The sequence below is a fragment of the Meles meles genome, chromosome 2, assembly GCF_922984935.1.
Source record: "Meles meles chromosome 2, mMelMel3.1 paternal haplotype, whole genome shotgun sequence".
In the NCBI taxonomy this organism is placed as follows: Eukaryota; Metazoa; Chordata; class Mammalia; order Carnivora; family Mustelidae; genus Meles; species Meles meles.
In genome coordinates this window covers 167,345,974-167,490,152 of record NC_060067.1, presented here as the reverse complement: position 1 = coordinate 167,490,152, position 144,179 = coordinate 167,345,974, and positions in this window count along the sequence as shown.

Sequence of the window (144,179 nt, the reverse complement as noted above, 5' to 3'; positions counted from 1 at the left end):
GTCCAACCTACCAGATAATAAAAGTTTGCTAGAGATACATAGATTCAAGCCAAATCAGGGACAGCTAAGATAAATAACAAGCACTCCTCGGAAGATTCTGCCAATATACCGAGGTTTTGAGCATCTCGTCTGCGATGGCCGTGAAGCCCATGCGGGCCTGCAGTGTACGCTGACTGCGGGGACACTGAGGAAAAGCCTGTGGTTCCCACTGCTTTTCAGACCACCATTTCCCGTCTCCCAATTCTGGCGTGTTTTGCCTACGCCAGTATGATTCTGTGTACTCTAAATAGATATGGACAGTTGAGGTCCTAGTGGCCACACAACAAAGACAGATTTAGTTTATCCCACCTATTGCTTTGTTTCGTTTAAAGAGCTAGTATTTCAATTAAAAAAAATAACAGATACTCTGTTTCTCAGGAAAAAAAAAATCAGAAGATAGCTCATTGCCCCTTTGGAATACTCCTGCTGCGTGCTTAGTTGAGCATGCTTTCTTCAGGGCACCAGAGTCCCCACAGTTTCCTACTACCCCCCAACCAGTAAAGCCCAGCCCTTTCCACACCTTAGCCCCTGTCCGGCCACTTAGACATGTAAGTGTGCGGTCCCTGACTATTTCGATAACTTCCATGCTGTGGCTAGAGTGGGGCCACCCTGTCTGAGGAGAGCACCAGCTCCAAAGGCCTATGTCCTTAGGTCCACTTTTGTCAGAGCAGAGCTCCTGTTCCCAGGAGTTATTGACTCTCTAGTCGTTGATGAGGCTCAGGGACACTGCTTCAGCTCTCATTCTTCTGTGACCAGGACTCGTCAAGAAAGACCTGGGACCTCAGTTGTTAGTGGCCATAGTTGAGGCCTCCTTGACTTTCACAATTCCTCTGTATCAGGCAACAAGAACTAACTGCATAATACCCAAACCCAGGAGCCAGGGCAAGAGGATGGAGGATAAAATATCTACTCTGGGGCCCTCCCCCAGAGAGATCCAGAAAGTGTTGGTTCACCCTGACAGAGGAGGTTCTACATGGGCTCACTGGGCATCCGGATACAAGAATGCCTCTGTGGGAGATAGAGATACCTCTGAGTATGTTGGAATGTGGGGAATGCTAAGGACTTCTGATGCCAGCGTGGGGCGCTGGTGAAGAACCTGGCTGGTACATTAGTTTGCTATGGATGGCTGCTGGCTCTTTTTCAAAACACTGACTGTGGTCTTTGGGGTCTTTTGTGACCCTATAACTGATACCACACTTTGTTGTATTCTCCTAACACACAAGATACAATTGCAGCCTTTTCTCAATTCTTGAACTTCCGAGACTTGGTTACCTTAGATGTAAATGTTCTTTATCCCCTTCTCTATGTGGTTATGACACTATTCTGTAAAACATCCCCATGGACGTGCCAGGTTTAACCCACACACTGGTGCCTATTCACTCCTGCCCCTGCCCATTTGCAGATGAGGCTTTGTATCTCTGTGCATTGTCAAGCTGCCCCATAATGGACAAAAGCCCTGCGTGTATAAACTGGTTTTGGAGAGCATTAGTCAAGGCTCCTCGGGTTCTTATCTACCACTGACACTAAGGGGGTAATGGGCGGTGGAGTTTAAGAATATGATTCTAATAAGATATACTTGGCATGAAGCCTCCTCCTACTGATGGCACAGGCTAACAGTCCTCCCCCAAACACACCTTTCAGAGGGGGAGTGGTACTTTCCTTCATTGCCACCTCCTCATGCTTTCTGCCACCACCTGTATCTTGAAAGTTTGTCAGTACTTGAAGGATTTGGGCGTGTTCAGGAAGTCCACTGGAATACCAGCTCGTAGCTCAAGGACAGGAGGAGGTGCACCTTAACTGGTTATGACAGTCCTGCAAGATATCCAGGGAGGAGTTACTGAGGACTGTCAGGCCGACTCTTGTCTCCTGCAGGGGACAGGACTCCTTGAGATGATGGTGCCCTGTGCACTTTGGGCTCTAGCCCATCCCTTTGGCTCTTCTCCTCTTATAAAGCCCAGTTCACAGGGACTCTGTGCTCTGGATAAGACTTTGGAGAATTTGAGTGTGTGGTGGAAGGTATGATGGATTCTGAGCAGAAGCTAACCATATCTATCAACTGGCATTCTCAGAAATCAAATAAGCCAAGTTTTGAGGTACACTTTGCACCCAAGTGAGAGTGTGTTGGAGTTCTCCATTAAGTAGCCTTGAGAAAATCTCATCCTGCTCCATGCAGAGGAATGGTGTCAGTTACCACTCGCTTCTCATCACTGTGTTCACACCACTCAGGTCACTTCTCCAGAGTCACTTCTCCAACCTGTACTTTAAGACACCTGACTTTTATCTTCTCTGTTATTTCCATAGTAGATTTCAACACAGACTACCCGGACGGGGCCAGCACTCCTAGGCTCCCATTCACTTGAGATGAGGGGTTAAGGTGAAAAGAATGTTTGTTTTCCAGTTCAGCCTTGGTTATTCTGTTGGAAGAATCTGTCCTTGTTGCCTAAGCCCTGTCTTAACAGGTGCTCTTCCCTTCCTCCTTGATATTCTTTTCTTACTCAAAGCCACTACAAGCCTCTTTGTTAGTGTCTTCTGAGCCCCTGCCCACTGTCTGGCTGAGGTGCTAACAGAGTGAAGAAAGGCCCTGGTAGCAGGCCGCAGACAGAAGCAGCCACTACATCAGGGGGGTAGATAACCCACAAGTTGGGTAGCAAGCCAGTGAATAAATACACATTGATTATGTTCATTTAGCTACCAGTATAACTGCCTATGGGGAGGATGGACTAGTGGAAAAAAAAATTGATGAGCTGGTTAATGTGGCTTATTGGCGAGACAATTTTAATGTCATGCGGCTTTAAGAGTCTTGTTTAAAAAAATTAATGTGGAGATTGCATTTTAATGGGTCTGAGTCCATAAGCAGCGGGTTGCAAATATGTGTCTCCAGGGGCAGTTCCTGCATTAGGCTCTTTGCTCTGAGATCCTCTGGGGTGGAAGAGGGTAACATATCATGTTGGTTATTTGTTAAATGTCAAGGGTGTTGGGCAGGGTGCAGAAAATGCAGTCAGGTATGGTGTATGGGCTGTTGTGTGGTGGCTCCCAGCTGCTGAGCAGGTGACAGTAATGGGATGGCCTAGGGCTGGTTGCTGGACTGGATGGAGATAAGGGTTGATGAATGAGATGGTCACCAAGTGGGACTTAATACTGAATTTGATGAAAAGGGGAAAGAAAACCATAATGGACTTGGAAGACACTTGGAAGAGCTTAGATGGCATCCAGAGAAAAAGAGAGGGGACAGGGGGAAGAAAAGGAAGAGAGGAAGAAGAAGGAAGAAGAAGGAAGAGCAAGGAAGAGGAAATCAGCTAGTCCTGCTACTAAAATACACTCTGTCCTGTATGTCATTTTTCACCACGTCTTACCAATATATTTAACTCTAAGCTTTATAAAAGTCCTTCAAGAAATCTTTATTGGACCCTCTGCAACTCACAAGCATTTCTCATACTAACTGCCTCATTGGATGATATTTTATGTATCACTGTAACAGTAATTTACTCTCGTGTTATCTATTTTTTTTTCAAATATTTTACAAGCTCCTTGAGGGCAGGTTTTGTCATCCACCTGTCTCTGCATGCCCCATAGTTCCTAGCACAATGTTGGAACACAGAAGGTGCGAAGTCAATGATTATGACCAGCACCTGATTTGAAATTGAAGTCTCATGCACGTTGGTTCCTCCCTTCCTATTGTCTACTCTCTAAAATTCTCCCTCTCCTTGATTTCCAGATTCCAGTCCTAAAAAGAGTCAGTGGGAAGGGCCCTCTCCTGCCATCTCTTTTATAATCTCAAACAAGCACGCTTATAGTCATAGGCTTGTCCTCACAAGCCTGGGAACTCTCTTCCCACACAACTGGAGTTCCTGACAGTCCCTAAAATGCCACTGCACAAGTTCTCCATTATGAAGGAAGAGAAGCCCTACGAGGCTCTCTTTTCTGGCTTCCTTGTTTCTGAGCTTGTCCTTAAATATGTAGCTCTCTTCCTACATGACTCCTTCAAATGATCAATTAGATAGGCTCTGGGTGCTCAAGGTACAACTGCTCATTTGGGCAAACCCCTTTGGCTCCTTGTGTGGTAGCACTTCAAGAACAAATGATCCTCACCCTTATACCGGGTTCTGTTTCTCAGTATCCTGCTTGTTGAAGAGGGAGACGAACAAGACTTGTTATTAAACTACTCGCCTGAGCAAGAGAAACCAAGCTGCATTCTCATGAGATCACCCTACCTTTACACAGGGCACTAAGGTATGAAATGTTGGTAAACAAATTTTCGTATTGCTATCATTTAGGAAATCCATGTATTCCCAGAAATATGGAAAACAGTCAATTTCCTTTTTACCTTCAATTTCCCCCTTCCCTGAGTATTTCTTAAACTCTCAGTTCCTTTACACTTGGCTTAAAAGCAATCCCTTTCAGCCCTATAGAGCTTTTAACTTTTCAAAGCATTTTCATACCTTTAATCTCATTTGATCCTTGGAGTATCCCTGTGAGGTAGGTAGGGCAAGCATTATTAAACCTATTTGAATAATGAGCAAAAGAGGGCCAGGAAGATGAAGTGTCTTGCTCCTTGTCTCCTGAGAAGGGACCTTGTTTTCTGACTCCTGGGTTAGTACTTTTTTTTTTTCTTTAATTCCAGGGACCTAAGTGATTTGGCCAGCCTCTTTTCAAGCTCCCGTGTATCCTGCCTCCAGCAGGAGAAAGAGGAGAAGGGAGGGTTATGTAGGCATGGAGGTATGGGGGAGGTGCAGAAGGAAGAAGGTCCACAAGGGGAAAATGCTTACATGGCTTTGATATCGATAGCCACTCATTAGAAAAGGAGAGGTCAGGGCACTTGCCGATAATGATGCTTGCATTATGGTGCTTAATGGAAATGGTACAGTACTGCCTCATCAAAAGCTAATCTGCCGGAGAGACACCCAGGCCCAGCACAGCAAGAATGAAATTCCCACTGGGGCCAGCTCCTGGAACTGAATCCAAAGCCATTAGCATCAGGAGGCCCAGGCCATGCATCCAGCCTATCCTGCTGAGTCAGACAGTGTAACGACTTCAGCCATTAGTGGGGCCAGGTGGTGACTACAGAAGTAGCCCTGGAGACTAGATGCTTGGTAGATTCATCCATGCTAGCAAGGATGTTGAGATGCTGCAAATAGGGGCTATAGAAAAAGGAAGAGAGGACCCTCTTCGCCCCCATTTCCATGGAGGTCTTGGCTTAAATCCTCTGCCTGTTCTCTGAAGCGCAGGTGAGCACATTTTTCCTTGCCAAATTCCACTGTAAGCATAACTATGCTCAGGTCTCCCCTACAGCACCAGGAAGATCTGTCTTCCTCTTGCCTGTCTAGCTTTCTTTGAGTTCAGGGTGGGTGGGTTGGTCCCTAGACCTCACACATCCACCAATGGCATCATCTCTGGTAGCTGTGACTGAGGTAGAACAGGAAGGCTGCTGTGGTACCACTGGGCTGTGGCCCTAAGAACACATGGGAGTCTGGATGCTTAGGAGCTAAACCAGTTTCTGTATTAGCTACTGTGTAATGTTGGCCAAGGCTCTGCCTTTCCATGCTTACTAGTCTCTCTGACAATGGGGGTGTCCATAGATGATCATCGGGTGGCTATGAGGCCTTGATTCCATTTGGGAAAAGTGGGGTTGAGGGGTGATGTATCAAAGTAAGAAGAACTTTAAAGGCAAAACATCGCTCTTCTATAGATGACAGGACTTCATTTTTTCCTTAAGGCAGCATTGCCAATCAGTGTCCCGGGAGACATGGTACATTAGATTTTCTCTCAGGGTCTTGCTACTTCAGACAAAGCACAGGCTCCAGTCATTAAAGTGTTTGGAGATGGAGAAGACGTCACTTAAGACCTCTGCATTAACGTGCTTTCTGGCTCCCGCAGTCCAGGGTACCTCAGAGACCACTGCTTCCCAGGTGACCTATTACTTCTCTTCCTTTTGTCTTGCCCCTCTCATGGTAACAGGTTCTCCTTGACATATGGCTGCTATAGTATTAAAGCCCAGTGCTCCAGACCCCTCAGTTGTCATCACTAACAGCATTCTTTCCAAAGGCCTATCCCTCTCTCATCCATATATCCTGAGGGTTCACAGTGAGTAAGGGTTGGAAACCCTTGACAAGCAGGTTTTATAGAAGAAAGAAATAAAGTCCAGAGAGAATAAGGTGCATTTAGAGCCAGTTAGGGGTAGATTATGGAATAGAACCTCACTTTTCCAAAGTCAGGATCTTCTCATATTAGAACAAAGTGATGATGGAAAAGAAATGATCATAGCACCTCCCCATCCAGCTAAATCTCTAAACCAACGCTATATCATAAAATACCCTTCAGAAGATACCTATCACCTTATATATGTAATCCACTTACTTTCCCTACAGGATCTAGATCTATGCTGAACCGTATGGTGGTCACTGGTTATCAAGTGGTTATTCAATTAAAATTGAATAATTAAATTAAATTAAAGATTAAATTCTTCAGTTGCACTAATCACATTTCAAATGCTCCATAGCTACATGGGGCTAGTGGTCATCATGTTGAACAATGCAGATATAGGACATTCCCATCATTGAGAAAAATTCCATCAGATAGTGCTTCTGGAGAGCTGAAGATTATTTCTTTTATTTTTCAGAGGGAGAACTAAAGCCTAGAGAAGGGAAAGGACAGTAAGTGGTCTCAATCCTGCAGTCAAGGATTGCAAGGAGGATCCACCTGTTGTTTTAATGAATCCCAAGCCTTTGCCAATAAAAAACAATGATTGTTTTCCATTTGATGGTCCCTGGAAGTGGAGGTGCCCAAATTTCTGTATAGGTGGCCTACAGAAAACAACCTGATTGAGAAGTTCTTGATACAATGTTTTCATATTTGTTTATATAAGATCAGGAAAATATTGCCCATTCATATCAAAGATTGAGGGAGAATAGATGGAGATATGAAGGTTTGACTACAGCCACCCTCCATAACAATTCTTTTTTTTTTTTTTTTTAGATTTTATTTATTTGACAGAGAGAGATCATAAGTAGGCAGAGAGATGGGGGGGAAGCAGGCCCCCTGCTGAGCTGAGAGGCCTTCCCTGCTGAGCTGAGAGGCCGATGCAGGGCTCTATCCCAGGACCCTGAGAACATGACCCGAGCTGAAGGCAAAGGCTTAACCCATTGAGCCACGCAGGCGCCCTTCATGCCACCGTATAAACTGTGTTTCCACTTCATTTTTATCAAGTAAAGAGAAAGTTGTAGAGGATTGTCCCATTCCCCCAAAAAAGCAAGCTAACAAACAAAGACTTTGCTTAACATACTTGAATCTTACTTTGTTTGTCCAATTTTGACCACAGTGGTGACAGGAAATACATGCTATTCCTTTATTAACAGAAATATAGAATTTAAAGGAGGGAAGTAAAAACCAAAGTCTATAATGAGTGGTCAACACTCCTTCTGTGTTGTTCTATGAGGGTTCCTTCTAGGACTAGAGGTAAATAGATACACATTATAAACCATACTGAGGGGTAGAACAAGAAAATAGGAATGTTTAACTTAGAGATAAGAGGGCTCAGGTAGAATATGTGTATTCTTATCTAAATCTGAAATGTTGTTGATTGGATAAAATTGTAACTGCTGTGTTTTTTCCCAATGGATAGAGCTTCCGTTTATTTTCAGCTTTGTTATTATTACTTTATATTAAAGTCTCATTTTCCTTAAAATAGCATTTGAAAAATTTCACTGGAACTACATGCTAAAGACAGGTTGACTTCAGAAATGAGATGACATCTGACAAAGATGCTGCAAAAAGAGTCATAGTACTGACTAGGCAAGGGTAAGGCTACTCTTTTTATTAGTCAGGATAAGTTTTGTTGTTTCCTCTTATTTTATTTATCTGCCTTACAGATTTTAAAGGTGTGAGGAAGTTTCAGGGAAGAAACAAATAAAGGGGAGTCCATCATGCTGCCTTTGGGAACAAGCACAGGGGAGAAGGAGAGCTCTGATTTGAGGCTGAGCTGAACACAGTGCAGCAAGCCCTCTGCTCAGAGGCTCCATCACTCCCCATATCTGCCTCAGAGCTGGGGATGGCCTGGCTACTCCCAAACTCACTTCTCATTCTGGAAGCAACAGCCTGGATCTAGACACTATCTGAGATAAATAAACTGTTGGAGTGGTACAGAAGTCTCAGAGTTCAATTTCTTTCTAAGTCTTTGTTCAGCTTTTCGCAAAAGTAATGAAATCAAGAAAGAGATGGGAATGATTCAATATCTCCAATCCTACCCTGCCTTAGTGAGAACAGCTTCTTTCCCTGGTCCTACAGCTAGACAGGAACTTGTGGAGAAGTTTTCCTACCCTCCAGGATTTCTACTTGCTTCGGTCCCCCAGAACACATAGAAGGGTTCTATCAACACAGCCATTTATGTAGAACCAAATCTTTCATTATTGAGGACATATGGATCATCATAATCATCATTGTCATCATCATCATCATCGTCATCATCGTCATCATCGTCATAGTTCAACAGGTCCACTGGCTCTAGAATATGCTTTCAAATAGTCTTTCACAGAGCCACTGAGGGGTTGAAAGAAATATGATCAAGGAAATCTCACAGCTGCACCTCCCCACCCCAAATCAGAGATTTTAAAAGATTCCAAGGAAGCAGTGTTAAAAATAGCATAAGAGTCTTGAACCAATAATCCTTCTTTCTGAACAGTCTTCCAAATCACTGCAGGATCAGACATTAATACACAGTTCTATCTGGTTACACAGAAGAGGGTAGTCACTCAACAGTACTCCATGCCAGGTCAAGTTATATTTTGTGTTAATGTTGGTTTCCAGCTCCCTCTCACTCACCCCTCTATGAGAGTCTTCAGGCCTTTCCCCACTGTTTTTAGGCATTCCATCACCTTGGCATGGGTTACCTTGCTTCATGGAATCTTTGCCCTTGTAAGGAACCTCAGAGGTTAGGCCACACAGAATCACTTCCAACCAGCTTCTATTGACAATTCACCTATGGCAAGTTCCTAGGAACTATGGGCTGACAAGGGTTTTGAAATGTTATCCCTCCTTGGAATGAATAAGTACCCCGGAAAACTATAAAGCCACTCAAAGGAATGAAGAAGTGAATATTTTGGAGCAGAGTGGAATGCTTAAAAATCTTTGACTTCCACCCAGTACATGACCATTTGCGATATCCTCTTAAATATCAACCAATAATTAGAGAGTGTAATGACTATGTTTATGGATTGGTTCTTGCTCTGATCTCATAAGGCCAATTGGCACATGGAACACTTACAGTAGATTGCACCTGCAACAGAGTTTCCTTCTTCCAGTCAGTTTTGGCCAAAGACAATGAGATTTCCTGAAATTGTATGTAACTAAATTATATATAAACTGAATGCAGTGTAAGATTATCCCACCATGTAACACAATCTCTAGCAGAAGTTTAAAGCTACTGTATTATTCTCCAATTTAGCAAAGAGGTGGAGTCTCTACACAGTATGGTTAGAAATCTGAAACTCAAACCCCTCTACAACAGAATTTTTAAACCTAAATCTACCTTCACAACCTGGAAAGCCATTTTGAAGATTATCTAAGATGACCCCCAAATTGATCCTCTAAATTGTGTTTTTCAGGAAATATATATCCCCACTGCCTTTTATGCCATGTATTCAAGTGAATATCTTTCTTCCTCAGTTTCAGTTTCACTGAGAAAGACAATTCTGTGTTCACCAAGTTCCCTTTCATTTTCTTCCTGGAAACACAGTTAGGCTTATAGCCCATCTTTCCTGTGATTGAGTTCTGTTCTATGAAATGTGGGCTGATGTCGTGACTATAACTTCCAAGCCTAGCCCCTACACAGCTACTACTCTCCCTTCACCTCAATTGCTAACTGGATATGAGCATCCAGCCAGGGACTCTGAGACCCCAGAAGATGGAAAAGTCACAAATTGCAAAGATTATGTTTGCTAGATTACTGCTGAGTCAATCAGGAGAATAGCTTGACCGGAGATACCAGCAATGGACCACTTCATAAAACAGAACTATAATTTCATAGTGTTAAGTCACAGAAATTTGGAACTGTTTGTTACAGCAGTTAGCCTGCCTGAATACATCATTTCACTGAAGCTACCAACTTTTATCTAAAAAGACTGCAGTTTACATAAAATGCTAGGAATCAGAAGACTCATACTTATGAAATACAATTTTGCTGTAATATATTGGAAGTGCAAGGATAGGAGCTGAAGGATCTTCTAGTCATACACACTCTAGTTGGTTGAACTGACCAGAGTTCAAACCCTGACAGGAACACCGGTCAGATTGGTTTCCAGGCCAGTTTGATTCAGGAAGGGTTTTATCCAGGTAACTTCTGGTGGGGTTATCAAGGTTATCAGAAATGGAGATACCTGTCCATATGTCCAAGACCATAGTCAGGAGGTCAAGTCTGAGGGCCAAAGAGAACCAGCAAGGAGAAGTGAACAGCATGACTAAGCAGTTCTTGTCAGGAATATCCAGAGCAGAGTGAACTGGAGCCAGAAACGAGTTGAGGTAGATAGTTCAAAGCTGAGGCTCTGAGTGGCAGTTGTGTGCTGGAGATTTATGATGCTGGTTTTGTTTGGGACCAGCGAACCTAGTGATTTCAAGGCAAAATAGTTAATGAGCCATTCAAGAAATAATCCTAGTTAAATTTTAATCATGCTATGAGACTTATTTTTGGGATAATTTTTAAAATCAAAAATACCTTAACATAAAATGTATATCTTTTAGGCAGAGAAATACATCATCCATTGACTGATTTGCCATATATAAAAAATGTATTTGAAAGAAGGTATTGTAAGAATTCCAGGAAGGTTCTATGAAGCAAAATTGCTGAAGAGAGTGAAGAGCTCTGGGCCTGAATACTCACTGGAGTACTGTAATATAAACTCAGGCCAACCACCCAGGTTTGCTTTAGTTTTCTCTTCTTTAAGACTAGAGGGTTCTCCCTGGGGACAAACTGAAAGTCCTTTCCAACTCTAAATTTCTCTGTGGTATTACCTTTCATAAGCATGTATGTGTGACAAGATAGAGGAGAAACAAAATATGTCTTCCTCACTGCTTGTTAGCTCTGGGCACAGATTGTCACTCATTAGGGAGTGGCCTGAGCCGGTGTCCGGACAGCCCAGCCCCACTACATATTGGGGACTCACAGAGCCGCTGTCTCAGAAAATCTCTCCTGAAGTTCATGTGGCAGAAAGAACGATCAGAGACTTTTGAGATGGACACAAATGTTTCCCTCCTCAGCTGTTTTAGTCTTCGACAAGCCCTTTAGCGTCGCTGAGCCTCAAGTTCCATTCTATGAAATGGGAAATAATAGTGAAGCTCTCTGGGAGCTGGGACCAACACAAGTCACTTCCGTTGTTTGATTCTCCTGATTTATTAAACAAATGAAGAAATGCCTAAACAAACTTAGCAACAATCAGAACACATTTTAAGTGTTTACATTGAATAAACTAACATCTTAAATATGTATACGCATTCGGGGGTAACATCATTTGGCAACACTGAGGCCCTTTGTAGAAGTTAAAGCCTGGTCGAGAGGCCCACCTCCCCTTCAAACCCCTACCCACTCATTCCATCCTCTGCCACATAGCTTTCTTGTGGGAAAGAATTCAATGAGAAAATGGTTGTCAACTGTCTGGAATGACATAGAAAGCTAGCACTCAATAAATGGTAGTTATTATACCCAGGGTGATTGTATAGACGAATCTGAAACTCAGCAAGACCTTGCAGACAACTCAACGTCTCCCGGGAGTGTGCAGTGTAGACTGAGGGTCTGCCTGGGACAGGCATCTCCTTGGGTCTCCATCATATTTTCCAGCTAATCCTCTGGCAGCTGTAAAATGTCCTTAAACTCGGCTCCTCTCAACCAGACTCCCAGCTCCTTGGCTGTGGATCCAGCCAGCATCAGGAGGGCCACTCGAGTCTTCATGCAAGTACACAGAGGATCCCTCCTGCTCCTTGGCATTTATTTACTGCAGATTATTTATTGTGGAAATATGAGATGGATGGTTAGGGAAGGAGAGAACAAACAAACTTACCTTCCTCGCCTGCCTGAATGTGTTTGAGTTCCTACTTGTATGCGCTGAAATGTCTATAATTTACTTTTCAGTTTTGCAATGTTTATGGCTTTTATGTCATTTGAAGGTTATTTATAACAATTATATAAGGAAGCAAAGTGCCATAAACTGAAGTAATTTACTGTAAAATATCTGAAATGCTAAAATACCAAACGGTGCATTACTGTAGTGCTGGTACTGCTCTTGGAAAAAAAGAAAAAGGGGGAAATCATCTAAAAATATAGCCTCTACCCCATCAGCTGGTCTATTACATTCATCTTGCAGAGATTTATAAACTCAGGAGCAACTGGCGAGTATTAATTTAATTGCTTTAGGGAGGGGCTAAGAATAGAGAGAACATGGCTCTTTGGTACAGCACTCATGAACTCAGATGGGCTATTTTGAAGCAAAAAGATGCAAAGACAACCAGGCACAGTGCCCATCAAATCAGCCATGACCTCTGCTCCTTCTTCTAAATTTTGATGTCTTGAGTCCAGATGACATTGTAGAGCTGGTAAAGGCTGCAGGGGGAGAATTAGGAAGCAATGAGTCTGAGTCTGGCTTGTTAGTTTCAGAATGCCAATCAAGTAATTTGAGAGGTTGATCATTGAGGGATTAAGGTCTGACAGATATCTACCCTAGGAGAGACAAGACCCTCCCAACCAGGGACAGGCCTTCAAGCTTTGCAAGAACCATATAAAACAAAGTTTTTCTCACCCATCCTTTTATTTACTGATTCAACAAGTGTTGAAAACCTGCTAGGGTCAGGTGCTGGAAATGCCATGGTGGGCAAGGAGCCGCAGCCCTCAGGGAATTTAGAAGTTTGGTGATATATTCCCCACAAAGTTGATGATTCCACAGAGTCCAGCCTGAGCGTGGGACAAGTTAGCTTACTGAAGCACCCGAGGAGACAACTGTACTGCAGAAATATGGAAAGTGTTTCCTCTAGGAAATGCCAGGGTGGCTTGCTCTTGGAGTAGGTTGCTGGGGCTCAGAACTGGTAAGTAGGGATCACTTCACACTCAGCTGCCCCTTTCCTTCGCTTCAGTGTGGAAAGGAAACAGTTTTTGCTAGGTCTGTTCACGCAGTGCTCTGCTGAAAGTAAAACTGCCTGTGGTCATTCATCAACCTCAACTAGCCACAAAGAGACTAATGAATTTCAGGTCCATCACTTCTGTGTGAACTCTAGGGACCACTTCTCAGTCATAAACCCCTTGCCAGAGCTCTGGAGTGGTAGAGATATAGATATTTTCTCAGTTAGTGAAACAGGAGGCTAATAAAGAGGTATGATATACAGGTTATTTAGAATCTTGTCTACTAAGTAGGATTTAGTGGCTGATAAGAAAGATAGCTTTCTGCCCCTAGATCTTCCCCTTCCGGTACACACCAATATCCTTCAAAACCACAGCACCTAAAAATCCTTCATTATCTCCCTCCTCCTTATCAGGCCTTTATTTATTTACTTATTTATTTTTATTATGATATATTAGTCACCATACAGTACTTCATTAGCTTTGATGTAGTGTTCCATGATTCATTGTTTACATATAATGCCCAGTGCTCATTGCAATACGTGCCCTCCTTGATACCCATCACCTATCAGGCCTTCTGTGTTTTGTTTGTGTGTTTAAAAAAGTGAAAATATAACAAGTGTTCAGCTTGATGAATTATCACAAAGTTAATGTGCCCATTTAAGCACCACTTACGTCAAGAGGTAAAACATTCTCAGGGCCCCAGAAACTCCATTCTGATCCCTACTAATCATTACACCACCTCATTCCCAAAGATCATCACTATCATCCTATCAATACAGTATATAACCTTTTGTTTGGCTTCACTGCTTTAATATTATGTTTGAAATTTCATCGTTCTTGGTTGTGATGGTAGTTCGTTCATTTTGTTGCTGTATATTACTCTGGTTTAAGATCATACCACAATGTATTAATTTTTATTGATGGATTTTAGGATTATTTCCAGTTTGTGTTTATGAGGAATAATGCTGCTATAAACATTTTGTACATACCTTTTGGTGTACCTATATACACATTTCTGGCAAGTATAAAACTAGAAACGGAATGGTTGAATCATAAGGTATATGCATTTTCAGCATCATTACCTACTACCAAACAGTATGTTTTCCAAAGTGGATTGCACCAATTTACATTTTCCTCAACACTGGATGAGAGTTCTGGTTGTTTCAAATCCTCATCAAACCTTGAACTTGCCAATCTTTTGTATGTTAACATTACAGTGAGTGTGTACTTGTATCTCCTTCTATTTATTGTTGTTGATTTTATGTACCTGTGGAAATACAATTTATGTAAACTGTGTATCCATTCTAAATATATGAACTGATGAATTTTGACAAATACATACTTCTGAGTAACCACCATCCTAACCAAGATCAAAAACGTTTAAACACCTTAGAAAGTTGTGTCCTTCCGCAGTCAATCTTTGCTCCCTGCCACCTAGCTAGCCACCTGAAGACAACCACTGATCTGATTTCTATCACCATAGGTTAGTTTTGCTGTTTCAGAGCTTCGTATATATGGGCTTATTATAGTATGTATGCTTTTGTGTCTATTTATTTGACTCAGCGTCGTAGTTTTACATTCATCCACATTGTGGCTCCTCTGTGTTGTGTATCAGTAGTGCGCTCCTTTTTATTACAGGGATGTATTCCATTGGCAATGCTTTACAATTTACTTATTCATTCACCCATTGGCAGACATTTGGTTATTTCTCATTTGGGGCTATTGTGAATAAAGCTGCTATAAACATTTGTGTTCAAGTCCTTTTGTGATCATATGTTTCCATCTCGGATAAATATCTAAGAGTAGAATTTCTGGGTTACAGATGAAGGGTATGTTTAACTTTACTAAAAAAAAAATGAAAACAATCCCAAGATGTGTGTGTCATTTTGCACTTTATCATCAAGGTATGGGAGTCCCAGTGGCTCCACATCCCCACCAGAATTTAATCTTAGACGTTCTGGCAAATGTAAAGAGCCATCTCCTTATTTTTTACTTTGCATTTTCCGGATACCTAATTGGGCTGAGTTGTTTTTTTAAAAATATTTTTATTGTCCATTTGGATATCTTGTTTAATGAAGTACCTGTTATATCTTTTCCCATTTTTTAAATTTTGAGTTGTGTATCATTTAACTTACTGAATTTTAGGAGTTATTTATACACACCTTGGATACTAGCCCTTTTTGGTTATATCACAAATATTTTCTATAGGACTTTTTTTTAAAAGACAAAGTCCACTGGACTAGAGAACATGCTTAGTCACTTCCATGTAAAATCAATTCTGTTCTTAGTGGAGGAATTAGACTGCAGGGTTTATTGAGCTATGAAGAAAATAGGAGTAGGAAGGGGTAGAACTGGCTAGAACAATAGGTTTTGGGAAAAGAAAAAGAGCAAATAGGATGTTGCAATAGAAAAGGCTTTGGAAACAGGCATGACAAAATGTTTAAACTCATATGCACTTGTAGTGACTGCCTATGCTGTGAGGGATTATGGCTGAATTTGGATTTGATGGGAATTCGTGTTGTGACTGATAATGAGATCTGTCACTGGCCTTATAGTGATGAGGTGTCATTTGCCAAATCTGGTATGGAACTCAGAATTTCAGAACTCTAAGAAAACTGGGAACCATCTATCTGTGTCCCTCTTTTTTTTTTAAGATTTTATTTATTTATATGATAGAGCTCACAAGTAGGCAGAGAGGCAGGCAGAGAGAGAGAAGGAAGCAGGCTCCCTGCTGAGGAGAGAGCCTGATGTGGGGCTCAATCCCAGGACCCTGGGATCATGACCTGAGCCAAAGGCAGAGGCTTTAACCCACTGAACCACCCAGGCACCCCTATCTCTGTTCCTCTTACTTTGCAAATGATGAATTTAAAATCCAGAGCAAAATGAGTTGCCAAATGTCACATCATTAGGTCTATAAAGACTTATATGATCTATTTTGGGTCTGAGAAATGAGCAAATACATGTGCTTAGCACCCTGATAGATGATTTGTGGTATTTATCAGAGAATGCAATATATAGTCCTATCCTCAAGGAATTTTCTGGTGGACCCGGCAATGAAACATCCCCACAGAATGATTTGAGAACAATGGAAGGGGCTTCCTTATCAACTTGGAGTGCAGAGTTTTCATTCAGTCCAGAAAGCTGAGACAGTGACTAGCTTTGATGGTCTTGGGAAAACATGGCAGGACTTCTTACCAGGGTCTCTGCTTATAAAAGGGTCATCAGAGTCAACTATATTACTTCTTTCCAGAGGTCAAGATATTTTGTATTTTCCTGTTGGTTAGTCAAGTTCTTGAAGTCCTGCACTAGATGTGGATTGGTAGGCAACTCACCAAGTGTGGTGCCTGATGAACACTCGTCCATCGGTGGATGGATTCAACTTATTGAGAATGGTGGTTGGGAAAAGAAAGAATGCTAGGCTTCAACACTACTTCCAAGGACTATTAGCCTAGGAGACTCCATCCCAGAACTTCCAAGAGACAAGGATCTGCTGAGGCAGGTCATTTTCAAGGGGCATCAATGCCAGAGGTGAGCACTCAATGTAAATGTCGCACAAAGCTACCAGGTTTGCAAGAAAAGCAAATACTGTTTCTGAATAATAAGCAATAAAAATGAGTATTTGTACACTAACTCATTTTTATTAATGATCATAATAATAGATGCTGCTTATGGAGCAAATTCTGTTTTAGGAAGAGTTTTAGATACTTCCTAGTTAACAAAGTGCATTCACCAGTCTTTTCCTTTTCATCACACAAACACCCTATGACTTAGGCAGAATAAATAATGTTTTTATATAATAGATAAGAAAATACAGGCAAAGTTTTTCTTGTATAAAAGGCATGGGAAAAATGCGTGGAATTTGAAGGCAGATGAGCCTATATTTAAATATTAGTAAGTACTTAGTTTTTTCAGAATTGATTTCATTTATACTCATAGCTGACCTGAGAAATAAGTACTGCTATTTCTAGATCACAGATGAGAAAACTGGTGTTCTAAGCCTTAAGAATCTATAACAGCAAGTTTATAGCAAGGCTTGATCTACACCAGATCTATAACTGCCAGGGAGCCTGCCCTCCTGATCTCTTTATCGTTATCATTATCATTAATCATCACCACCATTTTGATAGTTTTCATCCATATTCTTTCAGTGCATGGACTTTTCATACCTGTGATCCAGCTAGGTATACAGTTTCATACAGGAGAGACAGTGTGGGGTTAGGCCTGTAGGTATCCATTATGGGCTCTCAACCCAGACACAGACTAGAGAGATATTCCTGAATACAAGGGAACAAGGCAGCTCTGTTGTGGACTAGCCCTGCCTATCACTCTTCTCTTTGAGAGTTTCTTCCCTAATATGAAATGGAAGTGGTTCACTTGCCAAAGGGGTTGGAATAGAGAAAATGAGGCAGGAACAATACCTCTTGTGTGTTGGCCCCTGCTGGATATAAAGATGGGCTAAACACCTTCTCTGCCCTGGACGAGAGAAAGCTTCTGGTTGCCAAACGCTGAGGCCGACATCCTGCCGACCTTGCAAGAGCAAGTTACTCAGATCTCACCCTGTGCACTCCTTGCTGGATCACGCTTCCCTTCGCTCTCTGCGTCTCTCTTCTCTTCACTCCCAGCAACCATCAACAGTCTGTTTCTCATTCTCTTGGAGCCTTGTGCCTGTTGGGCCAGCCCCATACATTTGTTGGTTCCAAGGCATTTCTGACCAGTGGTTACATGTGAGGGCGCTGTGGTACAGTAGAGGCTGCATGGGGCTGGGGAGCCAGGCAAGAATGGGTTGTACCTCCCAGTCTCATCAACAGCATGACTTTCGACAAGGTCCGTGGCCTCACTAAGTCTTTGTTTCCTCATCCATTATCATAATAGTAACGGGATAATAATTTCTAAGTCTCACTGTATTAAGGCACTTTGTAGATGCTAAAGCTCTCTAGCTACATGCAGAATATTGTTCTTGCACAAGATGGCATTTGCAAAGATGAGCCTAGAGCTGACTCAGCATCTATAGCCAGCCAGGGGCACCAGCACCACTGACAAAGTTAAGATAAAGAGCTGGCTCTGGGGCAGCCTCTGAGAAAGCAGCACATGGTGGTGATATCCATTCTTAAAGGTAGAAAGTGGCATTCCACTAAGAATTTTAGATCTTGGGATGTTAAGATTCAGTATCTGGTGGAAGAAAAGGCCCCCCAAGAAGTGAAATCACTAGAGCTTTATTAGGTCTCTTTTTCTGAATCATTGTTGAGAAGATGAGAGAAAAGCATAGCTGTCTGGTAGTTGCACGGGGTGTGGGCTTGGAGGCTGAAGGGCTTGGTGCAAACAGTCTGTCTGATTGAAGGACCCTGATGTGAAGAGCACCTCAGAGAGACCACATTCCAGTCCTGGTGCTTATAAGATACACAGCCATGTCACTGTGGGCAAATTACATTACCTATGTAAGACTGGTTTTTCATCTGTAAAACAGGGGTAACAAGACCAACCTACCAGGTTGTTGCAGGGAATTAAATGGGAAAAGATAGAAAAACTTTTTTGTGCCTGCTCAATGTGCAGACCACCACTGTCTGGAGCACAGTGGTAGGGGAGGGTAGAGGAAATGAGAATTATGACATTACCTTAGAGAACCCAGAGCCTGGCTTCCTGGCCACCCCGTCCTTGTTCTCTAAGAATTCTCACACTTCTCTAAGCAGACCCTACCAGGCAGATGCCTATTTCTGTGAAGTTAGTTCACCTCCCCAATCTCTCTCCCTGAGCTGTTCCCAGCCTGTCATGACTATCACGTGCCTCTCTTTAAGGGGGTATCTCTTAGGAAAGCCTCACCCCAATATCATCAGGAAGCTGACACCAAGGAAAGTGTGGTCTCAGGAGATGGGCTCTGAGCCCCAGCTCTGCCACTCAGCAGCCCTGGCACAGAGGGTGAGAGCCCCCTTGTCATCTCCACATCTCAATTTCTTCATTGTCATACAAGGGGTTGATTAGATAATGTTTCAGGGTCTTTCCAACATTAAAACTCTCTGCCTTCTTAAAGGCCAAGTGAAACAAAACCAAACCCCTGGAATAGATAAATTCATCAAAATGAAAAACTCTTCCTCAGTTAAAAGACATAGGCCCTGGAGGAAACGCAGGTAGTGCTGACACAGCTCTTGCTGGCAGAGGCAATCTCTCTATCAACTACCTCTCCATCTCCACCCCAGCTCTACTGCTGACCTTGCTATACTTGTCCAAATGGTGCCCAGGCATCCGCATGGAGACTGGCTTAGGAGGGGTCCCAAGCGGAAGGGGCACCTGTTGGTTACATTACTGAGCTGGCAGCAATGCAAGGGAATTTGAGCCCTGACCTCCCCCACTGTGGGCCTTGATGGCCTTTGCCAGTGGAGGGGTAAACTTAGTTCACCTGTGAGATGCACATGTGTAGGGAAGGAGCCTTGGAATGACTTTGGAGAGGGCTCAGGTGGCAACCACTTCCATCACTTCCTTGCTGCATTATTTTGAGCAAGTTACTTAATTCTTTCTAGAACCTCAGTTTCCTCAGTACTAAAATGGGGCTAAAAACTGTTGGTGGGAATGCAAACAGGTGTAGCTCCTGTGGAAAATAGTATGGAGGTTCCTGGAAAAGTTAAAAATAGAACTACCCTACTATCCGGCAATTGCACTACTAGGTATTTACCTGAAGAATGTAAAAATACTAACCCAAAGAGATACATGCACTCCAATGTTTATAACAGCATTATCTACAATAGCCAAATTACAGACACACCCTAAGTGTCCATCGGCTGATGAATGGATAAAGAAGATGTGGTGTATATACAATGGACTATTACTCAGCCATAAAAAGCATGAAATCTTGCCATTTGCAACAACATGGATAGATCTAGAAAGTATAGTGCTAAGTAAGAGAAATAAGTCTTTCAGAGAAAGACTTATGCCCTATGATCTCACTCATATGTGGAATTTAAGAAACAAAACCAACAAGCAAAGAAAAAGAAGAGAGAACCAAGAAACAGACTCTTAAGTATAGAGAACAGACTGTGGTTACCAGAGAGGAGGTGGGTAGGGGGATGGGAGAGATAGGTGATGGGGATTAAGGAGTGCCCTTGCTGTGAGGAGCACTGGGTTATGTATGGAATTGTTGGATTGCTATACTGTATATCTAAAACTAATGTTATACTGTATGTTAACTAAGTGGGGCTTAAATAAAACCTTAAGAATAGTAAAATGGGGCTTATTGCTCTACCTTCCTCAAAGGCAGTTTTGCATGTTAGATTTTAAAAATATACTTGAAATTCCTCAGGGGTATCAGGTCTCATTACTGGCATCACATCAGTATTTAATGATTTGACCTGCCTTTCCTTCACCCCTCTTCCTCTGATGCTGCTACCTGGATGCTGGTATTGGTTCTGGAGACTGCTTGGCAGCAGCCGAAAAAGAACTGGAGATGCCTGAGCCCTGGGCTGCCTGGGGAGAAGCTGAGCTAGAAACCTTGAGAGCAACGCTGAATAAGCAATGCCACTCACATCCTAGGCCAGCTCAGCACCGTCCTCAGGGCAGCTGGACCTGGTCATGTGGATCCTTTCTCTTGTGCTGCCCAGCAGGAAAAGCCTGTTGTTGTCAGGACAGCTCAGGAAACCTGGGAGGGAAAGATAAAGCCTTCCCTGGAGGTACCATTTCTCCCCTCCCCCGCCCTTCCTGCCCCCAGCACTGGGGCACCCATCCCTCCGTGGACGGGAGCTGGCTCCTCCCCTAGGGATAGGGCTTTATTAGATAACCAGAGAATCTTTGCTCTTCCAATTCCATGTCCTCTGCCCGACTTTTGCCAAAGCATTTGTACCTTGGCATGCTAATCAGCCCACCAGTGGATGAATGCCCAGTTGCTTTGGAAGCTCTTAGAAGCCGGGGAGTCATGGCTACTGTGCTGAGGCACACTCCCTGCTGCACCCTGAGGTCAAGTGGACCAGCATTTCATCAGAACCTGCTCCTGCCCAGTGCCGGACATTTTGGTGGCCCTTGGACTGAGGAATAGGGGACTACAGCCCAGCCTGGACAAGGGCCTTGGAGGAACCACCAGGATATCCCTAGTCGCTGCTGCTTCCTGCTTGACAGTGTTAGGCAGCCAAGTTATTTTCCATCTGAGAGAGTTCATTTCAGACAGGTGTTCAGGATCGTCTCTAAATAAACTGAGTGCATTCAAAGTCATTAAGAAAATTGACCTTTTAATTCCTCTTGTAGTCAAGAGAGCAGGCACACACAGCAGGCTGAGGAACTGTCAGCCCCTCCCCCCAGCTCCACAAGCTTGCAATGCTTCTAATGCTGGCGGTGCTCTGGACCCAGCCCTGGAGGGCGTTCAAGGCCTGGGGAGCCAGGCAGGGGCCACAGCTCTCAGACCAGATGGGTATTACTAGGAGACTCCAGGGTCGCCGGTTCCCTTTCCTGAGGGTCCCACGTGGCCCAGGCTCTTCCTCCATCACAGAGGTGGTTCTTGGTCACGGGGGGGACATCAGTGACCCTCTCCCCGTGACCGCTGCAACTGCTCGACTGGGCCATGGGACACAGGCCCCACACTGACAGGGCAATCCTTTCCTTTCGTGAATACATCACCACTTTCAGTCCTGCAGGCACACCAAGCCTCAGACCTGAAGGCCGACACAGGCTTGGAAGGATGTGTCCGTTTCGCTGAGGGTGTGCAGCGAAGGCGCTGAGGGCCACGGGTCCACCTCACAGACCACCTCCGTCAGCCTCCCCGGTGCAAGACTCTCTCTTTGTGACACAGAGCCCTGCGCTTGCTTTCTGTGTGGCCCAGGGAAAGTCACTCTTCCATCACTACCTATGAAATAAAGAGCTTGGACTAGATATTCTCAGAGGGACCTTTTTGCTCTGACAGTTAATGATTCAATGATTTTACGTTTTCCATTTTTCATGTTCCAGAGTGTGAACCGCAAAGCAAATGAACCAAGTGCCAATAGTCCTAGAAGCTCAAAACTCTATCTTTTCTTGCAAAAAAAAAAAAAATGTTTTTGCTGGTCAAGCCTTCTCAAAAAAAAGTAGATAAATTTTCCTTGCACTCACTTCATGACAGGATGACTGTTTTTCTGGAGGACTCCAGGCCTGGGAGCCAGTGTGCTCGCTGACCCATGCTTTACTTGGGGTAGACAGCTATCTTTATTTTGAGTTACTGAGTCATTTTACCACTGTTTTTCCTAGTTTGCTGGGTGGGTCTCTGATCTGCCAGGAAGTGTCCCTTGTATGAGTGTCTCTGCAAGAACAAAGCCAAGGAACACTGTGTGGCCTCACCGTAACATCAGCTCTGCTCACTGGCCCATTGGCGTCCGTCTCGGCAAGGAGCCAGACCTGAGAGGCTGGTCAGGAGGTGGTTGTTCTCTGTTCAAGGTACTGAAGAAAGGCAGAGAAGATCTCCTCTCCACATTACCCTGGAGATGTCACACAAACAGGAACCACCACACTGAATGGAGTAGCATGATCAAGGTTGGAGGCAGCCCCTGGAAAAGTTGCCTATGCCTGCCTGTCTCCCAGTGGTACTGGTGATGTGTATGTCCCTAACTGTTTAATAAACTATTAACACTCAAGACCTAGAAAAAGCAAAGCTGTTAAGTGGAGTGGAAAAGGGGATAAATAACCTAGCCCCAGTGGCTAACATAGGTAGAAGAATTATAATTGTATGTGTCCAAAAGCTTCCTGTCAGCCAGAGCTAAAACAGAAACACGCTGGACTTATATAGCCTTTATCTGATAGAAGGAAAAATAGCATCTTCAGCTGAGACCAAAGCCACCTCTTCCCCCACAACACGTGCCAATGGCTGATTGGAATGTACTGTAGTCGCTTTATAGGGAGGAGTAAGTGTGTTCCTCTGAGATCAGGGATTATGGGTAGGAGCAGGTGTCGATGCCCCTCTGCAGACCAGGGACTGCTGGTTGGGAAGTGCCAGGGTACTGTAGATTCCTCTCCCCTTTCCTTGCAACTACCTCTGCAGCCTCAGAGCTCTGGCTCTCAAAAAACAGAGCTGAGGGGTGAGGGCTGGGCATGGAACAAAGCCAGGTAGGGAGCGCAGGCACTGAACCCAAACAGCTGGGAGATTTAAGAGAAGCTTGGAGAGAGGTAAACTGGATTTCTATTTCTTGTTTGTACTGTTAAAATGTTCCTTTAATGTGAAAGCCTTTCTGTTAAATGAAGGGGAAAAGGAACTCTACTCCTAGTAGCAGCCGTAAAACAAAAGGAACAAAAGGAGGAAAGTGCTGAAATGGGTTTTGTTGCTATAGATATATGGAGACATAGGCTCGCTGATGGATGGAGCCAGGCAGCACTTACAGCAAGGAACCTGGAACAGGGAGGAGCAGGCAGCGAGTAGGAGGAAAGGGGCTTGTCTTGAGAATGGCACCGAATTACTTCAGTTTCTTGAAAAAAAAATAGCCAGGTAAGATATTCTTCCTGGGGAAGTTCTTCGAAAAGAAAGGCTTCTAAAAGGGCAGGACTGGAAAGGACTTTGGGCTTATCCCACTTAATTTGCAATTGCAAATTCCCCTTGGTCGGCTCTGGGGCTATAGGCCACAGGGAGAGGCTAGAAGACAGGAAGGTCTCCAGCCATTGGATGGGAAATAAAATGGACTTGTAATAAATAAACTGAGAACTGCCTTCCGTGTTCTATCTAGCTCCCTAAACACACACACACACACACACACACACACACATTCCTTCAAAGGGGAGCAAATAAGTTACAATAGCAAGAGATACTTAGAAGTAAACCTGTCTTGCTGCAGGTGGAGAGGAGCGTAAATTTTGTGTGCGACCCATAAAATGAAGCGGCTCTCCTACAAGAATGGTACCAGTTATTGCATCAGAGGTGACCTATAGCCACAGAAGGCCTATAAATTCTGGTGTTTATAGAGTCTTTTCTCATTCGTACTGCAGGTAATTAAATTGTGGGGGCATGTCTCATAAACTCCAGGGGTTTCCCCATAAAGTCCCTAGGCCACCAGTTCGAGGGCAGAAAGATTCAATCAGAAGCCCAGGACCGTGCCTACAGAACCCACCCCTTCCCCTACCCTGGGACCTGCTAAGCAGCTCCTGGTGACTCACGCTCCAACATCATCAGCATGCTTTAATGCTGGGCTTCTCTTAGGAGACTGCTGGACAACTGGGACTGATAAAATGTGGCTGGGTTATTCTAGTGCAGCTAGAAGTTGGGGTCTGGCACGGAAGGGGACCCCCACATTCCAGTGCTTCTGTCTTCTCCTGCTGCCCTTGAATAAAATCCCATCAGGAGATGTATTGCACAAGCCTGTTCCCTCCTATGGACTAGGCTCCACCTGCTCCAGGGTGCAGCCCCATCATCCCTTCCCCGTGGCCTGGACCTCTCCCCTGGCATCACGTCTTCCCTGCTAAGCTGGGAACAACCTGAGCCCCAGCACTGCGGTTTCTCTCTGAACTCCTAACACCTGCAACAGGGTTACAGGAAAGGATCAAAAAGTGGCTATGAAAGAAGGAACAGATATCCTCACCGCTGGTGGGAAAGAGAGTGTGGACCCAGCCCTGGGAGTGGCTCCGGGCGACCCAGAGCTCCCAGCACACCAGCACTCTGCCTGCAGACAGCTGGGACAAGAGCCAGGCACCCTCTCTATTCCTTTGTTTTGCATATCAGCCCTGCAAGGAGGCCAGGTCTCCCAGATACCCCTTCTCACTCTTTGAATAATAATCTTCCAACAGCTCTTTTTTTTTCCCTCAAGATTTTATTTTTAAGTAATCTTTCCACCCAACGTGGGACTCAGACTGACAACCCCAAGATCAAGAGTCACATGCTCCACTGACTCAGCCTTCCAGGCACCCGTCTTCCAAGAGTTCTTAAGGGTGAGGGGCAATCTCCTTCACTGTCTGTGCCAGGCACTCCCTGTCACACTTGCCTGCTTTGCTTTGCTACCTGAGATACGATGCATGTTAATTTTTTGCCTCCTCTTGCTAGAATGTTAGCTCCTTGAAGGCAGAACTGTTTGTCGTTCTGTTTTACTGACTCATCCTCATATGTGGGAGCAGCCTGGTAAGTGATGGGGGATTGAAGGAGTGACTGCAGGAGGTTCTCAGAGTGGAACATCATCACTGCCAAGGTCACTAATTCTTTCTGGATCAAATCTGGAGCCCCATCTCCACGTTCCATGGGAACCATGCTTGACACTTGGAAGAAATGAGTCCAAGCTAATAGTATTTATTTGGGGATGGGTATCTAACTATCCTTTTGGTTCCTGCCTCAGGATGCATTCCAACCCATCTCTCAGCTCCCATGTCCCAGCTACCAATTCTTCGCTGTCCTATGACAACACCAGGCCTTCTCCTGGGGTATCATGCAAGCCCTGAGTGTCTAATCATCCTCACCTGGCCTCACCCACCAGGGGAAGGTGCCTAGAGACAGGCAATTCCTCATGCATGACTTGCCTAGTGCACCTTCCTATTTTCTGCTAGCTGACTTCATACAACGTGCTTGGGAGAAGAATGCCATGCCAAGCAGAAGGCGAGAAACTAACCTGCATTAGAGCTAGATATTTCCAGGTCCATTACAGCTCACTATTTCACCACATTTTTTAGAGGTAAAGAATTGTAACCATATTTTTAAAATCAGGTAAATGAGACAAATCAGATATCTTGCCCGAGGTCACACAGCTAGCATGGAGCAGAGCTTCAAGTCCAGATCTCTTTGACTCTAAAGGCCAGTGTCTTCTTAACAGCCTCATGCTGGCATCCTGAGAATAGGAAGACCAATGACTGTATTTATTTTGGTGCCTGTTTTGAGTGTGACTTATGGTATGGATATCCCGGAAGTCCCACTACTTTGGAGATGTTAATCTGCCTGAAATAGAAGTAACTCATGAGAGTCTTGGGATGGAAAAAGTGCCTGAGTGATTATACAGGGCTCCACTGACCTATTATATAGATGGAGAAACTGAGGCCCAGGAGGGAAACATTTGCATCCTAATTTTCACAAAAAATAGAACCACTGTCTTCAATTTTTTACCCTGTGTGCTAACCCTCCCTCTCCCCAGTTCTGCTTTTTTATGGCCTCACCACAGCAAAGGGAGATCAGCCACCAGTCTTCCCCTGTGTAGCTTTCCCAAGCTGGGATGTAGGATTCACTGAACTGGTCATATGCTACACAGAGATGCCCAGCATGTCAGCGGTTCCCTTATAGGGAACAGGGGCAGAAACATAGGGGTAAGGACTGCAGGAGGAATGGACATGGGCCAACAGGATGCTAACAGGTGACACTTGCTGGAAACAGAAAAGGGGACCACCTGAAGACAATTTGGGGTCTCACCAGCACCCAAACTGTTTATACCCCCCAAAAAGGACCCCTTCTTCCATTTTTCAAGGGCTGTCTCGCCTTTGAAAAGAGAGCAGTGAAGCAGTGAAATGTGCCAGGAGAAAACCACAGCAGCCTGACCTCTTTAACTCCACCTGATGGGGCCACAAATCAGGCAGCCTCGGGGGAGCCACCTTGGGATGGGACTTTTATGGCCCTCCTTTGGAAATCCAGCTCTTGGGTGGTTTCTGCCTCATAAGCAGACCTACCCACGTAGAATCTAGACATCGGTGTGGTTGATTTACGCCTTTAATACCGCGAGCTTCATTTAGCCAGTCTGGAAAACACATTTCGTTGTGTGAAGCTGGAGTTTTTCTTTCCTCGTCCGTCCTCACTAGACATTCATTTTGACGGCGGGCTCCGTCCTTGCTGTTCTCCCTGCTCCTTTCCCACTGGCCTATTCTTCTGTCTCAGGCAGTGTTCATTCTGGCCGAAGTCAGCCCCAGGCATCTTAAAACTGTTTCTGGGAAAGGAAAGCTGGGGCCAGGAGGTCTGAGACTGACTGGGAAAAGTTAGGAATGCTCATTGAGATTATTAAATTTTTCACGAAAGGCAAGGTAGAAAGAATAGTAATTACCCTTCCCCATCCCAGAAAAAAATTGTAACTGCCTAAAAACAGTCACCTACTTTCACTTATCCAAACATCCTGTTTTCATGCTTGCAATTAAACTTACATAAATGCTTAAAACTGTTTTTACCCAATAATGCTTCACTGGCAGAAATGCATTTCTCTTGGTAGCAAAGTTCTTTGTAGCAAAGGGGCAGGGCTATGAAGATTTTGTAGATTTTGTTATCCCAAGATATCCTTAATCATCTTCCAGGGCAGCCAACAGCAGACTGGAACACACGACAGCTCAAGAGTGCTATTATCTTCACACCTCCCCTGGGGCTCAGTTCATTTTCTTCTCACGGATGCTCTCTAAGTTATACATCAAACCGTGCTCTTCGAATTCTTTTAGATTTCTCACTTTCAAGTTATGTCTTGCTTTTGCTGCTTATTCTTTTGTCTATCTTTTTCTCTTCCTTTTTTATTTGCTCTTAGTTCTTTTCATGTGATCTTGTGTCCCTCCGTGCCCACCCCCTGCAAACACACACACACACACACACACACACACACACACACTCAACTTTCCCAACCCAGACTTCTATATCCACTCATGCTATTCTTTTCTCAGTGATCAAAGAATTTATTCCAAATCGCTGAGTCCATGGATGTACAGCAAACCTGATGGGGGTGGGGAGGGGGGAAATGTCAGTGTATTGTTCCATCGTTACCAGGAGAACATTGTATCTCAGGAAGGTTGTTGAAGGTGATGGTTCACCGGGTCTAAGCCTGAGATTTTACTCAGTGCTCTGGCCTGGTCAGATGGACTCCAGGGGCTCTCCAGGGAGAGCCACAGGAGTACTATAGGGGTATGAAAGCTGCTCTCATCCCAGAGACTGTTTCATCATGGTAGGCAGTTATAGAACAGGGACAGGAACAGGGTAAGCTAGAGCCCAGAGACCACCCAGATAGGTGCCCACATCAGGTAACTGGTATCTAGATCTTCCCAAAGAATATAACTCTGGTGGCTGGAAGCCAGCTCTGAGTATGAAATGGTGGAACATAGAAGGCCCCCACCTTCTTCTTCCCATCCCCTCATCTGAGTGAGCCCCTTGTGTGGAGGGATGGTGAGTCTAGAATTATAATCTTGCCAGGAAGAGACTGTTCTGAGAGACATGGCTGTGGCAAGCCGCTTGCTCTTCCATGAAGAACTTCTGATGATGTCAGGGGACGTGAGTGTGGAAAGAATCCATGGGAATAGCTCTCTCTTCTTCCTCCTCTGACCATCCAGGGTGTCACCCATCAGGAAGCTCGGGCTGCCAAGGGGTGGGGGAGGTTCTCGAGTGTATTTCTGTGTGTACATGTTCTTCTTCTGCTGCTGCTTTTTTTCTTTCTTCATCTCTATCTCTTATGAAGACAGAATGGTTTCCTCCTAGCAGGCACCCTCTCTGCCACCCACCCCACTACCCCGGTACAGTGACAAATGACACTTACTGGAGCCCCTGCTCAAGGCTCTCTGCTCTTAATGAGAAAAGGGAGGGCAGAGCGACTCAGTCCAGAACTTGGGCTGTGACGTCCCAAAGCTGTCCCCCACCTGCCACCCAAGTCACTGACTCCTTCCCAGCACCAACATCCTGCACCACCTCCATTCTGTCTGTCCCAGAGATGGACACCACTCAGCCCACATCCTTATTCCAAGGGGAAAAGGGAGGTTGGGCAGGGGGGAACTGGGTTACTTAGAAGAGTGAACAACAGAGGGAGAGGGAGGAAGGGAGAAGAAGAAGAAAGCAGGAGGAAGTGGAGGAAAGAACACGCAGAACACAGAATGGATAAGAAGAAAGGCAGGAACAGGAGAGGAGGAGGAGATTGTGGAGAGAGAGGACTCTGTGGTGCTCATCTGTGTGTTTGTGTGTGTTACACGAAACAGGAGGAGCAGGAAGGCTGAGTTATAACAGCACAATCTCTAAAAAAATATTTGATGGGCAGTTTTCCTTTTTAGTCTGTTCTCTCAGAGAGAGGGGCAGAGCCTGGGGGAGAAAAATGCCTTTATTTCCCCTTTACTCCCAGCTGATCGTGTTCCATTTCCTCTCTCCTATTTGGAAAAAAAAGAGAGAGAGAATAATGCAATTGCTATTTTGCTCTCAGTCAAATGGGATCTATTTAATTAAAAATATCTTTGTAAGAAAAAAATAGCTTTGTATGTAAGCATCGAGAGGGCAAAAACATCTGCATGTGTGGAGCTGGGGGATAGCCTCCAAACCCACCATGCCTGTTTCAGGTAGGGAAATTGGTTTTGTTTCCCTGAGGAAAAATGTCCCCTCTTCTCCCCACTGTTTGCTTTGGCATGAAAGGGAGAGAGCTCTTCTGGATGGAGACTCTGCAGGGAGTTGCCTTCTATCTGCTTTGCATGCTGCGCACTGTGAATTGATACTGTGCTGATAATTCTTCCGAGGGTGGGGTGTGCGTGGAGAGTATCCAGCATTGTGAGCATCTGCAAAAACCACTTTGCTAAGAAATTATCTTTTCCCTCTGCACAATGGCAAGATGTTACCCTTGGAATCTTCTCCTGACAGTGACAACGATGGCAGAGAGTGAGCATAATTTCCCATGTCTACGCTGAAGTAGTTATTTATACGATTCTGCGCTGGAGTCAAAGACAGGTTTTTTTGGGTTTTTGTTTGTTTGTTTTGTTGTTGTTGTTATGGGCTTTTGTTTTTGTTTTTAACTTTGCAGGCTGCTGCAGCTTTTGCAACAAAATAATTACTTTTGTGCCAAGTACTTAGGTAACAAGATAAACAAGAGGCAACATAAATGGAATGTAAATATGGAACAAGTGTCTGTGAAGGGAAAGGCTGCCTAGGGAGAAAGAACCTGGCTTGGCTGGCTGCATCCTGTGAGTCCCCCAGGGAGCTGAGAAAGCTTCTTTCATCTCCCATCAGTGTGTCTGTGACTCTTCAGGGAAGGCTGCTGCCCAAAGCTCGGTGACAAAGCCTCACTTAGATGGTTTGGCAAGGGTCAATGGGGGGCGGGGTGGTGAAAGATTAGGATTCACTTCATGTTGTAGATAACTGCCTGTGCAGAGCCCCGTGCTGGGGACAAAGGCAACACTAAACACAGAAAGCTGTATCTGGGTGGCAGTTCTGATGTCCATTCTCTGAGCGACCTTGTGAGCACGTCATTTCTCTGCTCTGGAGCTCCACATACTCATTTAGCAAGAAGGATGGAACTGGGTGACCTCATGGATCCCCTAACTCTTGTGTGACTTCTACCAGACATTTCCATTACTGAACAGACTTTGGAATCCTCAACTGAGGAGGTAGAAAATGTGGAATCTAAATTCCAAGTCTGAATCTTTGCCTGGCCCATCAGTTGTCATTTGATAATACCATCTGTTGTGGGTTGAATAGTTGAGAAAACCCCAAAAGACGTGTCCCCTCAGGACCTCATGTGAATGTGACCTTATTTGGAGAAGGGTCTTTGCAGATAATGGTAAGTTAAGAAACTCAAGGTGAGATGATCCTGTATTAGGGTGGCTTCTGAAGGCAATGGCAAGTCTTTATAAGGTAAGGGGAAGCAGACACAGAGACACAGTGGAGAAGGCAAAGTGAAGATGCCCACAGAGATGGGAGTAAGGCAGCCAGAAGCCAAGAAATACCAGGAGCCACTGACACTGGATGAGGCAAGGAAGAATGTTCCCCTAGAGCCTTTAAAGAGACCACAGTCCTCCATAGTCCCAGCCTCCACAACTGTGGAAGAACATATTCCTATTCTTTTAACCCACCCAGTCTGTGGTGACTTGTTACAGCAGCTACAGGAAACTCATACACCATCCATTAGCCTGAAATAAAGACCCATCCCCTTAGTGGGATCTCCTCCTCTCTCTTATATTTTAAAAGATGAGAATCTGTCCAAGTGGGCATAACAAGAAAAAAAAGGAGCAGATCTGGAGCAGAAGAAGGATAAGAAGCATCCTTCTGCCTGGTTCCTGCCCTCGCATATGTCCCTTAAGACCATGGCACCAAAAAAGGGGTTCCAGCTATAGGAAGATGGTTCTCTCACTGAGAGGTGAGGTATTGTCAAGATCCCACTGAGCCACCAGTCAGGAGACCTGGCTTTCAGCCCTCTCACTGTTTTCCAGTACCTGCTTGGCCTGGGCCAAGTTACTTCACCTTTCTGGATCTCAAGTTCTTTACCCATGAAGTGAGAGTATTGGTCAGTGGCTCCAAACCCTACTATAGCAACTATTTTGCAATGGCCCAGAATTACCCTAAAGTGAAATTCAAAAGCAAAACCAACTTGATGATATAATCAATCTATACTTAGAATTTAAAAAGTAAATATAATGTACTAACAGGGATATGAAGGAAGAATAAAAGTTATTTATAGTAAAATAATTTTAAACAGGTAATTGAGCACATGTCTATACTAAAAAAACAATATAAGGCAGCAGTGAAAGCTTTGCACTATATATCAGGTCACAGTGAATGCAGGAGGGAAAAGCGTGAAGGGATGCAGGCAGGTTGCACTGATAATTCAAATGGCACGAAGAGCACTGCCATCAGTGACATGCTTTTTCCAGCATTCTCGGAAAACTGAACACAATCTTTCTTTGATTTACAAGGAAGTTACTTTTCTGGAAAATACAGTATATATTAAAAGCATATTTTAAAGCATAATGTGGTTTTATGTCATTAAATGGAGTAAGGTTCTGGGCAAGGGTAATTATAAGCAGGTTTTTCACTGACATGCATGTCCTCCAGGACATTCAGGAGTCATGCGGGGGTCAGGACAAGTCCACCTTGGCAAGACTCCTCTACACAGTGCAGTGTATCTAGCATTCCTGTTCCCTGCTGTAATGTCAGTACTACTTCATCACAGGAACGAGTAAAAACGCCTCCTCAAATTTCCCAACTCATGCCTGAGGAAGGCGCCAAGCCCTTGAGAATCAGTGGCTTTAATGATCCTCTGAGGCTTCACCCAACCCTGAGCTGAACCCCAGGTGAACTCACCTTCTCTGAACCATTGTAAATGGTGCCAGGATCTAAAGTGTCAATCAACAAATATCTATGGAACTTGCAGTCTTTGCTTTGCGCTGAAGCTACAGAAGAGGTAAGATAAACATTATTTTTTATTATGTTGTGTTAGTCACCATACAGTACATCATTAGCTTTTTTTAAAAAAGATTTTTATTTATTTATTTATTTATTTGATAGAGAGAGATCACAAGTAGATAGAGAGGCAGGCAGAGAGAGAGAGAGAGGGAAGCAGGCTCCCCGCCGAGCAGGACTCGATCCCAGGACCCTGAGATCATGACCTGAGCCGAAGGCAGCGGCTTAACCCACTGAGCCACCCAGGCGCCCCACATCATTAGTTTTTGATGCAGTGTTCCATGATTCATTGTTTGTATATAACACCCAGTGCTCCATGCAATACATGCCCTCCTTAGTACCCACCACCAGGCCAACCCATCCCCCCCACTCCCCTCCCCTCTAGAATCCGCAGTTTGATTCCCGGAGTCCATAGTCTCTCATGGTTTGTCTCCCCTTCTGAGTCCCACCCCCTTCATTTTTCCCTTCCTTCTCCTAATGTCCTCTGTGCTATTCTTTATGTTCCACAAATAAGTGAAACTATAAACATTTGCTGAGCAGGGCTTGGAATACTCTGAAGACTGGAAATCAGGCCCCCTTCCTCTCACCCTCCCTCCTACCTCCTCCCTTCCTTCGTTTCTCAGTTTTACTTGTCTTTTGGTCTTCTTTCCCTCACTTTCTTTTTTTTCCCTGCCTCTGCCAAGGGCTTCCTAAATTCCAGTCTAGGTTGATTAAATAAGAGTAGCCAGGAATCAAGGGTGCATTCAGATTCTTGCCTGGCCCTGGCCCAGGTTCAGTAGGCCTGGTTCTTCACAGACAGTACATGACATGACGTAAACGAGCACTCAAGTTTGGCTCAGTTTTAGAGGAAGACTGTTTTGGAGCCTTGTTATTAGAGAATTATTCCAACCAGATATTGTCCCTAAACATGCACAAGTCATTCACCTGGAGACATATCCAAATAAAAAAAAAGTCGCTTCAGCTCAAGAGTAGTTAAAAAAATGGTTCTCCAACCACACCTGGGCTGGATTTGGAATTCAGTGAGGGCCCCGCACCATTTAGCTCACCAGCACAGTGCAGCTCTCTGCCCTCACGGAGGAACTCTTGATGTCGGCTACTACATCTCCACCATAGTTACGTGATATATAATGAGCAACAAAGGTCTACTCATGGAAGTGAGTTGTACATGATAGTGACTAATGATAAAGAGTAAGAAGCATCGAACCTGACGTGTCTATAAGTGGGAGAGACATGGACGCATTTTTAACCAGGAGAAAGGGAAGAAGAGGCAACTTTGGAGGAATGCCGCCTGCTCCAGGGGCTGCTATTTTGCCAGTGATTCTGGCTCTGAGGGAGGGGCTGAAGAACAGGGTGAAGAACCGCTTCCAAGCATTAGCAGCTCTGTTTGACTCCGGCCAGACTGGGTTTGAATCTCAGTCTAGCTCTTTATTAGGGTCTGGGAACTAAGGCAAATTGCTTAACCTCTTTCATAAACTGAGGGTAGTGACTTCTACCCTCTAAGGCTGCTGGGTGAACAGCTGGGATGATAAACGCAGGAGGCCTTTATGCTTTTGGCAAGTTGCAAATGTTCTGTGAATTTCAGTTCTGCCCTCCCACCAGCTCCACCGACAAAAACCCAAGAATAGCATTAGGCCAGGAGAGCCCAGAATTGGGTGGTTGAGTGGCTATCTGCCCAGGAGATTGAGAAAAAGGAAAGGGTTCTGAGAGTGACCTCAGGGCCGGCAGGGACAGCCCCAGCATGAGCCTAGAGCAAAGTGTGGCAGAGCCTGGCCCATGTGTGGAGGAAACCTGTTCCCAAGCAAGGCCACCCTGGTGGGTCTCTACTGTGAAAGGGAAGCTTGGGAAGAATGTGAGTGATATTTTGTGAGGTTGCTTACAGCTCCATAGCACCTGAAGTCATCACTTTTAATTAACAACTTTGAACCCGGGCTACTCTGAAGCAGAGAGCCCTACTGGAGTCCTGCCTGCAGAAGAAGATGGATCTAGAATGCTTTAAGCTCATCCCAGCCACAGCCTTCTAAGAACAAACAGATCCATGTGAGCAGCCTACATTGATCAAAACCACAAGTGCGTATTGACCTTTTCTAGGTGCTTTATCTTCCTAAATGCAGAGCTGATCATGTCACTTCCTTGCTTAAAGATGTCCATTGACTCCCTTCACCTACAGGATACTGCCTGAGATCCTCAGTGTGACTGACAAATCTGACCACTCTGACCATCTGACCATTCTCTACCCGCCAACCTTCAAATCCTTGCCCCCAAAGAGCACGTATGTGCCACATGCTGACATATCCTCCAGAACCATTACCCAAGACATCTCATCATGCCCTGAAAATATCACGCTTTCTCATGCCTCTGCAGCTTTGGACGTGCTTTTCCTCTGTTTTCATTCCTGTTCCCTCCCCCACTTTTTTTTTTTTTTTGTCACTATGCAGATCCATATCTCATATCATCATCTGTGTCATGCTTGCCCTAGCAACCACCAGCAGAGCTGGCCACCACTTCCAACCAGGGATAATTATTTACTCCTCATTCTTTCTTATTTCTCCTTCTATAACTCTGATTAAATGTATGCTGGGCTTCCTCACTCTATGCTCCAAGTCACTAGGTCTCGCCTATTCCCTGACTCCCTGTCTCTCTGTATAATACCAGCTGTGTTCTAGTATTCCTTAGATCATCTCCAAGTTTATGATTGAGTGTGACCTGTTACTGACTTAGTTTCTAGTTACTATCTTTTTAATCTCTAGAGTTCTTTTTTGCTTCTTTTATCAAACCTGATTGGTTGGTTTTAGTAATTCCTTATTGCTAAGCCATACTTACACACCTCACCTTTATTCCTTTGAATGTGTTGTATTAGTTTGCTAGAGTTACCATAATAAAGTATCAGAGACTGAGTGGCTTAAGCAACAGAAATTTGTTTTCTCATAGTTTTAGAAACTGCAAATCCAAGATCAAGGTGTCCCGTTTGGTTTCCCCTGGGACCTCTCTTCTTGGCCAACAGAGGGCAGCCTTCTTGCTGTGGCCTCCTGGGACTCTCCGCTGTGCACACACATCCCCAGTGTCTCTTTGTGTGTCCAAATTTCCTCTCCTTACAACACTAGTGATCATGGATTAAGACCCACTAGATGACCTCATTTAACCTTAATTATTTCCTCATGGCTCCGATCTCCAAATACCGTCATCCTGAGGACTAGGGCTCCAATACATGAATTTGCGGGGGAACGATTCAACCTATAACACATGTGAAAGGGAATTATTTTGTATTTCTGTTTCTTTTTTTTTTTTTAAGATTTTACTTATTTATTTGACAGAGATCACAAGTAGGCAGAGAGGCAGGCAGAGAGAGAGGAGGAAGCAGGCTCCCCACTGAGCAGAAAGCCCAATGCAGGGCTCGATCCCAGGACACTGGGATCATGACCTGAGCTGAAGGCAGAGGCTTTAACCCACTGAGCCACCCAGGGGCCCCTGTATTTCTGTTTTTTATAACCATTGCCTTTTCTGATCTGATTCTGTGGTGTGATTGATAATTCTTGGTCTGTTTCTGCTGGTTCTTACTCATCTTTTAAAATGAGTGATTTTCTGTTAGAAGCATATATTCTTTGCCACCTATGTGAAGGGATTCTTTGAGGTCTGTGTTTAATGTATGTCCACCTACAGAGAATTTATTTTGTTTCTCACAGGTATCTGGGAGCACTTCTAACTTGCAGGAACTTAAAACTAAACTTTGAGTTCAGACTTTGTGGGATTTTTCAGGGATGTGTATACAGACTGGAGCATGGTACGCGAAGGTGGTATGAGTTTCAGCCCTTACCTCATCAGAGAGTATTTTTTAGTTCGAAGTTCTCTGAGAAAATGTTAGTTTTTGTTACACCCAGATACAAGGCCAAGAAAGCCCCCAATCTCCCCCACCATTTTTTCTGCTGAGTTGTTTTATTTCAAATTTATCCTCTTTGATTAATTGACTATATTAATTGACTTTGATTAATCGACTATATCACGGTTTCAATTCTTACCCTCCTCTACCAGTTTCCTAGGATTGCAGCAACAAACTTAGCTGCTGAAAACAGCAGACGAATATTATCTCACAGTTCTGGAAGCTGGAGCTCTGCAGTTAAGGTATTAAGAGAAACATGGTCCCTCCAAACCCTCCAAGGGAGGGTCCACCACTATTTTTCCAGCTTCTGGTGGCTCTGGGTGCCATGGCTTTGGTTTGTGGCAGCATCGCTTCAGTCTCTGCCTCCATCTTCATGTGGCCCATGGCCGCCTTCTCTGTGTCTCTGCATCCTCTCCTTTTCTTATAAGGACACCAGTCATTGGATTTAACCCCTCCTTCCCCAGAGCTAGGATAATTTTACCTAAGCATCTTTACTAATTACATCTGCAAAGATCTTGTTTCCAGATAAGATCACCTCTTGAAGTTCCAAGTTGACAGGAAGTTTGGGGGGGCACTCTTCAGCCCACTATACCTCCCTATATGTATACCCTATGCCATGCCACCTTGTACTGGCCTCCGCCTACGACTGTCATCTTAGCTGTATGACTTTCTTAAAGCAATGGGATGTTACCCATTGTGCCATCTCTGCTTGTGCCTTGGAGAAGTGCAAGGACATTTCTACTTGTTGTTCCTGCCCTCTGCCATTGCCATGAGAGGCCTACGCCCCTGGTCCTGGAGGCTAGGAGAAACAAGGAGCAGAACAAACTCATCCCATTGCCCCATCTAACAGGATGGCCAGTGGATAGCCAGATGAACTGCTTACATGTGAGTGGGCTACTGTCTAACTACCAGGTTAGATGTGTGAGTAAGAAACACTGAGGAGTTGTGGGGTTTTCTTACTCAGCAGTATGTGTAATACACAAGTAGTACCCCCTTTAGCAGGTCTCTCTTCTGGGATTCTGGTTTTATGGTGGGGCCTCCTATCTGACCTCCCACTATATCCAACCCCGAGGCTTTGTGTTCTGTCCTTTGACATTCCAGTACCTCATTAATGTAGATTCCCTAGGAAAGCGAGGATCTGCAGATCTCTCCAGAGAAGACCAGCTCCAGGACATGCCCAACTGCATAATGTCACTTTCTTATCCTTCTACCTTCCAAGGACTTCCCTTACCTTCCTGATGACCAACACTTTAAAGAAAATGCATTTTTTCTATATAGAATGTGCAGATACAGATTGATGGGAGGGAGTTGTTAGGCCTACCTCCTCACCAAACTGTGGTTCATGCAAATAGGAGAGAAACTGCAAAGTATCTTGCTCAATTTTTTTTTTCATGAGTGATCATCAAAGATAAACCATTCACCTCTACCTAGATAGCCATGGTTCTTTCCACAATACTCTTTGGGATCATATTACTGGAGCAGTTGGAGGACCCCCTCTGACTTGTGCTAGAAATCTGACCTGCTTTTGTGAACATACTGGAAATGTCTTCTCCTGGGGTCCCCTTCACCAATTCAAGAGCCAGAAGCTCTAAATCCTCAGGCCACTGGGGTACATCCCAATCCTAATTGTGATTCTACAAAGTCAGTGACTCATACCTCACAGAATCAGTCTCATTCCTTCTCAACAGAGCCCACTATCATGATTATCACCTGTCACTACCTTTTTCTATTTCAGCTAACATGACAAATATTTTCTTCCTTATACAGGTTCAGTATTTTTAAATTAAATTTAATTTTTTTTTCATTGTTCCAAAATTCATTGTTTATGCACCACACCCAGTGCTCCATGCAGTTGGTGCCCTCTTTAATGCCCACCACCGGGCTCACACAACCCCCCACACCCTCCCCTCCAGAACCCTCAGTTTCTTTCTCAGAGTCCACAGTCTCTCATCCTCTGTTCATCCTCCATCACAGTTCATCTCTTCCTCTGATTTCCCCCAACTCCCCTCTCCATCTCCCAATGTCCTCCATGTTATTCCTTATACTACACAAGTAAGTGAAACCATATGATAATTGACTCTCTCTGCTTGACTTATTTCACTCAGCATAATCTCTTCCAGTCCAGTCCATGTTAATACAAAAGTTGGGTATTCATCCTTTCTGATGGAGGCATAATACTCCATAGTGTATATGGACCACATCTTCCTTATCCATTCGTCCGTTGAAGGGCATCTTGGTTCTTTCCAGAGTTTGGCGACCGTGGCCGTTGCTGCTATGAACACTGGAGTACATATGGCTCTTCTTTTCACTACATCTTTATCTTTGGGAGGTTTAATATTTTTATAGCATAAGCACAGGTGTATATTTTCCATGAATAAATCTTCTATAAGTCCCAACTAGCAGGGTTCTGTTCAGTCTGAAACTACAGGAGGTGATAAGCCATGTTTTCAGTTCAAGACCTCTTCTGATACTTCTGTGTTTCCTCCTCAGCTACCTTGTTCTTCCCTGCCCTTATCATGGGTTCCTGGGAAGTAGACACAGTGATAGACCTGAAAGCAGCCCCTATCATTTACTACTGTTGGCTGAGTCTTTGAAGTCTTTCCCCAAAGGGTTGGGGATCTTCCCATGGATGCCATACAGGTTCAGCTTCTTATTGGAGAGAAGGAGGTAATAGCCCACAAATCAGGAGGCCTGCAGGGCCAGACACCTTCTGTACCTTCAATTTAATAAGGATGATTGAAGGATGAAGTGTGTAAGCATGTGTCTGAGAACAGAACTGACATGCAGTATCAATGAAAGAAAAGGAGGAAAGAAAGAAATGAGAATTTAAGTCAAAGCAGGGTTCCCCAATTCTGGTAAATGAATAATCATATTGCTGACTTATTAGGAGTTTCCCAGTTAACCATAAAAGTGAAAAAAGATGAAAGAAGAACTCTCCTTGGGAAGACAGGCATTTCAGGCAAAATTCATGTTTCCCAGCATGCACTACCTGTTCTTATCCTGTTTTTCCTGAAAAAGCAGATGTAACACATTTCCCACTTCAGAATGTGGTGAGCCAGGTCTGATCAGTGGAAGGCGGTTCGTTTTTAATATGACATATTTCACTCCACCCTCATTTAAAAAGAAAATACATTTAATAGACTGATATCTATAACCAGAAACTGAAATTATTAGCTTACAGATGCTTGAATCATCTGTTTCTGGGGACCCAAATTACAATCAGGCTGAAATTTTATTAATTTATAATCAGAAATATAAATGTTCCAGAAACTGCCTATATAAGTAGACCCATACATTAGGCCAAGTCACAATTAAAAATTTCTCTTGAAAGCTTGGAATCGGAGCAAAGGAAGTCATAGGAACAACACATTTAATGGCATCAGGGAAACACAACCTGACCCACTGTTTCCCAATGGGGTTAATCTGGTACACAGGTCAGGAATATAGAAAGTCTACTGCCTTCAGCTCCTAGCATCTATTTCCACATCAAGGACAGTCCTGACACTGTGATGGGAGGCTCTTTCGGGTGAAAATCTTCTGCTCCATTAGTGCCACGGCTTCATTTTGGGAATCTGGTTTTGGTCGTTGTTGTTATTGTTATTATTGTTGTTTTCATAGCTGACCAAATTCTCTTCAGATCAATAAACTCTTTCTTTAGATTTGTTTATCCCTCTAGTAGAATTACAACCATAATTAGGGAATTCTTTCTTATCTTAAGCCAAACAGTGTCTCTTTAAAACTCTTTGACATACAATTGTTTAAGTTTTGCATGAAACAAGGGAATATAGTTGTGGGGAAGAGTGTGGGTAAAAAGCCTGGCATGCCTCTGTCCCTGTCTGGAAATGATGCTGTTCTCTTCTTTACCAAACGCTCCATACAAACATACAATGGGCATGGCTGTTATGGTGCTCCAGGTTCAACCTTTGGGGACCCAACAACTGTTTCTCAAAGCTTAAGACATTCCGAACTCTCTCTGTACTATTATCTAAAGATGAGCTCAAATTTATCCATATCCTATATAAATGTAGTATCCAGAACTGGTGAAAATCTACCAATAGCTATGAGATAGCTACATTCCCTTGATCCATAAATTACCATTCATGTAGCTGAAAGTTACACTGACTTTTTTTTTTTTTCAGCAGCTTCCTCATACTCTTGGCTCAGGCTGATCTTGTGGTTTTCCCTTGAGAAATGCTGGTAATATTAGATGTTCTGAATCTTGTGCAAAATGTGGACCATATGTTAATTTCTGTTACAACTCTACAAGTTGATTTTAGCCACGAGTGTTGCTGACTGAGGTATTTACAAATACCATGATTCTGTCTCAATGTATTGCTCTTTCTCCTTCCTTTGTGCTCTTCAGCAGGTTGATAAGCTACTTTCTACAGCTTTAAGAAAACAGGGTAGCAGGGAAGAAGAAAGAAAAGTAACTAATATTTTGGTGTACCTACTATGTTCCAGATACTTTTCTCTTCCATACATTACTTCCCTTAATCTTCACAACAATCCATTCTTATAAACCATAACTTTATTCTTAAGCTCAAAGAAAGTAAATTGCCCAAGGTTGTACAGCTAACAAGTTGCAAAGTCAACATTTAAATCCAATCCCATTTCATTTTAAAAACCATGTTCTTCCAACTAAAATATGAGGCCCCCAAAGTAGAATGTCTCACTGGTCAAAACCAAGAGGAGAACTCTCTTGTATAACCTAGAGTCCTTGTAAAGGTCACTAGGATCTGGGGAACTGTATGTCTCCTTTTTGGAACCCCAGACTGGATTTATGTAACAGAAGATGCTAACTAGCTCAGGGGAATGATGGTCTCCCAAATGTCAGAATATGCCATAGGGTTTGCCAAAGTTGGTATATCCTAATACCCTTATCCTTATTTTGAGTTCAACTCAGTTCATTTGCATTCCAACTGAGTTCTTCCCTTCTCTATAATTGGTATGGTTGAACTCCACCCATATTCATCTGTGTTCTCTCTCTGGGGAATCCAAGCCAGAGAAAGTTGTGGGAAAATTAGAACTTTTTTTTTTTTTTTTTTTTGGTCTTAACCTCTCCTTTCTAAGCAATTCAGAATAAAATAGAATAGAAATTTTGAGTTGGAATCCTAGATCACTTTGTCCAATTTTATCATTTTAGTTAACCCAAGAGGGTAACCAACTCTCTTAAGACTGCATCACAGAAGGGGCACCTGGGTGGCTCAGTGGGTTAAGCCGCTGCCTTCGGCTCAGGTCATGGTCTCAGGTCCTGGGATCAAGTCCCGCATCGAGCTCTCTGCTCAGCAGGGAGCCTGCTTCCCTCTCTCTCTCTCTCTCTGCCTGCCTCTCTATCTACCTGTGATCTCTCTCTGTCAAATAAATAAATAAAATCTTAAAAAAAAAGACTGCATCACAGAAGAATATTATTGTTTAATTTTCAGTCAGAACTGTACCATATCACACTGCCTCTCTCTCTCTTTTTTAAAGTTGTTTTTATTTATTCATTTGAGAGAGAGAAAGAGTGTGTGTGCATGAGCTAGAGCACGAGAAGTGGGGAGGGTCAGAGAGAGAGGGAGAAGCAGACTCCTTGCTGATCAGGGAGCCTGACAAGAGCTGATCACAGGACCCCAGAATCAGGACCTGAACCCAAGGCAGACACTTAATGGACTGAGCCACCCAGGCACCCCTCACTGCCTCTCTTTTTATTTCAAAGTGACAGTGTGAATTTTTTAGACCGGGTTATCAATAGGAATATCCCTTTAACTTCTGAAGATCCCGGGCAAATGGCAACTCTTTGGGCCATGATGGCATTCTACAACATTTTGAGGGTCCAGCTTTCTTCTAGGCTGGCCCCACTCCTGCCATCCTCCCAGCATCTCTGATCTTCAGTCACCTTTTCTTACCTAGCCCTTGTGCAGCACTCTGTGCATGACAGCAGTCAATAACCACCTTATTAATTAAATGACACTTTTAAAAGCACTCCTTCAGGGGCTCTAAGAAAGCCAGCTTTGGCTAGCTATAAAGTTTTCATAATTATTTAAGAAAAAAAATGTCATTCATCATCTTTATGACAGATCACGGCTGCCACATTCTCCCCAGGAGTTCCATCCATCAAGTTCCTCAATGCAAGGACTGTTAACAAGGTCCCTGTCACTTTGGGTGAAATATACAGGTATCACCCGATGCTTCTGAACCCACCAGGAACAAAGGTATAGCTCTCTCCTCATCCCGGTATGCTCCATCCAGAAAGCCAGCAAGGTGGCCTGGCCTTGCTTTTCATCTCCATCTGCAGAGTAGGGTTGGGTAAGAGGAAATCCTTGAGTCTCTTCCTCTTGTGAGAATGGTTTTTCTGTGGGCAGAATGTCTGAAGTGACGAGCCCAACCTTTGATGGCTGAGATATTCACCTTAAAATGGTTTGCTATGGTTGCAGGTTCCTGTAGGACTTCTGCCTCTCTCCTCCACATTCCACACTGATGACAGCAACTACTAGGTGTATAGTATTTTGCAAAATGACTTCAATTATGTCATCTCAGATGGTCCTCACATTAGTCTTGTAATATAAACAGGGAAGGGGTTATTATTCTTATTTTACAGAGGGGGAAACTGAGGCATATCCATGGTTACTTGGAATATGTTGACACTGTAAGATTTGAGCTAGGATCTAGCTTTCAATGCCATGCATTTTAAATGATTATATCACTATGTCTTCTATCCTCTCAAACCATTTCTTTTCTGTGGGTAGGACAATTGCATTTGAACTAAGTTGTTTTGTTTGCTTATATCAGGAACAACCTCCCTCAAAAAAAAAAAAATACTCAGAAATAAGACAGGATGCCAAGTTTGATCTTTTCAGGCAATTCAAGTGATTTGCCAGGAGCCTCCATATTGTTCTAGCTCATATGGAATAATTTCAAAACTGTGGGGGTCAGCACTCCAGTGTACTGAGCACCTAGGCTACTGTGAACAGACCCAAGCCTTTCTCTGACCACCGGGGCTTAGGCAAGGGTGACTCAGAACCAGCCTCTTTGCCTGTTTCTCCAGCCATTGAGAAAGAGTGGAGTAAACCTGAACTGAATCCAGCACACACCTAGAAATTCTGTGTGTATACAGTAAGTCAATAAGAACATATCCAGATGCAATTTTCATTCATTGTGTGTACTACATTAAGTGCTTCCACTGGTTTATTTAATTCCAGTTCTCCATGGTGGATATTATTGCCTGCATTTTTCAGAAAAAGAACTGAAGTTCAAAGAGGCTAAGTGATGTGACACTCAGTGATATGCCTCGATTCTCTTGTGCCATGTAGGGGATAGAAAATTGTTTCTGTAGATCTCATGTTATTCTGATCACTCCACTTCTTCCTTCATGTTTGTTTAATTCACTGGCCACGGCCTTATAAGCTGTAGCCTAGTTCTTTTCTCATAACCATTGGTTCTAGTCCTGGACAATAGGACAGGGGCCAGTGAGGCACTGTAACTCTCATCCAGGGCTGGGAGGAAGACTCCTATCCTGCCCTGAGTGAGGGTTCTATTTTCTTTCCTTTCTGTGGGTTTGGCTGCATATCCTGGGAGTGGGAGGCTCCTGAATGAACATCAGTGGTTGTCTGCTCTTCTGCTATTGTTTCCTGACATGCCGAACCTCTCCCACTGATTTACCTGCCACCCCACAGCTGAAAGCCGATGTCAGAATTCCCTGCAATGGAAATGGTCTGTGCAGACAAAAAGGGAGACGCATTAAGTCATAAGAACAGGTGTTTGCTCAGAATGATGGTGAGTGTGTCTGATATGCTCCTTTGCACATCCTGAGGGGGCGGAGCAAGGGCAGAGAGTGGGGAGATAGATGAGAGAAAAGAGGAAAAAAGGCAGAGGGAAGGAAAAGAGCAAAAGGACTCAAGGAGGAATTAAGGAAAAGCAAAGGAGAAGGGGATGGAAGAGAAACAGTAATAGGGACATACCTTTTTTTTCCAGCTGCTCCCTTCTGGGATTTCCTTATGCCCCAGCATGCCCAACTCCCATTTCTGGAAATGGTCCACTGGTGTCCCTCCTAGAAAATTCACAGAGTCACACCAACGTCCATTCCCTTGAGCAATCTTGAAGAATTATAAAGTCTTTTTCCTCTCACTTCAGCTGGATGGGTGAAAGCCTCAAGGGAATGTTAGAGAGAAAGATTTAGGGAGATCAACATTCAATGTCTACAGATACATGAACCTGAGTGAGTTTATGGGATGCTGCTTCCTTAGTCTTATTAAACCAAAGACAGAGCAAGGAATGTGGGCTATACAAACCTTATTTCTTGGAAATCTGGAAATCTCCAGAGCTCTGTCTTTCCAGATCTTTCCTATTTCTCCATACTACTTCTCTTTTACCCATTCTTCCTTCCTAGGGAAGAGTAACTAACATTTCTGAATGCTCATTATTCGAGGCCATTGTATTAGCATTTGTATTAACCAGAAGCCTTCTAGATGTCAGTATCATACTTATTAACACAATGTAACTTAGACATAGAAAAGGAAATTCATTGGTTTTCAACCAAACATTGAAAAGTCAAGAAGGATTGCAATCCCCAAGACTGGTGCACCCAGGACTGAAGCAGCAGTAGGCCTGACCCTCTGGCTCTGTGTCTGTCGTCTCACTTCAGTCCTGATTGAGACTCATTACCCCAGAATCTTTGCATGGAAGGGCAGAGCCACCTGTGCTAGAGGCCTGATCTTAGAGCTGACCATCCAAGCGGAAAGAGAACAGAGAATGAACCCTAGTCTCAGAAGGAAAGTGCTCAGGAAGGACTCTGGATAGCATCATATGGGTCACATACTTCATGCTGGGCCTATTACAAGGCCAAAAAATGGGACAAGTGAATTGCAAAGCCTGGGTCCTCTGCTGAAGCCCACAACCAAGGGGTAGAATCCTAAGATTGGCAGCTTTAAGGGATATAATAATGAGAGTGGGGGAGGATTTATATCTCAGATGAATTGGGGGTAATATTGCCCCCCAGAGTGGACGACATGAGCCATACACGCAAAAAACAACAGATGTCCACCGTGGTATATTACATTCTCTGTTACATATAACCTCAGGTCAGCCCCAGTGTTTGATAAGTATGGTGAGGCAGCCTGTGTATGTTGTTTTTTTTTTTTTTAATATTTTATTTATTTGACAGAGAGAAATCACAACTAGGCAGAGAGGCAGGCAGAGAGAGAGGAGGAAGCAGGCTCCCTGCGGAGCAGAGAGCCCCATGTGGGGCTCGATCCCAGGACCCTGGGATCATGACCTGAGCCGAAGGCAGAGGCTTTAACCCACTGAGCCACCCAGGCGCCCCCTCTGTGTGTTGTTTAATACAGATCCCCAGTAGTTGCCATAGTAGGTACTATGAGTACCTAGCTCATAGTAGGTACTCAAATCCTTGTTGACTGTAGATGAGATACATGCTATAATTAATCCCATTTTAATAAGGCTTGACAGGGTGAAATAGTTGGTGCAACAAAAAGAGTTGTGCCAACTATCAAGGCTGTTGCTTCCTCCTTCATTTTACTGCAAGGGATTGTCTCCTACCAACCAGCTGCAATGAGCTCTGACTATATAACACGTTTTCGCTTTCCTATCAGAGTAAGACCACACAAGGGCCTGCTCAATGGGGTCCTTCCTTCCCTCTGAGTAAGGAAGGGAGAAAGGTGCTGCAGCTGGAATCTGCTCAGGTGTGAAGCAGGCCCAGAAGGAGATGAGGGTTGGAAAAGAAAGTCGAACCAATGCTATGGAGAACTGCTCTAGTCTGATGGCTGTTCCCGCTGAGCAGGAACCAGCAGGCCAAGGTAGCAACCAAGACACTTGCTGGATCCAGAAGTAGCTCGGGTGATTGTCAACATCCAAGTGAGACTTGGAGAAAGATGAATCAGCTGGTGACACTGGAAATAAGACTGATGGAGGCATGTGTCTGGAGCAGACAGTGTTCCCACCCATGTGGTTGGACCACTGCCCAAACAAGTCAGCTGGGGTCTAGGAAGGGCTGACCAGCACGAGCAAGGAGCTGCCATGCTGGGAAAGAAAGTTGAGGCAGAGACTGCGTATAGGGAAAGTCTGTGGATTGGCTGTCATTGGGTGCTCAGAGCTCACACCAATATTCCCAGAGTACAAAAGCAAGGCCTCATCACACACACACACACACACACACACACACACACACAGAGACAGAGACAGAGAGAGAAATTTCTGCTAGGAAGGCTGGGAAAGGAAGAGGTTGGCAGGAGAAAGCATCAGACAATGAGTCAAACTGTAGTCCAAAGGAGCAAGAAGAAACCTCTCTTTTGTATAGTGGGGCAGTTCTAGAAACTTTTGCATTGCCCTCTCCACCTCTAGCCAGGCCACTTAAGAACTCTCCCACCATACTTTCTTTTCTTCTTGCTCAACTCTGATGTCTGGGATGGTGCATACCTACTTCCTTTCATTTTCCAAAGTTATATACTGCAATTGACCTGTAGCTGCACATTAAAATCCCTTTTCCTTATTACCCTTCTGGGCCACAGCATCAGGTTGTGAACATCGAACCCCGAGCCCTTGCTGCCATACTTCCTGTCAGGTCCGGGGCTAGCTGGTGGTGGGGAGCCGTCCATGAAAGCCCACAGTGCAATGAGGATGCTCCCCAGGACTCTGTAACTCTGTTGGAAGGGGCCCAGGAACATGGAACTGTAAGTCTCTGAGGCCAGCTTTGGAAAATAAAAGGAAAGAAGAAGCTAAAGCCTCATTCGTGGTTCACTCATATTTCCCCATTAAATCAGTGAGGGAAATGAGTGTCCTGTATTAGTTCATACTTTAAAACCAGACTCAGCAGCCAGGAGAAAATGAGTAACATAATCAGCTGCCCTGGAGGAGATGTTGAGTCCGCTACTTCCCAGGAGAGCTGACCCCCTGCTCTCCAGGGCAGGTGGCTCTGGCCCCAGCCCTGATCTTCCTGACCCGCATCCCCAGGGCCCAGCCCCTGGCTGACTGGAGATGGTCTGGCCACACACAGTAGTGGGCCTTTCTGGCCCTGCAGCTATACCCCCTGAACAGCCAGAGAAGCTCCACTGGGTGGGAGCAGACTATTAGCTCCTCTGAAGATCACTCCCTTGATCAAATAAACTAACTGCAATGTTTACTGTGTAAACTTGGACCGAAGCAGCAGCGCAGAGTGGGGTTCATAACAAGGGCTGTTAATATTTATGGCTGACATCGCAGGCTCCTGGCACCACCATAATGAGCCCATCCCAGCCTGAGTTGCTGCAACCTTCCCACAAAGGCAAAGAAGAGAAAAGCAGGAAGCAGGTGGGAGGAAGGACAAGGCATGCCTGCATGCAGAGCAGTACCCAGAACCTTCCTGATCTGAATTGCAGGGCCAATGCCAGCATTGGAAATGTCTGCAGAGCACCTGCTAAATATGGAACACTGAGTCAGAGTCTGGGATATGGAGGTTAATAAGGAAAACCACCTAGGAACCAGGGGAATGAGTGCTATTACAAGGGTGTTCCTTTTCTGCAGTCTTGTAGACCGGGAGCTCCATATTGAGGCCCTCAAAGCAGATTACAGTGGGCTGGTGGAGAGGAGGCAGCATGGGGCAGCAAGAAGACCTTGGGAGCCCAGTGGTCCTCCAAGCTCTGTAGGAGGCACCCATGTGTCCAAGGTCCTGACTGGTGAGCAATATGGTTGAGCGACATCCTACCAGGAATAGCTGCTCTCCTCAGGTGGGCAAGGACTGCTCAGCACTGAACCCAAGTGCCTTGACCTGGCCCAGGACATTTCTAGCAACCTAAGTGATCCAAAAGGAATGGTGTACCCTGGCTCTAGGCCTCCTCTGCCACTCCCATTGACTATGTGATGTTGGGCAGATAATCTCACTTCTCTCGGTCTGTTTCCATGTTTGCACAAGGAAGGATTTAGACCATGTAGGAAGCACCAGCTTGAGTTAATCTAGCCTGGACTGGTTGAAGAAGCCAGACACAGAATGTGCATATAACTGGAGAAGAGCGTCAAGGGGAGGTGCCAGCCAAGGGCCAAGGCTGAGCCTCTGAGGCTCCAAGAACCTCCCAGAGGATACAAGACAGTGTGTGCATTTCTTGAAGGGAGAGGGTCAAGAACTTAGACAGGTTCCTAAAGAGTTCAAAATGGTTGAGAACCACCATGTTCAGATCTGATTAGGATTCTTTCATGCTCTAAGATCCTCTACTTCTAAAACTTCCACACCTCCATGGAATTTTCTCCCTGAATATAAGTTCTAGATGAGGCTTCCCCAAGGTCTTTCAAGTGCACAGCAGGGCAGTGTTCTGGGGTGGGGATGAGGGGGTTGTACCCTGCACAGAGTTAAGGGCATAACTTCTAGAATTAGACAGGCTTGAATCTGAATCTCTGTTCTCCTATTACAGTGATATCTATGAGTCTCAGTTTTCTCATCTATAAAATTGGCTTAATACCCCTGGGCAACTGCAAGTCTGGAAACATGGGCAAATATGTAACAAGTTGTTTATGAGCACGTAATAGTCCATGATAAAATAGCATTAACCATGTGTTTAGACTTTACAGTCACTCTGTAGTAGCGTCTGCATCAGAGAATGGTTTTTAGGATTGTGTGCAAGATGAACATAAATTGTCTGGCATGGTGTAAGTGCCAATGAATGTTAACTAATAATGATAATTATAATTTTTATCTCTGTGCCATGGTTTGTATCCTAGGCTAAGGTTTTTGTTTTTTTTTTTTTTTTTTTTTTTTTTTTACCTTAGGAAGCCTTGAGGCCCACCCCCAAGTTCTCTTGAGATACAGTGTGTCAGGAGGAGTCCTCTTATTTGAGACCTGGATCGGAGTGGGTAGACCAGAAGATGGACCAGGAGTCCAGACACTTGGCCAAGCAGCCAGAGGCCTGGAGGACCCTGCAGGGATAGCAGACAAGTTGTTTAGAGGGCAGTGAGGTAAGCAGGGAGCAGGGTTCAGTAGCAGTTGAAAGAGTAGTATGGGGAGGTATCCCATGGTTGGTCCCCAAGTGTTGACTGTGTCCAAAGGGAAATGAGCCAGAAACCAGCAGGTGAGTTCTGTTCCTGATTACCACAAGTTTCAAGGTGCTGTGGTTACCTCTCAGTGCAAGAGAGGGCTGCAGAAATAAATGCTGTGCAAGTGGATGTGGGTGGCTGAGTATTCTCTAAGAGCAGAGAAGACCCAATTCTCCCCGCAAAGCTGGATCTGCAAATGCCTCTCCTTATCCATTCTGTAATTAAAAGGCGGCCTCAGACTTGTGAGGGTAGGGCATAGCAGTTATGGGGCAGACATGCTTAGAGAAGCTAGAAGGGCTCTCCTGGGTTCTCTGAGTAAGAATCAGATCCCCAAGGGTAAGAATGAAGCAACTTTGGAATGAGGGGAGGTTACTTGATGGATGGAGGCAACAACAAAAAAAAATCTATTAACAGTGCTTTGAGCTCCTTAGAGAACAGTTCTTGAGGAAGCCGAGTAAACAATTTCCTGGTACTGGAGATTTGTTAATTAAGCACTTTGAACAAGCTCTAGGGGGAAGGGGGCAGACAACTGTAGAATCTGACTTCTGAGTCTTCTAGCTTCAGGAGGTAGGTCAGTGGATTCCAGAGCCAGTGGCCTGAGGTTTCTTCCATACTGTCTGAGGGGCCAGTCTGCTGGAGTCCATGACCCTTGAGGGGCCACATATGGAAAGAGGGCTGAGCTAGGCATGCAGAAATACAAATAGTGTGATGTCCATCCTGATGTCAATGAGTTGAGCAGTGCACAGAGCCAGCAATATCTGACCTGTTCAGGGGAATGTCCATCCAATACCACCAGTTGAAATCCTGGGAAGGGACTGTGCCCATTGATGCCTGGAATTTCTACAAGGGGGCATCACAACTCTGATTCAACCACAGGACACCCCTGGGCTTTTCTTCTGGAGTGCATATACTCCTGGGAAAGAAATGTATTAAGTCACTATATCTTCTGTAAAGGACGTTGCTAAGAGCAGATAGTTCTTTGGAGAAATGGGACCTCAGAGGAGTGAGTGAGCAAGGGAAGGGGGCAAGTCAAGGAAGAGGGGAAAAGGAACTTCAGGCCACTTTTCTACTCAGGCTGAGGGAATTGGGAAGATGGAGGAAGAGTGTGCCAAACCTGTCCACAGGCTAGCTGTCATCCTGCCCAAAGGCCCAAAAATGTCCCCCGAAAAAGCTCAAGTAAGATAGAAGAAAGACATGAGGGAACAGGAGACGTGGAAGGGAATTTCCATAAGCTAATGTCAGGAATTTGCTTTTACCAGGGAGTTTTCAAGGCTAATTCCATCTGCGCCACTGTCTTCTTGGGAGTGGACCAGAAAGAGGCATTCCTTCTCTCCTACCTCCTACCTTACCCAAGTGACAGCTCCATTCCTGCAAAGGGCTATGAGAATCAATGTTTAGTAAATGGAATCATTTTATGGAGGAGCCCTGGCGGGGAAGAAATCCCAGAAGGAGGCTTTGCAGGAAGGAGAGAATCCTTTACATGAAGGGAGTGATCCAGCATAGGGTCCCACCCCATCACCCCAATCTATCTTTCCTAAGTGAGAAGGCCCAATCTCACCCTCAGACAAGAATCGTAGTTTACTCTGTCTCCAGGCTTCTGGAAAAATGTCCCTTGTCAGGTAGAAACCCAGTACCTCCCTCTCAGACCAAAAGAATTGCCCAGTGCCTAGCACCCAACACTGTACCCACACTCCATAGTTTCATAGTTGTACAAAGCAGGAAAGGTTTGAAGACAAAGAGAAGAAACTTTTTTTCCAACATGGAAAACACAGGCACACAGTTGAGGATATGGTAAGCAGGCAGATCTTAGGGAAGACATTTACACTTGGAGTATGGGCCTCACCAATTTACAGCTATGTCAGACTGAGTCTCTGGTCACAGTGGGAAGTAGTCTCTCAGACAGGAGAATGGCATCTGGGAAGCCCTTGCTGAGATCTGGGTTGGCTGCAGTGTCCGCAGAGCCGGTCTGCTCACACTTTCTGGGTAGCCTCCCTTAGTGAGTCCCATGACAGAGCTCTCTGGGAGAAGGCAGGCTCAGAAAATGCACAAAGGAAAAAGGAAGCACAGGGCTGGGACTGAGTTAGTCTGTCCACTCTTGTTCCTTTTATGTAGCACTCATCCAGGTCCCTCCTGCTCTTCTAGGTGTTTCTGGCTAGGAAAGGGGACCTCACTCTGCTTCCTACCTTTTCTCCCTGCATTTAACTTTTCCAGCCTCAGGTCCATCCTTACCTCTGCCATCTCTTGTCTTCCTTAGGATGAATGAGTGAGATCAACGTGTTTATGCCCTTTGGGAAGAAAAGGAAATAAAGAGTCAGGGAAATTATATAACTTGTAAAGACCACACTACCAAGAAAGGCCAGAGCCAGAATGTGAACATATATCCCAGAACCAAGATGTGAACACCCATCTGAATACAGAACAAACCCAGGGATTCTTCCATTATACACACTGAACCTAGAGTACACTCCAGGAAGTCCTGCTATGGGCTCTCAGCTCAATTTATCTTCCCAGACTGTGGCCCAGGTCTCAAACTAACCACTCCCTTTGTTATGATAATGTATTGCTCACAAGTTGGGCTGGCCCTGAGAGCAACCAGTCAAGGTGCTCATGAGGTGGACTGTCATAGCTCCCAGAGTAAGAAGCAAAGATGTCTGGATCTACAAGCTCCACTTAGCAACAACTGCCTGTGATAGACCTCTAGTGCAGGAAGTCCTCCTCCTTGCCTGAACTTGTCCATTCCCAAGTCCCAGGAGGCAGCATAAACCAAGAGAGGAAGAACCTTGTGTGTGCATACATTTCCAGGGTTTGCAGGAATCCCTCTAAATCTCAAAGATATGAACCCTTCCTTGAGGTGTTGTGGTAATCAGGGTGGACAGAAAGGCAATCTCTTTAAAACTATAAAGCAAATCTAAGATTGAAAGGCCAGTATTAAGATGTCAGTTCTTTCAAATTGATCTATAGATTTAACATGATCACAATCAAAATCCAAGCAGGTTTTGTTTTTCAAACCAAATTTGACCACTCATTTTTAGAATTAGTACAGAAATTCAAAGGACCACACAGAGTCAAAACAATTTTGAAAGGAATCAAGTTGGAGGACTCACATTCCATGATTTCAAGACTTACTACAGACATAGCTACACCACTCAAGATTACAGAGTGCTCAAAAAGGGTGTGTATGTACGCATGTGTGTATAGTGAATATATATGTATATATATAGTGAATATATATGTGTGTATATATATACACACATATATAAAAAATAAATGAATAACTAGAATAAAAATAAATAAAGAAATAAAATAAAATAGAATAAAAAGTCAAGAAATAGTTTGATACACATATGTCCAATTTATTTTCAACAGAGGTGGCACAGAAATTTGATGGATGAAATAGAAATCTTTTTAACAAACTGGTTAGAACACTGAAAGCACAGGAAAAAAAGGGGAAAAAAGGAACTTCATTTTTACCCATACCATATAGAAAAACTAACTTGAAATGGATCATAAAACTAAATATAAAAGCTAAAACAATTGAATATTTGTTTAAATCCATTGGAAAAGGGCTTCACAATCTTGAATTAGGCAAATATTTCTTAGAACACACAAAGCACAAACCACTGAAGAAAAAATATGAAAGCAAACTTGGGCTTGTTAAAAATTATAACTTTTGCTCTTTGAAAAATACTATTTAAAAAAACAAGCTATAGACCAGAAGAAGAATATTCAGAATACATATATCTGACAAAGAACTTTATCCAAAATATATAAACTTAGTAATAATAATAATAATATATAAATAATAAATAAACTTAATAACAAAAAACAATAAAAAAGGCAAAATATTTCACAGACATCTCATTAAATAAGATATGTGAATGTCCAATAACCACATGAAAAAACAAATGCTTACTATCATTAGTTCATCAGGAAAATGTAAATTAAAACTACAGTGAGATATTACATATTCATTCTAATGGTTATAATTAAAAAGACTGATAATACTAAGTGTTGATGAGGACCCAGATGAACAGTCTCTTGTATAATGCTGGTAGAACCATAAAATAATACAACTACTTTGGAAAACAGTTTGACAGCATCTTATAAAGTTCAATATACAGTAACCAGTAGAGAACCAATTCAACATTTGGGTATTTACCCAAATAAAATGAAAACATGTCTACACAGGACTGGTACATGGATGTTTATAGTAGCTTTATTCATAATAAATCCAAACAGGAAAGAACACACAAGTGTCCATCAACAGGTGAAGAACAAACAAATTGTGGTATATCTGTGTGCTATCCTACTGCTCAGCAATGAAAAAAATATGAGGTAAAAATACGTATGAAAATATGGAGGATCTCACCACATTCTGCTGTGGTAAATGAGCCAGACATAAGGGAGAGTACATAATAAAATTCCATGTATATCAAATTCTAGAAAAGACTGATCAATAGTGACAGAAAGCAGATCAGGGTTGCTGAGGGCCAGGGATTGAATGCAAAGGAGCACACAGGAATCTTCTGGGGTGACAGAAATATTCTACATCTTGACTGTGGTATCAGATACACAGATATATACATTTCTGTACAGGTGTATGTATATGAAAATATGGATTTGTATTATATACTCATCAAATGGAACATTTTAAATTGGTGCATTTTAGGGGTGCCTGGGTGGGTCAGTAGGTTGAGCAACGAACTCAATTTATTTTTTTTATTTTTATTTTTTTTTTACAACGAACTCAATTTAGGCTCAAGTCATGATCTTGGGGTTGTGACATGGATCCCCGCGTGGGGTTCTGTCCTCTTCTGCAGGGAATCTGTTCCTCTCCCTGCTCCTTCTTTCTATCTCTCTGTTTCTCTCTCTCTCTCTCAAATAATAAATAAAATAAAAATCTAAAAAAAATGGTACATTTTATAGTTTGTAATCTATACCTCAATAAAGTTGCTATAAGAAGAAAACATATTTCAACATCTTGCTAATAACCCTAACGGGCCCACTGGACTTAGAATTTAGTTTAAACTGCACGGTCTGGTGCAATCCCTGACTACTGCCCCCAAGCTCAGTGTGCTCCAGGCACTCTCCTGCTACAATTTTCTCCCCTGGGCCTTCCCTTGGATCGCTTTCCCATCTTGGGAGCTACTTCTTCCTGGAACACTATCTGTTCAGCTCCATATCCTATCTTCTGGCCCTATCCCCAACAGTTTCCCATAAGCATTTACTTCCTCTGAGTGGCCCTCCTTCACTTCCCAATTTAAATGTGGTCCTGTTATTATCTTCATTATAACACTCTTTTCCTACATATTCCTTATTACAGTCTGTACATGTGAACAAATGTGGTGTCTACTTCTTAAAAGTTTTTCTACCCTAGACTGAAAGATCAAAATAAAACCTAGTCTGCTGTGTTCACTATTGAATCCTTCGAATCTGGCAAAGTCTCTGGTGCAAAGCAGATGTTTAATAAATATTTGATGGACAGACAAATGGATGATGACGTTACTGAATCCATACATTTTCCTCGGGGAGAAAGTCATTTGGGATGAATGAGGCACAATACTGAGGGCAGCATGCCGTAGAATAAAGGACCTATCTTGAGTCTCAAGTCCTGGCTATCTCACGAATCGCAGACCAGATCTCATTTGGTAGGCCGGGGTTGAGGAATCCCAACATTTAATAAAGGCTCCAGGGTTTCTGGTGCTTGAGAAGTATGGAATAACTAGATGAACACATATACACATGTGCCTATAAACAGCAAATTCATGGGTGGAGATTTTTAAGCCATGTTTGTTTCAAAATATGGGATCATCTTTTACTCATTTACCTGCATCGTTTTCCCACTCAACAATCTCAACAGAAATCCCTCCAAATCTCTTGGTGCAAAAGAAGTATTACTTATTTTTCTTCATTAATAGATGCATAATAAGATACAGAGGGTGTGTGGTCCTTTTAGTTTCCTTCCCTTTCAGGCACGTGGTAGTGGGACACTGCCTGGCTCACCTGTGGAGCATTGAATCCTCTGTGCAAGACCCTTCAGGATACCTGATCCCAGCTGGGACAGCTGCTGATGGTGGTCGCCTTACCAGCTTGGATCCCGGAACCACTAAGTGGAGCAGAGTCCCTTACTGGCTTGAAATGGACATGTGGTTGAACAAGCAACCCATTTTTATTGCTGCAAGCACTGTGATCTCGTAGTTGTTTATTCCACATCGACACCCAGCCTAGCCTAACAAAACATGTTATCACACCAGAATTTATTTAACCGTTCTCTATTGATAGATAGATGTTCACTCTTTCCCTAGTGTTTTTGCCACTAACAACATCATTTTATGTATATTCTTAAACACTGGTGTGGGAATGCACAAATAGAGAAAAATATGGAAAGACGCATAATAGATTAAAATGGGTTACATGGTTTTCTGGAGGAGGGTTTGTGGCTGAGCGCCGAAAAAATCACAAATCTTATGAAATCTATGTACAATGCAATTACATTTATGCAATTCTATGAATGTAGAAATCTATATTTCTATCTAGTTCCATATATTCACATCTATATCCATATTTAAAATTTTTTAATCTTAAAATACTCAATAATTTTATTTTATTTATTTATTTTTAAAGATTTTATTTATTTATTTGACAGAGAGAGAGGCAGGCAGAGAGAGAGGGGAAAGCAGTCTCCCTTCTGAGCAGAGAGCCGGATGTGGGGCTCGATCCCAGGACCCTGAGATCATGACCCGAGCCGAAGGCAGAGGCTTAACCCACTGAGCCACCCAGGCACCCCAATTACTCGGTAATTTTAAAAAAGAAAGCCACCAGACCATTTAAAACCTAATGAAAATGCAAATATTATTTAGGATGATCAAATACTGAGGGATTATGAAGGAGTTATTTATTCCTCTGTTTAGGTTATATTAACAGATTAAAAACTTCACACGGACTGAAGGAATGAAGGCACAGCACTCAGGGCAGCCTGTTTTTGTTGTGTTGGAAGAGGGCAGATAGGGAAAAGCCTGAATGCTTTCTTCCTGTAGGTGAAAGGGGAGGTTTTGGAAGAATAAGGAGCATCCAGAGAACATTGGGAAAGCAGGTGAGGACTCCAGGTTGGAAGGAGAGAGTTGTGCAAACAGAGCTAGTAAGGCAGCACTAGTAAGTTAAGTATACTTGTGAGATCATCTGCTCTAGTTTAATTTCATAAGAAGAAATTATTCTTTTCCAGTGACTAGAACAATCCCTGTCCTGTCAGAGCAAGAACCACAAAAGCAGCTGATGATTAAAAGAAGGAGAGAAAGAAAACAGAAGTGACTTTGTTACATAGCTTACCAATTGTAGAGTCAAGAGTAAAATCCAGGCGCAGGCTCATTTCAGCCCTAGCTGTTTTCTAAGAGCACTTCAAAGAGAGGCGGAGAGAGAAGAAGGAAGGGAAGGAGGGGGAAGGTGACAGGGAGGGAGATGGATCTCTCTCTCCCTCCCTTCCTCCCCTCCTCATTCTCCCTCCTTCTCCCTCCTTTCCCCCTCTCTTCACTCCTCTTTCTCCCCTTTCTCTCCCCCTCCCTTTCCCCTTTCCTCCCTGCTTTCTCCCTCCTTCTCTCTCTCTTCCTCCTTCCCTCCCTTCTTCTCTCTCTCTGTGTCTCTCTCTCCCTCCTTCTCTCCCTTTCCTCCCCCGCTTCCTCTAGCTCTCTCACCCTCTCCCTCCCTCCCACCCTTCATCTTTCCCTCCCTTTCTCTCTCTCCCATTGTCTGCCTCCCAGGGGTGGAGGAGTATTTGGTGTAGGGAAAAATACAAGCTGGCCCTTATCCTGTATTCCAAGTTGTATAACAGAAAGGGATCTGCCAACAGCAGGAGAGAGCACTAGTATCTGTCAATCATACTTGCCCACTAGTTACTTCTGTCTTAGCAGTCACTCTTCCCGGGTTCTGTAGACTGATTATGTCAGGCACCCAGTGTGGGTTTGGACATACTCACCCGGTCCTCTCTCTGTGGGTCAGCTCTCTGAAGGAGCCTGGCCTATAATTCCAACAAAACCAATGAGAGGTATGCTAATGAGGGAGTAATTTTATTATCTGTGTTATCCACTCTTTCTTTTCACACTCAGTCTTTAGGTGCCCAGAACTATCTTCTCTTCACCTGACTACACCCTGAAAACAATACCTCCCGGACTGGCTATGCTTATTCCTTATGAAATATTAAAAAAAAAAAAAAAAACTGACGAGGGATTCGAAAGGAGCTTTAAAAGAGGATCTGATAAACTCATCTATACCAAGGTGTTATGGTCTGATAACCCCTTAATGTGTTATCTTTCCAAGCAGACTTGCGTTATTATTATACAGCACAGAGAAAGTCAGTTGCTATGCATCAGCTGATAAGGCAGTGGACTCTGGCTCAATTTTCTGAACATGAATATATTTGATGTAAGTGAATTGTAGAAACCAGGTAGTTAAGTATTAGATGATTGGGGATGTGGGAAGTATGGAGCAGATATAGGCTATTAAGAATTGAGCTTGGATTCTGTATCAAATGGGACACTTTTAACTAAAAATAACAAATTACACAACTAAATGTGACTGAAAGATTGAGGAAATTGTATTATATTATATAACAAGAATTCCAGAGTTTAGCTAATTCAGCAGCTTGAAATGTCTCCTTTTTCTGCTGTACTCCATATGATTGCAATATGGCTATAATTGTTTTATGTAATGTGCAAATATGACGTTCATTTAAAAAAATTGGAGGAAGGACCTCTTCTCTGAATTGTCCATGCATTTTTTTTCATTCAGAAGGGATAAAAACCTTTATAGAAGCCCTTTGTATTAATTGACAGGAGCTTACTGGAATAACATATACCACCAAAATTCTGAGGACCAAATATAATAAAGATTTATTTCTCTCTTATGCTCATGAGGATGCTCCATGCAGACACACAGGGTTCTAGGATTCTTCCATCTAGTGGCTCCAGCAACCTCCAGGGCCTCAAAATAATCTGATGGATCCTCTACATTTGACCTATGGATGGGAGGAAAGATAGTATGGAGAAGGGATAGAAAGGACATAACCTCACTTTAGTTCACATTCCATTAGTGGAAACTAGCCATATGACCTCACTCAGAAGCAAAGGGCTGGGGGATGTAGTCTAATTCTGTGCCCCAAAAGAGAGGAGAATGTGGATATTGGTGAGCACTATCAGTGATTGTCACACACCCCATTAGATAACCTCAGTTCCCATTGGCCAGGAGTGGGTCACAGATGGCTAGACAGTCACTGTCAAGAAGAATAAGAATTACCCAATTGGTTTAGGTGATACACAGATCTTTGTGATCTCCAAAGACCCTACCTTCTTGTATTAATGACCTTGAAAAATCTTCTACCCTTGAGTTTGAATGGGATTTGTGACTTTCTTCTTACCAATATAATATGGCAAAAGTATATGATGTCACTATTATATAGGAAGGTGATGGATGTCACTTTTATAATTAAATTATATAGCATTATATAAGACTATCTTTAGAGATTATCCTTGCTGATTTGATGAAGTGAGCTGCCACACTGAAGAATCCACATGGCAAAAATCTGTGGGAAGCCTTTAGGAATGAGAGTGGCCTTGGGCCAAAATCCAACAAGAAACTGAAGCCTTATATATCCCGCTGTTGCAAGGAAATTAATTCTGCCAACAATGTGAGGAAACTTGGAAACAGATTCTTTTCCAGTCAAGCTTCCAGAAGAGAAGGAGCCCTCACTGACATCATGATGACAGCCCTATGAGACCCAGAGCAGAAGACCCAGCTAAGCCACGTAGGCCTGGACTCCTGACCCATAGAAACTGTGACATAACAGATATGTGTTATTTGAAGCCACTAAGTGTGTGACAATTTGTTGTGCAGCAACAGATCAGTCTTAGGTCAATCGTGATTACTCACTGGAAGTAGAAGGAAGCCAACTTATCTGACCCACCTGGGAATGAAGAAGTTTCCAGGAAAGCCTACAGTATGCCTGGCCATTGATACACCATGGACAGTGTTGTCATAGACTACATTCAACAAACAAGCAAATAAGTAAAGGTTAGGCTATTTAGTTGTAGAACCTCATGTTGCAGTAGTCTCTGGAACAAACATATAAATCTTTGTAGGATCTTATACGTAATATTTTAACAAAATTAGAATATTGGGAATATAAAATTGAAATCAGTATCATGACATTTCCACAGGATAGTGTAAGACAGTAGACATCAGCATTCATTAGGTACCAGGCCTCTTTGAGAATCTGATGAAATTCTGGAGACACATTTTTCAGAAAAAAAGATACTCAAATACCTACACATAAAATTTTGCTTACAATTTTAGGAAATTAAGAGACTGCCTGAGACCCATCCAGAGGTCCCCAGAATAGGAACATACTACATGGGCTGAGTGACCGGGATTTCTGGGTCACATAGATGTGAGAGAGTGACATTAGATGGCAGAGCTGCACAGAGGAAGAAAGTGTTCTTAGACAACCTCACCTTGACTTTATATGACAGAAAAAGTTTCAGACTGTGATCCAGGACTCACCTAAAAGAGTTGGGGCTGAAAAGAGTAGAGAGAGCATCCAAGGCTGCAGGGCTGATGGACAGGAATTAAGACAGGGTTTCTGGATCAGCCTCAACCAGGAAATAGCTTGAAGAAAATGCAGAACAACTGGGGGTCTTGAATAAAGGAAGGTACTAGGAAAGTACTAGAAAGGGGAGAAGAGGAGAAAGTAGAAGACCAAGAATTTTAGGATCAAGAACTACACTTTGCAAGTGGATGAGGACATTACCATCTCTCCTACCCTGTCATCTCTCTTGGAGCCAGAAGGTAGATATAAAAAGGATAAGTAGAAGTTGTATTTCTAAGTGATCTTTGATTTTTCTATGAGAATTGTTTGATTTTATTTTCAATTCGATGATGATATTAGAAAAAATAATATCAGCATTTTCCAAGTGATGTAGATAACTACCTTATAACCAACTGCTAATTTCATTGCCCATATTTGCTTTTGCACCATGATTGTGTCAGTAGCAATTAGCAGTACAATAATTGATGTGGTCCAGTGAGAAAAGAATAGAAGGGAAATTATAACATAAATAGTGCTCTCCTGCCAAATGAAAATCAAATGACTTCATGGATGTCAGTGCATTAGTGGGAAAATTGAATTGTCACATGGCACATGGAAGCAGAAGCAGGCCTAACTCAAAGGACATATTGGTTGTATTCATGCCCTTTGGGGGTGACAGTTTTAGCAAGCAATACTGACTGTAACATTGAATTAATTTTGTAAATTTAAACTATTTGGATTCTGTAATTTTCTTTGTGTTTAATCTACAAATTCATTTTGATTTTGTGGCAACTATCAGGGCTGTTCACAGATATCTGTGTTTCTTTCTTCCTGGACAAATGGCAGGATGGCACTCGGAGGTCCTTTCTGTTGAGTAGGACATGGGGTTAGTTCTGGTCAGTGAGTTGTGAGTGCAAAGTGATGGAGTCAGAGCATTTCATTGCAGTATAATTTCCTCTAGGGTTCTCTTTGCCTCTAGCAACATTTGGAATTGGACTGAGTATCTACCAATATGCTGCCCCAGTTTCTCTCTAGCTGTCTCTGTATCTTCTCTGGGAGGTAGATCTACATGGAAAGGATCTATGGTCTCCCTTACACTCTTATTTCTGTTTGGATTTGGCCAATGGGAAGTTTTGGTAGAACACCACAGGACAAAAGGAGAATGAGGTAGACCTAGTAAGTCCTCTGGTTTATTCTCTGCCAGGTCACTCTGAGTTGGCTGCATCCCCCCTGTCAGTGACTCTGGGTTCTGATAACTTCTTGCCTACTTTGTCCCTTCAGGGTAAGGGTGCCTGGTCATTACTTGCCTTCAGGTACTAATTATTATTACTTACTAGTTTCCTTAAACTCTGCCTACACCCTTGTAAATAGTAGCAAAATAGTAGACACAACATTCCTCAAATTCCTCAGTTTGGGTGTGCTTTTCCTTTCTTGCCAGAGCATGGCTGAAGGCTGTAGTGGCTGTTGCCACTGTTCCTTGGTGATCTGTGATGTCACGTAGTATGAGAAAAAGTAGATCTTTGCTCTTTACTGTCACTAAGATTTGGGAATTACTGTAACAAGCTATTCTGAGCAATGTACATTTTGTGATTATTTAAGGGGTTAAATATAATAAATTAATACCCAGGTTTTTATGTGTGTAGATATCTTAAAACTTTAAGTTATCATTGTAGAGGATTCACAGTAAATGTTTTTCCCTGAAAATTTTGTTTCCTGCCTATATCTTATGATGAGAAACACTGATAAGGGGTGAAGATTTTGAAATCAGGCAGTCTTTGAGTTGGTGCTCTGGTGTTGCAATTTACTTTAGACAATGTTTTATAAGCCATGGTTTCCACATGCACAAAAGAAAGATAGCAGATCTCACTCGTAGGAAAGTTGTAAGGTTTAAATAATGCATGTAAAATGCTTAGCAGATAGTTACACATCTAGCATTTGCTCTACACATAATGGTTAATACTAATTCATTAATAATAGCTACAATCCAATATTAGGAACAATAGCTTGAAAAGGTAAGATCCTAGAGAAGGAACGTGTCAAATAACTTGGCCAGTGATGAGGGAGAAGCCAGACAAAGAAAGGGTTGAGAGTGAAAAGGCAATCTGAGTAGAAGGAACAACTTCTACTTCTGAAGTCAGAAGGCAGGGGAACTTTTGGAGAATCCAGGGAGGGGGTGGCCTATGATTAGTCCAGTGATAGAAATTGGAGTTTACCATGATTGGCTGAGACACAAAACTAGAAAGTTGCTGGAGTATCTCTGGTAAGTTAGAAGCATGATGTGTGGAGATGAGTCAAAGGTCCCAATTTCCACCTTCCTCCCCATATATTTGATCCCAAAACTCCAAAAAAGTGACATTAAAATTACCCCCGAAATAGGCCATACAGTGCCTGTGCACAGTACCTGCCTTTGTTAAAACCTGATACAGCAAGGTAACTCAAAATCAGGCCTGCTGCCCGCACCTTGGTCCTTCTAACGTTTGGAGTGGTCATGATTGTCAGATGAGAGGTCACGTGGCTACCCAGAGATGAATGACCTATCCTGATGAAATTTAACTTTTTTACGTTGGTAATCAACTATCCCAGCACAACTGAGATACAATCTTTTCTATACTGATCTGCAAAACTATGTGTAGAATGTCAACTTCCTCTATAAGCATAGATCTGTTTTTGTACCCTCTATTCAGTTCTACTGATAAATTAATCTACATAAGCACTAATGACACATTATATTAATTGTTATAAATTTAATAGTAAGTTTTAGTATCTGGTAGAGCAAATCCTTTTCCTTTCTTTTCTTGAGGAGAATCTTATCTATCTGGCCCTTTGCTCTTCATAACTTGTCAGTTCTAGTTAGAAGCCTATTGGTATTTTTACCAAAATCACATCAAATCCATAGATCAATCTGAGGACAACTGGAATCATTTTGAAACTGTCTTCCTACTTTTGAACATAATATATCTATTCATTTAGATCTAATTAAATGTCTTTCATTAAAAAAATTTGTTTTTAAATTTTCTTCATAAAGATTTAGAATTCTTTTGGAAGATTCGTGCTTAGATAAATAATAATGTGGCATGTAAATGTTCTTTTCTAACTTCGTTTTTGCTAGTCTATGGAAATAAAATGTAAATTTGTATATTAATCTTTTTTTCAGCAACCTTGCTGAATTCTCTTCTAACATTGATTTGAAGACTCTTTCAGGTCCTCTACATAAAAATATTGTCTTTGAAGAATGATAACTTCTTCCTTCCATGTTTTGGACTGTTTTTAAGCAACACAGATAATTTTCTCCCTTTTGCACTCTCCCCTATATCTTAGGAGGTAGAAGCCTAGAAAGTACACTTATCAGAATCTCTACCATGAGACTTTCCGACTGGATTCCACCATTGAGGGGCACTTATGCAAGGTTCGAAAAATATAAGAGAGGTCAGAGCCAAATCAATATTCTCTAAGAACAGCAGTCACAGTTATGAGCTTTGATAGATGTAATTATATAGGAGTGTTTTACAAATGAGTCACTTCAGGTTAGAGGCAGTATCACCAATCAGTAACTTCCTAGATTTCTTGCAACTTCATCGTTCCCCATAGCTATCTGCCCACCACTGAAATCTAGTCATAGCTTTCCTTTACTTTTATTCCTATAGTCCCTCTTATATTTTTGAGCACTTGAAGATCTTCCTGCGTTAAATACTTAGAGTATTTTTTATTGATCAAATTCTGACTGATTACATTACTTTGTATCAGAAATATCTTCAGGAAACAGATCTTGAATGCTAGCACCCAGCTTTAGTTCATGATCTGGTTATACCCAAAGGCAGTGATAGTATTTCTGTTGGTGGAAAATGATAGAAAATATTGGTAGTTCATAACCTGAAGTGTCAAAAGGATTAGGAAATTTATCAACTGTAATTATGGAAACATTATTATTTAAAGCAAGGCTATGAAAGGCCAAGTAGCTGGCTATGTAAATGAGAATGTCAAGGACAGTGGGGTGGGCTAAACTCATGTAACTCCCCTGAAAAGCTTAGAAAAAGAAAATGATGATCTTGGTTCTTTAAATTCTCACCCAAGCTAATGTCATGAAACTTGATGCTTCTATAATTGCGCTAAAATAATATCTTATCTACCATAAATATATAAGCAATGTACCTAAAAATCACCTACAAAATTCCATCTTGTAAGTTAAAGAATCTCAACACAAATTGAATTCATGGTCTCTTATGTAAAAGAGAGAGCACTGATTGAGAAAGAATGGGCTATGAGCATTGAAATGGTCAATTTGGATAAATTTGAATACAATGATTCCTTCCTAAAAAATTCCACTTGTGAACAGTTGCAGCCCATATTCCTCTATCCAAAACACTAGTCTATCTTTGCTTAAAATTCAGGTAAATACCTCACCTGAAGCAGTTACCTTGCATGGAGATACTGATTTTCCTCAAGAGCCCCCCTCACCTTCATTGCCTAAAGGACACGTGATAAGTACTCATGGTTATTGGACAAACTAAAAGATTTGCAAGATCAGACTAATTCATATAAAAAGAAACCAGAGGAATATGTCTAGAAATAAATTCTAGATCAGAAAAGAAGAAACACAATATAAGATTGGGTAAAATTTATTGATATGAGTATACTTAATGGAGATTCTGAATTTCATGCATTACCTAGAACAGCTGAAAATTGTTCTAACAGTATGCTTGGTAGATTGACTGCAATCTGAAATCAGTGGAACTACAATAAAAGAAGAAGCCAAGACTTTTTTGGTATAAGTGAAAGGAAAAACTCTAATGTCCTAAAAGACATAGAAAAATTGAAATGGATTTATCACATCTGACATTCCATCACCTTTCTTCTAAATCTCCCTGGAGGGTTCAAAGGACACTTCCTTCACAAAAACAAAACAAAAACCCCCAAAAAAACAAAACAAAACAAAAATTTAGCAGCAGATTAGTGAAGGAGACACCAGCCTCCTTGAAAATCTCTGTAGTACCTGTATTCTGTAGAAAGGTTTGATGCTAGCAGATGCCTTCCAAATTTCGATGGAATTAATAATACCATAAAGTGGTAAAGGCCAAGTGGCAGAACTTAACTAACAAAGACACAGTTGGCATATTTACTCAAAAAATGCAACACAGTCAGAATAGTAGACATATGTTAAACCAATAGGAGTCTTTGGTGGAAACTAGTTTATTATGATTTCTCTAGGACCAAAAAGACATTTTACTTGATATAGATGATTGAAACAATTTCTAAGTCTGATGAACCAAATCTGGGCACCAAAATTCATGGCCTTTCACCCAAATCCAAGGTCTGAGATAGTTTGTAGACTCAAGGCTGCTTGATTAAAGGCAAGAGCAGGAGTACCTAAGTGTGAATTCTGCATCCCTACTATAAGTATGCACTTTTACAAGTTTGCAATTTACAAGTATGCAAATCTTTTCACCTAAATTTCACCCTGAGACCTATAGCCATTCACTAGTGTGCCTGTGCATATTGGAAAGGGAACTGTCCATACCTTGGGGGGATTACTGGATATGACTAAGAGCAAAAACTAATCTCTAGAAAACCCAAACGCCACTATAGCCCACCAATAAGAGCAAGGCTTTATGAGAGTAGAGGGCCTATACCATGGTACCCCACAGTGTATCTAACTGGTCTTTCATTGAGGGTGAAATCCTTCAGGGTCTCAGCTGTTACGGAGATTTCTAACTTAATTCCCCATAGCCCTTTGTATGGGTCCATACTGTGTCTTTTGCCCCTGAGCAAATGTGGAAATAGAGGACCTGTTACTGGGAATTGGCAGAAGCCAAAGATAGCAACTGGCTTCAGCATAGCTCAAATCTCCAGATTTCTGTTTTACTTCATTTTTTTTTTCTTCTATGGACTTCACTTAATTTCTTAACAACTAAATGCATGCATTCCAAAATGTGGTTTATTTTCTCAATTTTATCAGCACTTCTATGTATTTTATAAGAGAGGAGTTATATTATCCAATTTGCCATAGGGTGGAAACAAAATCATCATAAACAGCACTTAGTACATTTGATTTTGTGATATGCATATGACATAATTACATACACAATATATACATATACTGTATGCTAAGTATGTGTGTGTATACACATATACATATATATATATATACACTTTGTATTCACTAAGCACTTTGCTGGGTGCTGGGGAGCAAGCCTGGGTTTGTTGTATTTAACATTTAGGTAAGCTTGTCTCTCCTGCAAGTACTAGGTGCTAGGACATCCCCTGCTTTCACGTTTTTGTCAATGCTGTTTTCCTCTACCTGGAATGTCTTCTCTTCCACCTTTTTACCTAGCTTATTCCTACCTGCTTTTGAAGGATATTAAGCCCCAGTGTCTTCATGAATCTTATTCTACATTGAAAAATGTCCCCTCTCTGCCTTTCACTATGCTGTTTGCACTGATCAGTTTAAGATTTCCTTGTGTGGTTTAACATGGCCATTCTCCCTGTTTCAAGCCCCCTCCCACTAGATTTCAAGCTACCTGAAGATGAAGGCTGAATCATATACCCCTCTTCAATTCTCCACGGCTTACTGCACAAGTGCTGGCTACATAGAATGTGTCCGATAAATATTGAATAATTGAAGAGAAACTCAATAAACAACGATGGCTTAATTGATTAGCTTCACCAATAAGTCTTGCTTTGAACAGAGGTACAGCCAGCCAGTGAAGATACTGGGTTTCTGTGACTCTGGACAAGCTCCACGAAAATAAAATCTGGTGGGAGAAGGCTGCAGAGTTGAACTGCCCCTAATTCTGCCAAGTTTCAGAGTCACTGAGAGCACAGGTGTTGATTTAAATCCCAATTTCACTACCTCCTAAACATTTAAACTTGGGCGAGATACTTAATCTCTTTAAGCCCCAGCTGCTTCATCTGTAAACTGGGAAGACATTATAGCACCTGCTTTTCATGGTCACCGTAAGAATGCAATGAGGATGATGCACATAAAGCATTTAGTACACTGCTTAGCCCATTATAAATGCTCAATAAATGTTCATTGATTTTAACTACAGATTGATCGTAAGAAGTGGACTGAAAAAGACACAATGAGGAAACTTTCATTCTGTACTGATAATACCTTCCACTTTCATGTTTTACAAGCATTGCACCTTTTTAATCTCATAATGCTCTTGTCAGATGGTTAAGATTGAAGGAACTTGTACAAGTAAGTGAGTGGTAAAGTCATTTAGAGACTGTCAGCTCCTAATATGCAGTCCCTTCCTCATCCGCACCTATACAGTGGGATGTGTCCAGAAAAGAAATGGCAAGTATTTGTTTATGTGCCTCATCCCTCCACAAATACATGTTAAGAACCTATTGCATGCCAGGACTATGCTGGACACCAGAATATTCACTGCCGTGAATTAGGAGATCGCTGCTTAGAGTCTAAAGACACAGCCAAGGAGTGTGGCTGGCCCTTGCACATCACTGAAGGTGTGCTGCCTGGAGATATGGAGTGCAGAGCCAGAGCCCTTCACCCTCTCTGAAAGGAAGGGTTGTCTGGAAAAGCTTCCCTGAGGAATTGACATTTGGGATGAGACCAAATAGATGAGATGAAGGTGGCATTTCTATCCCCTACAGTACCTGGCATTTAAGTGAAGGTGTGGGGAGACAGAGCCTCCCTAGCTGCCTTCAGATCCAGGCCCACTGGGACCAAGCAGCAGGCATGGACATTCTGGCTTTGCCTTCTGCAAGGCAGAATCAGGATGTCAGTGACATAAAGCAGCACCTTCACTCCAGGTCTCTGAGTCCCTCCCCTCTCCTTTCTGTGTCACCCAGCTGCCTCCTGGGAATAAGAGAACAAAAGTTGTTGTCTTTTCCCCACTCTGTGTTTGATAAGGGAGAGAAAGAGAGAAGGTAACTTCCTGGATCTCTTACTTGGGATGAAGTGTTGTCATGGAAACAACCTTTCCCCTGGGATTGCTTGCACTGGCAGGAAGTGACAGCCAGAGCTGGGGACATTGGTCAGAGAGGACACAAAAGGCTATGAGAGGGGCTTTCCCATCTGAATGCTTCCTCAAGAGTTCAGCTCTTGCTGCCCTCTCCCCTCTCCACCTACACCCATGAGAAAGCAATTGAGTAAATGGTAGGGCTCAAGACAGACAACCTGACTTTAAACAAATACTTTTTCACCAGAATTCAGTGGCCTTAGGGTAATTCCACTTGGCAGTACATATGAAGAAAGACTAAATCCTGGGCATGCAAGGCAAACAATAGCTAAACAGTTACATCAAAGATTTCATTGGCAAATTCCATTCCTTGCCTATTCAGTCTGTTAGAACACCCCCTGCGCCCCCCCACACTGAAAGTAAACTCAAGTTCTTCGTCTTTTCTTCAACACTGAAACCTCTAATATTTACACAGGAGTATACGTGACAAAGATTAGCTTAAAATACCACCCACTCCTGGATGAAAATTATACGCAGGCTCTGCAGAGGTGGACTGAAACCACATCCACTGCTGGGCCCACAGTGGAGGTCTGTTTTTGCAAAGTCTGTTCTAATGGAAAGCACCTGTTCAGTCTTAGGAATGGTGGAAATTTGGGGAAGGAGAGTAATGCATAACCCATACACTACAGTGTGTTGGAAGAAAGAGAAGGTACAAGTCTGAAACATGAGGATGTTGTTACAAAGCTAGCCAGAGAAATCAGATTGTGGTCGTCAGGGGTGACAATGTTGTCACATTCACTCTCCCCTTCCCTACCACCCCTCTGCATGTGTGTATGCATGCACATAGGAGAAAAATCCTTAGGAAAGGAGTAAGCAGAGCTATGATGGGATCAGAAGTAAGGCTTCTCTGACCCTTTTTTTCAGGTGGGATCATGGTCCCAGAATCTAATCTGCCACCTCTTGATTATGTATTTCAGGCCAGATTATTCTCTGAGGCACAATTTTCTCATTTTCATCTGTAAAATGAAGGTGATAATACCAGCCTTGCTGAACCCTTGTGAGAACCCAAGGAAATTAAGCATGTGCATGAGATGGGAGCAGCCTGCACTTTGGGTTAAGGTAGAATTTGGAGTGCAAGAACACTTGCTCCTGAGTCTCTGAATACTCACCTAAGCAACCACCAGAAATTCACCATTCCTCTAGAACTTCATCATCCTCATTTCTCAGATGAGAAAAGTAATAAACATGGGCCTTGTTTCAATTAAAGGAGGCAACAAGAAAAAAATAAAAGTGTTGTAAAACTATAAAGCCCTCTTCAAATGAAAAAGACCATCATTGCCTCTCTCCTAAGTAGGGCATTGTGCAGCCAAGAATACCTACAATGGAGGTGTAAACATTACTGTCATTTTATGAATGAGGAAATTGAGTCTCAGAAAGTTTAAGTGACCTACCTTGGGTCACACATTGAGTAAATGAGAAAGCAATCCAGTAAATGGTAGGGCTCAAGACAGACAACCTGACTTTAAACAAATACTTTTTCACCAGAATTCAGTGGCCTTAGGGTGCTCCTAGTCTCCACCCATGCTTCTCCAGAGCTAGGGGTAAAAAGGAGGGGTAGCTATGGGTCCCTCCCAACCAGAGAATAGCCCCAAGGTCACCAGTAAGCAGGATGTAGAGGCCGTTTAGACTACATTATCTTGGTTACTTGTTGGAGTAAGAAGAAGGTAGAAAACGTGGTAGAGGAACCAGAGACATGGCCAGTCAGGGAGCTTCAGTGTGGAGCCGAGACTGTAATGGAAAGACTGGATATCCTGGCCTGAATACTTCCTAAAGCAGACAAGGTTTGGAAGAAAGCAATTTATTTGGAAGTTGCTCCCAGGAAGCACATAGGAGGGACTAGGAAGGGAAGACAGGAAGGTAGTAAGGCCAATCAGGAATGAATTACTGTGCAGGTCACCACCATGGAAAACTGGAGCTCAACCTCACTGGCGCCTCTTTGGGAAAATGAGGGACCAAGAAACTGTGGCATGATTCTACCAATTCCCACCCCCATAGATTAGACATTGCTTCCAGGTGTTAAATCTTAGATACTTCTCGCATTCCCTCGTCCAGAGAAACTTCTCAGGCAGAGCCACAGAAAACCTGGGAAAACTGTAGGTAGCTGGGCAAAACAGCACCAATAGCACCTGCTGACTTTGGCAGAGAGGAATGAGGGGCCCTCTGGGCTGAAGGAACAGCATGAAGAAAGGCAGGTGAAAAGAGCCAGTGGTGTTGTAGGGGATCTGTGGTCATTGGCTAGAAACCCAAAGGGAATGTATGTATCTGATAGTGTGTCCTATGGGTCAGAAGTGTTTACAGTTAACTCTGGCTAATAGCCAGGGGCAACTTAGCCCTTGGGTACTACAGGCACAGTAAGTAGGACCTAGTATTTTAACACTTTTATCATGTTTTCATTTCTCTTAAAATCCTAAGAAAAGCATGGATATGTTCATATAGCAGCACAGTTGTAAAATATAGTCTTTAATATTATTTTATGAAGGAAGGAGATCAGGAAGGTATAAGCACTTTGTGGCCCAAGAAAGTCACGTGATCCTAATGAGGGCTGTAACAAACAAACTCCAAAATTTCATTGCCTTAACAAAACAAAAGTTTATTTCTGAGACATACAAAATCCAGTTAGCAGCAGGACTCTGCTATCTTCCACACAGGGCTTCCAAGGTGCCCCTGGAGGTCAACATTCCGGAACAGATACAGATAAAGTATATAGGATTGCAAGTGGGAGTTTTCACAGCCAGGCTCCAGTGATAAGCATCTCTATCACCCACATTTCATTGTCTAGACATCCATCATATGGCCACACCCAACTGCAAGGGCTGCTGGAAAATGTAGTCCAGCTGTATGCCAGGGAGAAGATGAAATACATTTAGTAAGGAGCTATCTAGGTTTTGCTACAGAGGGTGCAGTATTTAAATATTGGGGCTGTCCTCGAAAATCAAATATATGAAAGACAGTGAACAAACAATGAATGGGAGATGGTTGGGCAGGGAGGAAGGGCTAAACATCAGGCTGAGGATGAGAGATGATAGAGAAAATGCCTCTCCTTTGGGCTAATGGTTTCCTTTCCGTGCTGGCCTGGGTATGCGGTTGGACATTGGTGACCAGATGAGTGGCCAATTATGGTCCGACTCAGTGTTGACAAAACAAGTTCTTCCCAGGCCATTAGCTCATGGGGGAATATGCCACCCAACAGAGGTGTCTCCCTTTGCTGTTAACGGGGTAGAGAAGGAGTCATTATGGAACCAGAGACATGGGAGAGTGGGCAGGGCAGGGGTTTCCTCAAGGAGACAGACAGAAATGCAGATTGGTAGGGGAGAAAGAAAGGTGGCAATTCTTTCAGTGAGAAATGCTGGCTCCCAGCATCCAGCAATGATCCTGGATGGGCACAGAGAGGGCAAAGAGTGCAAAAGTGACCTGCCCACCCACCACCTTGAAAAGTTATCCTCCCAACTCCCACCCCACCACACCTGGCCACCCACCTCAGCAGCTTCTCTTCTTGTATAGCTGGGGAGAAAGGGACACAGTGCATATGATGTTACTGATGAATGGATTCAAATAACATTAATTGACCATATAATGTGTGCCAAGCACTGCTCTAGGCTCGCTCATTGATCCTGTTGCATTTGAACGTTGTTCATTTATTCTTCTTAATAATCTTTTGGAATGGAGTCCTCATGTTACAGATGAGGTAAGGGAGGCCAAGAGAGATGAAGGCCACTTGGCTGCTAAGGGGCAAAACCTCCACTTGCATCAAATTCCTCTGGTGCCAAATTCATTGTTCTTTACGAATAAGCAAGGCCTGCACTGGGATGAGGCAAGCAAGGTACCTAGGAGGGAAGATTAAAGGAAGTGCTCCCTCTCAGGACAGCAAGCAGCCCTGAAAGTCACCTCCTTACAGTCAGCGTTTGAGGCACCAAGTTCCCTCACCCTGACCCTGGCCCTCACAGCCCACTGCTTCCTGAAGGGGTGTTGTACTGTCACCAATAAGGCACTTGACTGGGAGATAGGTTATGAGCAACCAGTGGCAGGAATTGAACCCTTGTTACAAATTCACGGGAATTAGTTTTCCCTGTGTGGTCACCACTGGAGTGTCATTTGTGACATCAGGACAAGCTTCCATGTCATTGCATAGCTTTACTCACTTGCCCCATGCTCAGAACCAAGTCATTCATTTTTTATTCTTCCTCCCCACGTTGGACTAATGAACTACTCACTGTAAGGCGCACATTACGGCAAGGGAGCTACCTATGAGCACATGGGGTTCTGCTTCCCACAGATTTCAGTGAGGAAGCCAAACTACAGCATGAAGTCGAAGCGATTTAGAATATTGCTCCCAACAGGGAAGTGCGTGGTAGAACCGGGTGCAGGGCTTCAGAGAGATCCCTCCAAGGAAGAGGCCTCGAAGCTGGACCTCCCTAACCGCTCAAGTTCCTCACGTCAGGTCTAGGAATGGCATTTCAGCAACCTCACTTCCTATGGACAATTTCTGACACAATACAGAAATACAGCCTTGTAGTCTCCTGGATGGTAAGCTTGTTAGTAACTACGGATAAACTAAAATTTTAGTCCAACTGTTTTTCTTTCTTTTTTCATCAGTGACATGATACATCAAGGACTCAAGGACACATGGCAGATTAATGGCAAAGGTCTGAGCACAACCTCTTGACCCACAGTACATTCCTCTTTCATGGTTGAGACACATGGTGTATTTCTGTAGCTTTGTAAGGGTGCCAGCTAGGGCTTCTTAAACTTGCTCTCCTGGGGTCAATTCTTCTATTACTTTTCCCTGGGGAGAAAGAGCACAGGTAAGTAGGTTAGGGTCAGATCTCCTTGATCTCTGTACCCTGAGAGTCCACCCTGATAGTGGCCAGTACCACAGGCAGATGGAATCTGCTGGCTTGCAAAACTGCTGATATATCTGGGCTATAGGGGTCCAATTAGCTGGGCTTGCCAGCTTCTGCCACGTTGGGCAGGATCAGATTGGGCCGATCTTCTGTGTATGATAACTTGGGCAGTGTGCAACTCATGGCATGAGACTCTAGAAGCTTTTTTAACTTAGTTGAGGGTAGATCTCATTCGGTGGAGAGGGCAAATACAAGAATACCATGTCCTGGTGTAGGCTAAGCTTGGTGATCATGCAGTCCAGCTTCACGACCTACAGATGAGGTACAGCGGATTGTGGCATGGTGTGGGGAGAAAGCCCAGGCTAGAGGGGCATAGACACTGACATTACAGCTGGATTTGAATCCTGCCCGAGGGTTCACTGTAGCAATATTTTGTGCAAAGCATTTAAGTCCTTCATGCCTTAGTTCCCTTATCTGAAAAAGAATACTAAGAGTTCCTACCTCTCAGGGTTACTATGAACATTAAATTATATAATTTGTGTAAACATGGCTCTCTCTATGTCTGAGAGAGTAGGTGGGAAGTAAAAGTTACCACATGTTTGCTTAGGGTCTCATAGCTCAGTAATTAAAGGGTAGAGACTTGACATTGTGACTTGAGACCAGGATTATGTAAAGACATGCTAAACACAAGGAAGGCCAGGGGAGCTATAGCCAGACATCCAGAACCAGTGTGTTGGTCAAAAAAAACCCCTAAATTCTCAGGCCTCTAATTTTCTTTAGAAAGTAGATTTCTTTACAGATAATTCAATCAAACATCCTACCATAAGTTTCTAATGCACACACAGATTCCAATTAGTCCTATTTTATTGCCTTCTAAACTGATGGTTCCTAAATTTGTCTTCACATTAGAATTATCGGGAGGGCTCCTAAAATTTCTAAAGTTCAGGTGACACCCAGATCAATTCAATCACAGTTTCCAAGGATGACGTGTAGGCATCAGTATTTTCTGAAACTGCCAAGGTAGAATTGGAAATTTCAGCCATTGCCAGTTTCTCTTCCTGATGCAGATTGATATGGCCATGGCTGTGAGCATTGGTTTTGCCATCTCTTCCTTCCTATCCCACCCCTCTTGCTCAATATTGCAATGCTTTAAGGCCTGTGGATAGTCATGTCTATTATAGTGCCCACAGTTCAAATGTTTCATTCTAGGCAAACTTTCATACTTTCATTCATGCAGCGTTGGTGGTTTAATGGTGAGCATAGCTTCCTTCCATACTTTCATTCATTCATTCATTCATTCAGTTACAAAAATATATCTAGTATCTATTCTGGGAACTGGGGATGAACTAAGTAGGAACATTTGATTGGTTCCTCATGATACTACCCCAACAAAAGCGTCCCTCCATCCCTCTCCCTTTCCAGTCCATCGACTCATGCCCCAGGAAGAGCCCAGGGATTCCTACTGTTCCTATGCTTGTTGTCAGTTTCCTGTCTATCAAAAAAGGTAGTTTTAGTGGCCTATAATTCACCTACCTTCCTTTGAAGAGTCCAAATTCAACTATTGTGGAATTAACTGTCAATTTGCAAAACCTCCTAATCATTTTCTATGGGAAACCCTTTGGGTTTTCAGGCAAAGATCATTTCAAGCAGGTGTCCAGATGACTCGGTGCCAGCAGTGATCATACAGATTAGCTTTTGGCCCCACTCCTCTGTATGAGTCCTATCCATCCCAGCTACACTACCAGCTTCCCAAATACCAGCAATTTCCCCTCCCCAAAGCCCAGAGATAGAATCTCACCAGGTGCCTGTTGAATGAAACTGAAGGACCACATGGGGACTGGAGGAAGAGTGAAGGAGAACAAGAAAAATGAGGTTGAGGGAGAGGGAAGGGAAAATATAGGGAGGAAGCAGAACAAAGGAGAGAGAGGAAGACAGACTTTTCTGATTGCTCTTCTTGCCTATGGAAAGGAAGAGGAAATCGGAGGACAGAGGAGGTTGTTGGAGCTAACTCACATTGCCAAATGAACTGTTCAACACAGCCTCTCTCCCTATCTACCTGAGAACATTCAGAAGTTGCCCGCGTGAAGGCTTTATTCAAAACAATGGCATGACGATTGCTCTCTCCAATAAAAAGTCCTTATGCTGTGAAACTAGGCAACCCAGTACACCCCTCTCAGCCCTGGGAGGGTCTCACCACTCATGTATCCTCACAGGGTCCAGCAGCCACAGAGGGACTCAGTCTCATATCACCACCAACATTGCCAGCATCAGTACTTCATTGCTCTGCACTTCCCCAGGGCTGTTGGTCTATAACCTCTTTGTTTGTATGACTAACTGGTCATCCTCCATCTGTATCTTGGTGAAATAGTTGCAGAGCTCATTTTGCCAGGGCACAAATAGAAGTCAAGTTTCATGACCTGAAGAGGAGGTCACATACCTGTTAAAGTTACTATATTTCCTTCAGTCCCTTTTGGTCCTTCCCCAAAGAGGAACTTCCTCTTTAGTTATCATCTATGAGTTTTCACCCACTTCTCACATTGGGAGAAATTATATCTCCTTGAACCGTAAGCCTGGGTGTCTGTGTGCATCAGAGCAAAGCAGAAGCCTGGGGGACAGCTGTGCATCATTGAGGAGGGTACAGTGCTGGGCTGGGATGGGTTGAGCAACAAGAGCAGAGCTGAGCTGCCAGACTCCACCCCAACAATGGCAAATCCATGGGGAATCTCTGTAGAATTAGATATACTGCTAGACGTGAATAATTAAGGATTCTGATGTGGTCAGGTAGATTAATGTCCCTCTGAAAGCTCTGGATCAATGTTGGAAGAAAAAAAAAGACATGCATAATTTAAAAAAAACCATCAGAAACTTTGCTTGACATGATGACATTACTGATTTTTTTATGATCTTCTCAAATATACTCTATAACCGTTATTAATTTAGTACCGTTAATAGCTCATCCTTCAAATGTCAGGCAAAAACCAAAGCTGAAAAATAGAACTGCTTATGGCTGGAAAAAGTCCGAGAAGGAGAGGGGGAAACTCTAGGAGCATGAAGATCTTGGCTGCTTCCAGCTTTCTCTGACTCCCAGGCAAACTTTTTTTCACTGGCCTTCTCTCTCTTGGACCCCTTTGTCTGTGGTTCACAAAGATAGCTACATCTGGCCCATTCTGGGTATCCACTGCTTGTCATTGTTCATAGGTCCGGTGTAGGAGGATGTTGGGTATGCTCCAATAGGTCTATCCTAAAAAGTAACAGCCGGAGGGTTTTGAAGGGGCGGGGGGTTGAGGAACCAGGTGGTGGGTAATAGGGAGGGCACGTACTGCATGGAGCACTGGGTGTGATGCCAAAACAATGAACACTGTTATGCTGTAAATAAACAAATTAAAAAAAAAAAAAGTAAATACCTTTTGATGGCACCTGACATCCAAGTGTTCATGATCAGGCTAAACATTCTATTGAGTTAAACCTTGCCTTCTCACTGTCAGATCACTTTTAAAATGCAGATGCTTCTGAAGGGAACAATACACTAATATTATTAGTGATGACTGTTTGCAGAGTGCTTCCAACATGCCAGGCACTATTCTAAGTAGTTTACATGTAATCTTGACAGCAACCTAGGTTGTTATTTCTAGTTTTATGTATAAGAAAGCAGAGACAAGGAAGTACTAAGTAACTTACCTGAGGCCATACAGCTAATAAGTACTGGAGCTAAGGACTCAAACCAGGTCTGATGCTAGTGCCTGTATCTATTATACATATGATATATATATCACACATATCATACATATTATATATATATATATATATACACACACACATGTATATACAATACATACAATACATATTAGTATGTAACAAATTAAGGATCTGACACACTCAGGTAGATTAATGCTCCTTTGAATATATATATATCTGAATGTGTATACGGTTGACCCTTGAGCATCATGGGGGTTGGGGCACCAACCCCTGCAAAGTTAAAAACCTGCATGTAAATTTTGGCTCCCCTAAAACTTAGCTGCTAATAGCCTACTGTTGACAGAAAGCCTTACTGTCATAACATAAATAGTCCATTAACACATATTTTGTATGTTGCATGTATTATACAACTGTATTCTTACAGTAAACTAAGCTAGAGAAAAGAAAATGTTATTTAAAAAATTGTACGGAAGAGAAAATACATCTACAGTACTATACTGTGAAAATATCTCTGTGCAAGTGGACCCATGCAGTTCAAACTTGTGTTGTTCAAGAGCTAACTGTATTATACATATGTATCTGTCCCTGCTAGATTCCTGATCATTAATCAAGTGGGTTTCTCTGCAAACACAAAGCACTCAGCTCTTCCAGAAAGAAGGGTAGCTGAGTTGGCTAGGGAGTGGGTGAATGGAACTGTGAGGGGAGCACAAAAGGATTTACTAAATAGAGGTGCAGAAAACTTTCCCTTTCTTCAACAATGGCCAGCCAACTCCATGTCCTCTAGACTACTCTGAGGTAGCTCCCCTTGTCACCTAACTGGGTCTTGTGGTGGCGTGGAGCCCATACCTCAACTTTCCAGATGACTCCGTATTCTGACTCCAGCTGCTAGAAGTCAAGCCTCATAGACAACTGTTGTAATAGAATCTAAAAGGTTCTCCAAAGACTAAGGGAGACAAAAAAAAAAAAAAAAAAAAAAGCCAAAAGTCCAAATACTTCAACTTAGAGAGGACTTGCCCTAGAGAGCCAAAGTGGAGCATAGCAGGGACAGAGACTTTAAGAGAAAACATGGAAGCCCTGGGGTTGAGTAGTTGACATTGGACAAGCTTTCTCTCTAGACCTCAGTTTTCACGTCATGACTTTTAAGGCCTCTGCAAAGCTTGTAGTCCCATGGATCTTTCCTCCCCCACTCCCATCAGGAGCCCAGGGCCCAAGGTGTGGAGTTCCCCTAGGAGGGCAGGGTGGAAGCAGTGTTTTTAGGTATCAGTTCCTCGGCATCACCTGTCAGCCATGAGGGACACCCAGGAGTTCCTCAAAGGACCTCACAAAATTGTGTTCCTCTAGGATCTAACTCTCAGACAGTCCTTAAGAGAAAGAATGACTAATTTTATATTTCATAAAAATACAGATTTAACTTATCTTCTCACCCCAATTGCTCAGGAAAAAAAGTCGGAGTTGTTTGACTAATCTAATGAGTCTTCAATATAATTGAGCAAGCTGGGTTGCCCATGTAGACACAGGCTGAGCCAGCAGAGGATATTTGCTCAGCTGCTTACATAGGTGGCTGGAAGCCTCCACAAATCACAGCATGCGCGTGCATGTGCACGCACCCCTGCGTGCGCACACAAGTCTCTTACTGTTAAATTAACCAAGCTGGATTTCAGCTGTGGGAAATACGCCTTTTAATATTCAATCAGTAATTAATAGCCAAGGCACTCAGTTCACTTTGCTTTTATTGGCTTTGCCACAGATATGGGATGGACAAGGGTGTCCTTTCTTCTAGTCAGCAAGCTGTTTCCCACCCACCCACCTCCCGAGTATGAATATGTTCCTATCTCATTTGCATCCTATTATTAGTGCATTGGAGCTACAGTCACGTAGATCCTCTTTATATTCGCTAGAAAATTAAATTACAAAAGTTTTTCCACATTGCAATTTATGTTCTGGTTGGAGACGATTGTTTTTTGTATTCCGGCAAAATATCACAGTCCCTGGACTTAATGAATTCATGAGCATTGACTCCTAGGGGGAATGGCATGCATAGTATATTGGAAAATAGAGAAGCTCAGCCTAATGTCAAAATATTTTACTTTCTCCACCCTAGCTTTACACACACTTGGGAAATTCTAGTGGACTCCAGGCAGCTGATATCTGCAGGCACCTGTCGATACTGCCTAGAAGTGGAGTGTTTGAGGGGTGACTGCAAAAAGCTATGCCTTTTGAATGCATTAAGTGATGGATGCCAGATGAACAACATATTTTATGTAATCTGTTATTTTAGGGCAACTCAGTAATCAGTGTCAGCCCCCACCCTGACCATTGCCCAGTTCCTCAAAGCTGGTGCCAGTGTCCCTTAACAGTAATAGAAAACACAGACCGACAGCCTCTTGATCTGTTTTGTTTAGGTTTCTTTTTTTAAAAGCTAACACTTAAATATTTGGAGATTTCATTAAACAAAATCCAGATTTTGACTTCCTTCAAAAAATCTGAAGGTCTGTCAGCACTGAGTTGACATTTAGCATGATGGAAATTTAGGGGTGTTAAGAAGTAGCAGTTGGTTCCCTTTAAATTGCAGACACACTCTGCAATTTTCCACAATCCTCATCACTTCTGGATGGAAGTGATTTGCCATTTAACAAAAAAATTACACACATGTTTTGTTACCTCATGTTTTGTTTTTCTTATGGGAGAGAAATATTTCTCTGTGCCACAAAATCTATTAAAATTGGGGAAACAAAAATAGACCCAGAGACCTAATATTTCAATAAAGGGGGAAGAGCATTGTTCTTGAAGCACGTAAAACTGTTTCTGCTTCTTTTCCAAAGAGAGGGCTCTTAAAGATTTTTTTTCTCATACCTGGCTGCTTTACTCATTCTTGTTTTGCCTTTACCTTGGAGGACTTTGAATATGAGACCCCCCCAACTCACATCTCAGGCTTTGAGAATTTTAGGATGTCCTTTCAGCATGACTAGGCTCCTCCATCTTGAGGAGCTCAATGCTCACTGTCAGACATCCTTCCAGACCCAGGGTCTGGGCTCTCCCTACCTTGGTGCTCTTATCCTGGTTGGACATCTCCTACTTCCCGAAGTCCTGAAGCTCCAATGCTGGGCATCAGCCTAAGAGCTGGGGTTCCACTGACTGTAAACGAAAACTCCAGAGAGTCACAAGTTGTCAGCTTCACTTTCCAGTGCCTTGCTGACACCCTTTGATTGGTACTCATCACCTCCTATTAGAGACACTTGCGTACCTGTCAGCTGGACCTTTCTTGAGCTTATGTTGCATGTGCAATCTCTTAGCTTGTCTTAGCCCATTATGCAATCCTACACCCCCTATTTCTACTGCCAAAATAAAAGAATGTGGATCTGAAATCCAGTGAGGAAAAGAAGAACAGTGTCTTGGAGCTTGAAGGAAGCATTAAGATCAAGCCAAAGAGGAGAAATGACTTGCATGGGGCTTCTCACAGGTGGGTAGAAGACCTCAGATTCCCTGTCATTCTCCACTACCTGGAACCCCTTTTTGTTCATACAAACAATGTTTGTGCGTAAGCCTTTCCAACAAGTCCATCTTCTACCCTTAAACCTCACTTCACAGGGCCCACCTGGTAGAAAAGTCTCTTGTGCTAGCAACGATGAAGTCCAGGGCAGGTTCAAAGTTCACCAGCCTTAGAGCCCTATTGAGGGACTGGCATACTGACCCACATCATCCTGCCTTCCTCTACATCTTTCAAAGAGTTGATGGATGAACTGAAGAATGCATGTTTTGACCTCAGATGACAGCCTTCCTCTGGTTGATTGAGACTCAGGGCTTACAGCCCAAAGAGAAGTGATCTCCGGGAAGGAGAGGTAATCTCAGCTCCTGGTGCTGCTCAGAGGGGAGCCTCAGCTGAGTCACCTTCTTACTGTGCTCTCATTCTCTCCCCACCCAAACTTCATGGCATATACCAGCAGCAGCCACCATGATTTCTGAAGAGTAGATTAGACATTACACAGTCATCATCACAGGACATTTTAAGGAAGAAACATATCAAGGTGTAATTTCTCACTTGTCTCAGCTTCAGGCTGAGAATCTGTGTTGTGAGTGGGCATCCCTGCCTCTTCCTGTCTGGCACCATTTCATCAGGACCAGAAATTCCAGAGATTAACCCAGGGGAGATCTCAGTGCTGCAGATACAAGCTATAGGACAATTAATTCATGAAGAAGGAGTTGGTACTGGCAACTACCTCCTGGACAAGGTCAGCTAATTGCTTCAACCTGGGAACACAAATCCAGACCTTGTCTTGCTGCAACAAGTCTTGGTCCTGGGCTAGATTCTACAGAATGTTCATCTCACAAGGCCAAACTCCACTCTTGCTCCTGGGTCTTTTATGAGGCACACTGATTGCCTACACTCCCTGTTTCGGACCATCCCCTTTCTCTCATCTCCTCATTTTCATTTTCTTTTGTTTCCTCATTTGTTTGTTTTTTTTTCCGATCTCTTAACATTTGACCTTGTCCATGTTAGCTCTTGCATCTTCCTCCCTTGTTGATTCCCCTGGCATATTTCCTCTTACCTACAACCAACAAGATGAAAGTCAATATTTCCAGGAAGGTTATTATATTATTTATGTACATATATATAAATATGCACACATATATGTAATAGCTGGCTCAGCTGAAACATACTTTGTCTCCACAAAGAACCCCTTCCTCCTGATAAGAATAGATAAGAGATAGCTAGGGATGCAGCATTCATGTCATAATATTTGAAGAAAGCCATATGAGAAGGATGGCAGGGCAGAAAGATAAAAGAAGCCAGGCTTCTACCTGACATTGTGAAGCTACTGAACCAAACTTAGACTGCCATCCTCGATTTCCTGTCGGGTGAAAAAATAATGTCTATTTTTGTTAAGCCACTGCTGTTGGTTTTCTGTTACTTTCAGTTGAACTCAATCCTAATGGATATCGAAGTCCTATCCCTTTGTAATAAAAGTTTGTCAGAAACCTTGCCTCAGGGACATCTAGGTGGCTCAGTTGGTTAAGCAGCTGCCATCCACTCAGGTCATGATCCCAGTGTCCTGGGATCGAGTCCCACGTCGGGCTCCTTGCTTGGCAGGGAGCCTGCTTCGCCCTCTGCCTCTGCCTGCAACTCTGTCTGCCTGTGCTTGCTCTCTCTCTCTCTAATAAATAAATAAAATCTTAAAAAAAAAAAAAGAAACCTTGCCTCAGGTGTCTAACTACTATGGGCTGAATCGTTTTCCCTCTTAAGATTCATATGTTAAAATCCTAACCCTCAATAACTAAGAATATGACCATATTGGAGATAGAGTCTTTATAGAGATAGTTAAGTTCAAATGAAGTCATTAGTGTGAACTGTAACCCAGTATTACTGGTGTCCTAATAAAAAGGGGGAAATTTGGACACAGCTGTATGCACAGAAGGAAGATGATATGAAGACACAGGAAGACAATGGCCATCTACTAGCTAAGGAGAGAGGCTTGAAACAGACCCTTCCCTAATGGCCTTTCGAAGAACCCAACCCTGCTGACACTTAAATCTTGGGCTTCCAGCCTCCAGAACTGTGAGAAAATGAGTTTCTGTTGTTGAAATCACCTTGTTTGTGACAACTTTGGTATGGCAGTCATAGTAAACCAACACACAAATCTATACTTCCTTCCCATGGCATCTTATCCTCTCTCAGTAAATTCTGTGCTGAAGCCATGATACCTAGGTGGGGTGGACCCTAACAATGCTGGAGACATAAGTTTATCTGTCTATCTGTCCATCCATCTATATATTTGTCCCTGCCTATTACTATAGTTATTTGAGGATGCTTATAATATGTTCACAGAACAAAAGAATGAAATAGTCAAGGGAGCTACTGGCTTAAGAAGGCCATGAGAGCAGACCAAAAAAAAAAAAAAAAAAAGAGAGAGAGAGAGACCATGGGAGGAAAGTATGGAAGGAAAAATGAGGTAAACTTATAGACCATCAGAAGCAGATCATAAAACCTGGTACTCTTGCTATAGAAAACTCCAAAGAGTGACTCTGAAATTCCCAAGAGCCAAAACAAGGATGGTTAAAACATAGTTATAAGAAGTAAACTGTCCATAATAGGGAAAATGTTTTTTCAAAGAGTGCCAAATACAAGTAGAAAACCAGAACAATTTTTCCTGATGTTAAGGCCCCAAGAGAAATTTTTCCCATGGGTCTTCAGGAAGACGACATCATGCTGCAGAGGGAAACATTCTCAGCAATATCCTCATAATGACATTTGTTGGACTAATAACCTGAGCCTCTGAATGGAATAATAATAATGGAATAATAACACAGCAAAAGAAGGCAAAATGGTCAGTAAATGAAGCATTTTGATGGTGTTCGGAGCAAAAGATAACATTTAGAGCTCCTATGACAGTCTTGAATTTAAGAGGCCATGAGAATAGATTTGAAAATTTGTCTCCTGTATAGATAAATGCATTTATATGTGAGCTAAACTACCTTACATATAATTTCAGAGGAAGGTTACACACAGCTCACATTCTAATAGATTATCCATGGATCATGTGTTAAGAGGTACTGAAAAATGAGGACTCCTTTCTCTTCTTGCTGGAAAAATAATGACCATCTAAAATGCTGCTGGATTGAAAGACTTAGTCCCATATTTCCTGCTACTGTTTCATATACTTTTTGCACAGTCTTCTTCTGGGAATTTGTTTACCTAAATTTGACTACCTAAATTTCCCTCTGGGAAAAAAAATATGTCCGTGGTTCTCATGAGCTAGACGTACTTTTCCCCATTTCTCCCACTAAAAACAAGTAGTGAGTTTCCTTGGTGTCCTTTCTGTGTCATATATTTCTGACTTGGAGCTGAAGAAATCAGCAACATAGAAATACCAATGAATACATAAACAAACATACAAAATATATACAAAAATCTAGACCCTGCTCCCTGCTCTCTTCAGCCAAAGAACAACAACAACAACAACAAAAAAAAAAAAAACAATGTAGACAGACAAAAGAACTTTTAGACAATAACCACTCTACTCTAACCAAACACTACAGAAAAAAAAAAAAAACCCTGTAGCCTCACCCCTACCCATGTCAGCAAGAGCAGAGTGGGGAGCCTAGAATTCTTACTTTGCTAGGGTATATTGAAGTGCCCAAGTCCTCTGCTGGGGTAATGTTAGAGAGGATCAAGAGGAAGTTGGGAGTTCATTTCAGCATTATCTGCCAAGAGGTAACAAGCTCACTCTTTCTACAATTAGTGTTAGTGTAGACCATGATTAAAACAGTAATGACACATCCCACTACCTTCCAACTAGGGAGTAGAGGCCTAGTAGGAAGGGGAGTTTCCATCCCTACTCAACTATAACAAGGGCATTCCTTTGGGTGTCAGTATTGGCCAAGTAAGGGAACTGGGCTTCTACTTACACCTGGCAGTAATAAGGTGGCACACCCTCCTTCCTCTGCCTGGGTGGTATTAGAGGAAGCTAGCTAAAGTAGAGTGCTTATATGAAATTCAATGTCTTATAACATCATACCCCAAATATCCAGGATTCAATAGAAAATCACTTGTAATATCAAGGGCTAGATAGATCTCAAACCAAATGAAAAAGACAATGAATACATGAATACACTAAATATAACAGAGATGTTAGAATTACCTGGAAAAAATGTTAATTCAGCCATCATAAAAATTCTTCAATAAGCATTATAAGCATACTTGAAATACATGAAACATAGAAGGTCTCAGCAAAGAGCTATAAAAAATAAAAGTTTTAGAACTAAAGTGTACAATAATTGAAATAAACCCAATGAACGGTCTAAAAAGAAAAATGGAAGGAGAAGAAGAGAAAACTCATTAATTGGAAGACAGAGCCATAGAAAATGCCCAATCTGAACAAGAGAGAGAAAAAATATACTGGGGGGGGGGGGGGAAGAACAGAAGAACAGATACTAAAGGACTTGTGGGACAAAAGGAGTGATCTAACATTTATGTCACTGGAATTCTGGAGGGACAGGAGAAAGAAAGCAGGGTTTAAAAAGTGCTTAAAATAATAGTGACTAATAATGTCCCCATATTTAGCATAAGATACAAACCTACAAATTCAGGCATGCAATTGACCTAAAGAAGAAACCCCTCTACAAATCCACGCTGCAATACAGCATAGTCAACTTCTGAAAACTAAAGGTAAATCCCAAAAGAAGCGAGAGTGGAATGCCTTATCCAAAGAAGCAAGACTATGAAAATTACATCATATTTCTCATAAGAAAAAATCCAAAAGAAAGCAGCACATTATTAAGTGCTATGGGAAAAAAGGAACAGAAAAAGAACTGTCAACCTAGAATCCCATACCTAATAAAATTATCTTTCAGGAATGAAAGTAAATCAAGACAGTCTGTCTAAGATAATTTGGTGCCAGCAATTCTATTCTAAAAGAATGGGTATAGAAAATTTTCTAAACAGAAATGAAACAATGAAATAAGGAAATTGGGAACATCAGAAAGAAAGAATATAATGAGGAAAAATATGGGCAAATTCAATATACTGTTTTTCTTCTTTTGATTTATCTAAATTGTGTTTGATGGCAGAATAAAAAATAGCACTGTTCGGTGTAGTTCTAAATGTATGTAGGTAAAATATTTAAAACAATTATATTTTGTTTAAAAAGAAGATAACAGGGATATAAAGAAAGTAAAGCAGATTTTCTTCATTTGAACAGTAGATTGTAATGTTATATCTTCATAACGTAATATCTATGACAACCACTAAAAAATCTATACAAAGAGATATGTTCAAAACACTATAGATAAACCAAAATGGAATTCTAAAAAATGTTCAATTAACCTACAAGAAGTCAGGAAGAATAAAACAGAGAAAACAAACAGGAAACAAATAATAAAATTACAAGTTTAAGCTCTAGCATATCAATAATTACATTAAATGTAAATGATTAAATATACAAATTAAAAGACAGAGATTGCAAAGTGTATTAAAAATATGACTCAGCTATATACTATCTATAAAAACTCACCTCAACTATAACTACATAAGTAGATAGAATATAAAAAGATGAGAAAAAATATATAATACAAGCATTAATTCAAGGAAGTCAGGGGTCAAGTGTGGAGGTGTATACATATCTATCTCCAATAAAGTGGAATTCAGAGTAAAGAAAATTACCAGAAACAGAGAGAGGCATTATATAATGAAAAAAGATTAATCTTCCAAAAAGACTGTTTTAGTACATTCAGACTGTTATAACAAAATATCACACACTGGGTATCTTATAAACAACAGAAGTCTACTTCTCATAGTATGAAGACTAGAAGTTTGAGATTAGGGTGCCAGCAGGTTGAATAAGGGCCCTCTTATAGGTTGCAGACTTCTCATTGTATCCTCACATGGTAAAAGGAGTTAGGTATCTCTGTGGAATCTCTTTTGTAAGACCACTAATGCCACCCATGAGCCTCCACCCTCATGACCTAGTCATCTCCTTCAACACCATCACATTAGCATTAAGATTCTAAAATGTGAATTTGGGGGAATAAACATTCAGACCATAACAAAGACATACATCAATTCTATATATGTATGCACCAAGAACAGAGCTGCAAAATATGTGAAGCAAAACTGACAAAATTGAAAGGAAAAGTAAGCAAATCCACAATTATAGTTTGAGACTTCAACGTATCTCTCTCAACAGCTCATAGAAAAACTCGATAGAAAATCGTCAAGGATAAAGAAGAACTCAACAGTACAATCAACCAATAAGGTCTAATTGATATTTATATAAAACACTGCACCAACAACATTAGAACACACAATCTTTATAATTCCCATGGTACATATATATCAGTATGGTATAGACAGTATTCCAAGCCATAAAGCAAACTTCAACAAATTTAAAAGAATTAGAATCATAGAGAATATGTTCTTGTAATATAATGTAATTAAACTAGAAGTCATTAGTAAAAAGATAATTTGGAAAATCTCCAAACATTAAAAACTAAACAATACACTTCTAAATAATCCATGGGCCAAAGAGGAACTGTCAAAGGAAATTTTAAAAAATATAGTGAACTGAATGAAAATTGAAATACAACATACTAAAATGTGTGCAACATAGTTAAAGCAGTGCTGAGGAGAAAATTTGTATCACTAAATATATACTTAAAAAAATGAAAAGTCTTAAATCAATATTTAAACTCCTATATTAGAATATTACGTTATAGTCTGACATGATAAAGAAGAGCAAAATAAACACAAAGTAAGCAGGAAGAAGAAGAAAACACAGTATAAATCAGTTAAATTAAAAACAGAAAACACAGGATAAATCAGTTAAATTAAAAATGGAAAAGAATAGGTGAAACAAAAAGTTGATTCTTTTACATGAGCAAAACTGACATGACAAATCAAGCAAGACTGACAAAGAAAAAATAGAGAAGACTCAAAGTACTAATACCAGGAATTAAATATGGGATATTACTACAGACCCTGTTAGACACACACACATCATCATCATCATCATCATCATCATCATCATCATGGAATACTATTAAAAAATCTCTGCACATATCAATAGAATAATTTAAATGAAATTGAGTGATACCTCAAAAAACACGGACTACCACTACCCACCCAGTAGGAAATTAGAATAGCCTACAACAACTGAGAAAACCAAATTCATAATTTAAAAACTCTTGGAAAAACAATGCCTAGATAATTTTACTAGAATAATTTATCAAAGGTTTAAGTAATAATTAACATTGATTCCGTACAATATTTTCCAGAAAAAAAGAAGAAAAGGGAAGAGTTTCCAATTTATTTTATTAAGCTAGTATTACTTCAATATCAAACTAGACAAGACAGTATTTTAAAAAAGAAAAATATATAGAAAGAAAGAGGGAAGGAGAGAGGAGAAGGAAGGAAGGGAGGGAGGGAGGAAAGTAGGAAGGAAGGCAGGAAGGAAACCTCAGATCAATATCTTTAATAATATAGATGCAAAAATCTCTCAAAAATATTAGCATATGGAATTCAGCAAAAAAGTAAAGAGGATTATACACCATGGCAAGAGAGTTTATTCTAGAATACAAGACTGGTTCAACCTTCGAAAATTAATGTATGTCACAGAACTTACAAGTGATTTCAGGAAGCTTTCAGGATGCAAAATAAACATACAAAAATTAATTGTATTTCTATGTACTAACAATAGCACATGGGCACAAAAGTTAAAAATACAATACCATTAACAACTGGTCAAAAAATATGAAACAGGTGTCAATCTAGAAAAATATGCATCAGACTTATATGCTGAAAACTACAAAATGTTAATGAAATACATTTTTTAAAGTCTGAAATAAATGGAGAGACATACAATGTTTATGGATTAAAAGACTACACATAGAAAATATGTCAATTTTCCCTAAACCGATATACAGGATTAATGTAATTCTTATGGAAATTCTACCAAGGTTTTTTTTATATAGTTATAGGTAAGACTACTCAAAAATTTGTATAGGAAGGCACAAGAGTTATAATAGCTAATATAATTTGAAAAAGAATAGTCACTCAATTTGAGTGACTATTGAGAAGAATCAGTCCACTCAATTTGAAGATTTAATTATATAGCTGTAGTAATGAAGAGGGTGTGGTGGGATAAACACATAACTAAATGAAACAGCTTAGAGAATGAAGAAACAGACCACAGTAATACAACCAACTGAGCTTTAACAAAGGTACAAAAGAAATTCAAAGGAGCAGTAATCACCTTTTCAGAAAATGGTGCCGGAGAAAGTGGACTTCCACAGGCAAGAAATAAAAAAAGAACTTTGATGAAAGTTTTGTAACTTATACAAAAATTAATTTAAAATGGATCGTAGATTTAAATATGAAACCAAAACTATGAAACTTTTACAAATGTAAGTTAAAAATATCTGAGAAGCATAAGTTCTTAGATTTGACATCACATGCACAATGCATAAAAGGAAAAATTAATAAATCTGACCTTTTCAAATTAAACATTTTTGCTGTGCAATGGACCCTGTTAAGAGAATGAAAAGGTAAGCTACATCAACAATGTCAATACAACTCAAAATTATCTATGGATTTAATGCAAGACCTATAAAAATTAGAATGATCTCTCACTCTTTTCTTTTTTACAGAAATTGGAAAAACCTATCCTGAAATTTATATGGAGTCTTAAGGGATCCCGAATAATCAAAATAATCTTGATAAAACTGAACAAACCTGGAAGACTCACACTTCCTGATTTCAAAACTTACTACAAAGCTAAGGTAATCAAAAGAGTGTGCTATAGGCATAAAAACAAATATATAGACTAATGGAATAGCGTCCAGAAAGAAACCACTGCATATATCAGTGAGGGCACCAAGATCATCCAAAGGGAAAAAGACAGTCTTCTACAAATGGTGCCAGGAACACTGGAAGCCACATGCAAAAGATTGTAGCTCAACCCTTATGTAACACCATACAAAAAAATTAATTCAAAATGAATCTGATCTTAACTAACAGACTTAAAACTATAAAGTTCTTGGAAAAAAATTGGACAAAACTTTACAACATTGGATTTATTAACAATTTCTTGGATATGACACCAATGGCATGGACAATGAAAGAAAAAAGAAAAATTGGGCTTCATGAAAATTTAAAAATGTGTATCAAAAGATACTATCAACAGTAATAAATGTAATGACAGAATGAGAGAAAATATCTGCAAATCATTTATCTTTTAAGGGATTAATATCCAGAATATAGAGACAACTCTAAAAACCCAAGGACAACAACAAAGCAGGAAAAAAAAATTCAAACATGGGCAAAGAACTTGAATAGACGTTTCTCCAAAAAAGATGTACAAATAATCAATAAGCACATGAAAAGATGTTCGATGTGGATGGAACTAGAGGGTATTATGCTTAGCGAAATAAGTCAATCAGAGAAGACAACTATCATATGATCTCCCTGATATGAGGAAGTGGAGATGCAACGTGGGGGGGTTTGGGGGATAGGAAAAGAATAAATGAAACAAGATGGGATCTGGAGGGAGACAAACCATAAGAGACTCTTAATCTGACAAAACAAACTGAGGGTTGGGGTGGGGGAGGGACAGGGTGGTGGGGTTATGGACATTGGGGAGGGTATGTGCTATGATGAGTGCTGTGAAGTGTGTAAACCTGGTGATTCACAGACCTGTACTCCTGGGGATAAAAATACATTATATGTTTATAAAAAATTAAAAAATTAATTTTAAAAAGTGTTCAACATCACTAGTCATTAGGGAAATGCAAATCAAAACTACAATACCACTTTATGCCTAATAGAACGACTACTATACATACATAATACATAGAAACAGGCACTGGGGGGTTTATGGGGAAATTGCAATTCTTGTGCACTGTTGGTAGGAATGGCAAATTACCTAATTTCTATAAGGCTCTGTTTTCTCATTTGTAAAACAGATTAAAACACTTTCTACTTTCCTATAAATTTAATTGAGATTATGTGTGTAAAGCTCTCACATAAAATGATCAGCATTCAAATGTATCAAGATCAGCATCTTTATCATCATCATCATCTCTGCTACCAAGTGACTGAGCCAGAGTTCCAGTCTAGGATGCTCTAATCTTCTTGTTCAAATTCTGGATCTTCATTCCTGACAGCTGAATTCTCCCTCAGCGACCAGGAATCCTTCCTGATAAGATGAAAAGGGAGAAGGGAGAAAAAAAGTCCTCAGCTCCATATGTTTCAGCTGCCATTGGCTGTTCCAAATCGCCCTACAAATGGAGAGCTCCCAGAGATTAGTGGCTCCACATGGCTTCTCCCATACCTCCCTCCCAATATTTTTGACCTTCATCCCTACCATAGATGCATACCCATATTTCCTAGATGAGAAAACTAAACAGAAGATCAGTGAAGAGGAGGGGCCTGGTCAAGTTACACAGCCAGCTAGAAACAAGACCTAGGACTAGAGCCCCAGATTGTCTTCTTTCTCCATCCTTTGCCTCTATCAGGAGCTGGTCTCTTGGTGACCTTCTCCTGGTGCAGGATACACCCTCTGGTATCTGGGAGGGAAGAAGGAGATTAGGGGACACCACCATATAGTCTGGGTGGACTTGGGGAAAGACTCGACTTAGTTCTGAATAAACAGAGGTGCTCTGTAGGCAGAGGTAAGTGGGGAAGACCATACAGACAAAAGGGCAACGAGAAGAAAATGGAAGTAGTGATGAAAAGTCAGCAGACATGGTCCTAGAGCCTGTTCCCTCCCTGTCATTCTGATCGCTTCCCTGAGCATGTCTCAGCCCTGTGAATGTGTCCACTTTCAGGATGAGAGCCTAATGCCCCAGCCTGACTTGCACTCAGAGCTGTGATGAAGAGAAAATGAGAAAAGCACTGGGTTATCTTTACAAACTGTAAATCTATGGGTCCAATAAACCATTGCTGTCAGCAGTTGGAATCTGTAGGAGATAAGATTGGGGAATCTTGACAACCAGGCTGTGGAGTCTGGCTAGACAGGAACATCTAGGAACTCCAAGAGGAAATGGTCCCCAAGGTGTGACCAGCTGAATTCCTGCCTGCAGGGACCACAGTATTGGGCCAAACATGGTGACCCTCGAGATCATCAGTGGGTCCTGCAGGGCTTTGCAGTATGGCACATAAGGCAGAGGCCTGCACTGGATATGAACACCTGGGAGGAGCCCTAGCCATGTGCCCTGGGCGCAAATCTCAGGCCTCCATAGTATGTTCGAACGGGCTTGGAAAACTGTAAAGTGCTGTCTCAGTGGAAGGGTGGAAGGGTTGCTTTGGGGAACAAAGACCCCTGGGCCTTGATGACAAGTGTCATCCACCTGGTGCTTCTCCTGGAGCCCAGCATGACCCAATCTTGAAGGGGATTAGGCTGCAGACGAAGGGAGAAGGCTGCTGCTAGGCTCAACTGCGCTGGCGAGCTGGCACTCTCTCCCACGTCTTCTAATTAATAGTCAGGATTAGCAGCTGCCGCCGCTGGGCCTATGCCATCTAATCACAGCCGCTCAGACTCCTGGGTGCACAGTGTCCCTGCGCCTCCCCCAGCCCTTGGAGAAATGCCTTCTGAAATTAAAACAACAACAAAAACACGAAGAAATCCATCCTCCTACCCCTGCCCAGCACCTCCTGGGACTGGAGTTGTGCCTGCCTCTCATCTCTGAGATGAAAGCAGAAGGCCCCACTTCCCTGGGGCCATTCTCCATGGGGAGGGTTTCTTGAAGCTGCTCTGAGAAAGCACAGGATCCTGTCATGCCAGCCCACTGGTAAGATGCACCCAAGACAGTGACTCTCCCAGATGATGACAATAACAATGTCATTATTCTTATGGCTAACATTTTTTGAGTGCTTGCTGTGTACCAGGCATAATTCCAAATTAATTATTTATTAATTATGGACTAATTATTCACATAGCCTAATAGATAAATACCTCTACCATCCCTCTGTTACAGAGTGGCAGTCAAGGCCCAGGGTGGTTACGTCACTTGACTGAAGTCACACAACTGGCAATTGATGGAGCTAAAATTTGAACCCAGTCTCTCAATCGATGCACTGTGCCCTGTGGAAGGAGAAATAGGGAGTCCAGGGACCTGTCTTTCAACTTCCCTCACCTTCTTAGCCTCTGAGGCATGTCTGCAAATCCTGGGGCTCTGAGAAGCACACTTTGCAAACACCAGTAGAAAGCCCTCTGGTGGAGCCCTATCCCCAGTGATCCATGCTGTATCCCAGAGCCAGTCACTCTTCTGCTGAGAACTAGGTGAAGGGAGGTCTGCTTGCCACCAGAAACCATGAATGAGTGGTCAGAGATCCTGGGAAGGGTGCTCGGCCTGCACCAGCACTCACAGAGACTTTCCCTGGGGGAGTTACCTACCTTGTTGTGTAAGTCTGTCCCCCATACTTCACGGGCCACACCCTCAGTATGGATCTGACTCTGGCTTGCTCTTAATGGCAACCTCTTTTTAGTGCATCATCTACTTGCTCTGAACTTTCTCATTTTACGCATTCCACCCATAAACATTCAAGGACAATCTACTATACACTAGAACCTACTAGGGGTGAATGATAAAAAGATAATAGTGTTCCCTCCCCTCAGTCAATGCTCCTGCTGAAAGCTCTAATTGTTCTCATGCTGCTTGTCTTCCCATGGCTATCTCTCATGCTTCTCATCTGATACTTTCCATTTCCCTGATGGCAAGGGTGCTCCTCTGGAGCCACGTAACTCTGGGGCCCTGTTCCCAACTAGCACCAAATGTTAATAATTCTGAGTCACATTTACATTATAGACCTACTTTCTGGTGGGTTGATCAGGTAAGCTAATTGCAGCTGAGGTGTTACTTGCCAATGGTAAATCCATGAGGTTGCTACAAGCAGTGGGAAAAAAAAAAAACAAAACATAGAATTTGGTGTCAAAGAAAAAGTCTCAGGGCCTAACAAAGCTACTTATTAGCAGTGGTGGGCAGCCCCTAAGAGGATCCTCATTAATCCCCCCCTCCTTATATCCATGTCCTTGTGTAATCCCTGCCATGGGGTGAGGACTGGACCCACTGACTCACTTTAATGAATAGAATATGGTAGAAGTAATGGCATGCCACTTCCAAGATTCTCTTTAGAGCCCTCACATTAGAGGAAACAAGCTGCCCTGGGGTAGCTCATGTGGCAGAGAGCTGATACTTCCACCAAAAGTCAGAGACCCTAAGATGCATGAGTTTCCAATGGATCCCTACCTCTCCGGCTGAGCCTTGAGATGACCACAGCCCTGAGGAGCACACTGCAGTTTATGGGAGACCCTGAAGCAGAAACACCCAGAGAAGCTGTGCCCAGATCCTGACCCACAGGATAACCAAGATATGGGCCCTTGCCTTCAAAGAACACAAAGTCTTAAAGTGTAGACTCACACTCCAGCAACCATGACAGCACTTTTCTCATTGGGCTATAGAGGTACAATAATCACATATATGGGAGAAACACTTCTTGTTGGTGCCCGTGGAATGGCATATGTGAAAAGGCAACATTCAGACCTGCAGAGATGGTGTTGCAGAGAGAGGAATAAGCAGAGAGATGTCCAAACAAGCCCTTAGACCTGAGGGTAGGTAAAGTGGGGGACATTTCAGTGATGTGGTCGTAATGAGGGGATGAGAAATCAAAGGCAGCAAGAAATGACTGCTCCACAGAGAGGCCTGAGGATAGGATGAAAGGAGGGGAGGCAGAATGAAGAGGGGCATTTCTTGGGCATGAGTGTAGACAGAGAAAGTACCGAGAAGACAGGGAAAAATTGAGATGCAAGTGAAAGGAGATAATTGATGGCACAAAATCCTGAAGATGATGTTACAAATTGGGATGAAGAACAGGAGGTAGCAGAGCACGGTGTCCTTTCTGAGGAGGTAAAAGGCTCATTGGCAATATTGATGTCTTTAGAGCTTGGAGTCTAAAGGATTCTATTTTCTCAGTTATGTGGGGGGCAAGGTCATCTGCTGAACATGAAGATGAGTAGACTATCGAGAAGTATTCACCGTGGGTAGAGAATGTGAAGCCATTCCTCTGGGTCAGCCAGCTGCGAGAAGTGCAGTGAGAACTGGCAGATTCAGTGGACAGGGAAGAAGGAAGAGGTGTCTGGATTCTGGGACCACCCGAGGAAAGGTAGCTAGAGGGGAGTGATAAGGTGGACACTGTAGTGGGGGCAAGGGTAGTACCAGGTTGAAAGGAGAAAGGCAGAACAAATGAATATGAAGAAGGGCTACAGGCAAACTTCATTTTCCCCAAAGAAAGTCGGTGTGCAAGCATGCTTTAGGACAGAGCAAAGGGAAAGACGCCATGACCATTTCTAGGGTTTGTGGCCCCTGGTTACAACAACCCAACCAAGAAGGGGAAGTTGTATGGTGCTGGGAGGGGATATAGGTGTGTAGAACCAGGGTTATGCAATCCCAGAAGCTAACTTGTAGGGCAGAGAGGAGTGTGGGCCATCATCTCCCACAACGTCTTTCAGCACCCTGGCACAGATGAGCCCAAGACGTTTACAACTTCCAATCCTCTTTTTATGATACTTGGAACTTGTCGCCATCTGTTATGCAGGGCTTTAATGCGAATCTGAGTTTGCTTTTATGGTTTCAATTAACCTAATAATAAAGCGGGGCAGGCAGGCTCCTGAAGAATCTTCTCCCATCCACTTCCAGGCAAGATTCCCAGCCCCCTCCCCCAAGATAAAAGACCATGATGGTCTCATCCTGCAGCTGGAAACCTTTCACATGGTATCAAGCATGTTCTGTCTGCACCAAATCACCTTTATCCTATCTCTACCATAGTTGTAGCTAAGGACCTCCTCAAAGAAATAATTCCCTGCCCCAGGGCCAATCCGTGGTCTAGCATGACAGATGCCACATTAGTACATGTTACTCAGGCCAGGAGGTGTTTCCTGAAGCGTGATATAAAGGCAAGATCATACATGTGGGTGAGACATGACTCCAGAGCCTCACTTCATGGCTGTTGGCGTTGTCTGAGCTTCTCTGATTCTCGTTTCCTCACCTGTCAGAAGGAGACAACTACATGCACTTTGCACGAGGTTGTGAGGATTAAGCACTTGACTCGAAAGGGGTCCCACTCTGCTTTCAATGGGAACCAGAGCCAGGTTAGGAATGTGTGTCTAGGATGATAGATTGCCCTGGTTTGCCTGGGAGTAAGGGGTTTCCCGGGACTCAGGACTTCCAGTACTAAAGCTTGGATTGTCCTGGGCAAACTGGAAGGAGATGGTCTCCCTAGGTATGTAGTTTTACAACACTCTCCTGATAAGCCTGTGAGGTAGGATCCCAATTCCACATTCCATTCTCTTACTTGTCATGACTTCTTGGAAATTTCACAAAGCTTTGAGTAAGAAGATTTCAAGAATAGAATTATTCTTATCACTCTCTTCCTAACATACAATTGAAAATAATGTTAGGCCCCTTGCACCTGTCTAGTGTCTTATATATAGCACCAACTACAATTAACATTTGAAAAAACAGACCCCTGCAAGGTTAGACAGCCAAGACCAGGTAGCAACAAAATCAAGGGGCCACAGTCTTCAGAAAATCGCTTAATCACAATTCCTCCATTTCTTCAATTCTCAAATGGAGTAAAATGCCTACCATGGTGAGAGTAAGAGAAAATGCATTTAAAGTGCATTAAATTTTGTAGGTGACCCATTAAATGGTGGCACTAGCTCATTATTTTTTTTTTAACCCAACAAAATTGCCATGTGTGTCTATAAAAATAACATTTGACCTTAGGTGCTCACCCACCCGTTCTTTGGATGCTAATGTTCTAGTAGTTTCTGCACTTGTTTGGTTAAGCAGGTTATTAGTTGGCATTTTTCAAGTAAACACAGCCTTTAATTATCATTTCTAGATTAGCTCCTCTTGATGCACAGGTGAAACATAACCCTCCTCTTTAAAGCAGTTACTCGTTCATTCATTCCATGAATATTTACAAGGCTTATTGCTCTCAGTGTGATTTTCCTAGGCTAGAGATTCCTCCAGTCTAAATTGTATTTGCTTATATATCAACACAGTTATGAAATATAATTTCATATGTATATAAAATTATTTTTTAGTGGAGGAAGGACCTTTCATGGAAAGTCCATGGACACTAAATGCCTAGGCAATGTGAGAGGCATTATGGCCCTGACCACGGTCATCTCATTGCTCAAGCTCTGAGCCATTTCGTCGTTAGCAGAGTGGTCAGATACAGGAGGGATTAAATTCTCTAATACTAGGTTTCCTGTAAATAGAAGGTTGTGGAATGAACAAATGAATGAATGAATGAGCAAATGAACTAATGAAGGAACAAATAAAGATATTTATGATGGTGCAAAGATGACTCATTTGTCAGGACCAGAACTATAGGATATTTGGCACCCTGCAAATTCAGAGAGAGGGAGAGATGACCTTGTGTGCAGAGGCTCAGCTAGAATTGTCCCCATCCATCTTACCCCATTCTTCCTAACCAGACTAGGCTTCTTTTTTAAAATTTTACACTGAGTTTGATATCTAAAGCCCACATCTCTACAAGTCACATTCAGCCACTTAAGCTAGTTGTGTATATAACAATAACTCAAATAGGGAGAAATGACCCTAAGGCCAGCAAGTGTTGGATCCAAACCCAGGACTTCCAGCTCAGATGTGTGTCTTTCCATAACTGTCGGCTGCCTTTGGGGAGACAGTTCCTTCCAAACTTTTCTTTCTTTCTTTCTTACACACCATTTCACTTGACTTAAAGCCAAGCACCAGTTTCAACTTAAAGAGACAAAAAAAAAAAAAAGGAAAGCAATGGTAACATATAAGCTAAAACTTGCACCACTAATATGTTCTGAAACGTATGTGTTGAAGTTCACAAACCCTTGTTATAAAGTGATATAGCTGAGAAACAGCAAAGAAAGCATTTACTGTCCAAGCAGTAATGACACCAAGAGAGATAGCAAAGAGTATACCAGCATGAAGAAAAGTTGTTTTCATCCCTGGTGGGACATTTGGGGTTTCTCCCTCTGCCCTTCTGAGAATCTCTCAGAGACAGCTTTCCTACTTACTCACTTGCCCTCTACTAGTCTCTGTTGGGGAGCTTCCTAAAGCCAAGAGCCACGAAGGACCATGGTCCCTGGTGCTAGTTTGGTCTCCTTCTCCTGCCCTTTTCACGTCCACCCCTGCCCTCCACTCTGCTGCTCCCACCCTGCTACAAACCATACTTCATAACATTTGGACACTCCAGAATGTGTTGTGAAGGATGATAACATCATCATTGATGGTAACTAGACATTGAAAGGGACACATTAAAACTAATGAATAAATGGGCCAATTTGCACTAAAATGCGATTGTAAATAAGCAACCTCAGATGTGAGAAGGGCGGGGGCTGTTTGTTCTCTTTCCTGGTGAGAAGCTGAGATAAATTGAGTGTAAATCGAGATCCAATAGGTAGTGGCAGGGAAAGATTAAGATCTATGAAAATCGGGATAATTTAATGAGTTATGTTGAACAGATGCAAAAGAAACTGGCCCAGAAGGGAGGCCTCTGAGAGCTCGGTGGCCCTTGCTACACTTGGGTTTGTAGCGTGTCTCTCAATGATGTTGGGCTTGGTAAATAAATGCTCAAATTTCCTTTTAGAAGCTCTTATTGGGCAATAAGTTAAGAGGCCACATTTATGTTTTTTTCTCTGCTGCAATCTGGGAAGTCTTAACTAAGACTGTAATTTCATCTCCATGTGTCTCAGTTTTGCTATCCTTACAGTGGGAGTAATGAAATCATGCTTCTTACCTTAAAAGTTTAAAAGGAAGATTAATTTGATTATGAATGTAAAATAACAGTACAAATAAGTGGGGGAAATGTTCTGAGATTCAGGAGACAGTTCTAACAAAGTCCAGCCCTGTGAGCGACCTTAGGGTATTTATTTTACCCCGGGGGGCCTAAAGTTTCCTCATCTGTAAAATGAGTAGCTTGGACTCCTCAGCAGTTTTCAAACATGGCTGCACTTAAGAATCACTTGGGGAGGTTTTTAAAAATAGTGATGCCTGGGTACTTCCTCAGACCAAATAAAATAGAATCCCTGGGGATGGGTCCCAGACATAGCCTACTTTAGAACTCCCTATGTGGTCCTGTTGTTCAGTCAGGATTGTAAACCACTGAACTAGATGATCTCGAAGGTTTCTTTCCTGCTAACTTTCTGTGACTCTTTAATTTGTTTTATAATTGCTTTGAGATATATTGGCCTTGATCCAGACTCTCCTACCTTAAGGGGAAATGTCCCCCAAATAGCAATAGAAAGGTGGCAGAGGGCAAACCATGAAGCCACGAGCCTGAATTGTGGATGCCATGTATTTCAACATCATGGTCCCTATGAAAAACTGGACATGATTTTTGGCACACTTAGAGCAATATTTTCTAGTATTTTCTCTTAACGGTGGATGATTTTTTTATAAACAGAACCATACAGTCTGTAAGCTTTTGAAATTGGTTTTATTGACTCAGCATAATATCCTTGATATTCATCCAAGTCATTGCATAGGTAGTTAGTTGTAGTTAGTTCCTTTTTAGTGCTGAGTAGTATTCCATGGTGGGGATAGATATAATCAGTTTCACATTCATCCACTGAAAAACATCTGGAGAGTTTTCAGTTTTTAAACACTATAAATAAAGCTGTTATAAGCATTTGGTATTGGTGTTTGTGTAAACAAGTTTTTCATTTGGGGAGACAAATCCTAGGAGTCCAATTTCTGGATCGTGTAAGTACATGTTTAGCTTTGTAAGAAACTGCCAAACTGTTTTCCAGAGTGACTGTATAATTTTATATTCTCACCATCAGCGTGTGAGTAATTCTGTTTCTCTCATCATCTTCAACATTTGGTATTGTCACTATTTTTTAATTTATTCATTCTGATAGGTATGTAGTGATATCTCATGTGACTTTAATTTGCATTTTCCTAATGGTTAATGATGGTAAACATCTTTTATGATTTTAATTCTTTGAAATTTGAGTTTGTTTGTTTGTTTTAGTGGCCAAGGACATAGTGCATTATGCTTGTTTCATGCGTGCTTGAAAAAGAAATTGTGTACTGCTACTGTCAGATGGTGTTCTATGTATACCCATTAGATCCTGTTGATTGGCTGTGCTCTTAATTCCTCTGTATCCTTGCTGATATTCCACTAATAGTTGGATCATTTGCTGGGAGTGGGGTGGTAAAGACTAGAACTTTAATTACAGACTATCTGTATCTTCTTTCCTTTCTATCAAGTTTTGCTTCATGTATGATAAGGCTCTGTTGTCTGGTACATACACACTTAAGATTTTTATGTACTTCTGGTGGATTGATCCTGTTACCATTACATAATGTTCTCTTTGTCTAGGAATTTTCTTTGTTCTAAAGTCTAATTTATCTGATTTCAGTATATTAATTCATATAGGATACCAATATATCTACATAATATGTATATTTACATACCATAATAACATTGTTTTATGTAACATTATTGAAATTTTATCATTATAGAGATGGTTAAAAGATTATGATTGACAGGGATTAGGGAGGAGGAATAGGTAGGAAGGTGACTGTGGCTATGAAGGTTGAGGGATTGCTGTGAGAGAACTGGCCTGTATCTGGACTCTGGTGGTCACATGCATCTACACAAATTGAATTTACACACACTATAAATGGCATAAAATTAAGTACACAATGAGTATACATGAAAGTGATGAAATCTAATTTTGATTAGTTGTGTCAATGTTAAATTCTTAGTCATGATATATAGCTTCATAAGTGTTACCATTGAGAGCAATTAGATGAAGGATAAACAGGATCTCTGTGTATTAATTCTTACAGCTGCATGTGTGTCTCAAAATAAAAAGTTAAGAAAATGAATAGGTTCTTCCTGCTTTTGTATATTTTGGAAGTTTTCCATAGATCAATGTTTTGAAAAATTGATAGAAAGTTAGCATAAAATCTGCTCCTTTACATGTTCCTTTTTATGTTTTCCCTGTTCATTTTGTTCTTAAGAAACTATACAAAAACATTTAGCCTGGGACTTTATGCATTTAGCTCTGGTACCTCTGCCGCTTTAACATTCTATTCTAAAAACCTACCTGCTCCTCAAGGCACCCTCAGCCTGGGCAGGGGCCCTACTACCTAGGTAGACTTGGGTTGGAAGGAGAGTTGCCTGGATTGTGGGAGGCTGGGAGGAGCTTACGCAGCCATGATCACTCTTGTTTGGTACTGTCCTCATACTTCTTGCCCAGTCTGTCTTTCTTCCTCTTCACCAATCAGTGTGAATACAGAGGAAAGGACCTCAGAATTTAGAGGCTAAATATGTGGACTCTGGACCAAACCTCACTGGCCATTCCAGATTTAGGCAAGACAAACCCTCTAAGAGTCCTTGTTTCCTCATCTGTCAAACAAGAATTATTGTACAACCATCATACATGGTTACCTAGGGAAACCAATCAGGCCCAGAGCAATTGAATTGACTGGATCACCAACCAACTGGGCAGATGAGAGCATAAATAACCATAGTGACTACTGACTCCTCACAACTGGAGTCTGAAAGAGCAGCTACTCATAGACCCTGAGTGCCCACCCCCTTCTTCCCCAGTTCCCTTGGCTATGAGGCACCACCAGAGTCCTGTGCCTCTCCGCCTGTCTTGCTATGAGCTCACTCTCTAGCCTGACCCCCTTGGGTCTCCTGGATGTTCCCTGTGACTATCTGCTCTGGACTCTCTTCAAGCCTGGCTCATGGTACCCCTGAGTATTTGGGGGGCTCACCTGTGTCCTCTCAGCTTTAGGAACTGGATCAGATAGATCCTTTTCGGCAAGATTAAAATTCTGCTCACATTTGAGCACATTGGCTAAAAGCACTGGCCTAAAAGCATACAGTTCTAGGTTCAAATCCTGACTCCACCATTGGCCATCCTGTGACCCACAGGCAAATTGAGTAAATTCTCTAACCCTGCTTCCTCCTAACTACAGTACCTGGTCATAGGGTCAGTGTGGATATTGCCAGAGGTAATGCACTTAAAGTAACAACCCAGAGCTTCTGATATAGTGAGTACTCAACAAATATGGACATTATTTTCAGTGTTATTATTGATATATAGCCTAGAACCAGCACCACTACCTTCTTTGATTGAACATCCAATTAGGAGTGTGATTGGTCACCCAGATGTCCCCTAGAAGGAACCCATCACAGCCAGGCCAACCTCCCCCATGGAAAGCCCTGGCTCAGGGACCTCGCCACTGGTGCTGTGGTTTTGAGAACCCCAAATTTTGCTCACTGACCCAAAATACAAGGCCAAAAAGTCAGACATTAGTCCCAGACCAACCAAAACTCAAAATATTTAGATTCCCCCTCCCAACCCCCACCAGTACCAACACACACATACACTCAGCTATGTGGAGCCCTAGGTATCATAAGGAGGCAAACAGGAAGCATGGATTTTAGGTAGAGGCACACCTAGGTAGTGCATATACCCTGATGTGAGTATGCACATAAGCGTGAGGCATGAGAGGGACGGAGAAGACTGTGTCCACTTGTCCTAGTTGTGGTAGTCTATACTAGAAAACAAAATGACCCAAAAGTCTGTGTGCCAGGAGAGACGCGGGGTGGGGGGGGTGTCTGCAGAAGAAAATTACAGAGAAACCTGCCCATTGGACAGCTGGCAAGTTTCACATTTACAGGGGCAAAGCTACAGCTGACCCCTTAGTCATCCCTAATGCCACCATTGGAAGAGGGATAGAAGCAGAATTTCCTCCCTCTCTCCTATCATCCTTCCTGTGGACAAGGTGAAGTTCCGGGTTGGCCCCCTGACAACAGGAGCTGCTTCCCATGACAACAGAAGACGCTGCCACGCATCACAGCAAGAATTACAGTCAGCTTGCATCGCCTTGGGCAGTGCGTAAAAGGGGAAATCAGCACCGCATTAAAGGGAAATGAGTATTTGTTTTGAAATGTATTTAAAAGCTCTGGCTGGTTAATTATTTAAGGACCAGCGGGTATTTCAGCTACCATGGAAACCTCTGGCTCTGTGGTTCCTTCCTGGACTCATCAGGCACCCCCCAATTCAATAACATACACAGACATATTCATACAAATACACACACGCACACATTCTCACATGTATACACATACAGTCATTCATACATGCACAAGACACACATGTGTGCATGTTCTCACAACAGACACACATACATGCACTCAGTCACTTACATTGGCACACATGCTTATTCACACACACATAACACATGCGTGCACATTCTTGCACAGACATGCACACAGTCACACAGAAACACACACATACACACACACACACACACACACACACACACACACACACACACGCGCGCGCCTCCTCGTGCACTTGGCTGTCAGACCCCTCAGGAAAACACGGTCTGAAATGCTATTGTCCTGATCTCACTATGCCTGAGGTGCTCAGAGACAGCCACAGGAGAGGAAGAATCCTGTGACTTTTGCTAGATGTCCTTGGGGCATTGCTTCTAGCCCCTTTGATTCTAAGCCTTTTGTCCTTTGGAAATAGAGTAAGGCACAGCATGTCTCCCTTTCTAAACCACAGTCATACACCATTATTGACAGGTCATGCCGCTAACTTTACCACCACCTTCCTGCCACAAAGTTTAAGGGTAAGGAAACAACAGACCAAACACATATTAGGGACTAAAATCCTGCTGCCTGATCTTAGACAAGTTTCTTAACCTCTCTGGGCCATAATTTCCTCATCTTTTAAACGGGGATCAAAAACACCTTTTTATTTGGATTATGTTATTTGATCCTCTGAACAGGTCTTGAAGCAGGTGTCCTCTCCATCATCATTTGCTAGATGATGAGGAAGCCCCAGGTCATACAGGATGAGGAACTTCCCCAGTTATACACATGACTAAGTGGTTTATTGCTAGAGGGCACAGCTCTGCATTACCTATTCTATACCAACACATTACTGTGAGGACTTAGAAGATGCTGCTGGCACAGAGAAGATACGTCTTTCCCTCCTATCCTTTTGTCTGAAGGACCTGGAAGGAAACCCTATACTCAGACCAGAGGCAGGTGGAGGCAGAAACTGCCTATAGGAGAAAGGGTCCCTGGCTTGGAAGGCACTCAAGTCCAGGGCCTAAGGTTTCCTCCTGAGCAAACTTCCCAAGAGCTGGAGTGGTTCCTTCTATCTCTCCCTACACCACTGTGGCACTGCACCACTGAACTATATGATTGCATATTTGTTCCTGTTGGGTCTTGAAATATTAGGGCCCAGTGTATAATTCCAGGGCTCCTGCACTAAAGACACCGCCATGTAGCTGTGAAATAAAAAGACAAATAACGTGATGAGGGCTGCAGCCCAGACTGCTCTGCTTAATTAATGGGACATTGTATTCAGAGCAGACAGAAAGCCATCAAACCTCCAGTGCCCAGCCTTCTCAGAAGATCCTTAAAGGGATGGAAATGATTCTTAAATAAATCCTTTACTGGGTTCTTCTAAGTGTCTTTCATTGTACCCTACCTGTGTAAATATTTGATGATTTTGTGCTTGGCTAGTGTACAAGGGGTGGGGCCAAGGGGATGAAACCAAGAAGGTGTTAGACCAGCGACTTGGTGGGTCTTCAGGTGCCAGGGACCTTGCCCTCCAGGCAGAAAAGCACACAGGTGAGGACAAAGAGATCAGAATCCAGTGAAAGGGAGAGAAATCATTGTGCATATGGGTACATGAGATCCAGATATTCAGTTTACCAAGAATCACAGGGGCACAAAGGGCAGAGAGAAGAGCCCCAGAGTCTTGAGCACAGAGGAAGGTGGGGAGGTGAGTTCTGACCAGCAAGGGAAGGCCAGGTGGGCAAGAGATGAGAAGTAATCAAGGTGGCCTGAGCCTGAGCAAATGCTGTGTTAGACCCAGGGTTCTTTTCCCACCTCACTCCCACCCCGGAGCCCCAGAAAACCTTGTGCATGGCTTTTCAGAGATCTGAGAGCAGAAGGAATGTTCACCTGGAGAGTGAAACCCAGTGTCTAGAAAAGGAAGCATTGACCAAGGTTCTGCGGGGCAGGATATGTTGAGTCAGAGCATTATTTATTTACTTATCACTTAGAGTCGTCAGGCCCTGCACTGAGTACTCTACAAACATCAACCCAATCAGCATAGCAGTTCTGCGGCACCTGTTCCATTTCTAGCTCAGTTTACAGATGAGGAAGCTGAAGCACAGAGAAGTTAAGTAGTTCGTCCAAGATCACATAGGTAATAATTGCTACTGCCTGGAAGCAAAACCAAGCAATCAGGTTCCAGAGTCTGGAGATCAAAATCAAGAGAGGACCATGTGCCATGCTCCTTACGGGAAGGTGGGGAGCTTAAAAACTGACCACTACTGTTGACAAGAGTCTGGACACTTGGGGACATCAGCATGGGGACAGCCACTCTCTAACAGGCAAAAGTAACACAGCCTCCCTCTATCTCTCTATCCCTCCTTCTCCATGGGAGGAACAGGAATAAGGGAGGGAGGGAGGAATAGAGGAAATATATGACAGATTGGTAAAATTGTGTCTAACTAGGATGTTTCTCAAACTTGTCTACACCTGTCAGTAGCTCTTTCCATAGTTTATATTTATGTGGCACATGTAATGGTTATCTCTGGTAAGCAAGGCCTCGTATGCCCCTTTCCTCACTTAAGAACACCTGTGGGAAAAAGGATTAGGAACTCGGGCTTAAATCTTGCTGCCATTTCTGCCTTGGTTGAAAAGATATTGGAAAGACAAAACAATTTTTTTCTGAAGACAGTGAATTGAGTGTCGGGTAAATGCAGTATTGGGAGGGAGTGAGGTGTGTGGTGTGACAGTCCATGTCTTCTGGGACTCCCCAAAGAATCTCATTTACTCAAGCTTTCCTCTTAGGTCTGATGTTCAACACGGGCCCTGCTCAAGGGGAGACACAAGATCCCAAGGTCTCTGCTGCCCTGTGAGAATGAGTTTCTAGGGAACTGACAATGCAAAGGGCTGGGGATCTTTGTCCCATGACAATCAGTTTCTTCCCCTTCTTTGGCTGGTACATACATAGATCTAAGAATTATTTTCCTTTTAGTGAATTATGTGTCTAGAGAAAATCCCTTGGCTTCTCAAGCCTTCATTTCCAGCAGTGTTAAAAAGTAATGATGTTTGTTCTCTGCTTTGGGGATGCCTTTCGGAATCTTGTGAGGATGAATGGAGTAACTGTTTGTCAAGGGCTGACTTCAGCTCCCAGATCCCCCATTCCACCAACCAGTTGCTCTCACTGGACTGGGGCACTGAGGCCATTTTTCAGCTGTTTAACCTAAGTCCAGCAAATAGGATCCCTGTGGACCCCAAATTTGCTTTCAGGGACAAGAGACAAATAGAAGAAAAACTGGAAGCAATTTTATAATGTCACAACCTCAAAGCAAAACATAAGGGACATAAGAATCCCAAGGGCTGGGGCACCTGAGTGGCTCAGTGGATTAAAGCCTCTGCCTTCAGCTCAGGTCATGATCCCAGGGTCCTGGGATCGAGCCCCACATTGGGCTCTCTGCTCCGCGGGGAGCCTGCTTCCTCCTCTCTCTCTGCCTGTCTCTCTGCCTAGTTGTGATTTCTCTCTGTCAAATAAATAAAATATTAAAAAAAAATTAAAAAAAAAAAAAGAATCCCAAGGGCCTCAGACCCCCCAGCCACAGCATGTCTCAAACACTCAGAAACTGGTATGGTTCTAGCCTTGGTATCATGGTCAGAGAGCTGGGCATCTGCCTTCCAGTCGATCATTTGGTCTCCGCTTAAAGCCCCTCACAACCTCTGTATATGGTCCTCTTTCTGGTAGCTACTTCCTTCGGCACACTTCCTCACTTGCAAAGATAATGCCTCTTTCACTGACCTGAAGGTTACCTCCTTCCGGTGGCCAAGACGTGTCCTTCATCCCAGTGGGGAATTCCAGGCAGAGATCAAGTCCGCAGTCCCTGTCTTTCCTTACAGTTTGTCAAGCTCAGACCACATCTTCTTTCAGCCTGAATCTATATATACTGAAAGGGGCTTCACTAAGGCCCACCCAGAGATCTTAGAACAATCCATGATTAGATACACCTGAGGGAAGACACCCAAAGCACAGACTCAGATGCTGGGAAACAACCTTGATCTGTTTCATAGAATGACATCTTTCCACTCACAGTTTTGTGTATAGACATCCTGAATGACAGTAGCATCAAGATATCAAAATAAATTTACATTAGGGATAAACCATATGTTTCTGTGTGAGCATGTTTGAGAACACAGAAATGTGTGTAAAAATGAAGAATACACTGGGTTTTAAGTGGAAAGACCTGGATTCCAGATTTGTGTATTATTCAGATGATTCCCTATGTTCACTTTCCACGTTTCCTTATATTACCCCCAAATGTCTCCTTTAGGTTTGCAGGAACTGACTCTCATTCCAGTGGAACTACCAGGTAGCCATGTGGCCTGAGCCATCTCCCTAAATGTTTATTACTTCTGAGCCCTCATCTGTAAAATGGGACTGAGAGTATTTACCATGTAGGACTGTGGTGTTGGTCAGAAGGTCACAGATGTGCTTTGTTAGTCGTAAATCATAAGAGAAAGTGTAGCCTGGGTACCTGCACATGTGAGCTCACACAGGTCTTCCAAGGAAGCCCAACAAGTTCTCTATAATGTCCTGCATCTTGCAAATACAATGTCAGACACTCAGAAGAGGGCACCAATCCTCAGGTGACTTAGTCTCTACAAAGCTTCTAGAGCAAAGACTTGAAATCTCCTGAAGTTAATGACCTCAATCAGCTGTACCCAAAAGGGCCATTTCTGCCAGCAAAGTAACTACTGGGGGAGAACAGATATTTGTGTGGGTATCAGAGGCCGTGTGAAAAGAAGGTGTGCACAAGTTTCTGGAAATCAAAAAAATGGGACACCTTTTCCCATTCCTTTTTTCCATAATGTGATCTCTACGCCTTGCATATTTATGTTTTTATCATCTGAGGTCTTGTTGGCTCTTTCCCAGAAGCTGATGAGGTCGTCCAGTGAAAAGACCTGTACAAGTTACTAAACAAAACCCCAATTACACTGCTGGGTGGGAGACTTAATTATTCTGAACAAAGCATGCCAATTCTATGAAATGCTATTTTTTAAAAAAGCAATAGCTCTGGGATTCCATGCGGAGTCTTGGCACTCCAGGGCTTTCCAGGGTAACAGGCCCTGTTCTTGCAGGAGGCTGAAATATTAAAGGTCACAAGGTTGTTCCTGTTACAGGGAAGGAAAGTACTTGGATGTTACAACAAAATGCATGCCTGACAGAGCCCTGAGACGCTGGAGGTAAAATCAGCACATCTCCTCATTCAGACACAGCTCTGCCCTGTTTACACCTCAGACAACTCCCTCGACAGAGCAGGTGCATATGGAATGAGAGCATGGCAAATTATTTGTAAGGTCAGTGCGATAGGACCTGCAGAAGTCCTCGTGTCAGAGACCTTTTTAAGGTAGTGTGTGGATTTGAAAAACCAAAATGAATAATTAAACACTTTGTATTGAGGCTCCTATTCTCCCTTGCTTCAAGCACTTTTTCACACATGTTAATTCCCGTTCATTTCTGCACTCTTCCTCAGAGCCAGGGTAGGTCAAAAATGAACATGATTAACTCCATTGTAGAGAGAGAGAGAATGAGGCACAAACTGAGGAGGCTGAGGGCTTGCAGTGAACGGACCGTGTTATAGAGTCCAGGGCTGACCCAGAAAGCAAGGTTTAAATGGGTTCTCCATAGTAGGGCTGTACACATTTGGCAAGACAGAGAAAAAGAAAACAAATGCATCATGCCAACAAGTGCAAATTGGTTGTATGAACCCTGAGTGGGGAATGTAAATGGATCTGAGGTTATTAGAACAGTGAGGGCTCCCCCATGAGTAGGAAAGTGTCCTGAGGGGTGGCCATACTCTCCACCTGCATCCTTGCCATTTTTTTCTGGCAACTGTCCTCCACTGACTCTTGCTCATTAACCTCAAAACTCAAAGTTCACCCTCCAGGACACCTGCCTCAACGGGAATGGGAGAGGCACTAGCAGGGTTGGCCAGCTGGGGAGTTACCAACACAGCCTCAAATCAGTCCTCCAGGCCTGTGCCGCTCAACACAGCAGCTCCCTGTAGCTCTGGACATGCTGAAAGTTCAGACTGAGATGTGACATAAGTACATAAAGACACACCAATTTCAGAGACCTAGTATGACAAAAAGGATGTGAAATACATGATCAATTGATTACATGTAGAACTGATATTTGGGATATAATGTATTGAATAAAATGTATTATTAAAATTAATTTTGTCTTTTTTTTTTTACTTTTTAAAATCGAGCTATTTTAAAACTTGTAAGTGATACATGACTTGCATTTATATCTAACATTTTAGTTCTATGCACAGGCACTGCTCTAGGCCCTTCTGCCCTATGGCTGAAAAACCAGTTATCAGAGCTCCCTAGGGGAAGCTGGTGTGTCTGGGTCAGCCCATTTTATCCATGTGACTACCTGTACTTTGGAAGGAATAGTATTCTCATACCTGTTGAAAGAGAAAACCAGGGCTAGAAGCCCTGAGGAAAATGTTCAAGGCCATAGAGGTCAGACCTGGGCTGTTTTTCCCATCTTCTGACTCTCAGACCTGTGATTTTTCCCCCAGACATAGAATCTCCTTTGCTATTAAAAGTTCTGCTTTTATCTTCTTTCTGTGGTTGTTCCACAACAACTCCCAGCTCAGGGCTGCTTTCTTCCAGAATCACATATCCCCCATTGCTCTGGGACTATAGGCGGCTCAGCCTCATGCCTCAAGGCCCATGAATCCTCTCAGATTTATAAGGCTTTCTCTCTCCCTCCACCAATAGATCCCTGGCTCACTCCCAGGCTCCCTTACTTAGCCTCAAATAGGGGGAAAAACCAGATCCCTTCATGTGTACACTGAGAGTATGATCTGTGTATGGCTAATATAGCTGTGATCTGCAGGTCACCAGCCTGCTGTCACTGACCAGGGGGTATTCTGCCAGAGTACCAGGGAGCCAACACTCAGAAACCTTTCCATAAGGGCCTGAACCTTTGCCTGGCTCCTTGAACATCTGGATATGCTGAAGAACATAGACACCGTCTTTGGCTGCTCTCCCTGTCCAGGGAAAAGTGCAGAGGGGATTTAAAGGCTTCTCTCAAGCTCCAGGGAGCTTTTCATGAGCTAGAATTTCACACGCAATTATCTAAATTCTAGTTGGGTACCATCTACTTCAATTCCCAAAGTGCCCTTGGTTTGATTCTATCAAGACTCACCAGATTGGTACTCTCCTTCCAGAACTACTCCTCCTCCCACTGGCTGGGACAGTAGGCTATGGCATATTGACTCCTATCCTTTTGCGTAAGGCTTTCAAGGGCACAAATGAACGCCCTAGGGAGTCCATTCTTCAAAAATGCCTCCCACAGAAAAGTGTGGAAGCAGAAGCCTAACCTGAGTCATACCAGTCATTACCACTTCCACCACTAAAAATTATCACTCAGTGGGCACCCGGGTGACTCAGTCAGGTTAAGCATCCAACTCTTGATTCAGCTCAGGTCATGATCTCAGGGTTGTGAAATAAAGTCCCTCCTTGGGCTCTGCATTCAGCTGGGAGTCGACTTGGTGTTCTCTCTCTTCCTCTCTCTCTGCCCCTCCCCCTGCTCATACATACAGTTTCTCCCCCACCTTCACCAAATAAATAAATTAATTTAAAAAATATCACTCAGGAGTAGACTGCCTCCCTAACCACCAGAGACTACTTTATTGGGTAAGTAAAAGGAAGGGATCATCTCTACTCTTCAAGTCTGTCAGAGAGCAGGGCATCCACCCACGAGGAACAAGGGCTAATGTCCTGAATTCCCTAGTGAACCAGAAGACCAGAGAATGATTGAACATTTGGAAGTTTATTTGGTCCCTCTGTAAATGGTGAAACATACTCTACATCTACTTTGTAGCCCATCTTTGCAGAGAGAGGATAATCAAAGACACTGAAGTATAGAGGAGATGGTCACACACCCAACTAGCAAGTGAAGTACCCAGGAGAAAATAAATAGGCTCTTGAGTGTCAGGATGAATATATCCAGAGAGGAGTGAAGTATCACAGAGGAAAATGAAATAAAAGACATGTTAAGTCTCTGAAATTGACAGAAAGAGACTTGTCTTCGTGGAGCCTGTGGAAAATACTGGTGTTGTGAAATGTGCTTAGAGATTCTCAGTGCCAAAGCATGCTCTGTAGTCAAATACAGGAAACCTGGATTACCGGAGACTTTGCTTAAAAGTCATCTCCTTTGTGACACCATCCAGATCCAAGGCAGAGTGAGCTAATGTCACATGTTCCCAGCATTCTTCTCCCTGACTGCACAGAGCACTCTGAACACTTGTTGACAAATATCTGACCTCAGGTCTACTGGCCCACCAGACATCAGAGCTGCAAGGCAGAGGCCAAAGCTAATTCATCTCTATATCCCCAGTGCCCGGCACATTGGAGGTACTCAATAAACACATGTTAAATTGATGAGAACAGTTCAGGGAGTGACCTGCTGTGAATAACCAAGGCTAGCATAGACAAGAAGAGAGCAGAGGGCCTCGCAGACAGCAAAGCAGAGAGAGAAAAGGCAGCTTCAGGATTGATGGGTGTGTTTGGGAAAAGGCTTTGGGTGAGGGAAACCTCAGCAGGCTGTGTTGCATGGTTGATACTCTCAGGAATTATCAGATCTTTTGAGGTGAGTAATAGGGACTAAAAGGAAAACAAAATATGATAGTCTGGAAAAATAAAGAAAGGCTCGGAGCCAGAGAATCTTTATCCAGGTTTCTGTCTGGAAGTTTGGCAGGCAAGTACACATCATTCAAAGCTAGACAAAGATGTTCTAGACAGGGAGAGGGCTTGATTCATCTTTCTAGTGCTCAGCTAAGAAAACAAGTGCCATGCAGACAGTGCCATGGAGAAAGCCCTCCTGTTTCAAACACCCCTTTCTCCCAGGTCATGTCTGCTGCTCTCTTCTTTGTGTGAGCAACTTATTAAGTGCCCACTTGGGTGCCCAGCATGATGATATATAGCAGGGATACAAAGAGGAAAGGGGATCTCTGTTTTCAGTTGTTTACCTACTCCTTACCTGGCCAGAATCCCTGAACTTCAGGAAAAGAAGAGGATGCTTTACCATCAGAAAAATATTTACCAAAAAAGCAAGGAAGGAGAAGAGTCCCCACTCTCTTTTATTGGTGCCTTACTCATTAGTTTAACAAAGCAGGAGTGTCTGAGGACACGTGATTTGAGAAGAAGAACCTTCTAGTAACAATTTTTGCTTGGTTAGGACCACTATAGAATATTAGATGGGAAGGAGCAGGACCTAAATACTGGGGTAGACTGAGCATGGAGATGGTATAATCAAGATGGAGTGGGTGTCTTCTACTTATACAACTGGAAATCTCACAATTGTATCCTGAGCCCTCCTGCTGCAATCCCATCACAGAGCAGGTCAGGAGGAGGCTAAAAACTGTCTCTCCATTCCAACTGTTTCCACATGTATCACCTTATGTTTATTTAACAAATGTTTCTTGAACACCTAGGATATGCCAAGTGTAAGATGTGGAAACACGGGAGTGAATAAAACAGACAAAAACACCCCCCTCCCCTCCCTGTCATGGCGTCTACATTCTAGTAAGTGGTGACACAAATAAGCAAATAAATAGGGAAAAGACTTACAGTAGATAATTGGGTGACAAATGCAATAGGGAAACACATCATGGTGCAGACAAGTAGGCAGTGGAGGGTGTAGAAAATTTGAATCAAGTGATAAGTCCAGGCTTTCCTCATAACATGACTTTTGAGCAGGGATGTGAAGAGGTATGAGAGAAAACAAGAGAATATCTAGGAGACAGAGCATTCCAAGCAGAGAGAACAGCTAGTGCAAATAAAGTTTCAAGGCATGATCCTATAGGAAAATGATCTGAGTTGAAACAAGCCTATTCTCCAGGTTAAAAGTCTACAATGACACCCTATTCTCTGAAGAAACTAATCTAAATTATTCAATACTGTATCTAGTATCCTCCAGAACTATCCAGCCTTGCTCTCCTAAGCTCTCTACTACAGTTCCTCAGACTCCAATAGATCAGGATCCCTAACTCATATACTAAGCTCATTCTGACTTTGTGTTGTTATCAGGTCCAAGGCAATGGAAACCACAAAGCACAACCCCTTGTAGACAGAATTGGGTCACATGTAAGTGGCAAAGATTGGACCATCAAGAAAGACTATTGGAGGAAGCTTGTCTCAAAAATTGTCATGGGATCTATCTTCTCTCTCACTGAACCTAACCACCTCTCAGTGCCATTCACTGTATGCTCTGCTGCCTCTTGCTTCCTCAGTTCAGGTAGGACTTACCTGGTTCTATAGAGTCTTTGAGCTTTAACACTTTTTGCTCTTCAGCTAACTGGATTGAGTTTTCTATTTTCTCCCTGAACTCAGTGATGGCACCTTTTTTCTTGCGTCTTTTCTAATCCTGACTCACTTAACAAATTCAACGTTTTGGTCTTTATTTCCATTTCTATGACCCATTTTGATTCCTCTTGCTTTCAAGTCTATACTATGGTATACTTATTGGTGTCACCTGTTAAAATTAATTCACCTGTATGGACTTGAGAGGTCCATTTCCTTTCTCTAGTCTATACATGCTTCATCAGAATAAGAGTGTTCAACCTGAAAATGTTCAAGATCTTTTCTTATCCTGGAATTCTTAGATTATGTCTAATTCTTCCTGTCATTAACTCCTCAATCAATTGTTATGAAGCCTCTACTCGGCACTAGGCACTGAGTCAGCTCCTAGATAAAGATTAACAGAGCACAGTCCCTGCTCCATGAAAGCGCACCAAACCGATCTGCCACTGATAAAATGTGAGTGCTATGAACAGGTGGAAATACCTGTTATGGGAAGGAAGGGGAGAAGGTGTTGGGGAGACTTCTCCAGTGAGGCATAAGCTGCATCTCAGAGTCTGTGTAGGAGAGAACTAAGTAAGGGAGTGTAGAGAAGAAGTGGTTCCAAGTAAGGGAGAAATTTGTGCAGACAGGGATGAACAAGGATTATTTAAGGACTTCCCAATGGAAGAGAAAAGTTGAAGCACAAGGCACATGGTAAGAGATGGTGTTCAAGAAGCATGAAGGGGCCAGACCCTAAAGGCCCTTGAATGTCATCTTAAAGAGTTTTGTTATGAATATGAACTTAAAGGGCATGAGGATTTTAAAGAAGGAACCGAGTGAGGGCGAGGGAGAGGCAAAGAGAAGAGATCTTAGTTATCCAAGTTGAAGTGAGAAAAGCATGGACAGAGCTGGGGCCAGGGAATTAGACAGAGGGACTTAACTTTTAGAGCTTTTTAGGGGATAGAATCAGCAGGACATGGTGGCTACAAGCTTGGGTGTGAGGTAGAAGGAGAAATCGGGTTTCTGGCTAAGTGACTAAATAAATAGTGTCTGCCTTTAAGAGACAGTGGTTGTAACAGAATAAGGAGAAAGTTTCAATAGAAGGGATTGAATTCAGATTTTTCCATGTTAAATTTCATGTACATTCCCTTGTCTATAAGTCTTCCTAACTCTTATTCCATAGTCCCTAACTATCCCCTTACGGTCACTTTTTTTTTTCTTCTTTTTTTGCATTTCACTTCATTTGGGTCCCATATGTATACCCTTCTTGAATTTTGGAGTGAACCATCTGCTTAAGCCCCACATCTTTTACTTCCAGGTACCACGTGTGCCTGGCACAGCGCTCAGCTCAGCTGGTAGAAAATGCTTTCTAAATCCCTGCCTTGTTGTCAAGGCCCCAAGAAGGGCTGGCATCAAAAGCCTCAGGAGATAATGTAGGCGGGGGAGACAAGACTCCCCTCTCTCTCCTGCACTTCAAGAACACATGTCCCCCAGCATGGAGGGCAGAATCGAGCTGTTCATTTCATGTTCACTCTTTTATGTTGCCGTTTTGAAATTTGATGTTCAAAAGCTCAGAGGCTATAGCCAGCAATCAATCCAAATGGAAATGTGTGAGGGCTGATGGAGCTAGGGGAACATGTTTCTGAGGGTCGGGATTTTTTTCCTCAGGATTTTTCTTGTGCCACACAGAAATATCTTTCTAATAACAAAGAGAAACTCGTGAAGATGAATGGGATAATGAACTCCCCTCTCGCCTTTATGGACAGGAGTAGAGCTGCTTGAATGTGAGGCCTGGACAGGAGTGTGTGGCTGTGCCTGCAGCATGCAGGTTGGTGGAGGATCAACAGACAGATACAGTTAACCTCTGTAGACTTTGCATCTAGGGTCTGGGAAGAAGAGGGGAGAGGGTTACAGACCTAAGGAAGAGGGAAGAGGCAAGGGAAGAGTGAAGGGAAAGAAGGAACCGTCTAGTTGACTGAGGAGGGAGGAATGTTTTATCCAGTGTCCCCTCCCAGAGGAAAGAGGGAGAATAAAGTGACATGTATTAAATAACTATTACATGTCAAAACCTCCTTCATCTTTGTATATAATTCTATCAACAATTCTTTTTTTTTTTTTTTTTTTTTTTTTTTTCTCATTTTATTTATTTTTTCAACGTAACAGTATTCATTCTTTTTGCACAACACCCAGTGCTCCATGCAAAACGTGCCCTCTCCATTACCCACCACCTGTTCCCCCAACCTCCCACCCCTGACCCTTCAAAACCCTCAGGTTGCCCCAACCTCCCACCCCTGACCCTTCAAAACCCTCAGGTTGTTTTTCAGAGTCCATAGTCTCTTATGGTTCGCTTCCCCTCCCCAATGTCCATAGCCCGCTCCCCCTCCCCCAATCCCACCTCCCCGCAGCAACCCCCAGTTTGTTTTGTGAGATTAAGAGTCATTTATGGTTTGTCTCCCTCCCAATCCCATCTTGTTTCAACAATTCTGAGCTAGCTTGGTTATTATGAGTATTATTATTGTCATTATTAGCATTATTTTTTTTAATTTTATTTATTTATTTGAGAGAGAATGAGTAAGAGAGAGCATGAGAGAGGAGAAGATCAGAGGGAGAAGCAGACTCCCCAAAGAGCTGGGAGCCTGATGTGGGACTCGATCCTGGAAGTCCGGGATCATGACCTAAGCCAAAGGCAGTCGCTCAACCAACTGAGTCACCCAGGTGCCCATTAGCATTATTTTTATCCCAGGAATATTCTTAACTGCTTTCTCCCTCAAAGAGTCTCCAGTGGGTTTGATTCAGGCACCACCTTACTCAATTTGAAGTCCACAGTCCCACTGACCCTTGGCTTAGGTTTATAGTGTGTCCTGAAGCATTGTAAAGCAGGAGGAAGATGTCCCTATGGGGTCATTCATTTGGGGAGTAGGCAAATCTCGGGTCAATCTCAGACCACAGTTACTCCTGTGAGTGACCATCAGAGGAAGCTCTGGCCACCAAGGATGGTCTTCCACAAAGGACTCTGAGGGAAGGACAGTCTCTGTAGGCTAACAGGATGCTGCCATTGCCAGGTTTTGCTGGGGACTTACAAGAGGGCAATCTTTCAGGCTTCCTCACTACCTAGTGATGACCACTCAGCCCTTAGATTTTAGTATTACTGCATACCTCTTTCTCCTCTGCTTTCATTCCTGAAGACTGGGAAAGTCCAAAAGGAAGGTCTACTCTCCCCATCCCCTTTCCAGGACATAAGTCTGTACGCAGTAATCCCATCCCTGCCATGTCCTCTGTGAAACCCTCCTTTTCCCTTCTCATTCATCCTCTGTGGACCTTTGCTGGATCATCTCAGTGGTGATGTTAATTGAGCAAAGACATCAAAAGATGGAGGCAAAAATACTTGAAAGTCTATGTATTATGAATGAGATGGCATCTCAGGGTCCATGCTGGACAATGCCACTCATTGGTGGAAGGTACATATCTAGCCCCCAGCCTTCAGATTCCCTCAATCACACTGCTGCTGCCTATACCACCTCCGTCATGTGAAGATTCCAGCAGCAACTGGAAGAAGCTTCTTTTGCCCTCCTTTGGAGCTGTTTATTCCCTTCTTTCTTCACTGATGCTTTTGGAAAGTGCTTCCCACCTCACTGCTCACCAGGGCAAGTAAGTAGACACCACCCCAGTACATGGGCAAGTCAAAGGCCAGTTCCCCAAGGTCAATTTCCAGGGTGTCATCACTACCCAGAAGGCCCTACCATGGCTTTCAGGAACCCAATTCCCACACTCCTGATGGCCTCTGGAAGCCCAGGCAGAAGCTGCTCTTCCTCCTTCTTCAAAAGCAAGAGGGATTTGACTTACAATCTTCTGGTGAAGAATGGAAAGGGAAAAAAATACAAAACATTTTATTTAATTTTAAAGGATGCTTTAAAAAGTTTTGTGGTAAAATATACATAACATAAATGTTAACATTTGAACCATTTTTAAGTGCACAGTTCCTTGGCATTAAGCACATTCACACCGCTGTGTAACCATCACCACCATCCATCTCAGAACTGTTTTATCATCTCAAACTGAAATTTTATAGCCATTAAACAATAAATCCCCATTCCCCACCCTACCCTCAGTCCCTGTAAGTATTATTCTACTCTCTGTCTCTATGAATCTGACTATTCAAGGTACTACATGTAAGTGGGAAGGTACAACATTCATCCTTTTGTGACTAGTTTATGTCACTCAACACAAAGTCTTCAAGGTTCATCCATATTATAGCAGGTATCAAATTTTCATGTTTTTAAGGCTCAACAATTCCATTGTATGTATGTGCCACATTTTGTCTATCCAGTCATTTGTTAATGTTGGGTCATTCTCATATTGTAAATAATGCTGCTAGGAACATCTGTATGTAAATATCTGTCTGAGTCCCTGCTACAATTCTTTTGGGTACGACATAGACAGGGAATTATGGCATCATATGGTAAGCCTCAGTTGAGTTTTTCAAGAAACTGCCATACTGTTTTCCAGGGCAGCCACACCACGTTATAACCCCATCAACAGTGCACAAGGGGGTCTTATTTCTCCATGTCCTCAGCAACACCTTTTTTTTCCTTTTCTTGAATAAAAGCCATCATAATTAGTGTGATAAAGCATTCTTAGTGATCATCCCTTGCCAGGTCGGATTTGTTTTGTAAATAAGAAGACTAAGACTCAGCAAGGTTAGCTGACTTTACTGTAAACATAAAGTTGCCTAAAGGGTAATGAGAGCTCTTTTTGATCCTATAGGACACCACTCAACCTGTTGATTCTCCTCTCTGGTTAAACCTGGGTTAGAGATTTAGAAGGTCTTAGACAATGTTTAGAAGAGAGGTTTGGGGGAACCTGGGTGGCTCAATGGGTTAAAGCCTCTGCCTTTGGCTCAGGTCATGATCCCAGAGTCCTGGGATAGAGCCCCTCATCGGGCTCTCTGCTCAGCAGGAAACCTACTTCCCTTCCTCTCACTCCACCTGCCTCTCTGCCTACTTGTGATCTCTGTCTGTCAAGTAAATAAATAAAATCTAAAAAAAGAGAGAGAGGTTTGAATATGATAGGAATATCATATGTATATTATCCATACATTTCAAGCTGGCCTTTCTTCTGAGCAGAGCCATCAGTCAATAGTAAACAACTTCTCAGCTAATTAACGATCCAAATGTGGATGAGAGAGAAAGAGCCCCCAATTTTCATCTTAGCCTCGCAGATGTGGGAGGCTTATGGGGGACACAAAATATATCCAGGGCTCTTCCCCCAAGGGAATGAGTACCACACCTATCACCACCCAAAACAGAGAAACATGTTGTGGAGTGGCACAGAGAAGACTTGCTCAGTGGTATTCTTGGTAGTGACTGGTGATAAAGGCACACAAGTCACATGTAGCCAACTGGAATGGTGCCACTTAACAAGCCCCTACTAAGTGTCCGATTCCTTGCTTCATTCCCTGTAATGCCACTCTGGCAGGCAAACATATGTTATTATCTCCGATTTACAGATGAAAAGAATCTGCTCAGGGCAATGAACTTGCCAAAGTCATAGCCCTTGGTGGCAGTAATGGAACCGGGACCTGGGCTCTGATCTGTGTGGGTCCAAATGCCACATTCATTTCACTTCAAATACTCTTCCTGCAGTGGCATACATGTAACCCAGGAGCACCAAACTGTGGGCCAGGAAGCGAGCAAACCATGGGGTAAGCATAGTATGGTTCCTTGGGAGTATTTTTTATCTCGAAGTTTTGAGGAAAAACAGCAAAAATCAAAACATTACTTTTTTATGTTAAAAATATATATTATGGAATAGAATGCAAAATTCACACAAAAATGTCTAAGATGAAACACACAGCTTCAAAGAAATTTCACAGTGACAGCTAGCTGCCTTAAGGCTCTACTTCTAGACCCCTGGGGGTAATACATACACACCTCTGCTGTTAGGAATCCTTCCATGGCAATCTTGGAGTTATGCTGCCCTACATTAGGGCATGAGAAGTTGGGCTTTGCAGACCCACCAGCCTTGGTTTGAATTTTGGTTCTCATTTACCAGCCATAGGAGCTCAAGCACTTTTTGTTTGAATCTTAGGCAAGTGACTTAACCTCTCTAGGTTACATTTTCCTTATTGATAAAATAGGGGGGAGCTAGGACAACTACTTCATACAGTTACTATGAGGATAAAGTAAGATAGAGATAGAAATAGAGATATATCTTTGTTAAGGTACCTGGAACATAGTAAGCACAATGTAAGTATTCGTCTTCTTATTTACTCTGAGCCTATTTGTATATAGGGCTGGAAAACTAATATATACCTTGTAAGAGAGTCATGGGCATTAAATGAGACATTACATACAAAGCACACAGTGTAGAGCCTAGCAGATAGAGAGTTTTCCACAGAGGGTAGTTATTCTAATTATTATCATATCAGTATTGTTGTGATAGCATTGTGCCACCATTCCCAGGGGGAGATCAAGATATAACCCTAATCTGTCATGTCAGTTTCATGGATTTCAGCGTTTTTGATATTTGACATAGTTTCTAAACAGGTTCCTCTATAGAAGATAGAATCCTGGACTCTTTGAATCAATTTGTCATTGTTGAAGTTGCTATAAGTAGTGGAGGTTTCTCTCTGATGCGATGGAAAAATATCACCTAAGACACACCCTTAATCCTATCTTTCCAATCATCTAGAGCTTCCTCAACTTCTAGCATCCTCCAGGAAGAGTTACTGGGTGACCCCCACCCCTCATCACATATAGAACCTTATAAAAGCTTATAGAATGAGATGTAATTTCCTTTGTGTCTGTCTTGTTTCTCCAATTTGATTGTGAGCTCCCTATGGAGGAATAGAATTTTCACCTGTGGACCAATGCTATGCAAAGTAGGGACTGAAACACCCAAACCATGAGCTCTTTTTTCTAATTGGTGAGCCAGAAGAAGGTTTTTGGTTTGGGGATTTGATTTTTTGGGGGGAGATGGGTAATCTGGAGCATCTTTTGCCATTTTTCTGTCCCAACAGAGAGTTCTTTGAATTCGCACCAAACATCCTACATATCAGCAGGGATAATCTCCTGTGCTTCCTCTACAGTAGGAACAAGATTGGGAGCACTAGGGATGATTCACAAATATTTGAAGTCTGGGTTGTGCGTTCCTTTAGCATCATGTGAAGCCAAGGATATAAAAGCCAGAACCTCACGAGATATCAGGGAAGGAGAAGACCCCGAATCTTCAGACTGAGAAGCCAGTGCGTCTTCTTTTGGGGATGATCACTATGAATGAAATAATAATCCATAGCTGAATGCCTGGGCCTTTACCACCTATGGGCAGACATGGGTGGGTCCTGTCAACAACAGTCTCCAAATGGACATGGTGATTGGACCATGACTGCAGGGCACCACCCCATCTTAGTGCCCCACAAAAGTCTTCACTGTCATACCTGAAAATCCCTAGAGCTACACCCCTGTGTCCTAGAGCTCATTCTAGGCCTCCTGAGGCCCAATGCCCCTGTGCAGCCAGTGGGAGACACCTGCTCTCCCCTGCACCCCAGACTATGTCTCGGTCCATGTATCTGCTGAGCCTGTAGGATGCTGAAGTTGCACGTGCTCTGCGGGGACCAGGTGGGGGTGCCCCATACCTGAACTCAAGTCTGCCAAGCACAACTATTTGGATCCAGATAGACAAAGGTCTGCATCTTCAGCTTTTGGATCTAACTGCTCCCTCCTCTCTTGCTGGAAATCAGTCACTCGGCCCAGGCAGGAAGAAGATGCCACTTGTGCACACTGTTCTCCGTACAGCTGACCCACCCCTTCCTGTGCCTCCACCCACCACAGTAACCCAAGAAATGCAAACAACAAAGCTCCTGACATCTAAAAGAGGGAACTTCTTTGCAGTATTTTATAAATAGCCCTAACACAGAGCACACATGGGAATGGTGGTCTCCCGGGACCCTCATCTCTCTGCCCGCACAAAGGCCAAATGAACTGGGGCTCTGCCAGGACACTCGGCTGCAGTTAATTTGCTTAGCCCTTTATACCTCGCAAAACACATCCACATATCTTATCTCAGTTGATTCTTAGGGAAACTTGGTGTTGAGGTCAGTGCTTTTTGCCCCACGTACATTGTTCACAGCATAAAAAGGAGCATCAAATTAAAGAGTCTTCAACTTGAGGTGCAAAGGACAGTTGCCTGAAGGAAGCAGGAAATGTCTAAAGCTTAAGCAAGAATATCAGAAAGAGCACAAAGCATTTGGCTCCTGAGGCAACTGTGTGTATAAGCCTGTGTGTATGTGTGTATGCATGTGTGTACATGTGTGTGAAGTTGTGTATGATGTTTATGTACAAGCAGAGGCCCTGAGGACTGGCTGAAATGCTCTCTTGGAGGTCCAGGCTGGAAATGGAGAAGGGAAATTCTAGAGTCCAGAGCTGAAAGTGGTTTTATTGTTTCTTATCATAATAAGGGCCCTCGAAAGCTCCCGGGCACTGTGCCACCCATCCTCTGGCCGCGGGACAAGCAATCCTGGTGAAGGTGCCAGGAACTGCTTCTTCACTGACCATCTTCCCAGTTTCTATCCAAGGGAGAGGCCAGATGGAGGAGGTCAGTGCAGGGGCAGCCATTCCCTCGGCTCTCCTCCAGTCTGTCAGCTCTAAACTATCGGATCAGCATGCAGGAAGCAGTTTAGCTTAAAGTGATGTCATATGCCAGGGCAAGATGGTGAGGTGGAAAGGAAAAATAGGGGGAGAGGCACTGGGGCCAGTCCCCTCCCATGGACCGGGCGCTGGCTGCCCTGTGGAGGTGGGGGAGGAGAGCTGGAGCCAGCATTAGCCAAGTGTCCCACCTGCTCCCAAGCCACACTGGAATCAGTTATCTTTTTCCACACCATTCCTAAGATGGAGTAGACCTTCCAATGCCAGATGGCTGACCATCGGGGCCCACAGAGAAGATATGACAAGTGAGTCCTAGCACAAGTTACAGAATAAGAAAGGAAGCAAGGAAGTAAAGGCGGAGCCTAAAGAAAAGCCTGGTATCTTCCATACCATCCCCCTGCCTGGCAGTAATTGGGCATGTAACGAGGGCCAGAATGAAAGGCAGTGAATTGGGACCTCAGAGAGATAATAGGAGGTGGAAGGCAGGTTACAGAGGGGAGGAGAAGGAGGAAGGCAGGGAGAGAAGACAAGAAAGGATGTTGAAAGAAAAGTGAGAGAGGGGGCGCCTGGGTGGCTCAGTGGTTTAAGTCTCTGCCTTTGGCTCAGGTCATGATCTCGGGGTCCTGGGATCGAGCCCCGCATCGGGCTCTCTGCTCAGTGGGGAGCCTGTTTCTCCCTCTCTCTCTGTCTGCCTCTCTGCCTGCTTGTGACCTCCTCTCTGTCAAATAAATAAAAAAAAAATATTTTTAAAAAAAGAAAAAAAAAAAAAAAGAAAAGCGAAAGAGAAAGCCAAAAAGGTGAGCTGGGCAGGCTTTCAGAGATGGGTGGATCCAGACTTCCCCCTTGTAGAGGAAGATACTGCAGCTCAAAGCATGAAGGTTTGGGAGTGGACAGACCTCAGGCATTGGAATTGCAGCTGAGCCCCTCACAGCTCTGGGACCTGGGTTCACAACTTCCCTGAGCCTCTGTTTCCCCAGCCCTCATGGGGCTGGGGAAAGAAATGGGCTTTCAGAGCCATTGTAAGGATTGAGAGAACACAAGGCTGTGTAAGCGATAGTCGAAAACAGCATAAAGCATGGGTTCAAAGGTCACTCAGGCATTGCACTAGTTTCTAATGCCACATAACAAATTGCCATGCATTTTGTGAGTTGAAACAACAGGGAGTTATTAGCTCAGTTTCCATGGGTCAGAGTCCAGGCACCACTTAGCTGGGTTCTCTGCTTGGGGTCTCCCCAGGCTTCAGCTGGCTGATCGTGGCTGGGGCCACGATCTCACCAGCAGCTGAAGTCTTCCATCCAGCTTCACTGTATGTTGGTAGAGTTCGGTTCCTGTGACTAAAGGACTGAGGCCCTCCACTCCTGGAGGCCACCCACAGTTCCAGATCATGTGGCCCTTCCCGCACAAGGCAGGGCCATGCAGGAGAACATATCTTCCAGATCCTAAGACAAGTTCATCTATAATGCAGCATAATCATGCAGTAATCTCCTATCACAGTTGCCATCTTTCAGCAAGGAAGTCATAGGTCCCAGCTCTCCAGGAGGGGCAATTATACAAGGACATGACTCCTTAGCTGTCATCCTAGAGTGCATCCATCTTCCTGGGCTTCATTTTCCTTCTTTTTTTTTAAATTTTTTATTTATTTCTTATTTTTTTATAAACATATAATGTATTTTTATCCCCAGGGGTACAGGTCTATGAATCGCCAGGTTTACACACTTCACAGCACTCACCATAGCACATACCCTCCCCAATGTCCATAACCCCCCTTCCCCTCTCCCAAACCCCCCCCCAGCAACCCTCAGTTTGTTTTGTGAAATTAAGAGTCACTTATGGTTTGTCCCCCTCGCAATCCCATCTTGTTTCATTTATTCTTTTCTTATCCCCCTAACCCCCCATGTTGCATCTCCACATCCTCATATCAGGGAGATAATATGATAGTTGTCTTTCTCCAATTGACTTATTTCACTAAGCATGATACCCTCTAGTTCCATCCACGTTGTCGCAAATGGCAAGATTTCATTTCTTTTGATGGCTGCATAGTATTCCATTGTGTATATATACCACATCTTCTTTATCCATTCATTTGTTGATGGACATCTAGGTTCTTTCCATAGTTTGGCTATTGTAGACATTGCTGCTATAAACATTCGGGTGCACGTGCCTCTTTGGATCACTACGTTGTATCTTTAGGGTAAATACCCAGTAGTGCAAATGCTGGGTCATAGGGTAGTTCTATTTTCAACATTTTGAGGAACCTCCATGCTGTTTTCCAGAGTGGTTGCACCAGCTTTCATTCCCACCAACAGTGGAGGAGGGTTCCCCTTTCTCCATATCCTCACCAGCATCTGTCATTTCCTGACTTGTTAATTTTAGCCATTCTGACTGGTGTGAGGTGATATCTCATTGTGGTTTTGATTTGTATTTCCCTGATGCCGAGGGATGTGGAGCACTTTTTCATGTGTCTGTTGGCCATCTGGATGTCTTCTTTGCAGAAATGTCTGTTCATGTCCTCTGCCCATTTCTTGATTGGATTGTTTGTTCTTTGGGTGTTGAGTTTGCTATGTTCCTTATAGATTTTGGACACTAGCCCTTTATCTGATATGTCATTTGCAAATGTCTTCTCCCATTCTGTCAGTTGTCTTTTGGTTTTGTTAACTGTTTCCTTTGCTGTGCAAAAGCTTTTGATCTTGATGAAGTCCCAAAAGTTCATTTTTGCCCTTGCTTCCCTTCCCTTTGCCGATGTTCCTAGGAAGATGTTGCTGCGGCTAAGGTCGAAGAGGGTGCTGCCTGCGTTATCCTTAAGGATTTTGATGGATTCCTTTCTCACATTGAGGTCCTTCATCCATTTGGAGTCTGTTTTCGTGTGTGGTGTAAGGAAGTGGTCCAATTTCATTTTTCTGCATGTGGCTGTCCAATTTTCCCAGCACCATTTATTGAAGAGGCTGTCTTTTTTCCATTGGACATTCTTTCCTGCTTTGTCAAACACTAGTTGACCATAGAGTTGAGGGTCTATTTCTGGGCTCTCTATCCTGTTCCATTGATCTATGTGTCTGTTTTTGTGCCAGTACCATACTGTCTTGATGATGACAGCTTTGTAATAGAGCTTGAAGTCTGGAATTGTGATGCCACCAACTTTGGCTTTCTTATTCAATATTCCTTTGGGTATTCGAGGTCTTTTCTGATTCCATATAAATTTTAGGATTATTTGTTCCATTTCTTTGAAAAAAATGGATGGTATTTTGATATATGGGATTGCATTAAATGTGTAGATTGCTTTAGGTAGCATAGACATTTTCACAATATTTGTTCTTCCAATCCAGGAGCATGGAACATTTTTCCATTTACTTGTGTCTTCCTCAGTTTCTTTCATGAGTACTTTATAGTTTTCTGCATATAGATTCTTAGCCTCTTTGGTTAGGTTTATTCCTAGGTATCTTATAGATTTGGGTGCAATTGTAAATGGGATTGACTCCTTAATTTCTCTTTCTTCTGTCTTCTTGTTGGTGTAGAGAAATGCAACTGATTTCTGTGCATTGATTTTATATCCTGACACTTTACTGAATACTGTACAAGTTCTAGTAGTTTTGGAGTGGAGCGTTTTGGGTTGTCCACATATAGTATCATATCATCTGTGAAGAGTGATAGTTTGACTTCTTTTTTGCTGATTTGGATGCCTTTAATTTCTTTTTGTTGTCTGATTGCTGAGGCTAGGACTTCTAGTACTATGTTGAATAGCAGTGGTGATAATGGACATCCCTGCCATGTTCCTGACCTTAACAGAAAAGCTTTCAGTTTTTCTCCATTGAGAATGATATTTGCGGTGGGTTGTTCATAGATGGCTTTGATGATATTGAGGTATGTGCCCTCTATCCCTACACTTTGAAGAGTTTTGATCAGGAAGGGATGCTGTACTTTGTCAAATGCCTTTTCAGCATCTATTGAGAGTATCATATGATTCTTGTTCTTTCTTTTATTCATGTGTTGTATCACATTGATTGACTTGCGGATGTTGAACCAACCCTGCAGCCCTGGAATAAATCCCACTTTGTCTTGGTGAATAATCCCTTTAATGTTCTGTTGAATCCTATTGGCTAGTATTTTGGTGAGAATTTTTGCATCTGTGTTCATCAAGGATATTGGTCTGTAGTTCTCTTTTTTGATGGGATCCTTGTCTGGTTTTGGGATCAAGGTGATGTTGGCCTCATAAAAGGAGTTTGGAAGTTTTCCTTCCATTTCTATTTTTTGGAACAGTTTCAGGAGAATAGGAATTAGTTCTTTAAATGTATGGTAGAATTCCCTGGGAAGCCGTCTGGCCCTGGGCTTTTGTTTGTTTGGAGATTTTTGATGACTGTTTCAATCTCCTTACTGGTTATGGGCCTGTTCAGGTTTTCTTTTTCTTCCTGGTTCAGTTGTGGTAGTTTATATGTCTCTAGGAATGCATCCATTTCTTCCAGATTGGCCAATTTGTTGGTGTGGAGTTGCTCATAGTATGTTCTTATAATTGTCTGTATTTCTTTGGTGTTAGTTGTGATCTCTCCTCTTTCATTCATGATTTTATTTATTTGGGTCCTTTCTCTTTTCTTTTTGATGAGTCTGGCCAGGGGTTTATCAATCTTATTGATTCTTTCAAAGAACCAGCTCCTAGTTTCGTTGATTTGTTCTATTGTTTTTTTGGTTTCTATTTCATTGATTTCTGCTCTGATCTTTATGATTTCTCTTCTCCTGCTGGGTTTAGGGTTTCTTTCTTGCTCTTCCTCCAGCTCCTTTACGTGTAGGGTTAGGTTGTTACTTGAGACCTTTCTTGTTTCTTGAGAAAGGCTTGTACCGCTATATATTTTCCTCTCAGGACTCCCTTTGTTGCGTCCCACAGATTTTGAACGATTGTGTTTTCATTATCATTTGTTTCCATGAATTTTTTCAATTTTTCTTTAATTTCCTGGTTGACCCATTCATTCTTTAGAAGGATGCTGTTTAGTCTCCATGTATTTGGGTTCTTTCCAGCTTTCCTCTTGTGATTGAGTTCTAGCTTCAGAGCATTGTAGTCTGAAAATATGCAGGGAATGATCCTAATATTTTGATACCAGTTGAGACCTGATTTGTGACCCAGGATGTGATCTATTCTGGAGAATGTTCCATGTGCATTAGAGAAGAATGGGTATTCTGTTGCTTTGGGATGAAATGTTCTGAATATATCTGTGATGTGCATCTGGTCCAGAGTGTCATTTAAAGCCTTTATTTCCTTGTTGATCTTTTGCTTGGATGATCTGTCCATTTCAGTGAGGGGAGTGTTCAAGTCCCCTACTATTATTGTATTATTATTGATGTGTATCTTTGATTTTGTTATTAATTGGTTTATATAGATGGCTGCTCCCACGTTAGGGGCATAGATATTTAAAATTGTTAGATCTTCTTGTTGGACAGACTCTTTGAGTATGATATAGTGTCCTCACCTCATCCTCAAAATCTAATTGATCTGATATAAGGATTGCCACCCCAGCTTTCTTCTGATGCCCATTAGCATGGTAAATTTTTTTCCACTCCCTCACTTTAAATCTGGAGGTGTCTTTGTGTCTAAAATGAGTTTCTTGTAGGCAACATATAGAAGGGTTTTGTTTTTTTTATCCATTCTAATACCCCATGTCTTTTTTTTTTTTCCCCCATGTCTTTTGATTGGGGCATTTAGCCCATTAACATTCAGGGTAACTATTGAGAGATATGAATTTAGTGCCATTATATTGCCTGTAAGGCGACTGTTACTGTATATTGTCTCTGTACCTTTCTCATCTACTACTTTTAGGCTCTCTCTTTGCTTAGAGGACCCCTTTCAACATTTCCTGTAGAGCTGGTTTGGTGTTTGCAAATTCTTTCAGTTTTTGCTTGTCCTGGAAGGTTTTATCTCTCCTTCTATTTTCAATGATAGCCTAGCTGGATAGAGTATTCTTGGCTGCATGTTTTTCTCGTTTAGTGCTCTGAATATATCATGCGAGCTCTTTCTGGCCTGCCAGGTCTCTGTGGATAAGTCTGCTGCCAATCTACTATTTTTACCATTGTATGTTACAGACTTCTTTTCCCGGGCTGCTTTCAGGATTTTCTCTTTGTCACTAAGACCTGTAAATTTTACTATTAGGTGACAGGGTGTGGAGCTATTCTTGCTGATTTTTGACGGGGGGTTCTCTGTACCTCCTGGATTTTGATGCTTATTCCCTTTGCCATATTAGGGAAATTCTCTCCAATAATTCTCTCCAATAGACCTTCTTCTCTCCTCTCTCTTTCTTCTTCTTCTGGAATCCCAATTATTCTAATGTTTTTTCATCTTATGGTGTCACTTATCTCTCGAATTCTCCCCTTGTGGTCCAGTAGCTGTTTGTCCCTCTTTTGCTCAGCTTCTTTATTCTCTGTCATTTGGTCTTCTACATCACTAATTCTTTCTTCTGCCTCATTTATCCTAGCAGTGAGAGCCTCCATTTTTGATTGCACCTCATTAATAGCTTTTTTGATTTCAACTTGGTTAGATTTTAGTTCTTTTATTTCTCCAGAAAGGGCTTTTATATCTCCAGAGAGGGTTTCTCTAATATCTTCCATGCCTTTTTTGAGCCCGGCTAGACCCTTCATAATCGTCATTCTGAACTCTAGATCTGACATATTACCAATGTGTGTGTTGGTCTGATTAGGTCCCTAGCCTTTGGTACTGCCTCTTGTTCTTTTTTTTTTTTTTGTGGTGAATTTTTCCACCTTGTCATTTTGTCCAGCTAAGAGGATATGAAGGATCAAATAAAATACTAAAATGGTGGCAAAGACTCCAGAAAAATGCACTTTAACCAAATCAGAAAGAGACCCCAAATCGTGGGGGGGGGGGTGGGGGGAGAAAGGGGATAAAAAGTGGTTCAGAAAAAAAAAAGAAAAAAATTTAAAAAGAAAACAAAGAAAAAAAAATATATATATATATTAGATAAACTAGTCAAAAACATCAAAAAAGAAAAGGGTAAAAGTTTAAAAAAAATTAGAGGAAGAAAAAAGAAAGAAAAAAAATTGAAAAAAAAATTGAATTAACCGCAAGACTAAAGAATCATGGGGAGAAAGCCATGAGTTCTGTGCTTTGCTTTCTCCTCCTCTGGAATTCCGCTGCTTTCCTAGGAATTGAACCTGCTTTCCTTGGTAGATGAACTTCATACTGGCTGGATTTTTTGTTGATCTTTTGGGGGAGGGACCTGTTGTAGTGACTCCCAAGTGTCTTTGCCCGAGGCAGAATTGTACCGCCCTTACCGGGGCCGGACTAAGTAATCCGATCGGGTTTGCTTTTGGTAGCTTCTGTTCCCTGAATGCTTTCTGTAGAGTTCCAGAGGACAGGAATGAAAATGGCAGCCTCCCAGTCTCCGGCCCGGAGGAGCCGAGAGCCCGGGGCCCCACTCCTCAGTGTGCCGCCAGAGAACAGTGCCCAATCACTCCCATATTCCCAGCCTCCAGCCACGCTCCGAGCTCACCCAGCCTGCGACTGGTTCAAGGTAACCCCGAGCTGAGAGTTCAGTCCTCGGCTCTGTCTCTGTAGCCGGCTTCTCCGTTCTAATACCTGCGAGCTCTGCGACATTCCGACACCCCCGATCCTTCTGTGACCCTGTGGGACCTGGGGCCACACTGACCCCGCGTGGGCTTCACCCGGGTTTAGCCTCTGGAGCAATGTCCCTCAGTGGAACAGACTTTTAAAAGTCCTGATTTTGTGCTCCATTGCTCTGCCGCTTGCCGGGAGCCGGCCCCTCCCCCCGCGGTCTATCTTCCCGTCGTTTTGGATTCACTTCTCTGCCAGTCCTACCTTTCAGAAAGTGGTTGATTTTCTGTTTCTAGAATTGCTGTTCTTCTTCTCTTCGATCTCCCATTGGATTTGTAGGTGTTTGCAATGTTTAGATAAGCTATCGAGCTGATCTCCTGCTACCTGATGTAGTCTCAGCCTGCTACTTCTCCGCCATCTTGACTCCTCCCCCTCTCATTTTCCTTCTTTATAGAATGACACCCATAAACCAGTTACTACTGTTAAATAAAATAATATAAATTAATGTATCTATAAAGCACGAAGACAATGCCTGGTCCATAGTATGTATTATACATAATTATTAAACATTTCAAAGAGTAATTAATCTTTCAAATACTTGTCAGGCAGCAAACAACCGGGAAAGGAGTGATGTCTGAGGGTAGCAGGTGATATCCAAGTCACCAGGAACCAGCTGCCTTTGGGCCCAGGGCTCATTCTCTCTGGAATGCCACCCCACTGGGGAACAGCAGGGTAGAGGAATCAAGCATTCTGGAGTGAGACAGGTGCAAAGTTTTCCTCCATTTTGTCAGTGGTCAGAGTGTGTTCCTGTTTCCTCCCAGAGCCCTGGAGGCCTCCCGATCCCTCACACTGCAGGCCTCAGCTCACACCTCACTGGTTCACTGGCCTCACCCACAAACCACAGCAGCCTCCACAACCAGCCCCTGCTCCAGGACTTGGCCCTTCCCATCGCATCCCACCAGCAGGAGGTCATGACAGCCCCAACCCTTTGCATTCCTTCTTTCTAATCTCGTTTATGCATAGCATTTCTCAAAAAAAAAAAAAAAAACCTTAAAACTAAGAGGCTGTTTTCCATTCCTGAGGTGGGCTCCGCTTGCTGCCACGCACACTCACACGCATATATTTGAACAAGTTTGATTCAGTGTAGCTGACACAAAAACCACTTAGTCGTTTCTTCTACATCATCCTAAATTAATACTCCTGACAGGCTGCAGGAGGCCTTTCAGCAATTTTTCTCTTTCAGCTTTTCCCTTCCTCCTCAAGCCACCACCTCCCCACCCCTGTTCCCCCTCACGCCCTTTCCCTGCTGTAAAATTTGCTTTCCGCTCAAAAGCTGACCAAACCTTTGCAATTTGTATCCATCGCATTGTAAGACCAAATTGAAAGGCGAGCAGCAGCTCTAAATGGGGACCGGGGCAGCCCAGCCTTGCAGGGACGGATTCTATTTGTGTTTGATGTGGGGGAATTTAACTGTTCCAGAGAGATAAGAGATGTGCTTGTTCCCTCTTTTCCCTTCTTTGGGGATTGCCAGCGCAGAGGGCTGCTGCAGCCCTGGGCAGTCTCTGTTGCAAGTTTACCTGCTTCTGCTTCCTGAGGAGCTAGTCTTGCCTTTGTGTCCTGCCATGGGTGGCCCTGGAGAGTGATTTCCAAAGCCTCAGACCCTGTATCTCAGCTGTGGATCTTTGGTCCCAAAAGGGAGAGGGGTGGATTATGCTAAACAAATGAATATGCATTCTGCCCCCCCATCTCTCTGTCTCTGTCTCTCTCACTCTCACCATGTCTACTGCTCTGCCTCTCGTCTGCTCTCTTTCCTCACACGTCTCTCTTTCTCTCTCTCCCTTTCTCGCTCATGCATGCACACACGTACAACCAAACCTGGGAGCCTGCGTTCTGATGCACAGTCCTACCTTCCCCACCCCTCACCCTCCACCCCTGCCCTTCCTCATTTCCCAGAGCATCAGGCTGTCTTTGGGTTCATTTTCAGCAGGATAACACATGTGCAGGGAGGGCTGTTGCAGCTCCAATACTGGACACTCCTTCACCCCAAAGTGTTCCTCTTGCCCTGAGAAAGTGGCTGTAGCTCTGCCCAGGACCACTGAGTCCTAGATTTGGCCCACTGCAGCCCAGCTGAAGGCTGACCTCTGACTGCAGCCCCACAGCCTGGAGGCTGCCTTTCTTATGGGCTGGGCCGCCAGCAGGGGGCAAGCTGGCCTCGTAGCTAGCAGTAGCAGCCAGGGCCAGGCGGCAGGGAGGGGCGGGGAGGGGCAGTGCTAACCTTGCATGGGGAGGCAGGGAGGCCGTTATTTAAGGTCCCAAACTTCTCTGCTGCAGGAGTCGTATTTCCTGAGAAGGAGCTCTAAGCCTCAGGCCAGCCGGGAAGAAGCCCTAGCTGTGGAGAACCATTAAAAAGGAAGCACAAAATTAGCACAGCCTGTCTCTGGGACAGTGTCAGGTTACAGGTGCAGAAGCCTGAGAATAATGGTGAAATAAAAAAGAAGAGCTACCACTATTTAACACTTGCCACGCACGTGATCTCTTTTGTTCCACCGCAAACAAGCACACTGGTATTATCTCTGTCCTGAAGATGAGAAAACTGAGTTTCAGAGAGGCAAATTAACCTGCCCAAAGTCACGTGGCAGAGAGGGGATCTGCCTGATCTTTACAGAACTGACCAGACAGAACTGACTGACCTCTGCTGCATTCCCAGGGGTGAAGTTTCAAAGCATCCCCTTCCCTGAAGCAGGCGCCATCCGGCCCTCTGCCGGCAGCCTTTGCACCCCTGCTATTTTGGAGTGTCACCCCTGCAGGAGTGTTCTAGCTTTCTGAGGGAAGTCAGAAGGCCCGTGAAAGGTCAAGACCCAAGGACTGAAGGAAGCACTGGAGAAGCACTGGAATGGGAGCAAAAGATGGACTCTGGCTTTTCATCTGTGCCTCTGTTGTTTATCCAGGAACTTGTTGTTGTGTGTGTGTGTGTGTGTTTTTTTTTAATTATGTCTTTCAGAATTTTACTTCATATTAAATTTCTACTTTCCTATAATTTTTTTCTTTTATAGTATCTAGAGAAGCAAATAGGCAAATATCACAGAGGAACAGGGGGGAAAGGATACAATTAGCTTCTAAAACACACATAGTTTGAATCTTATATGCTAAAAAGAGTGGTGATGATCGGAGTCTGATTTTGAAAATACAGTGATAGTGAAGAGATGATGTATGATGAGAAAAGCCAGTCGAGCCTATTTGATGTCACATTTGCGCTTGGTTGACAAGAATGTTGAAGGTGGGTGACACTCTGCTGGTGAAGGCTGGGCGAGGCCATGTGTTCAGTGCCGATGCCTGTACTCACCGGTGGTGTCAATGAATTGTGAGGGATGTGTACGCGAGCGTGGGAATGATTGAGGGGCTGACCATTCAACTCATGATAAAATATCACAAGGGAAAACAGAGAGACAGAGTAAACAAGGTAACTGCCTGTACGAATATTAACATAACACGGGTAAGGAAGTGAAATTATTAGGCTAGCTCCAGAGTGAATTGTTAGAAATGGCAAACTAAACATGGTCTGATGAAGCATTTTTGTCTTAACTCTTCTATAACCTGTTGAACTGAAATTAATAGCAAATTTGCTATGTCCACCAACGTGTGACAGAGTGGAAATGACAAATATTTGGTCATCCTAAACTCTTAGCTCCTTACTGAAGATTTTTTGAGAATCACACCAATTTTCTGGACACTTAATGTTTCTGGGGCTTCAAAAAGTTGCCATAATCAATTACAAAGAAGCAATCTGGTTGGTTTAAAAGTTAGCGCATATGTATGGATATTTTAGTCAGTCTCTCAAATACGTAAATGTGGTTGTTACTACATTTCCTTCTGGAAATAATCTTTCCTTCTGGACATAATCTTAATAGAATACAGAGACCAAGGAGTTTTTTTTTGTTTGTTTTTGTTTTTTTTTTCATTTTATTTATTTTTTCAGTGTAACAGTATTCATTCTTTTTGCACAACACCCAGTGCTCCATGCAAAACGTGCCCTCCCCATTACCCACCACCTGTTCCCCCAACCTCCCACCCCTGACCCTTCAAAACCCTCAGGTTGCCCCAACCTCCCACCCCTGACCCTTCAAAACCCTCAGGTTGTTTTTCAGAGTACATAGTCTCTTATGGTTCGCCTCCCCTCCCCAATGTCCATAGCCCGTTCCCCCTCTCCCAATCCCACCTCCCCCCAGCAACCCCCAGTTTGTTTTGTGAGATTAAGAGTCATTTATGGTTTGTCTCCCTCCCAATCCCATCTTGTTTCATTTACTCTTCTCCTATCCCCCTACCCCCCCATGTTGCTTCTCCATGTCCTCACATCAGGGAGATCATATGATAGTTGTCTTTCTCCGATTGGCTTATTTCACTAAGCATGATACGCTCTAGTTCCATCCACGTCGTCGCAAATGGCATAATTTCATTTCTTTTGATGGCTGCATAGTATTCCATTGTGTATATATACCACATCTTCTTTATCCATTCATCTGCTGATGGACATCTAGGTTCTTTCCATAGTCTGGCTATTGTAGACATTGCTGCTATAAACATTCGGGTACACGTGCCCCTTCGGATCACTATGTTTGTATCTTTAGGGTAAATACCCAGTAGTGCAATTGCTGGGTCATAGGGTAGTTCTATTTTCAACATTTTGAGGAACCTCCATGCTGTCTTCCAGAGTGGTTGCACCAGCTTGCATTCCCACCAACAGTGGAGGAGGGTTCCCCTTTCTCCACATCCTCGCCAGCATCTGTCATTTCCTGACTTGTTAGTTTTAGCCATTCTGACTGGTGTGAGGTGATATCTCCTTGTGGTTTTGATTTGTATTTCCCTGATGCCGAGTGACGTGGAGCACTTTTTCATGTGTCTGTTGGCCATCTGGATGTCTTCTTTGCAGAAATGTCTGTTCATGTCCTCTGCCCATTTCTTGATTGGATTGTTTGTTCTTTGGGTGTTGAGTTTGCTAAGTTCCTTATAGATTTTGGATACTAGCCCTTTATCTGATATGTCGTTTGCAAATATCTTCTCCCATTCTGTCAGTTGTCTTTTGGTTTTGTTAACTGTTTCCTTTGCTGTGCAAAAGCTTTTGATCTTGATGAAATCCCAATAGTTCATTTTTGCCCTTGCTTCCCTTGCCTTTGCCGTTGTTCCTAGGAAGATGTTGCTACGGCTGAGGTCGAAGAGGTTGCTGCCTGCATTCTCCTCAAGGATTTTGATGGATTCCTTTCTCACATTGAGGTCCTTCATCCGAGACCAAGGAGTTTTAACCTGGGGTCCTCGAATGGGTTGAGGGATCCAGGAACCCCCAACAAACTGTGTGGGAGAATTTGTGTGGGGGGGTGTTATGTACATGTGCCTAAGAAAACAGTCCATAATTTCCATCAGATTCTCCCAGGGGTCTATGAACAGAGAATTTGAGAATGGATGTGCTAGATGACAAGTTGCTTCCAACTCTGATATCCTGAAACAGATAAGTGCCTATCAAATGAAGGAATTTCAGGACCACAGCAGATGAGATATCTGAGAACCAGAGAACGGCTTTCCACGAAATCCAAACCATGATATTTAGGTGGATGGTGACCCAGCTGTGAAGGGAACCATAGCCTCTGAGCCTCCCTGCTCTTCACCTGATGACAGGAATTCATATACAGTTTGCATTGCTATAATTGCAGGGAAAGGGATTGCTCACAGGGGAAGCTGGTGAATGGAGCACTGCAGACACAGCCCCCTGGGGACAGTATCCCACTGGTCATGTCAACAGAATGACATTTCCTCTGCCTGTCAGTCTCATCTGGCCCAAGCCAGGGCTTTCTCTAGCTAGACTGTCAAAGATATTTGCAGAGTCCTCTGCAAAATTCCAGAGAGCACTGAAAAACTGGTCCATGCTTTCTAGGGAAGCTAAATACCAAGCCATGTTGGATGAGAGGGAGGTAAATCTAATTATTCCTTATCCCAGTTGGTGCTTAGTGCTCACATACCTGTTTTAAGATCAGATCAGGTTAAAATAGCCTCCATCTTTATCCCTGATAAAAAAGAGAGTGGGTTGTCATAAATTAACACAAAGTGTGTTTAAAGTGTGGGAAGAAGGCATGGAAGGAGAGGATGGTTTTGTGTACTTTGAGTTGTGAGACCTAGGATGATAGAGGTTGGTCATGAATCTAAGAATCTTGGATATATTTGGCACTACATCCTTCACCCCCAGCAACCCCCCCCAGCCACTGTCAGAAGCTCAGTGATTAAGAACCACACTTCTGCCATCCCACTCCTCTAGCCTCCAGCCTGGTCAGACTCTTTGATTGGTCCTGCCTGTAACCTGTGTGAGGTCTCCTCTGCACCTCTCAGTAGACATCCCCTCCACAAGCAAGGTCCAAACCCAGATTAGGAGCTGGAGATTTCCCAGGTACTGGACAGCTCTGCCAGGCAGGCTGGGACAATGTTTGGACCAAGAGCAATGGCTTTCTGGTGTGTCACTTTCATTAATGTATGCTAATAGGATATCATTTTGTAATGACTTGACTTTCTCTCTTGCTCTGCAAATATTGGTAGAATATGAAGTTTGTTCAAGTTTCCTTAAAATGTGTATTTGGATCATCTGGAATGTAAAAATGAAATTCTTAATAAGGCTCCAAATCAGTCAATGCCCATCAGTCCAGGGAGTCCCAACCAGCATTGTTATGAAGGTCTCTGCCATCAACTGAAGCTGATAACTGGATACTTGGGGATCTGTAGACATACTGTGAAGTTCCAGGATTAGTCAGGCAAGGAGGGAAAGGTTTGATTCAGGTAGGTATGGTAAAAGGAGATGTGTGTTGATTGGTATCAGGAAGGAGCTGCCAGAGTCAATGGAGATAAGGTAAGGGAGCCTGTGATGGGGATTCAGAGGTTGGAACATTTGAAGGTAAGGGTGCAAGTAGGTGATTACCATCAGAGGGGCCTAGATGGAGATAGCAGGGTCCTGGGGGTTAAGGGAAGAAACTCCAAAGACTGGTAAAGAAAGCAAGACGAGAACTGAGCCTTGAAGTATAGAGCACTGGACAAGTGATCTAGATAAAGGCTCTAGTCCAGATCTTGTGTATATAGGGAAGACTTGGCCTTGGAAACCAGACTAAAAATAGTTCTGAATGGGGACAAAAGGTCAAGGTTATCTTGATGCTAAATTCTTTTAGTTGACTCTAAAGACAGAATTGTATTGAACCCAGTTTGGGTGATTGTTTTCATCCTCTCTGGCTTCCATAACAAAATATCATAGATAGGGTGGGTTAAACAGAGTTTAACAGAGTTCTGGAGGCTGGAAATCTGAGATCATTGTGCTGGCTGATTCAGTTTCTCGTGAAGACCCTCTTCCTGGCTGGGATACAGCCTCCTTGCTCATTCCTCACAGAGTGAAGAGATAGTCTTTCTCTCCCTTCTTAATTAAAGCTACTAATCTCACCATGAGGCCCCACCCCTCATGACCTCATCTAACCTCATTTCCTCCCAAAGACTTCATCTCCAACTACCATCACATTGGGGATTAGGACTCTGCACATTAATTTTGGGGAACAGTTAACTCCATAGCAGGCTTTAAACTCAGGCTTTGATGGCTCCCACTGGTGGTCCTGTGGCTCCAGGTCCAGGCAGAGAAGAGAGGTAGGGGCAAGAGTGTTATCTCAGGAAGAAAGCAAAAGAGAATGAAGCACTTATTTTCCTACATGGAGACAAAATCCAGTCCTTGTAGCTTAACAAAGGTGCCAAACCCAGTGATGCCCACCATGTGAACTATTTCTAGGAGACACAGTCTTTCTCTCCTCAAAGAGACATACAACAAGTATAAAAGCCCTAGAGAGACTATGGATACCCAATGCCTCAGGTAAGACTGGGGAGTCCAGGCCAGGCTGTCCTGGAGGTACCTATTGTAGAGGGGCAGAGAGTTGTGGGCTGGGCAGTGTGGTACTCAGGGGCATGATTCTCCTCTGGCTTCTCAGGAAGCTTTCCAGTCCATAGCAGGCTGCCTGGCCAATACAGGATGACTTCCCAATGAAGATGTTCCAAAGACAATTAGGTTCCAATTACAGAAGTGAGTGATGAGTGGATGAGCAGCTCTTTGCCATCCTCTCTAACCCTGGCAATTTAACCATTCCAATGCCACTTGGGCAAGATCCAAGAACACTTGTCTTCACCTGGCAACTGAGCTGTTCTTGCAACAGACATGGCAAGAAGAACATAGACTTTAGTCTCAGAGTGGGATTCCAATAGTGGCTTTCTACCAACTAGGCATAAAACTTTGGAATAATTACATAATCTGAGTTTCAGTATATTAATTTATGTACTATGAATTTATGTATTATTTATGTATTTATGAAAACCTATTTCATACAATTTTCATAAATATTTACTACTAATAATAACAAGAGTACTCAACTGAGCACTTACTATGTTCCAGGCATTGTGCTAAGTGACTTAGATAAATTAGCTTCTCTCAATGGACTGTGGGCTTCATTTCAGTCCCCCCTAAATTTCTGTGCCTAGAAAAGGCCAGAAATTGGCACCTGGGCCTATCAGGTAATAACTGCACAATTACAGGCCTTATGTCCTTGAGGCAATGAATAGTCCTGGCAAAGTTGATTCTATTCCATGAAGACAAATGTGATGGTAAAGCAGGAGTGTTTCCATTCTGAGCTTCAGAAATCATGGGAAATGTACTGTGCCTTAAGCATATACCTGATTCCCTCACCCTGCTACCCAAAGACTACCATGATCTGGTTTGGATTATCTTTTCATCCCCAGATCCTGTTAAGTTTCAGGAGTGAGTATACACTGCCTACTCCCCTCTTCACCACTCTGTTCACATTAACTCTTCCCTTTCTCTACTTGGAACTCCCCCCCCAATACTTAAGGCTTTGCTTAAATCATATGTTTTTCATTCGGTCATCCCTAATGCTCTTAGCCAGAATCCAGTTAAACACTTCTTCTTCTTCTCTCTTAATTTTAAACTTCTATTTTAGTCCTTATCAAATTTTGTCTTGTCTCAGTCATTTGTGGATGAATCTGCTCCCAAACATTAACCTGATCCCGTGGGCAGAGCGAATAGTGCCTTATTTAACCTTTTATACTGCCCTCTGCTCTAAGAATGGGACCCAGCCAAGATACAATTCATGTTTGTGAAACTGCAGTTAATTGAATTGAGATTGGTTTCCATGTCTCCTGACATATAATAGAGCCTTGGAGGTGGAAGAAGAGAACAATTTGGAATGGAGGGCCAGGGCCTAGAATGTTCTCAGCTGCCTAAATGAGATGAGAGCCTCTGTAAAATCCACTGGCCCTATTACAGGGCAAGGACCAAGGATGCTGTATCCCAAGCTAACGTTAGATAAATAATGAAGTGCTGTCAAAGACGGATGTCCCATCCTTCTTTCTAGGCTCATGTTCCTGACTCCAGGGCCCCTGTGTCACACTCTGATCCCCAAGTGCCTCTTCTTAAAAGGCTTCCCGAACAATACCCCAAGTTCCGAGAATTGCTGTGTGCTCTGGTCCTAAAAACCTGTTGAAATACTACCTATACTGAGTGGCTATCTTCTGAGAACTTTATTTTACGCAGAACTAAATCTGACAAGTGAGGCTAGTCAAGTGGCCTCTGCTATCTTTTTGTTATACCTTTGCTCATGGGAGTGTACAAAAGCCTTGGAGGGAACTTAGCCCCCTCCTGTGAATATCCCTCACCTCCAAGATCTTCCCAAGGGGTCCTAGTAACTGCTGGATTGAAAGAAGATCAGACCTCCTCCAGCCCCACACCACCCCGACTCGTCCATGTCAGGGCTTTGCCCTTCCTTGAGCGTGACACGGACTGCTCTGTCCCTGTGTCTCAACAAGGAACTGGGTTAGAGCCAGATGTTCTCAGCAAGCCTGTTGGTTTCCTTCCCTGATTAGTCTCCCATGGTTTGGACAAATCTGCCATTCAACTACCATCTCTCTTATGTCTCTGCTAGAAGAAATTTGGTTATGAATTCTACTCACCTCTTCTCTGAGAATAGCATCCTGAACAATAACCTCTAGGTAAAAGGGGATGTGTTTGCTATGTAAACTGAGCTTCAAGTCAAGTCCCATATTCACCTGGTGCCCATCCTTCAAAGCAGACTATTCTCCTAAGCCTCTGTCATCTGTATATCCATCATTCTGGAGCTGACCATCTCAAGGGCTCTGATCCATGAGAGGGAGTCAGGTGGAGATTTCCAATCTGAGACAAACTCATGGCTGAGTAGAGATTGGAGTGGAGGACACGCAGCATGGCCAGAAATTGGGAGAAGGTGATAAGAAAGAGTGAAATGTACAAAGAAATGGAAACCTCAGCAGAGATGACGAGCTTAGCTATTCAAAGCTTGCCTCCAATGCATCTTATCATGTTGCCTGTGGAACGATCCCACAGGAATGGCCAGCTTGCTGCCAAAGCTAGTAGGGTGTTCCCGGAGACTCGGTCCTCAGCCTCTCTCCCGCTCTGCCTCCCTGCTTCATCTCTGGCAGCTCATTTGCTTTCCATAACCTCTCATTTCCCCATGTTGGTTTAGTCTCAGGTCCAGACACTGTTCAATATTTGTCTCCCAGCTCCACTATTTGCTCTCATTTCCATACGTTTAACATACATATTAGCTGCCTCCTACCTTGTCCCATAGCTGTCACTGGCTCTTTCAGCCTCAGTCTGGTCGCAGGACCACTGGGTACCTCAGTTTCCACTGCTTCACTCTCATCCCACCAGGAGAGTGCTGAGGGGCTGTAGCACAGAGCTGAGTAGCTGTGCCCAGTCCTCACCCCCACCCCACACAGATGGACCCAAGTCTGGTCAGCAAGGGCTCAGTATTCTCCCCTGTGCTTCTCCTCCCCTCAGGTTGCCCTTTCTTCCCTCTGACAACTTAATATTGATTGATATTCTAGAACTATAATTTCTCCCTTAATGAGAAGTCAGGGTAAGAATACAATTAAAAGTACTAAAAATGGACTCTGAGGTCCTATCCTGAGTGCCCCCTCCCTGACCACAGCCTTCATCTTCTTAAATTTACTTTATATTCCCCACACCAGCTTGGCCAAGTTGCCTTTCTCATAGGTGTTCAGAATCATTGACTCTTTGAAATGAAGCTTAGAGGTCATCTAGCCCAACTATTGAGCTATGGCTTGAATGTGCCTTCAGTTATCTGTTCAGCCTTCCCCAAGCTCCTCGTGTATGCCTAGGCCAGATGTTGGGGATGCAGAATGAAGAGGAATGGCCTCGCCTGGAATGACCTCTCATCTAATGAAGAAGGCAGAGACATGCTAAGTATAGTGCAACATGACAAGTTTAAAACAGGAATGAAGGGGCCACCAGAGGAAGACCCTAACTCAAACAAGAAATTGAGGACATTAGCAAAGGTTTCCTGCAGTTCATTAGTAATTATCTCAAGTTAAAGGAAACCCACTGCCTCCAAAAGTCTCATTATTTCTTTCTTAGCCACATACATTTTTTGGTATGTCCATTGCCAGCAACTAGCAATCTAAAAATTTAATGAAAAATGGCATTAGCTTTATATGAACCATGTTCCTCTGCCTCAATGTTCCCATCTATAGTAAGAAAAGAATCAAACTCCGGGATTTCTAGAATTCTGAAATCTAATAGACTCTACAGCAATTTGTTCTCAAGTCCTCTCCTCTCCATCTTCACTGCCACTTTTAAAGATGACCTTGTCACCTTCAACTTACTTTTCAACAGCCTCTAGCCCCTTCTCTATTGAGTCCACCCTGATGCTTCTGTGTTATCTTTCTTAAAATCCTGCTAAGTATGTCATCCTTGTTCCCATCACCTCTAGGATAAAATTGACACTGTTAGCTTCAGATACATTTAGGATATTTTATAATCTGGCCCCAACATACCTTCTTCCTGCCCTCTGCCACCATGAACTCTTTATGCCATGATGAACTTCTCACAGTTTCTTAGACATGGGAACCCATTTCAAAATTCTGTCCCTGTAAGTGCATGTGCCTCTCAACTAGAAGTGTCATCACCCATCTTTATCCAATGACAAACTCTTGTTTGCACTCAGATCCTAGTTCAAAGCCTATGTGTGAGAAGGTCAAAGCCTGCTGTCCTGAAACACAGCATTCATACTTCTATCCTGGCAGAGGTAGCCACCTTCCAAGCAGTTCAGTCATCCTAACCACCCGGTGTCCGTGCCCTGGTACAATCCCATCCACCAACCTGTGGAGCCAAGAGGATGCAATGTGACAATATGACTTCCCGGGCCAGTTTATAGAAGACACCACAACTTCCCCTTGTCCTCCCTTTGAGTGCTCACCCTGGGAAACTAGCAGTCATGTCATGAGATCTGCAAGCAGCCTGTAGGGCCCCAAAAGGCAAGAACAGAGGTCAACCTGCCAACAGAGGTCTCCTGACTCAACCTGTGAGTCAATCTTTCAAGTGACTCCTTCAGCCCCAGCCAAACCCTCTGTTGATGTGACCCCCTCCTGACATCTTGACCCCAACCTCATGAAAAATCCTAAGCCAGAACCACCCAGTTAAGCCACTCCTATTCTTGACCCGCATATCCTGAGAAATGCTGAATACTCATTGGTGTTTTAAGCCATGGGTTTGGGGACATTTTATCACTCAGCATTAGATAACAAATACAATAGCTCTTACCTTGTTGCACTAAAATGGATCTTTTTCATCTTCTCTGTCCAGTCCATCAGCACCTTTGAGAACAAAGCCATATGTCTTTCATTTCTAGACCTATAATGCCTATCACATGGTGTGATGTAAGAAATAGACTATAAATAAATCCTTGTCTAATTTATTAATGAATTAATAACTAATTTTTAAAACTCAAAAGATCTAGGCTATGTTTCTTTATTCAACTTCTTGATTCTTTAATCTCTCTCTTTTTCAGGAACAATCTGTCCCCTATCTCCACCATCGTACCTTACAGGGCTTTACATCATGTTCACAGTTTGTAAAAGAACTTTTATCTGCCGCTTCCTGCCTACAGTGACATTCTGTGGTTGGCAGAGAAGGCATTACATGTCTTATTAAGCATGTTTTTCACAGAACTAAATGAAAGCATAAACAGGTTAAGGTGTTCGCCCATTTGTAAATGATAGAACTCCAGTTTTCCTGACTAGGAGGAGTTCAATGTCCATTAGTTCATCCTGTCTGCAATGGGTGACCTGGGTCCTGCAGGTGTTTCTGCTGCTTCTCCTAACAGCCCATTATGGGGGCCTCTGAAGGGCCCAGTCTCCTGATCCTAGATAACGATGAAGGTGATTATTCATGCTTAGAAGGGTCTCCTGCCTGGCCATGCTGTCCTTCCCAGGCCTAGTAACTCAGCCCCCCAGCCATGGCAAGACAGTCTGGGCCCTGAGCTGAGACTCTATGTTCTGGCTCCTCATTCTCACCAGCAAATGCCCCTGGAGCCCACTAGCCTGCACACACACTGCAGCTTGCAGCAAGGGCTCTGCTGTGGTTGTGTTTGCTTGGAGAGATTACCAGGAAAATGACCTCTCTCCCAGGTGTCCAGAAATAGTGCTCGATGTTATCTTAAATTACAATTTTGGAGCCAAAATTTAGAAAAGCTGAATGCCAATAAAAGCCTCCACGATGGCTTCCAGGGGAAATCAAGAAGAATTTCTAGAGAAGCAAATGGTGTATGTTACTGTTAACTTGCGGAGTTGAAAGGCCACCACCCTGAGCGTCAGAAGAGCTTGTTTTTAAGTCACAGCTCAGGTCACTATTAACGGTATGACAACTCATGGAGCATCCCACCTCTCTGAGTTACAGTCTTTTCAACTATGGATTGGCAATCATCCAACTTCCCCTGTTAAATCACAAGATGAGTAAGCGAATGAGTAAAAAAATAATACTTGTCATGTACCACACACCTAATATGCACCACACACCATTTTAGGCATTTTATTAGGCATTTTACTTCCCTTAACGCATTCAGATTTTGCGGCTAAAATGAAGTAGGTGTTTTCCCTACTTCATCACTACAGGAAAACCTAGCGTGATTAAGTCTCCTCACCACAAAGTAAGTCAGCGCAGAGTTGGGAGGGAGACCTCATCTCCTTCTGCTATACTGTGATATCAAATAAGAAAATATATCCTAACATGCTTTAAACTTTCTTTTAAACATCCTTTAAAATAAGGGGATGATATACAAACCAAGAATCTCATCATTGCAAGGAGCCCAGCAACTTGGAATCGGGCCAAGTGACCTGTGCCATTTTCCTGAGTTCCCTCCTTCACATCCCCAGACAGAAATGACACCCTGAGGGCACAGAAGGAGAAATCCCTCTCCTGTCCTGTACTTGTGTGGAGGGGGGGTGACCAGCAGACAGACACACTCACAGCCTACACAGACCAGCAGAAGTCCCCTCTTACCTGTTAGGCTGCAAATGGTCCCAGATCCCTTACCCTGTGGGAATGACCGAGATGCGTGGCCTCTGTAGGAAGCTACAGATGGCTCCTTTCTGCATTCTTACCATTTCTTAAAAGTACGTTGCATGAATTTTTAAAGTAAAATTGATTTAAATTGATTCTATTTAAATTTCCTTTTATTTTAAAGATTTCACCATGCCTCTTAGGATAACTGCAATCCCATATGTGTTCCAAAACGGACTCAGAATCCTGTATTGAGCACACATACAACTCCTTGTAGGTCATCATAAAGGTTGTTCTTTCCAACTCTAAATAAAATTCTATATCCTATCAGTTCCCTACTCTCCTCTTGTGAACTTTGCAAGTGGCACAGAGACTCAAACCAGAATTCATCCTTTCATCTGCCTGACATTTTTCTCCCAAACCAGATTTCAGAACTCGTTTGTGCCTCTTTGTCTGTTCAGACCTCCCTAAACAAAAAGCAAGCTCTCTTCTTAACCTTATTATCATTTAGCTATCTGACTCTGAGCATGTTCCCAAGGTCTCTCTGTACCTCAGTTTCCTCTTGATGACAATTGCTGTAAGTCCCTCCCACAGGTATTATGACAGTGATCTTAAAAGATGCCACAGTGAACCACATGCTCCTTGCCTCTTGTGGTCCCTGTGCTGAGAGAGACATTCAGAACTAGATTTTTCTCTGTCCCTCCGAAGCTAAGTCCTAGGGAAAAAAGTCAGCTGACTACTTTAATTTTCCCAGCTGAGCTCACCACGCCCTCGTCCCCTGTCCCAGCCCCCTCCTTCACCGGGCTAACTCACGCTCTTGTATCCTGGTCTTACCACACATGCACTTCCTCCAGGAAACTGCCCTGCTCATGCCCAGTCCGGATCAGGTGCCTTCCTGAAGAGGTCACACAGCAACCTGCCACTGTCATCAAACTAGCATAGAGCATCCTTGCCCATCTTAACCGCCAAACTCTAAGCCCGTGAGGGCCAGGAACATATCTGCCATGTTCAGCATTGTACCCTCAGAGCCTCGCCCAGTGGATGACACAGAGTAAGTACCGAAAACACACAAAATCACTGGGCTCGTCTTGTCCCCTTCAGCGGGCTGTGATAGGGAGTGAGAGCGAGTCTTTCAACAAGCCACTTCACGTGCTCAGCTTCAATTTCCTTGTGTGGAAAAAGCATAGTCTGAATTAGATATTCTCTCTACCATTCTTTGCCACACAATAATCTATAATTCTGTGATTCTAAATAAGGTAATGCTCTAAAAGAACATGGGAAACTGTCACTTTTCAACTGACATAAGGATCATGTTTAATGTTACTATTACTACTCAAAACGGTCTTCTGGAGCGGCACGTCCTGGCAGCTCATTCTCAGAAGAGATCCAGACTCCATCCCGCAACCACAGGCCTTGCCCGTGACTGCCCACAGCAGTCCTGAGACAGGGTACATGTGGGTCCATGCTCTCCCCTCGTCCTTCCTCGTGGTGCCTCGGGAAATCTGTGACAACTCTTTCTTTACCTGATTCTGAACATTGTTTAAACTGA